This window comes from Diceros bicornis, chromosome 28, assembly GCF_020826845.1.
Source record: "Diceros bicornis minor isolate mBicDic1 chromosome 28, mDicBic1.mat.cur, whole genome shotgun sequence".
NCBI classification, from domain to species: Eukaryota; Metazoa; Chordata; class Mammalia; order Perissodactyla; family Rhinocerotidae; genus Diceros; species Diceros bicornis.
In genome coordinates this window covers 22,534,240-22,677,037 of record NC_080767.1, presented here as the reverse complement: position 1 = coordinate 22,677,037, position 142,798 = coordinate 22,534,240, and the positions used below count along the sequence as shown (strand labels likewise).

General features: G+C 50.2%; 1 protein-coding gene across 4 annotated transcripts; it reads left to right on the top strand.

The window, feature by feature from the left end:
- The first annotated feature begins 43,631 nt into the window (after positions 1-43,631).
- Positions 43,632-138,302, top strand: WHRN (whirlin). 4 transcript variants are annotated; one of them, XM_058523861.1, is made up of 12 exons: positions 43,632-44,921; positions 68,563-68,781; positions 81,262-81,387; positions 113,802-114,004; positions 115,069-115,105; positions 116,578-116,790; positions 118,289-118,498; positions 132,719-132,790; positions 134,068-134,590; positions 136,567-136,745; positions 137,238-137,360; positions 137,649-138,302. In XM_058523861.1, the coding sequence occupies exons 1-12, from the start codon at positions 44,304-44,306 to the stop codon at positions 137,829-137,831; spliced, it is 2,706 nt and encodes a 901-aa protein (XP_058379844.1). In that variant the 5' UTR covers positions 43,632-44,303; the 3' UTR covers positions 137,832-138,302. The 4 variants fall into 4 exon arrangements, with proteins under 4 accessions (XP_058379844.1, XP_058379843.1, XP_058379845.1 ...); XM_058523860.1 differs by having other exon boundaries at positions 136,564-136,745; XM_058523862.1 differs by lacking the exon at positions 118,289-118,498 and having other exon boundaries at positions 136,564-136,745.
- Positions 138,303-142,798: the final 4,496 nt, after the last annotated feature.

Below are 142,798 nucleotides of genomic sequence, written 5' to 3'. Positions count from 1 at the left end.
GAAGTCCAGCTCACAGAGGCTTCAGGGTCAGACAGACTTGAGTTCAGATCAGTTCTATGTGGTCTTCAGCAAATGGCTTAGCGCCTCTGAGCCTCCGTGTTCTCAGTTCTAAATGGGATAATTCCAACCATCTCACAGAGATGTGTGAGGATTAAATAAAGTAATGTGTGCTAAGCAACCTGGTACACAGTTTGTCATCAATAATCGCAGCTCCATCCCTTACCTGAGATCTTCTACAGGTACTGCATCTACAAATAGTTCCTGTCTTTTGGTCGCCATGGCGACCCTAGGCAGGCTCATAAATTTCCTCTGATGAAGCTGAGATATTTTCATTTTTCCCTGCTGTGCTTGTCTGTGTCTTGGACAGATTGAGAACACCCAGAGGAGTCACATTTTAGAGTATGTAGTTTGACCATTTATAATCCACCTCATCTACTGTGATGCGGGCAAAAACAGACAGAAAAAATAGAAAAGGTTCAATTCAGTCTTACCTGAGCCCAAAGGTGCCTCTACATTTTCGGTAGTTTAGGAAACATCTAGAGGGTGGGACTGAGAACAATTGTTGGTTGGCTTTGGAAGGAAGAGTAGCCTTTGGCCAGTTGGAGTAATTCAAGAGACCACCAAGCCAACCCCCCTGCCTTGCTGCCTTTCACCCCACCTTCCCTTTGGGGTTGGAATTCATTTCGATTCCTCCCGAGTACCTGATCATAGCAGGTCCTGAGCTAAGCACGAGGGTCTCAGATGTGAATCTGGCCCAGGACCTGCCCTGAAGAGCTTACCATCAGCAACATCATTTTCCTTCTTTGGAAGATAAAGGCATTGGACTAAGTGATTTTTAAATTCCTTCTTATCTTGAAATTCTATGATTTATATGAAAGTGAGGTCTATTCTAGAAAGAAGCCCTGTGAAGAAAGGCTTTACTTGAAGATAAAGATAAGGATGGGAGATGATAGAAATGTCGTGGATTTCTGCAAAGAATCCAAAGTATCACCAAAATACTAATCCAGCATCTCTCTTTCCATAAGTTTAAAAGAACTGTCACGTGACTGGGCCCCTGGCATGAGAATAAGCTGTGTCCGCTGCTAAGATTCAGAGAGTCTGGGCCAGAAATCTACAGTCAGTCCTGCTTCAATGCTTGTTTTGAAAATGTGAATTTGCTCCAGTGCCATTGATATACTGGAGAACAATCTGAGCATAATGCAAATTTTTATTTCATCTGCAAGATACACTAGATGAAAGCAGAAAACTCCACACACCTAAACTGACTGCATAGTGTCAAATAAAAAAACAAATCCAGACTGAGGCAAGGAGAGACTTTATTTGAAAGGTTTATTGGAAGGAGGGGAGGAGGGAAGGGACCATTGCAGTAGGGACAACTTGCCACGATGAGATCTGCAGGCCTCTCAAGGGGGGAGGCAAAAGGGTTTTTCTTTTTTGGAGAGAAGTAATCAAGGCCAGAAGGAACCAGGTGTGGAAAGAAGGGTGAAAGGCTGGTATGATCGGACAGAGTAGCTCAGAGAATGTCACCTACTCTCAGGAGGAGCTTTAAGGAGGGGCTGTCTGCTGGCTCAGGTCGATGGTGGCCCAGAGCTCAGGGTCCTAGTGGAAGGAGAGAGCCTGAAACCAAAGTTCGGCTAACAAGCATTTTGTTCCGATTGATCAGTAGGACAAAACAATTCAGCAAACCATTTATGAGGTGAAGAATGGGAATTTGGAGTCTGTGTCTGGCCTTATCATGGGTTAACAAGAGGGTCATCCATGAGTCTTAACTGAGTCACATGGGAAGTATGGTTCTTTGCTGTCAGCTGTTTCTGGAACACAAAAAGGTGAGGGGATTTCTCGAACCACTGCTGTTTCCCAGGATATAGGACCCCACTTAAATTCAACGTTGTCAGTAGGAATTCGTAAAACGCACACAGGCACACACTTCAAACATCTACCAGCTGCCTCAGTGTGTGCTGTGAGCCACATCCACCCCCATCTGGTGTCACAGCTGTCTCTCTGATTTCAGATAACCCTCCTCCCACCACTTCACCATAATTCACGAGCTATAACCCCTCCCTCCACTTCCACAAGCGAACTTCAGGTCTTTCTCATGGTAAGATGCCATATTTCTTGTGGTCTTTACATATTTCTTAACCATTTAATATGTGCAAGACTGTGACACCATTTTAATAGGTTCTTATCTTTTTTTAATGTGTCACTGACAAAGTTTTTATTTATTTTATTTTATGTTATTTTTTGGTGAGGAAGTTTGACCCTGAGCTAACATTTGTGCCAATCTTCCTCTATTTTGTATGTGGGATGCTGCCACAGCATGGCTTGATGAGCAGTGTATAGGACCATGCCCGGGATCTGAACCAGTGAACCCTGGGCCGCCAAAGTGGAGGGCACGAATTTAACCACTATGCCACTGGGCCAGCCCCTGACAAAGTTTCTGAGTGTTGTGCCCTAACCTCACTTCTCACTTTTCCCATCAGCCCTGTGGTTTATAATTGCATAATTTTACATAGCATGGTGATTTTTAGGAGCACATATGTCACGTTATAGCAGAACTGACTGAATTTGCAATGGGACCTGAGGAGTTTTTTAGGAAACAAAGCAACAATAGAGTCATTCTAGGAAATTATCAAACCAGAAGTGGGGGGCTTGTGGGAGCTGGCGAATTTGTAGCCAAGTCAGACAGAAGCGGGGGTAGCCTGAGGACATGGGGTTTGTGACTGGCATCTGAAGTGAGGGCAGTCTTGTGGGACTGAGCCCTGAAACCTGGGGAGTCTAGCTCTGGGCAGTTAGTGTCAGAATGAGATTGAAATGATGGACACCCAATTGGTGTCATAGAATCAGAGACACTCCTTTCAAGTTTTAATTATGGCCCCCTCTAGAAGACCTAAAGACCCAGACAAATGGTTTGGGACAGATCTGAGTGGCAGATGCCAGACTGAATATTGTCTTTCCCTCTTGACAATAGAAGTGGTAATCCTGGGCCCCGTGCCTCCTGCCTCCTCCCCTGCGATGCATCAGGGCCGCCATGTTGCACACCTCCTTGGGCACCATTCCCAGTGTGTTTTATGTGGATGCGTGAACTCTATCTTCTTTAACTCCTAGGAAGTAGGAACTCAAGTTTGCATTTCTGGCACTCTCTCTACCTGATCACCCTTCATTGTGCCATGTCTTAATGATTTTCTTTTTCCCTGCTCAGGTAGTAGATGAGAAGTTTAGCAAACCAGCTGGCTAAACAGACATCCAACTGGGGAACAAAATGCCAGTGTTATTTCTTGCAGACACCCCAGTCAGAGCCCTTCAATTGTCTTGGCCTTGCGAAGGGGAAAAGGGGGCCTCCCTGCCTGAACACTGCATTATCCACAAGGACAAGGTGGGGGATCAGAATTGGCCACCTCAAAATATGTCTGTTTACCTTGATTACTTTCTCTGAAAGAAACTTTGACCTTCCCTCCCCACTAACTGCCTAAAAGAATTTAAGATAAGAGGCCTGTCCCCACCACAGACCATCACCATAGATAACTCTGGGTATGGATAGACTGGGAGGGTCCTTGCTAAGCCCGTTCTATCAAAGCTCTGAAAACCAAGTAAAAGTAGAAGGTATCCTTTGTGGGAGACATTTACATTTATAAGAGAAATCTCCATTTGTAAAGGTATCTCCTTCTCTGTACCAGGAAGAAGGGAGGATGACCTTATCTCTAGAAACTCTTATCAAGGCAGAAGGTGAGGACTTAAATCTGCATAATAACCTTACTCTTGTTTACTGTGCTTTTCTGGTAATCTCCCATAGCCGATTCTCCCCACCCCCAACATCCTCCTTTGTCTTTAGCTAAAGATAGTATTTAAGATAAGAACCTCCGCCATTTTGTTGAATTACCCAGTTTTCCTGGGTCTCTCCCGTGTATACACGTTATAAAGATTTGTTTGATTTTCTCCTGTTATTCTGTCTCCTGTCAATTTAATTTGTAGCCCAGCCAGAAGGACACAGAGTGGGTAGAGGATAGTCTTCCTCCCCTACGCCAACAACCTCCACCTCTCTCAGGCCCCTTCTTACATCTCTTGGGGAGGCTGTGGATCAACTGCATCTTTTCTCAGTAAGACTTGTGGGGACATGCATGCGTTGAGGAGGACATACATGCACTATCACGGCAAGTGACGTAATGAACACGTCTGCCACCAGGACCTGCTGCTTGAGGGAAGAGGGCTGAGGCTAATCAGTCCTCTGCTCATAAACACATGTGAGACTCACCAGGGCCTCCTAGAAACATCAAGTGGGATTTCACTGGGCTCTGGAGTCCTGCATTAAAAATTGAACTACCCATTCATTCATCTATAAATTTGCATATTCATTCAACAAACATTTATTGAGGACTTGCCTAATGTTAGGCCCTGGTGATTTCAGTCTAATCCAGTAAAAGGGAAAGAAGAGGCAATCTTTTTTGACCTGGCTCAAGGCCACCACCTACTTCAAGTCTTCCTTGATCCCCTTCTTCACCTCCAGCTACCAGAGATCACTTCCGTCTCTGAGCCCTGGTAGGGGACCGAGTCCATACCCTATTGGAGACCTGGGACTGTTCACTTGCATCACTTAGGAATGTTTTTGGATACGAGTAACGGAAAATCCATCCAACAGTGGCTTAAATAAAGCAGACACTTGTTACCTCATTTAGTAAGAAGACTAGGAGCCTAAGGATCCAGGGCCGGTCAGAGGTCCAATGAGATCACTCAGAGCCCAGTCTTCCTACCTTTTGGCTCCTCCTTCCTAATCTATTAGTTTCTTCATTTTCACGCTTGTCATCTCAAGGTCACAAGATGGCCATACCCATGGGGTATAAATCCTCATATCAACCTTCCAAAGGAGAAAGAAGGGGCATGAGCAAATAGCCTTCTCCTTCTGAGGCTCTGTCTTTTTCTGGCAATTGAGGACCCCAAGCAGACTTCCCCTTCAGTCTCTTTGTCCAGAAACACTCTCATAGAAGGATGGGATTGCCAGGGCTGCCTTAGACATGTGGTGACTCACCTGGGGGCTGAGGAAGGGCTTTCTGCTCTTACAACATCCCAGGGAAGGGGGTCAGGGTTGGAAAATGGCTGTTGGGCTCTGAAGCCAGTCAACCTTGACCGTCTGTTTGCCCTTGCTGGTCAGGTCCTCGGTGCATCCGCGTCTCCGGTGCCCGCACCCTTCCTGCAGACATGCAAACGCTGGCTCCCCCTCTCCTCCCTCTCCCAGGAATACTGCACTTTCCCACAAGGAACTGGATAGCAGTTGATAAATGTTTTGTGAATAAATGACAACCAAAATGAAAAAAAAAAAAAGGTTCTTTTATGGAGGGTTGGGGGGAAATTTGGAAGAAATGTGTTTCATAGACTTATTGAAGAAATAGAGCCTGTGAATCAGGAATTCTTTGCCAGGAGCCCATGACTGAGGGTCAGAGGGTTCTGTTACCCCTGAAACTATATGGGACATTTTGCATAAATGTGTATATGAATTTTAGGCAAGTTTGTTTATGTTGCATCTTGGTTTATTTTGCATCTTGAAAGGTTCTGCAACCCCTAAAAGACTTGGAAGCCCCACCTCAAATGGCCTGGGATCTGCAATTACCCATGGGCAACCAGGAGCCAGCATCCTACGGTGAATTGTAACCTAACGGGGCTGAGCACCCAGGGCACCCGATTCCCAGGGCGTCTCCTCCCACGGTTGCAGACTCCATGTGTTCTATTTTTAGGAGGCCAGTTCAAAGGGTGTCATTATGCTGTCTCCCAGCACAGCCTGGAAAGAGTCTCTCATACTGACTCACTGCCATCCCCCCCACAACAATGGCCTGTGGGCTGCATCACTCACCCAAGTAGACACACTGGACCAGTGAGTGGCCATGTGGGTATATGGAATGCTGGGGGAAGGGCAGAGGGAAGGAGCTGCAGTGGAGGCAGAGGGTACCCCCATCCAGAGTCACCCCACCCTGGAGAAGAAAAGGAAGTGTACTTATAGATGCTAGAGCCAGGTGAGCCACCCGTTAAATTCCAAGCAGCCCCTGCGTGGCTGAAAGCTTGTGCGTGGGGGTGGCGAACTGAGAGAAGCCCTTGCTCTCTCAGTGGGCAGCTCCTTCCCACTATTCAGGTTGGAGAGAAGGCTGCTGCTGAGTTGGCCTTGGGAGGCTGAGTGAGCAAGTTGGGGCATAGCACCCCACCCCCATAATTCAGAGGGTGAGAGACCGGGCCCAGGGAGTTTTCACTGTTCAACCTCCCCAGTTTGCACCCTGCTTAAGCCCTAGATTTGCTGTGTGATCTTGGGAAACTCATTTGGCCTCTCTGGTTCTTGGTTAGTTTCTTTAAATGGTAAGTTACAGGGTTGCACTAGATCAGTGATTTTTATTATTGCTCCCAACGGGCTCTGATCACACAAAGGTAGCTCTGGGCAGGCCATGGAGGCAGAGAGTTCCAGTGAGGGGCCCTAGAGGCTGGGAGGAGAGGCCCCCAGGAAGAAGAAGGAGAATGACCTTGGCCTCTGAACATCACATACCTATGGTCCGCCAACATGGCTGCCCTTTAGAATCAGAGAGCTTTGTATATATCAGGACTGTTTACCCTAAAGCCAGAGATTCAGAATCCTGTGGGGGATGGAGACGGGAACCTGGACTTTCAGAAAGCTCTCCAGAAAATTCTGAAGCACCAGGTGTTGGACATCCAAGATCTGAGCCCAACCAACGTGCTGCTAACTGCCCTTGCCCAGCTGCCCCACAGCCCACATTGCAGATGCTAATTCCAGGAAGCAGTCTCCACTTCAGAGGGAAAGATAAAGCCTTCTGAAGCCAGGAATCTCTGAGAACCACGGGGTCCAGACCTCAGCAGCTCCTCTGAGGGCGGATCTACTGCTTCCAGCTGCTCCGAGCTCATTCGGCTCATCTACATCTGTTGTGCTGCGTTGCCAGACTCCTCTGAGAGGCATCATTTCCAAACCCACAAATCTATGAAGATCCTGAGTGGAAATATCACTATCATTTAGCTGGTGACAGACACAATACCAAGAACAGTGTACTTATTATCACTGGAGAGAAACATTGAATGGAATTTGAATAACCACAGAATGGCTCAGGCAGTGAGCAGGAATTCATTATCAAATTTGGCTCTGCTCCTCTCAGACATGCCTGAGGCACTATTGGTTTCTGAAATTTGCATTCCTAGATGGAGGATGTGGATGCAGATAGCAGGCTGCTGAGATGGAGTGGGAAAGGGAAGGGTTCAGAAATGGGCTGGGTGGTGGTTGCCTAGGAAAAACCCAATATTGGCTGGAATTGTTTAGTTACAATGACAATCTAAGCGATTTAAGAAAAAAGGAAATTTACTAACATAACGGAAGAGCCCAGAGTTATCTCTAATTCAATGTCATAAAGAGTCATTTTCCATCTCCTGGTTCTGTTTTCCTCTGTGGGAGCTTCAGCCTTGGCCAGGCCCTCCCAGTGTGGTGGTAGAGATGGTTACCAATGGCTCCAGGCTGATGGGCTACCAGCTTAGCCGCTCCAGGGAAAGAATTCCTCTTTGTCCTAGAAGATCCAGCAAAAGAATGGGGGTGGAATCTCATTGGCAGGCTTGTGTCATGTGGACATCCCAGAACAAAGGGCGGCAGCCAGGCTGGAGCTGGAAGGTGAGGTCAGCCCCTCTCAAACCACGTGAGTGGACAGGATGGAGATGGCTTCTTAAGGGAGAGTTAGGGTGCTGTTTTTAGAAGAAGGGGAGCCAGGTGCTGGGAGCTCTTCTGGCCACCACAGCAGGGATGAAAAGTGCCTACTCTGCCTTTTTTCATGCACTGTGCTCATTTCTACTATAGATTGTTCTCGATGGTTATTTCTTTTCCTGGCTGTCTTCCCCATTGGTTACGTGCTTTTGGGGAGCAGCTGTGACCCCTATCATCTTGACACCAGCAGCTCAAGGCCTGCTATACAGTAGGTGCTTAATAAATCTTAGTAGAACGATGTAAATAGCACAGAGCTGGGATTGGGGAATCCTGAGTTTTTGTTTTGATTCTGTTCCTAACTTGTGTGTAACCCTTTTTTTTTTTTTTGAGGAAGATGGGCCTTGAGCTAACATCTGTTGCCAATCTTCCTCTTTTTTTTCTTTTTTCTCCCCAAAGCTCCAGTACACAGTTGCATATCATAGTTGTAGAGTTGTAGCTCTTCTCTGTGGGATGCTGCCTCAGCATGGCTTGATGAGTGGTGAGTAGGTCCACGCCCAGGATCCGAACTGGTGAACCCCGGCCCGCCAAAGCGGAACATGCGAACTTAACCACTAAGCCACCAGGCCGGCCCCTGTATGTAACTTTTGAGCAACGCCGTCTTCTCCTTGGGCCTCTTTCTAATGACTAGATGAGGGGTTGGCAAACTTTCTCTGTAAAGAGCCAGATAGTAAATATTTTAGGCTTGTGGGCCATATGGTCTCTGTTATAACTACTCAATTCTGCCATTGCAGCACAAAAGCAGCCAAAGACAATACTTGAACGAATGGGCATTGCTGTGCTCCAATAAAATTTTATTTCCAAAAACAGGCGATGGCCCAAATTTGGCCATCTAGACATAGTTTGCCACCCTTCTAGTAAGTGATTGTTTCCTTTATCTATTGCTTGTGACAGGCCACTTGAAAATTTAGCAGCTTAAAACAACAGAAATCATTTATTTTGCCCATGAATCTGCAGTTTGGGAAGACTTGTCAGATACAGGTGATGGGGTTCAGGGCAGGCTGCCCAAGACATGCCACTGTGGTATGTGGATTATTTTGAGCTGAAGACAATAAAGGCTCAGAAGACTCTGAAAGGAACTTTGACCTCCCCCCTCCACTAACTGCCTAAGAGAATTTAAGATAGGATGCCTGTCCCCAGCACAGGCCATCACCATGGATAACTCTGGCTATGGATAGACTGGGAGGGTCCTTGCTAAGCCCGTTCTATCAAAGCTCTGAAAACCAAGTAAAAGTAGAAGTTATCCTTTGTAAGAGACATTTACATTTATAAGGGAAATCTCCATTTGTAAAGGTATCTTCCTCTCTGTACCGGGAAGAACAGGGGATGACCTTATCTCTGGAAACTCTTATCAGTGGGGAAGGCGAGGACTTAAATCTGCATACTCTTGTTTACTGTGCTGTCTGGTCATCTCCCATAGCTGACTCCCCCGACTCCCAACATTGTCTTTGTCTTCAGCTGAAGACAGTATTTAAGATGAGAACCTCTGCCATTTTGTCGAGTTACCCAGTTTTTCCGGGTCTCTCCCACGTATACATGTTATAAAGCTTTGTTTGATTTTCTCCCATTATTCTGTCTCAGGTCAATTTAATTCATAGCCCAGCCAGAAAGGACCCAGAGAGAGTAGAGGATATGCCTTCCTCCCTTACACAGGTTATCTCTGCTCCAGGCAGTGTCAGCTAGGGAAGCCCAACTGAGGCTGGGGGTCCACTTCCAAGATGGTTCACTCACATAGTCGGTAGGTTGGTGCTGGCTGTCAGCTGGGAACTCAGCTGGGGCAGTTGGCCAGGCTCTTGATACGTCTTCACATGGGCTTCTCCGTGGGCCTGCTTGTGCTCCCCCACAATATGGCAGCTATGTTCTAAGAGTAAGCATTCCAGCAAATGAGAAGCAGAAGCTGTCAGTGTCTCAAGACCTGAGTTCAGAAACTGACACAGTGTAACTTCCACCATATGCCATTGGTCAAGCAGTCACAGAGCCACCCAGATTCAAGGGGAGGAGAGACATAGTTCCCGCCTCTCAATAAGAGGAGTGTCAAAGAATTTGCAGCCATATATAATCTCCCACAATGACCTCTAGGGGCTCTGCTAGTTCAGATGTCCCATGGTTTAAAGACTCAACAATCTGCCCTTGGATTCCAGGAGCTCCTGGCTAATTCCCCAAACTGACTCTGTAAGAGAGCATACCCGTACCCCATACCTGAATGCCTCAGGTCTCTCAGCCTTTATAGTGTCCCTGCAATCTAGCCCTCCTCTCCATCCCCAGTGCCACCACTCAGCCTGAATGTTGCAACGGCCTCTTAGCTAGTCCCTTGGTTCCCAGTCTATCCATATGTGCTTCCAGAGTTATCCTCCTAAAACGCTTATCTAGCACTGCTGTCAGTGAGTCCCCACTGCCTGGAGAACAAAACCCCAGACTGGGCTCCACTTCCTTTCCCAAGCTGACTTCTGAATACTTCTTTCAACTGAAAAGTCACATCCTTTGCCTGAAATGTCTAATTCTCTCTCCCACCCCCTTACTATTGCAATGTAATCCAGCCTTTTAGGGCCAGCTTCCAACAGCCCCTTGATGCTTTTTCTAATTCTTTGACTCTGATTGTATTGTTCTTATCACAAAGCACGAAGCTTAGGCTAAATTTTATCTTATCTTTTGTGCTTTTCTTATCCTGCACTATATGCAGGAACCATACCTTGTTCCTCTCTGCAGCCTTATATGCAGAGGTTACTTGGTTAGACCTCAACCTTCTCACCACCTGTCTCTTCTGCCTCCCCAGTATGGGCAACCCCAGGAACCAGGGCTGCAGCTTCCCTGGCTGACCAAGGCTGAGTTGGAGATGGAGATGTTGAGCCTTCCTCTGTGCCTCTTGAATCTGATTCCAGGCTATCAGCAAAAGCATCACATCTTTCCAGCAAAGGCTTATGCACACAAAGAGGTCTAACACCAGCTTATTCCAGAACCCTCCCAGAGAAGATTGAAGAGTTGCTTGCCCCATTAGAACCAACTTTCCTTCTTGGCTTGGTTCATTTCCCCAGCGAACTGGATTCTTGCTTCTAGTCTATGCCTCAACATTTACACCTAACTCAGACCCGACCCCTTCCCAGCCCAGGACACTTCAGTGGCAACCCATAGTCCTCAGGATGACATTCAAGCTCCTTGTCCTTGAGCTCCTTATCCTTTATGATCTGGCCCTTGCCTACTTGTTCAACTTCACTGCTGTCAAATCTCCCTCCTTGAATGAGCCTCCCCCTATCCCATTATGTCACATACTTTAGTCACTCTGAATTATTTGGAATCTCTGAAAAGATGGTGCTTCTTCCATACCTTGGGACCTTTGCCTAGGCTTTTTCCTCTACCTGGAATGCCCTCCTTCTTCTGTCTAATTGAGAGTCAGCTCTAATGTCACCACCTCCATGAAGCCTTCTCTCCTTCCCCTCCTCCTCTCCCAACTGGGTTAGGATGCCCATACTCTGCTCCCAAGGCCCCAAGTGCTTGGCCATAGCAACTATTACACTGTGTTGATGGCATTTTTTAAAACCGTCTCTTCCCCACTAGACTGTGAGCTCTTAGAGGGTAGAAATCTGGGGCCTTTGTCTCTTCTTCTTTTTTGTTTGTTTGTTTGTTTTTTTTTTGGTGAGGAAGATTAGCCCTGAGCTGACATCTGTTGCCAATCTTCCTCTCTTTGCTGAGGAATATTGGCCCTGGGCCAATCCATGTCCATCTTCCTCTACTTTATATGTGGGATGCCTGCCACAGCGTGGCTTGGTAAGTGGTGCATGGGTCCACACCCAGGATCCAAACCTGCGAACCCTCGGCTGCCGAAGTGGAGTGTGCAAACTTAACCACTACACCGCCAGGCCAGCCCCCCTTTTTCTCTTCTAATGCCAATGCCTGGCACCAAGCCTGGCATATAGCTGGCATTCAGCAAATGTTTATTGGATGCATAAATGATTGCTCATTACTTTTTAGAGAATTTTGAAAATAAACCTTAACAGAATAATAAAGCTTAAAAGTCAAATAACACACTGGGGTGAAAAACTAAACAGTTGTTAGATATGTGATAAAGAGTTAATATATCTATATTAGAAAGATCTTTTATAAACCAATAAGGAAAAACTGAACCTCCAAAGAACATTAGGCTGAAAACATGGAACAAAAAAGAATAAACACAACTGGCCAATACACAGATGGAAAAAATGTCCAGCAAATCTTACAAATTAAATATTATACCATTTCATGTTTCATATTAGTCAACATGAAACATGGGAATATTTGGTTTTAACGAGGTTATGAGGAATGGAGCACTTTCATCCATTCCTGGTGGCATATTCCTGAGCTCGTTTTTACAGTATGTTCTAAAAGTCTTTTAAATGTACAGACTCCGGTAACCAACTATTCTACTGCTAGATTTTTTTTCCCAAGGAGTTAATCAGTAATACACACACATCTTCACATACAGGTCTCATTAAGTCCTCATTATTTTCTGATTGATCGCTCTGCCTCTAAGAACAGCCTGACATTACAGTCACAGGAGCTGATAATATCTTACCGCTAATTTAGGAGCAAGAGCAGAAAATCCTCTAGTTTGATGGTGGTTTGGTTTGATGGTGGCACCAGCCTGAGGGAAGCATTTCTAGGGTTGTTGTAATAAAGTTGGTTATGATTTATATGGGGTCAGGAAGTTCATCATCTGCTGTCCCAGTTGGAAAATGCCCAGCAATTACTTAAAAGATCATTTGGGGTTGGGGAAATCTGGCTTGGCAACTGGAAAGGGGAAGTATTTACCGAGCACTTTCTATGTGCCAAGAAGTTACTTATATGACCTTATTTTATCTCTTATTGGGCAGCCATGATTAACTTTATTTTACTGATGGGAAAATGAAAATACAGTGTAAGGAGCAAAATTAGGATATGAACCACTCCCAAGCCCATGAAATTTTCCGCTGGAGCGCCATAGAGTAGTCGTTTCGGACTTTTAGTACTTGGATGTGCCGTTGGTGGTTTAAGCAAAGGAGATTGAGTATATCTTTTCTGATTGCTCTTCATTAAATTGCATTGAGTGAAATATTGTCTGACACCCACATTCAGTATCTTTTCCCAGGTACATAGTAATAACCTATCATTCAAGTGGAGGGAAAATGATCTGATTCTGAGCAGGCCAGAGTGTAACAGGCTGCCGAATGGCTTCTCACTCAGGGTAATTTATTTTTTAAGGAAGTTCTTAATCAGGGTACCTGGATATGTTGTGATAATTGACTGGGGACAGACTGCCCTGTTCTGGCAGCTTGGAAGTTCCTCTGAAATGATTCCTTTCTGCACATTCTATAAAATAAACAAACAAGATCTGTTGCATCTGCATCCATGTCGTAAGAAAATAGTGATAATTTGGCTGACGCCTCCAGTCCTCCCCCAGAGCCACATGTATTGGTTTTTCATGCTTTACAGGAGCCCTGTGATGGGTATAGAGAATCTGGACTGGGGTCTGTGACTGGGGTCCTGAAAGGAGGGACAAAAAAAACATCAGGCGAGTTAGAAATGACTTACTGGGTCTTCTGTCTGTTTTATTGTTGTTGTCATTTTGGGAGATTGGTTCAATTCTCAGTTAAACTTTAAAAAAATATTTGGCTTTGGTTTGTTGGAGGTTGAACAAATCCATGTAGTTCATTTGCGGATTTTTTTGTTTGTTTATTCTTTAGGTTTGTTTTTGCTTGCTTTAAGTTCAAACGGTAGGATGAAATATAAAATTATACACAAACATACACACAGTAATATAGCCAAGGAATATAATTTTAACCATTCATAATAAAAGTGAAATTATGCCACTCACATCAGCTGTCTCATGTATCCTCTTGGTGTTCCTGTTTATCAGCACTCTATAAATGAGGAGTTTCTTGGAAAAAGTAATTAACTGACTTGTGATTTGTCCAATATTATACTCGGTGGTTCTCAGTCTTCTTGTGTGAGAAGATGCTTTTGTCTACTGGAGTTTGAGGCAGGCCAGTTGGAAGGATTAAGACTTAAAACAGTAAGAAAACAGGAGAAGTAATTACCATACAATGGCTGTCAGAGTGGGGAACATGTCAGAGCATCATTAAAGGAGTCAGTTATCACACTGTTTCCTGGAATGAACCACCCCCGTGACTGTGCCCCTCACCAAGTCAACATCTTTAGTGCCCTGACCACGCTCCCTAGATATTCTAGCCCTGCGCTCTCCAATACAGTAGCCACCGGGCACATGTGGCTACTGAGCACTTGAAATGTGGCCGTTCTCAATTGAGATGCGCTACAAATGTAAAATACACACAGGATTTTGAAAATTTAGTACAAAAGAAAGAATGTAAAATATCTCAAAAATAATTTTTTCTATTGATTACATGTTGAAATGACATTCTGGTTATATTGGGTTAAATAAAATATATTATTAAAATTAACTTTACCTGTTTTTTATAAACGTCTTTTTTTTTTTTTCTGGTGAGGGATATTGGCCCTGAGCTGACATCCATTGCCAATCTTCCTCTTTTTGCTGAGCTAACATCTGTGCCCATCTTCCTCTATTTCATATATGGGACATCACCACAGCATGGCTTGATAAGCGGTGCACAGGTCTGTGCCCGGGATCTGAACCTGCGATCACTGGGCCGCCAAAGCAGAGCACACGAACTTAACCACTATGCCATCGGGCCAGTCCTTTAATATCTCCTAACATGGCTACTAGAAAAGTTAAAATACATATGTAGCTCACATTATATTTCTATTGGGCCATGCTGCCCTGGAGGCCAAGTTTTCCCATGTTCCAGAAAAGATAGCCTCATTGGAGTGGACTTGATGTTGCCTTTGCCTCTTACCTCTTACTACGGCATTGCAAGGGACGTGGTTTCTGAAGATCTTACATGATCCCAGACAGATCCTGACCGTGGAAAATGGGTACTTTAGTTTACCTCCTAAAGAGGTACATCTACGAATCATAGCATAAACCCAGAATCCGATTCATCCCAGCCCCTTTCCAGTTTGGAAATCATTCTTTTCACAATGCATTTTTTTTCAATTTAGGGGCATTTGTATTATTTCAAAATTGGCACACAGAATGAAAGCTTAATTAATATGTTTTATATCACAACGGTGGTAGGTCACAAAATTCAGATTCACATTAAACGTGTCCTTGGAGTGCTGGGTGACGCGTGCCCTGCTCTGCTCTGCATCTCATAACCACTCAATGTTCCATCCGACAGGCAATATGGAGCAGCATCTTTTCTCATTTATAACAAAAGCAACATTACATAGTTAATAAAGCTTTGCCCCAGACACATAGAGACAGTCCAGTGGGGGAGATATGCTGAATTAGTCAGGACAGGGGACAGAGCAGGAGACAGGGCAGAGAGCCCCTTGCACCACTAAGCTCACATAGTATAGCACTAGTGTTCTAAGTGTGAGCTTAGCACCCCTTTTACTCAGAGACCACCGGATCAGGAAGGGGCCTCAGAAATTGTCAGGGCTGGGGCCAGCCCTGATGGCCTAGTGGTTAAAGTTTGGCGTGCTCCACTTCGGCGGCCTGGGTTCAGTTCCCTGGGCACACAACCACACCACTCATCTGTCAGTGGCCATGCTGTGGCAGTGGCTCACATTTAAAAAAAAAAGAGGGGGCCAGCCTGGTTGCGTAGTGGTTAAGTTCATGTGCCCTGCTCCTGTGGCCCAGGGTTTGCAGGTTCAGACTCCAGGTGCAGACCTATGCACGGCTCATCAAGCCATGCTGTGGCGGCGTCCCATATACAAAATAGAGGAGGATGGTCACAGATGTTAGCTCAGGGACAATCTTCCTCAGCGAAAAGAGGAAGATTGGCAATGGATGTTAGCTCAGGGCAAATCTTCCTCACCAAAAAAAAAGAAAGAAATTGTCAGGGCCAGCCCCCATCTCATGCAGGGGTCTTGATAGCAGCCATCTGGCCTCCCCTGCAACCCCTCTTGTAATAGAAAGCCCCCTCCTGCTCCAGGAACCCAGGTGGTTGTGGTTTGTTTTGTTTTTTAGCAGCTCTGATTGTGCAAAGTTTGTGCTTACATTGAAAAAACGTGGTCAGATGTTCTCTCTGCCACGACCTAAATGAGATCTAGAATTCAAAGCAACTCCCCTCCCCCAACAAGTTTGAGTTTGAATGCGGGCTTAGCTGTTTATGTTTTGTCACGCCTCATAACTGATTTCAGCATCAGTTGCCTCATGTACAAAGAGGAGGGAAGAGGAAAGGGAAGACTGAGCTCCCTGAGTTGTTGTAAAGAGACGAGAGAGCAGAAAGGGCTCTCTAGATGCTAAGTGCTGCCTGCACGCCGCTGTCTTTGTCTCCGTTCAGAAGGCCTATTTCTTGAAAACAGGCGGGGGCTGCTTTCCAAGTGCCCGGCGAGCTCTGGCGTTCACAAAGATGCATTGGCAATTACTCAGAGCCGTGTTCTCTTCTGGGCATTTACAAGTTGGTTTGTTCCCATGTTTCCAGGTATAGAAGGTAAGCAGCTGGGTAAGATCCCTGGGTGAGCACTGGGGGTCCAGGGTGGGCTTTGCGTCTGGAGGAAGAGGTGTGGAGTGAGGAGGGGGCGACCGAGTCCTGTAGGAGAGCAGGGCTGTGTGCATGGTGTCTACAGACTTCCAATAAACAGCAAGAACTTTGAGAGTGGGAGGGGAAGAGCACTTGATTTGGAGTAAAACAGACAAGGGTGTAAATTCTAGCTCTGCCACTTACCAGCTGTGTGAGCTTGCAGAAGTCACATCATCTCTGATTCTCCCCCTTTCATCTGTAAAATGAGAATAATCATATCTACCTGGCAGTATAAAGTCGCACTTAAGCGTTTAGCATCCTGAACCAGACTGCAATTTATTAGCTGTACGACCTTTGGAAACTTGTTTTGTAACAGGTTTATGGAGGTATGATTGACATAAAATAAACCACACATGTTCAGAGTGTACAGTTTTATAGGTTTTGACATGTGTAAACACATGTGAAACCATCATCACAACCAAGATAAGGAATACATCCATCACCCTCTAAAGTTTCCTTGCCCCCCGCCAACTTCACGCTGATTCCCAGAAAACCGCTGATCTGCTTTCTGTCATAAGAGATAAGTTAGTGTTTTCTTCGCTTAGTTTTGGATAGTTTCTATTGCCAAGTCATCAAGTTCACTAATCTTCTCTCCTGTCTCACATGACCTGAATCTCATCTGATTTTTTTTTTTTTTTTGGTGAGGAAGATTAGCCCTGAACTAACATCTGTTGCCAATCCTCCTCCTTTTGCTGAGAAAGATGGGCCCTGGGCTATCATCTGTGCCCATCTTCCTCTACTTTATATGTGGGACGCCACCACAGCATGGCTTGACAAGCAGTGCGTAGGTCTGCGCCCGGGATCTAAACCTGCAAACCCTGGGCGGCCGAAGCAGAGCGTGCAAACTTAACCACTACGCCACCGGGCCAGCCCCACATCCCATGTGTTTTTATCTCTGACATTGTAGTCTTCATCTCTAGAACTTCAGTTTGCATGTTTTGTCTTTTTAAATATCTTCCTTGTATCTACTTAACATGTCTAACCATTCCTCTAGCTTCTAGAGCATGTGAAATAAAGTTATAATGACTGTTTTAATGTCCTTATCTACTAATTCTATCATCTGTTCATTTCTGGGTCAGGTTCAATTGATTTTTCTCCCTATTTTGTGGCTTTTGCATGCCTAGTCATTTTTTATTGGACGCCTGATGTTGTAAATTTTACCTGTTGTGTGCTGGACATTTTGTATTAAATAAACAAACAAATAAATTTGAACAGAGACTATTTCAATTTAGTACATTTATAACCAGAAATCATAAAATGTATAGATTTTTAGCTTTTTACACATTCAGCCCATCCATGTAAACATTTTATCTGGCCAGGTCATAGTTGAATATTTCTAAAATATATTTTTGAGCTGTTTGGCATGTGGTTCAGTTATTTGGAAGTGATGTGATCCTTTCACGACGTTCTTTTAGGTTTTTTTAGGCATGACCCGAGCAGTATTTAGTCTAATGTCAATTTTCTCCACTTACAAGGCAGGACCCTCCTTAGTCCTTTTACGAATGCCCCACAAATTATGAGAGTTTTTCACTCTGGCTGTTGGGAACAGACATTATTCCCAGTCTTGTGTGAACTCTCAGTAATGTTCCCTCTAATTCTTTTGGGTGGTGCTTTCTCCGGTGTTGGTGACACATGGACTTATCAGTAAACTGAACACTTGTGACTGACCCTCTGCAGAGCTCCAGAGTTCTCTCTCTGTCAAGCTCTCTCCTCTCTGGTACCCTGCCCTACAAACTCCAGCCATCTAGACTTCCTTGGATGCCCAGTTCTGTATCCTCAACTCAGGGAGTCTTCTGGGCTCTGCCTGGATCCCCCCTATCTGTGCTGTGGACTGGACACCTCCTCCAGGCAGTAAGCTGGAGCATGCGTAAGGCTCACCTCCCTTGTCTCCCATCTCTTGGGGATCACTATTCTTCATTGACCAATATCCAACATCTTGAGGGCTGTTTGGTTTTTCAATCGTCTCCGGAAGCAGAGTAAATCCAATCCTTGTTTCTCCAGTTTGGCCAAAAGTAGAAGGCAGGAAAGATATTTAAATGCTCTATTACTCAATTTCCTCACCTATAAAATGAGAATAATAATAGTATCCACGTCATAGAGCTGTTGCAAAGATTAAATGCATTAATACTTGTATCTAATACATGGTAATTGCTCAATACATAGAAGCTACCATTGTTATTGTTATTATTATTATTATCAGGATCTATGGGTAGGTTTCTGAAATCTGTGAACCTCCTGAGTTTTCAGTCCCAAGCACAGTAGCTGGCACTTCCTTGGTATTAAATGTTTGTACCTTTACTTCTCTATCCCAGACCTCTCTAGCAGATACCATTCATCCTCTTACTTTGGAGCCCGCTAAGGATGACCTTTGAGATCTTTAACAGTCATAATTTCTATGCCTCAGAGACCTAATTGACATCCTCATGGAGCAAATGAGCATTTGCAGCAAACATATTTCACTCCAGATTTATTATGCCCCCTAAATTAATGTAACAAGGGTATTCTGAAGAGCAAACCAGAGTTTAATTCATATGAGACTGGAGTTCAGACTCCAATCAGACTGAGTGAGCTAGAGGAATTCAGAACAGGAAAGAAAGAGTCTACAGTCACGTGTTGCTTACCAATGGGGATACATTCTGAGAAATGTGGCATTCGGCGATTTCATTGTTGTGCAATCATGAAGTGTACTTACCTAGGTGGTACAGCCTACTACACACCCAGGCTATAGGTACTAACCTTATGGGACCACTGTCGTATATGCGATCTGTCATTGACCAAAACGTCGTTGTGCGACACGACTGTATTGCAATCATTCCTAGGCTAACCATATGGGCCAATGGGATAGAGAACTTAGCTCTTAAAGAAGGGAAAGAAACCTATTTGGGATATGCAGTTGAAAAAAAGGAGATAGCGGCCCAGCCCCTCAATCCCCTTAATTTCTGGCCTTCAGACAGCCTCCTTCAGTGTTGATGTGGTTGGCATCAAAGGTGATGTTCATAACTCTCCATGGACCAGACACCTGCCCAGGTCCTCCTAGAAGACTGCGGAAAGCCATCAGTTTGAGGCAGGTCAGTGTGTCACCTTGACAAGTAGGAAGTGCTCCATGGCAGCCTCAGACAAAGTCTACATTTTAGTCTTCTTATAAGACCTCTCCCTTCCCACCTGCTTCAATCATCAGAAATGGGGTCTGCTCCCATGGTTCCATCCTGCCCAAGTGGTGCAGAGACTTACGTCTTAGGGGCTTATTAATGCCCCACACACTCTCTTTAGAAGCAGGAGCCATTTGTACTTATTCAACTGCTTTCTCTTGTTTAAGAAAAGTAGTTTTATTGTCATCAAGAACTAAAATTCAGGGCTTGCCCAGTGGCGTAGTGGTTAAGTTCGCTCGCTCCACTTCAGCAGCCCGGGGTTCGTGGGTTTGGATCCTGGGCACAAACCTGCACACCACTCATCAAGCCATGCTGTGGTGGCATCCCACATACAAAAGCAGAGGAAGATTGGCACAGATGTTAGCTCAGGGACAATCTTCCTCAAGCAAATAGAGGAAGACTGGTGACAGATGTTAGCTCAGGGCCAATCTTCCTCACAAAAAAAAAAAAAAACTAAAATTCTTATGCTTGAATCAACAGTGACCAGTCGGTCCACTGGTGTCTCATGATGGTACTTGCAGTTCATTAACAAACTGGCATTTGCCCCTTTTTTCATCTCGGAAAGCAAGATAATCACAGAACTTTCACAAATATCTATACACTCAAAAGAACTGAATCTGGTCCTGAAGGGTGTACTCGGGTCGACGGGGTATAAAAGAATCTGTGACATTCAGGGAGCATGTCTGCGCTTAAACCCAGGACCATAATTTGAGGCTTGCATTAATTCTTTTATGCAAGAGTTATGAAGAAAAGATCTAAAATAACCTTCTATTCTCAGAGGGCTGCAGTTCAATAGAGGATGTAGGACGCAGACATAAATAATTGGAACTCATGGTAGAAAATGCTTAGGGCCAAGAAGTTGTATTGCATAGCGGTTAAGATTTAGAACTTTGGAGTCAGACTTGGGTTCACCTACTGGTTTTGACCTTGACTAGCTGTATGTCTTTGGGAAAGTCATTTTATTTCCTGAGCCTTGGTTTCTCCATTTGTGTAATGGGGGTAAGCGAGCAGTTGTGTGAATTTAAGGACGTGAAATACGTAGATTGCTAGTACCTTGCTCCAAGTCAGCATGCGGTCAGTATTAGTTTTTATTATTAATTGCTTTTTCAGTCCAGAGAAGGACAAGATCTTACATGGTTTCCCAGAGGGCGTGGCAGCCACTTGGTGGCTCCCTGGACCAAAGAGAGGGTGTGGCTTTGGAAACTGGAACATTCTGCTTCTACCCTCTGCAGGCCAAAGGTTTCAAGGAAAATTCAAAATGGTTCTACTTCCATCTGGAGGCCTGAGCAGCCTCAGTGTAGGGTACAGAAGCTCTGTGGTCCACTGCTTTTCTTACTTTATGCTCCTTGACAATCACATTCACCCCTGGAGTTTGAACTCCCATCTGAGATGCAAAGATTTCATATTTCTGGATAACACAGCTTGTTCCAAACTACGTGTTTCTCTCTCTGTGGCTGCAAACTCATTTATGGATGGCATCATGCTTCTGGGGATCAAAGCCAGAAATCGTACTGACATCCTTGATGCTTCCCTTTTCTCCTTTTCATCCTGCCCATTCCCCCATTCTGATCCCGTACAATCCATCAAGTGTTGTTAATTTTATCTGCTAAATAGTCCCTGAGTCCATCCACACAGCCACGGCCTTGTGCAGATCATCCTCATCTTTCACGGGTTGGGCTGCCTCCCCTGGGCCCTCTGCTTCTGCCCTGTCCACTGTCAACCCATTCTCCGCTCCATAGTGAGGATGACTGACAGCCACCCACAGGTCTACCCTGCTGAAAAGCCTTCCATGGCTCCCTATGCAACCTCCTTCCTACCAACCTTATGTCCAATCTCACCTTCTTTTCTGGCAGATCCCAATTTTCTTGTGGTAGCAATGTGCTCAGTTAAAATTCTCACTTTCTAGACTCTCTTGAAGCTTTGTGACCGGGTTCTGGTCATGGAGATGTAAGCAGAAGTCTATGGAGTGGAGCTTCTAGAGAAGCCATGGTTTTCCTGATAAAAAGAGATGGATTCAACAGGTGCAAAGCATCTTTTTCTCTTCTCTCTTTCTGTCTGACACACAGATTGATGTCCGGAGGAGGAGGAGTCATCCTGACACCAGGAAGATGAAAGTCATACATTAGGGTTGGTAGAGCAGGAAGCTAGAAGGAGCCTGTTTTCTTGATGACTTCCTGGACCAGCCACTGTAACCAAGGACTGTCTACCTCCAGACTTATTACACGAGGAAAATAAATCTCTATTTGGTTAAGTGATTGCAGCTTGGTTTCTCTTACTGAAGTCAGACTCAGTCTTAACTGATACACTCTCCCACCAACTAGAGGAGCAGTTTGCAAACTTTAGTGAGGTCTAAATCACTGGGGCACTTGATACAAATTCAGAGTGGGAACCCTACCCCAACAGATTCTCTCCTCAGTGGACCTGCAGTGGGGGCCTGTGACTGATATTGTTTAAAAGCACCCCAGGAGTGGCCAGCCCAGTGGCATAGCAGTTAAGTTTGCGCACTCCACTTCTGTGGCCCAGGGTTCACAGGTTCAAATCCCAGGCACAGACCAATGTGCTGCTCATCAAGCCGTGCTGTGGTGGCGTCCCACATACAAAAAGATGGAGGAAGATGGGCACAGATGTTAGCCCAGGGCCAATCTTCCTCAGCAAAAAGAGAAAGATTGGCAACAGATGTTAGCTCGGGGCCAAGCTTCCTCATCAAAAAAAAGAAGCAACCCATGAGCTCTTGTTCATGTTCCATGCAGAACAATTAGAGAAACACCAAAGTCTGGAAATTACACTTAGACAATTAAGGAAACACACAAATTCTGGATTTACGAGGAATTTTATGAACTGGCCTCTGCAACTTCTCCAGCCTCATCTCTGGCCATTCCCACTGCTATACTTGCCCAGAACTTACCATTTGGTGGCTTTACTTATGCCGTTTCCACATCTGTGAAGACCTCTCCACTTTTCTGGACCTGGATCCTTCCCAGTCCACAAGATGCAGCTCAGGTATCACCTCACCTGGGAAGCCTTCCATGAACCTTCAGGCTGTGCTTGTTGTCAATCATTGAAGAGCCCTTGAAAAGTTCTGTATGGAGAGAAAGTTCTGGAAGATGGGGGGAGGGGAGGTGGGAGGATATGTATGTATAGTCAGATTTGCATGTCCGCCTACTCTCACTCCTTTGGCTTGAATGGAAGTAGAAGGGTGGGAAAGAAGCCTTGGGGGGGATTTTAAATTTTATTGGTTTAGTTTCAGTCCTCCTCTTATAATAACTCCTAGAGTCTGGACTCTGCAGCCAGCGTCAAATGCCTGCCCCAGAAATTCATTAATTTTAGTGGGCTGTGTTCTCCTTTTCACTTTTCATTTACATTTCAAGAGTTAGAGTCAACACCAGCATGATAGAAGCAATCAGGCCCCAGTGGAAACCAGGAGCATCTAATTAAATCCTTATATTTGCATGTCTAGCTCTCAAGGGAGGAAAAAACCCTGACTAGTTTGATATTTATGGAGCTCATTCATTCATTCAGTCATGCATTCACTCATTAATTCACTCCTTCACTCTGCACTGACAAGATTCTCTTGGTTACAAGTACAAGAAACATAACTCAAGCTGTCTTAAGTCAGAGAACAGGAATTCATTGGCTCATGTACTTGGGGAGTCCAAGAGTTCAACTGACTTCCCACACTGGGGGCTTAAATTATGTTTCCAAGTGTCAATCTTCCTTCTCCTCTTTCTCTCTTTTCCTTTTTCCCTTCTCCCACCTCTCATCTTCCCATCCTTCAGTCAGGCTCTCTCCTTGTGGCAAGTAAAAGAGCCTCCGGCAGCCTTAAACAAACATCCTAGCAGCTTAGCAATCCAGAAAAGAGAGGTCGTATTGCTGGCGCCAACCAAGAAGGCCAGGGAGGACCCTGATCTGACTGTGTCACATGTCCTTGCCTGAAACCAATTTCTGTTGCCAGAAGTTTAGGATAGTCTGACTAGCTAGGCCTGGGACACATGGCCGGGGTGGAGGGTGTGAGGGACCAAGTACAGCCCCATTAATCAAAGGGAATGTGTACAGGATACTGAGAAGACGTAACCAACAGATTCTACCATCCCACCCATCCATCCGTCCACCCATCCATCCATCCACCCCCATCCATCCACCCATCCGCCCACCCACCCACCCACCCCCATCCATCCATCCATCCATCCATCCATCCACCCATCCATCCATTCACCCCTCCATCCTTCCACCCATCCATCCATCCACCCCTCCATCCATCCACCCATCCATCCACCCACCCCCATCCATCCATCCATCCATCCACCCACCCACCCATCCACCCATCCATCCATCCATCCATCCACTCATCTATCCATCCATCCACCCATCCATCCATCTACCCATCCATCCATCTACCCATCCATCCATCCACCCCCATTCATCCATCCATCCATCCCTCCATCCACCCATCCATCCATCCACCCACCCACACATCCATCCATCCACCCATCCATCCATCCACCCCCATCCATGCATCCACCCATCCATCCATCCATCCATCCATCCACCCACCCATCCACCCATCCATCCATCCATCCATCCACTCATCTATCCATCCATCCACCCATCCAACCATTCTTCCATCCATCCATGGATCTGTCCATCCATTGGTCCATCTAGCAAGCATTTATTTAGAGCTTTTTCTATGCCGGGCGCTGCACAGACAGTCACATACAGGCCATCTACCATACAGCTAAAGGGCAGCATCAGGGCTTAGCATAAAGGTTGGCCCAAAGTAGGTGCTCAGTAAGTGTTTGAATGAATTGCTAGATGACCCTCAGTCCTAAGCCTGGGTCGCTAGGACAATGGTGATGCCACTGACGGAACAGGATGCAGACAGGAAAATGGTTCTGGGGTGAAAGGGGCTGTGCTAAGCGGAGTGCTTGAGTGTCTCATGTTGTCCCCACGACTGATGGTACACCACTTCTCCCCTGGCAGCAGGAGAGCCAGGCAAGGATGGGAATTACCTGCCGCTCTGCAGTGCCAGTCTCAGAAGCTGGGGACTGAGGCAATTATTCTGAGCCATCAAATGAATAAATATTATGGAATGAGAGTCAGCAGGGAGATGTGACGGGATTTAAACAATGATACAATATGCTGGGCTGCTTTTTGCGGGAGCACTAGCTAACGGGGAGGAGGGAGGGACTGGTAGGGCAAGAGCCCACCAGTCGGAGTGCTAATAAGCTAGTGGCTACCTTCCTCGTTCCCTTCCTCTCTGTCGGAGGATGCTCCCGTGGAAAGGAAGGACACTCTGCCCTGCTCTCTTTTTGGCTGTAATGTCCACTAGCGTTTGGATTGTATCACTGGGCATTCTGTGTATCCATCAGTGACGGGAAATTTCCTGGTGAGGAAGAAATGGACTTTGCTATAAGAACATCCATCACCATGCTTGCCACCCAGTGTTAAATAACCATTAGCTCCACGTAGTCCACAGGCTGAGTGGGATAGGAGCTCGGACAGAGTTCGTTGTAGGACAGGATTTTTATGAGCATTCTCAACTTTTAGTGCATTCATTTATTTGTTCACTTGGTAATTCACTCATAATTTTCTTCCATCCTTCCTTCATTCACTCAACAAACATTGGTGAGGCACATCATTAATGCTCTGCCCAGATCCCTTCTTACTGTTTCTGTGCTCTACACTCCTCCTTAGCTATGCCTTCCCTTCCAACAGTCAACATCCAACATCTTGGCTCTTTTTAGGATCATCCTTGGGAATTTACATCGTCCCCATCCCCAGGATACATTTAACCAGAGACCGAGGCGTGCAGGAGTCCAAAGGCCCCAGACTCCTGGGGATCAGGAAAACTGTGAGGTGCAACTTACACTCCAGGGTCCCCCGCAGGATCAGGCTGAAGCTGCCCCCTGGGGGATTTGGTCTGAAATCACATCCTTGCCCAGAGGGCTGGGACTAGGGCCAGGCACTGGGACGGAGAATTTAAGGGGACGCTCACTCAGGCTCGTGCACGAACCTCCACACGTTTTGCACCCTGGGCGCCTCACTCGGCTCCCCTAGCCCTGGCCCTGCTCGCCGGCCCTCCTCCTCTTCCTCATCGGCCATGGACTGGGAGTCAAGAAATTGAAAGAAATGGCAACTGGCTGGCTAGCAACTCCCAATGTGGTCCCTCCAACTTCTTACTAAATCTTTATGACTAGGCAGAAAAAAAAGAGAAAAAGAAAGTTCCCACCGATGTGGGGAACCAAGATGGACTCAAATTAAGGCCAGACTCTGCAAGGAACTGACACCAATCCAAGGCTGCTGGTGCAGGTAGATTGGGTGAAACCTACCCAGGCTTAAACTCAAGGTACACTCTCCTTTCCGCCCAGGTAAGAGAGACTGCCAGGTAAGAGAGACCATAGAGAAGAGCTTCTCAAACTTGGGGACCTTGTTAAAATGCAGGTTTTGATTCAGCAGGTCTGGGGTGGGGCTGAGATTCTGCATTTCTAAGGAGCTTCCAGGGGATATGGGTGCGGCTGGACCACACGTTGGGTAACAAGGCTTTAGACTGTGCTAGAACCACGTGCTGAGCATAGGAGGAAGACCCAACCGCAGGTGAAGCCTGCTAGAAAGGGGAGTTGAATTGAAGTCATGGTGGACTGTTTCGTATTTATTGCCCACAATATTGGATGGCCCTTCATGCGCAAGAATATTATTCTCCTGCCCCAGGGACATTACGGCTTAGTCCCAGGACTGGCTCTGGCTAGGGGGCTGTGGTGGTGGTGTCACTTCTGGAAGAGGCAGTCAGAGCAGGGCGTGCTCCTTTTTCGCTTCATCATAAGGCTGGCTGCGCTGGTTACTGCCCCCAAACCCAGCCTTCTCTAATCTGCTCTGTAATGCTGGGGCTCCTTTGCTAGTGGTTCCCTTTGGTTTTGCCATTTGCTATGAATTGAATGTTTGTGCCCTCCCCAAGGTTCGTATGTTGAAACCCTAATGTGATGCTATTTGGAGGTGGGGCCTTTGGGAGGTCATTAGGGTTATATTAGATCATGAGGGGGGCCCTCCTTATAAAAAGGGGAAGACAGATGTGATCTCGCTCTCTCTGCCATGTGAGGACACAGCAGGAAGGCAGCCCTCAGCAAGAATTGACGATACTGCACCTTGATCTCAGGCTTCCAGCCTCCAGAACCATGAGAAGTAAATTTCTGTGGTTTAAGCCACCCAGTCTGTGGTTTTCTGTTATACAGTCCAAACTAAGACACCTTAGTGGGCACTGTGGGAGGCTGCAAGGCTGGAGGAGGGGAGAAGGGTCTGCTGGCTCCTGTGTGCCTGCTGATCCTGTCTGTGCTGCCATAGCAACGGCCCTTGGTCCTGCGCTGACAGCTGCTTCCAGTTTCCAGGTGTTCTAGCCTCCTAGAGCCGGTCTTGTCTACCCGCTGTGGTGCCCACAGCAGCATCCTTCCCCAGAGGTCTGGGCACCAGCTCTGCGTGGCCCCGCCTTCAGCCGCTAGGCTCTGACCACCCCAGCCTCTGCCCTTTGCTCCCCCAGACCTGGGCAGGGAGGAGTCTTTGCTCCCTGCAGGACTCTCTCTGCATTACCCCACCGTCCCCTTTCGCTTCTCAGTCCTCTAGCACTCATTAAGACAATTCCCTGGATTAAATTTTCTCCGTGAAAATAACAGAGTGGTTTCTGTTTTCCCGACCCTGATGTCCCAGACAGGAACTCCTCTGGTAGCCTGGATCTTGGAGTAAGGATGTGGGCAGAGTCTTGGCCAACCTGCAGTGGACACCTGGTCTGAAAAAGAAACATACCTTTGTGCTGTGACCCGCCAAGATTTCTGGGGTCGTTTTTTTTTTTTTATGTGGCACCATCTAGCCTCTCCTGACTAATACAGAAGCTGCCAAAGTCACATTGTCCTCCAGCTGGGCTCTTAGGAGAGGACCCTCTCACAGGTCAGTGGGCAGAGAGCTGCCCCCAGAGCAAGCTACATACTCTGGCAGCTTTACAATTCCACCAAAGTCTGGACAGATCTTGCTGTGTTCGAAATTTGAGTAAAAGAGAAAAAGAAAGCCTGGAGTTTAAGTATGAATATTTTTATTATATAAAGAGTTTTATGAACAAGGAAAAGATAAACTCCCCTGTAGAAAATTGGCCTAAGATACATATGGAAAAATGCTCAATTTTGCCAGTAATTCAAAAACACCAATTAAAGTATGTGATACCATTGTTATGGGTTGAGTGGTTCCTCCCTCCCCCTAAAAAAGGTACGTTGAAATCCTAACCCCCAGTATTTGAGAATGTGATATTATTTGAAAATAAGGTCATTGCAGATGTAGTTAGTTAAGGTGAGGTCATACTGGAGTAGGATGGGTCACTAATCCCATATGACTGGTGTCCTCATAATAAGATGACCCTGTGAAGACAGAAGCACAGGGAGATGGGCCGGCCGCATGGTGTAGCGGTTAAGTGGGTGCGCTCTGCTGCTGGCGGACCGGGTTCGGATCCCGGGCGCGCACAGACGCACCGCTTGTCAGGCCATGCTCTGGCGGCGTCCCATATAAAGTAGAGGAAGGTGGGCACGAATGTTAGCTCAGGGCCAGTCTTCCTCAGCAAAAAGAGGAGGATTGGCACGGGTGTTAGCTCAGGGCTGATCTTGCTCACAAAAAAAAAAAAAAAAAAGAAGCACAGGGAGAAAGCACGTGATGATGAAGGCAGATTGGAGTTATGTAGTGCAAGCCAAGAAGCACCAAAGATTGCCAGCAAATTACCAGAAGCTAGCAAGAGGAGGAGGTTCCCTACAGCTTTCAGAGGGAGTAACATCCTCCCAACACCTTGATTTTGGACGGTAGCCTCCAGAACTGCGAGACAATAAATTTCTGTTATTTTCAGCCACACAGTTTGTGGTACTTTGTAAGAACAGCCCTAGGAAACTAACAAAACCATTTTTTACCTTTCACATTGGAAAAGAATAAAAAGAACAAATTCTCTAGAGCTTAGCAGAATGTTTGTGAGGGGTGGGTGATAGGCCCTCTTAGACCCTGCTGATGGGAGGCTACACTTGTAGAGTCTTTTTGAAGGGTGAATTGGCAAAACGTACGAATTCGGCCTTAAAAAAGAATATGCCTTTTAACTTAGCATTTACATTTCTTCAAATTTATCCGAAGGGCTAAGAAGATAAAGAGACTATTGTAGCTATATGATAACAGGGGAAAGTTAAAAATAATCTAAGTGCATAACAAGAGGGAATCACTTACATAAATCATGGCATAGCCTATGCAGTCATTAAGAATGATAACGTACATTTATATGTATTGCCATAGAAAGGGATTTATGACATTTTTGTGTGTGTGTGTGAGGAAGATCGGCCCTGAGCTAACATCTGCCAATCCTCCTCTTTTTGCTGAGGAAGGTTGGCCCTGGGCTAATATCCGTGCCCGTCGTCCTCCACTTTATACGGGACACCGCCACAGCATGGCCTGACAAGCGGTGCATCAGTGCGCGCCCGGGATCCGAACTAGCCAACCCCGGGCCGCCACAGAGGAGCGCTCGCACTTAACCGCTTGCGCCACCGGGCCGGCCCCGGGATTTACAACATATTGTTGGAATGAATGATTGAGAAATTCAAAAGATCAAGCACATATATGGGAAGATCCTGTTTTTTATAGGGAAAGATATGTGCATTTACACATATACACGTGCAAAGAAAAATGTCTTCAGGGTGTAGTAAAGTGCACAGCAGTTGGTAGAAACTCTATAAATATTTAATGAATAAATGAATGAATAATTAAAATATTAAATAAAAGTTATAAACCAAAATGTTAACATTAGTTCTTTTTAGGTAATAAAGTTATGAGAAATCTTTTTAAAAAGTGTATTTTTATTGTTTCTGAATTATATCTGTTTTCTAATTTTTATACAAGAAGCATGCATTACTTCTACAATAAGAAAGAAAGAGAAAAAAAACTTGGGTTTCTGTTTCAGTTCTGCCATCACCTTATTTTCTGATTTGGGTCACCACAACCGCCCCACCACCCCCATCCTGCCTCAGTCCCCAGCAAGAAGTGGGGGTTTGGTGGGACGATCTCCAGGCCCTTCCCCAGCGGCTGCTGAAGGAGGGGGATATGGAAGCCTCTATAGCACAGGGAACAGGAATGAAATGGAACGGGGAACAGAAAGATTCTCCAGGCGCCCCATGAAGGTGTGTAGGTGAGGCCATAAATCCTGTTGGGGCCTCAGAGGCCAGCAGGAGGCACAGTCAGAGCCGCTCAAACACTGTTCCCTTAACTGAGCCTGAAGCCACATCACATCTGAAGCCTGGTTTGGAAAAAGCCAGGAAAGAAACCAAACAAGAATAGCAGAGAAGGAACTAGAAGTTATATGAACAGATGTTAGCTTAGAAGGCCCCCAAAGGCTGGCTGACTCTTGAGGGCTGTAAAACTCTAAGGCTTCGTGTAGCCACTTGGGAAAACAATCCAGCAGTCCTTCAAAAGGCTAAACACAGGGTTACCATATGACCCTGAAGTTCTACTCCTAAGAGAAATGAAAACATACGTCCACACAAACACCTGTACGTGAATGTTCCCAGCAGCATTATTCACAAGAGCCCAAAGGTTGAAAGAACCCAGATGTACAGCAACTGATGCATGGATACGTAAAGTATAGTAGATCCATACAACAGAATATTATTCAGCCATGAAAAAGGAAAGAAGTGCTAATATATGCTATAACATGGAAGAACATTGGAAACATAGGCTAAGTAAATAAGCCAGCCACAAAAGGCCAAATACTGTATGATCCATTTATATGAGACGTCCAGAAAAAGCATATCTCTAGAGACAGAAGGTAGATTGGTGGTTGCGTGGGGCTCAAGAGTTTGGTGGCTTTGGGGTTAGTGGCTAAAGATCATGGAGTTTCTTTGGGGGGAAATTGGATATGTTCTCAAATTGATTGTGGTAATGATTTCACAATTCTGTGAATACATTTAAAACTATTGAACTGTCAACTTCAAGTGGGTAAATTGTACAGTACATGAATAATACTTCAATAAAGCTACTATTAAAAAAAAAAAGGATAAAGCCTCTAAGGCTACCTTTTCCTAACCCATGTTATCAGTTCATCTTGCGGGCAAGGGTGATGACAGCTCCCATTTACTGGGGACATCCCCAATACCAAGCAAGAGTGTTAACCAAGGCATGGAGCTGGAGGACAAGAGACATGTGTCCCAGTGGCTCCTTTCACCCCAGCCAACAGCCAATGAGCCAAGAGACATGTGAACAAAGCCGTGCTAGATCATCCAGCCACCAGCTGACCCTCCAACTGACCATTCCTACATGAAAGAGCCCAGCAGAGATCAGTCAAGCTGGGCCAGACCAGAGGAACTGCCCAGCTGACCCACAGAAGTGTGAGATAAATAAACAATTGCTGTTTAAACAAGCATTTTGGGGTGGTTTGTTACACAGCAGAAACTGACACACTTTTGGTATAAATGTGTGATGGCTCCTCCAGGGACCCCATCAAGCTATACAGCTGCTGGGTTATAGATCTGGCGTGTCTTTGAGTCTACTAGATATTGCCAAGTAGTTTTCTCAGTGGTCGTGCCAATTTACACTCCCACTAGCCCTGTGGGTGGGTTCCTCTTGCACTACAAGCTTGCTAATCCTTGGTAACGTCAGATACCTTGATTTTTGCCAATCTGAAAGGTGTGAAATGGTGTCCTGTTTTTGTTTTCATCTGCAATTCCCTGGTCGAGAGTGAAGTTGAATATCTTTTCTCAAGTTTATTGGTTGAATGGGGTTTCTGCAAAAGAAACGACAAGCTTGGTCAGGTTTGCATTTCTCCACCTTCGTTTTTTTTTTTTTAATTTAATTAATTAATTTATTTTTTTCCCCCAAAGCCCCAGTAGATAGTTGTAGGTCATAGCTGCACATCCTTCTAGTTGCTGTATGTGGGACACAGCCTCAGCATGGCTGGAGAAGTGGTGCCTTGGTGCGCGCCCGGGATCCGAACCCCGGGCCGCCAGCAGTGGAGCGCGCACACTTAACCACTAAGCCACGGGGCCAGCCCTCTCCACCTTCTTGATGTGGCAGAATCCCACTCATTCTTTAAGATGCATGACAAAGTTAGGCTTCAATTGCAGAGTCCCCTCTCCATCTCTTCCACTCGCCTTCTCCTTTAAGACTCAGCTCAGGCGCTGACTCCTCCAGCAAGCCTTTCCTGTTCCAACCTGCCTTGGGGTAGGCGTCCCCTCTGGGCTGCACTCAGCTCCCTCTATCCGAGCACCCACTTCAGTGTATTGTGATTGTCTCCCCTTCTAGAGCAGGGGTCAGGGGAACAGGAGGGCCCGAGCCCCCCGTTCTAGGACCTGGCCTATCAGCTCAGTGCTGGGCCCTGGGTGACTTTCCTGAGCAGCTTTCCAAGAGGAAGAGTCAAAAGGGCAAATATGAATTCTCTTCACTTTCTCTGGCACCATATCTTCACATTCGTTTGCTGTCTTGACAGTTTATGGAGTGCTTCCAAGTTCATGATCTCATTTTGTTTTAGCAATAATAACAATAAATATATCAGTAACTAAATCAATCAATATTATATTTATATGGCATTTTTTTGAGGAATAACCATGCGAGGAGGGGTACTGTGCTTAGCACATTACATGCCCTATCTCACTGAGTCCTCCAAACGAGCACACATGGAAGATAGGTCCATTTTACAGATGTGGAAACTGAGGCTTTCAGAGTTGGTGGAGTTGGGATTTAATCCAAGGTCAGTCTGACTCTAAGTGTTGTGTTTTGCTCTTAATCACGGGGCCATACCGCATCTGCAAATATGAGGCCCAGAGAAAGGGAAGTTGTCCCTGAAAACCTTCCACGGGCATCACACTGCTCATCCAGCTCATCCTTCCCTCACCTCATTTAATCTGAGGTGGGTGGGAATTATCATCTGCAGTTTACTCACACATGGAAAGTGAAGCAATAGGTCACTTGCTCTGAGATCACGCGATGACGCAATAGTGGAGCCAGGACTCAGGATCAGAATCCTGGGTCTGGGGCCGGCCCCGTGGCTTAGCGATTCAGTGTGCGTGCTCTGCTACTGGCGGCCCGGGTTCAGATCCCAGGTGCGCACTGACGCACCGCTTCTCCGGCCATGCTGAGGCTGCGTCCCACATGCAGCAACTAGAATGATGTGCAACTATGACATACAACTGTCTACTGGGGCTTTGGGGGAAGAAAAAAAAATGGAGGAGGATTGGCAATGGATGTTAGCTCAGGGCTGATCTTCCTCACCAAAAAAATAATTAATTAATTAATTAATTAATTAATTAAAAGAATCTTGAATCTGGGTCTTCGGTGTTAGGCACAGATCAGCCACTTCTCCTTTGCTGCTCAGATGAGGGTCCATGGACCGCAGCGCTGGCATCTGCTGTGGGGATTCAGATGGTTCTCAGATCTACAACTGAGGTCTGCGTTTTAGCAGGTGCCCGGGAGGTTCCTGTGCGCATCTCAGTGTGAGAAGCGCTGCCTACACAGGATGCTGGAACTTGAATCCCTCCACCATCTGTCTTGGCTTAGGACCCTGAGAGAGTCATCATGCCTCTTTTAACTTCAGTTTTCCCATCTCTAAAATGGGGAGAGTAAAACAATATAACACCTGAAACACGGCAACTTATTAACGATGTATATAGTTTCCTACAAATGCTGTAACAGATCACCACAAACTGAGTGGCTTAAAACAACAGAAATGTATTGTCTCACAGTTTGGAGGCCAGAAGTCCAAAACCGAGGCATTGGCAGGGTTGGTTCCTTCTGGATGCTCTGAGGGAGGATCCATTCCCAGCCTCTCTTCTAGTTTCTGGTGGCTGCTGGCAATCTGTGACGTTCCTTGACTTCTGACAGTTTAACTCCAATCTCTGTCTTCACATGACCTTCTTCCACGTGTCAGATCTCTCACTTCTCTTTCTTATAAGTACGACAGCCTAGGGCCCACCTTAAATCCAAGGTGATCTCATCTCGGGATCCTCAACTTCGTTACATCTACAAAGACCCTTCTTGCAAATAAGGTCATATTCTGAAGTTCTAGGTGGACATGAACTTGGGGGTGACACTATTCAACCCACTACAGCATGTTCCGTGTAGACGGATTGCATATATAGTCCCAATTGTTCCCCTCCCTGTGTCCATGCTCCTTGCAATGTGACTTTGCAATTCCTCCCATCAAGAGATAGAGTCTACTCCCCTCTCCCCTTGAATCTGGACAGGGCTTGTGACTTGCTTTCCCCACAGAATGTGGTGGAAGGGATGGAGTTTCCGTTCTGAGCTTAGGTTCAAGAGTGGTTCTGCTCTCTCTCTTGGACTGCTGCTTCCACCATAAGAGCCAGGTCAAGTTAGCCTACTGGATGATGAGCAACCACATGGAGCAGAGAAGAGGCATCACAGCTGAGGGCAGCATAGACAGCCAATCTCCAGCCGATCCACCAGCTGACCACAGATGCATGTGGGAGCCTAGCCAAGATCAGCCAAGTGGGCTCAGATCAGCAGAACCACTCAGCTGACCCTCAAATAAGTGTCTGTTATTGTATGCCACTGAAATTTTGTGGTTGTTTGTTATGCAGTGTTATTGTGGCAATTGATAACTGTTACATATCATAGTAATATAAGTGAAGCAGTATAACATGTTTCAATCTAGTGGTTGTAATCTCAATAGATTATTCAAACCTCCCTAGAACAAAAGCTCCGTGAGAACAAAGACTTTTTCTGTTTTATTTTCCACTGCATCCCAGGTCTTAGAATAACGCATGGCACTCAGTGTGTATTCAATAAATGTTTTTTATACGGATGGATGAAATCCAGGCTTTGCCTCTGAAATAAAGGCTTAGCCTCCCAGCCTCAGTTTCCTTATCTGTTAAATCGGGATGATACAGAGATCTAGGAGAATTGATATGAATGTTCAATGAAGAAAGGAACACAATGTGCCTGATACATGGTCAGTGCTCAATAAATAAAAGTAAACATTATTTAGAAGATGGAGGTTGTAATCGTTTTGGCTCATGGACCACAGAATTTAGAAAAATAAAACATTGATATACATACATGCAAAAAATATGTGCACAATTCCAGGGACTTCATAGATGCACTGAGGCATGAGCCCCAAGTTAAGAACTCGTGATTTAGAGATATTTATGAATGTCAGTTATTTTTATTGTTATGTCCACCATCTGCAGCACATAATCAATGCACACTAAGAAGATGTTACTGAGCCAGTTAATATTGAAATTGGATCAGCTTTCCCTGAAATTCCTCAGCCAATGAACATCTCAGCCCATGGTCAGGCTTTCCTGGCCCATCAACTGTAGGAAAAAGAGGATTCCCAGCCCGCGGAATGACCTTGGCTGATTCTGAGAAGCACAAACAACGGCACAAAGCTTTTTCCATGCGACGAGCAGAGGCCCCCACAGTCTCCCTGGGCCACCTTGCCCAAGCTTCTCACAGTTCCGTAAAAAAATTCTCATTTCCTCCAAGTCCAAAATCAGAACAATGTGATTCTGAGATGTAACTGCAATCTCCTCCTTGCTACAGTGCCTTTTAATTAGGCATCAGAAAGCCCTGGAGATCATACTGCTTCCTTGTAATGGCATGTTCCAGAAAATTACTGCCATCGGATTAAATTAAAGAAAGGTTATTCGACTGATTCGTTAGGCATATGTTGGTGGTGTCGGGATGGTATTAGGACCATTGTTGCTGTTACTGTTATCTACAGAGCAAGGCGTGAATGTATGTCCTTCTGGAAGGTTATTGATGAGACAAACTGGTTCTCGTGGAATAGTTACCATAGGAGAGGCTGAGAAATCATGTCTGGGATTGGGACATAAAGATTGTCACCAATTGGAGGTAGAGGAAGAAGTGTCTAACACGAGTTGAGAATATGTTATTACGGGCTGAATTGTGCCCCCCAAAAATTCATCTGTTGAAGTCCTAGCTCCCAGTACCTCAGAATGTAACCATATTTGGAGATGAGGTCGTTAAAGAGGTAACTAAGTTAAAATGAGATCTTTAGGATGAGCCCCAATCCACTGCGACTTGTGTCCGTATAAGAAGAGGAAATTTGGCCACACACACGAGCACACAGAGGGAAGACCATGTGAAGACAGAGGGAGAACGTGGCCATCTACAAGCCAAGGAGAGGGGCCTCAGAAGAAACAACCCCGCCAACACCTTGATCTCAGACTTCCAGCCTCCAGAACTGTGAGGAAATAAATTTCTGTTGTTTAAGCCACCCAGTCTGTGGTACTCTCTTACGAGACCTCTAGCAAACTCATACACACACTGTATGCCAGATGAGTACTTGGCATAAATAATTGCACTGGGTCCTCACTGCGTCCTTTATTATCTGCATTTGATGGATGAGGAAACAGACCAGACGGGTTCGTCACCTGCTCAAGGTCTTATCAGCTGGCAAGTGGCAGACGAGGATTTGAACCCAAGTCAGGCTGACTCTGATGCCTGCCACACACTGCCAAGCTGCCTCAGATGGAGACGAGGAGAAAAGGCAGCCACGGGCCTGCATGAATTCTGAAAGTCCTTTCCAACACAAACAGTCAAGGGTTCGGCACATTGCAGAGTCTCAGACATATTTTTAGCAAGCTCTGGTGTCTGTCATACTCTTGAAAGACTGCCACCCTCACTGAGGATCCTTTACAGAGTACAAGTGCCTCTATAAATCTTTGAGAGCTGTTAGAGAAGGTGCCTGATGCTCCTCCCGGAAGAATCGGAATCCACACCCGAAAATTTATGGCTCTCAGTTGCTTCTAGAATACTGTCAAAATTGCTTAGCCCGGCATTCCACGTCTGTCACGATTTGCCCCTGCCCACCTGGGCACATACCTGCTGAATCCAATTCTGCAAAAGTTTCTTGCAATCCCCTGAAGAATTTGCACCCCTTCCTGCCTCCACGTCTTTGTTCATGCTGTTCCTTCTGCCTAGAGTGTCATTCCACCTTGCCCACTTGGTGATCTCCTACTCATCCTTCCAGTGTCACCCTTCAAATGTCCCCTCTTTCAGGAAGTCTTCTTGACCTCAAGTGGAAGAATCAGGGGCTTCCTCCCCGGACACTTGTTACACTTCGTCCATCTTCTTTGTGACAGATACATCCTAAGGTGACCCCCACAATGAGTCACACCCTTGTATAATCCCTTTCCTTTCATTTTGGGAAGAACCAGTGACTTGCTTTTAACCAATAATCTATATATGACTCCCTTAGTTAGGTTACCTCATATGGCAAAAATGATGGGATGGCACCCCTAGGATTACTTTACATTATAGAAGATTCCATTGTAGCAGACTGGAGAAAGAGATGCCCTTGCTGCTTTGAAGAAGTCAGCTGTCATGTGTGAGCCACATGGCAAAAAACAGTGATTGGCATCTAGGAACAGAGAGTGGCCCCAGCCAACAGCCAGCAAAAAGGCGGGGCCCTCAGTCGTACTGTCACAAGAGATGAATTCTGCCATCAAGTGAATGAGCTTGGATGTGGATCCTTCCCCGGTTAACCTTCAAATGAGAACCCAGCCTTGTCAATACCTCGGCTGTAGCCTTGTGAGATACTGAGCAGAGGAACCAGCTAAACCATGCCCGGACTCCTGACCCATGGCAACTATGAGGTAATAAATGTGTGTGGTTTAAGCCATCAAGTTTGTAGTAATTTGTTACACAGCAATAGATAACTAATACACTCTATTACAACACATAGCCAGTATTACTCTTTATATGCTATTCCCAATCAGATGGGAGCTGTAAAGCAAAGACTAGAGTTCAGCTCTTTTAGCCCCCACAGAGTGCCTGGCACACAGTAGGCACTTGATCCATGTTTGTTGAATGAATAAATGAATATGATCTTTCAGGATCCACTGGCTGTTAAAAAAATCACTATAATTCTAGGATGTTGAAACTCCGCTTACTGTTACCTTCATCGAAAGTCAATGAGAACATCAAATTTCCAAGGAATAAGGAAGAACACAGAGAGCAAGCGTTCCTCTGTAACAGGTATAGATTCTTTGACACAATTTGCCAAGCGGTTGGGCACTCTGGGCCCCATAAGCGGAATAACAATGACTGCCGAGTGTCTTTGAAGACAGTGAAAGTCAAGGGGAAATGACAAAACCTGCTGAAAGGCAGCTGGACCGTTAGCTTCTATTTGAAACACAGAGGCAAAGAGACATTAAGAGCCTCAAACCGGTCAGAGAGTCGTCATCAGTCAGTCGTGGAGCCAGGACAGAATTCTAAATCTGAATCTCCCAGAACCCCCAGCAAACTCTTCATGCTTCCCTCTCATCCGTTTGTCTTCCCCTCCCCGCCTCCTCCTCTGCCACAGAAGCAAACATAATTTTTAGAGCTAGGAAGGCCTAGCTCTAGATCATGCCTCCCAGCCCCTCATTGTACAGATGGGACAACCGAGGCACAGAGAGAAAGGACTTGGCCAACAGTATACAGACGGTTGCAAGAATAGCATTCTTTTTCGGAATCCCCTGAAGACTGAAGATAAAAATAAAAACAAAACAAAAATCTTCCTTGAGGATCAGCGAGGAAATGAGGCAATTATACAGAAATTCAGGCACCTCATTATTAAAAAAAAAAAAAAGGAATGTTTTACAGATCTATATAGATGAGCAAAGCTAAGGAGTTATTTTCGTAAAGCAATTCTTAGAACAACCCAGAGCTGCCCTGGTCCAAGGCACTGTGCTGCGTGCCTCACATGCGTTATCTCCATTAGCCTTCCAGCTATTCCTATCTTATAGACCTTTTTATGGTTCTTTTCTAATAAATGAAGAAACTGAGGCTCAGAGAGGTGACGCGATTCCTCCAAGGTTACATAACCAGGAGTTACTGAACCAAGTCTGTCCGCAGTACTGATCCCTCTGCTGTGATCCCGAAAGGAGTGGGGAGCTGGGGCTCAAGGAAGGGGATGCCAGCTGAGGAGCCTTGCCTGGGACCCCCACGTCAGAGCTCACGACCCCCCTGCCCAGCCTCCCATTAGCACATTTGATGCACACAAGCCAACAGCTCCTGTCAGCTCCGGAAGAGCTGGAATCATGGTGGTCCTCTTCCTGCTGAACCCCCAGAACGTTGCCTGGCAGATCAGAGGAGGAGCTGAGTCAAGTTTGAATGATGAAGCAATGAACGGATGGAGTGAATGCGTGAATGGACGCCCCAGGTAACCACGCTGATGTGTGCACGGCAGGATGTTTTTGCTGGCGGCTTCTCTAATCGGAACCAAGCTGATGTGTGGAGTGACTGCCCCAGTGTCACCAACATATAATCCCCCGATTAAAAAGCTCTTCCAGACTTCCCAGCAATCGGATTACAGCACAGCATGCCTGATAAGGTCACTTCCACTGCTCTGCCTCTTTCCAGCCCACAAATTGGCTCCCTGCAATTTGTTATTGCAATTATTAGAGTTTGCTATTTCCCCCAAAGCTGTGTGAGAGAAGTTAGCATCAATCCCATCTGCCTTAATACAAGAGGCCATGAGAGTGAGTAGTGGGCTAGGATGGGGGGTGGTTAAGAGAACAGACTTTGGGGAAACCACCTCATAGCCCAGACCCTCAGTTTCCTCATCTATAAAGTGGGGGTAATAATAATACCCATTTCACAGGATTGTCATGAAGATTAAAAGAAATGATGCCTGTAAAGTGCTTAGCTCTCTGCAAGCACTTGGTAAATTTTCCTTTTAGCTACTAATGAGAGAGCCGGGGACAAGCACCACTGGCTCCCAGCAGGACTGTGGACAAGACAGGGAGCAACCTTCTCTGACCCTTGATTGTCCTATCGGTAACACAAGGTGGGGAGAGGGAGGGAACTAAGGATTCATTCCACAAATAATCACCCAGTGCCTATAATGTGCTCATCCAGGAACTGAGCACCAGACACAGAAAGAAAGGAGAAAGGGCCCTGTTCTTGAGGGTCTCCCTGTGGTAAGAGCTTTAACCAAGATGGATGCAAGCATCATGGGAGCACCTGGGACGTGCCAGGCAGGGTGATGAACACTTTGCACTCAGGAGCTCAACCAGTATACATAACAGCGCAGATGATAACGCCACTGTCCCCATTTTAGAGGTAAGGGTACTCAGGCACAAAAGCCCCTCCACGACTTGCCCAAGGTCACACAGGTAGTGAATACCAGAGATGGGATTTGAACCTGGAGACCAACTCTATGCTCTAACGCCCTTCCAGCACAAACATCGCGTGATTCTCCGTGACCATGACACAGACTGGAGATTACACACAGGCCAAGATAAATACGTGTATCTCTCCTCTTCTCCTGATGTTTTCGTGCTTTCTCTGTTTCTCGCCTTTCTTATCTCCCCGCACTTCCATCAATATTGTCTGCATTATCTACCAGCCATAGAGGCGAACGCTTTCCCCCTCTCTGCTGATACCATCCCCGTGACACCGCAGGGAAGAGACAGGCTGTGGTCCTGGAGCAGAAGTGATAACTCCAGCTGCTAACCCCCTTTCTCGAGGGATCCTAGAGCCGGGAAAGGCTCCCTATAACACCCCGCATCAGATAGCTTTGAGCCGCCTCCTCCTGTGTCCAGGCTGAGAGGCCCTGGGGTCCCCCTAGTCTTCTCCATCTCCGTCTCTCTCAAGGATGTCTTCTTTACCAAACCCCTGCTCATTCTTTCCACCACAAAATGTCAGCTTACCAACCAGGAGTCATCACTATGTGGCTTGTTTTTAACCTCTGATGTTCCCAGCCCAACTTTGGAGAAAATGTGGTCTTCACACCATTTCCATCTGGAACCTTTTAGCATCTTTGAGCCGAACATTGGGAATGCTGCATAGCATAGCGGTTGAGTAAGAACTCGGGAGCCAAACTACCTGGTTTCAAGTCCCAACTCTTCCAGCAACTACTCTGTAACCTTGGGGATAGTTACGTCCCTATGGCTCAGTGTCCCATCTGTTTTACTAGGATGATGATGCTAATGACGGTATCTCTCTTTACAGAGCGGCTGGGGTTGAGTGAGTTAAAAAACAAGTGTTTATATTAGCTATTAAATATTAAATATTAGCTATATTTTCCTATATGTCCCTTGGGAAATGCATCTCAAATTAAATTGATCTCTATTGCCTTCTGAGGACACATTCCAGTGGATAAGAGCAGAGGGGAGAAGCTCCAAATGACTATGAAATAACAAAAGGCTTTTTAAGATCGCCATAAAAAAGAGGAGAAAATAATTAACAACTTTATGACACTCTATGAGTTGCAGCGTGCTTTCATTTACTGCATGGTCTGTGTTGCTTGCAGCTGCCCTCTGGGGAGACAGAGAAGGTTTAGAAACCCCATTACAGATGAGAAGAGAAGCCGTTTGCTATGGGTCACTCAACTAGTAAAGGAACTTGCTGAGACTAGAATAATGGTTTTCTGCCTGATGTTCAGAGAACAAGTCAATATGTTGTCTCTTGGTTAAAACAAACACATAAGGAAAAAACAACAAACAAAAATCCAGTTCAGCACAAAAGCACTTCTAAGTTGAGTACAATTTCCTCTTGTTCCCTCTGTTTTTTCAACTGATCCAATGTGTCCAAGTTTCCAGGAACATCCATAGGAGAAGGGCATTGATTTGCCACAGTCGGGGAACAACAGTGAACTGTGGACAGTGGCTTTGGTGAAGACAGCAAAGGGAAGCCAGCAGCACACACAGGGGAATAATATTTTCCTTCTGAAGAGGGCAGTGTGCACCCAAGGCCAGCTCTGCTCCTGTAGTCAGAGTTTCCTTCCAGATCTTGAAGGCTGGGGGCAGTGCAGTTGTCAGGAGCCCAGGCATCTTGGATTTCCGAGAGCTTATTTCTGGACGAAAAACACATCTTCAGACATGAAATAGGATTCTTGAGGTTTGAGCACAGTTACACTCCGTCTGTCTTCAGAGGGTACACAGTGCAAACTGACACTAACGGTTTATGCAAGATGGATGGGAGAAACCCCAGTAAGTGCTTTTCCGTGTTCTGGTACTTGTCTGCCCTCCCAAATCGGCCTCTATGAAATTAAACAGCACAGCATCCCAGATGGCCTCTGATGTTTGCAGAAGAAAGTGTTTCTTTCTCTACTAACACATATGTGCCACGTAGTTTCTGCTGCCTAAGGCTAAATACCTTTTTGCAAACATCCTTTGCACAGCAAGAAAATGTTGGGAATGGGGATCTCAGCTCCTGGGAGGCATTTATCAAGCCAATCACAGTAATTATAATTAGAACACAAACTAAGTGAAAGCTAAGCATGAAATACATTTGCAGAAAACCTGAACTGCATACAATTAAGCCCTACTTGGTGGCATTTTTGAGGTATGCCATTAATATCTTTTGGGGGTGAGGGAGATTGATTCTTTTCTGAAATATATTTGGCTAGTTGCATCAAAGCCTTCAAAGGCAGTTAAGAGCAGGAAGAAGGATACACATTATTAATTGCTAAATGTTGAGCTGTAAGATAGTTGTCCAAAGGTAGCTTAACTGGTTATTTAAAACACCCTGTCAAATACATCCACTGGGCATTAATTTAGCCTGAATCTGTTTTAGGGAAGTGAAGAAGAGAATTGAAGCTTTTGGGGGAAAATAGAGCTTCAATTCCTAGCCTCAGTTTTGGGAATGCACTAAGCTAACAGTTGAAAATCTTTTCATGGTTCCCCCATGTCCAGAAAAGCAAGTCAATTCTCCCTAGGGGGTCTTCATTCAGGTGTCACCTCTTTGATGGATAAAGTCCTTACCATTTTCCCCTCCCCTAAACCTGGATCTCTCAGCCATTACAACACTTATCATACTGGTTTTTAACTTTATTTATGAATGTGGTCTTTCTCCCCTGCTAAACTGTGACCTCCTGGGGTCAGAAAGTTCGTCTTTTTAACCAGGGTTTCCAGCACCCAGCGCATGACCCAGCACAGAACAGATGCTTGGAAAATGTTGGGTAAAGCGTGAATAAATAAGTAAATGGATAAATAAATGAATGAATAGGCGAATGCTCCATCTTTCTGGGTCCAGCTCAAACCTACTCCTCAGGTGACATCCAATCTTTCCCTCCCCCAGACAGAAGTCAGATGGTTCTGCAGTGGCAATTCCAGAATATTTTTAGGGAAAATATAGATTTCTATATGAAAATAGTTTAGGAGAGGCAATTCGGGTTAGAAGGGATATATGTAAGGTGTGTGTATGGGGGGGGGCACTACCGGGCTCCTGAGAAAGGCCCCTTTGAAGAAAAGCACAGGGCTTTCGCTTAGATTGTATTTGGGGGAGCGGGGTGGGAGATGAGAGGTGCTAGATCACTCCTTGGAATATTCTCCCATTTTGTCTTGGGATAGGAAGGCATAGAATACTTTTTTCCTTACCCAGTTCATACATATTTTTGAAAGTTTTATTTTGAGGTAATTGTAGGTTCTCATGCAGTTGTAAGAGTTAATACATAGACACCCCACATACCCTTCACCCAGTTTCCCCCTACGTTGACAAGATCACAACCAAGACATTGACACTGATACGATCCACCCACCTTATTCAGATTTCACCAGTTTTATATGCACATATTTGTGTGTGCGTGTGTGTTGTGTACACTTTATATTTCTGAAAACGGCTTTCCCGCCTACTGGAGACCAGGCAGGCGTCCAGTCTGATCTACCTCTGCACAGGAGTTGGCTCCCGAAGGCACCGGTATATACTTGCATCTCTCTCTTGCACACACTAGGTGCCCAACAATAGTCCACACAAACACTTGAACTTGCATGTCCGTGCGCGCAAGAGGGGAGCGCAACCTGTTAATAACAGGTAGAAAACCGAGCCTGGAGCATTCAGTATTTTAGAGGGAAAAAGTTGGCGATTCCCCCCCGCCCCCCGCATTCCGAATTAGCTAGCTGCCTAATTGCTCCAAAGCGATCCTGATGCACACACTTGGATCGCGGAAGAGCAAAATTTTTCAACCTTCCCCCCGCGTGGCTGGAGAAGTGGCGGGGCTCCCAGTGACCCCAAGGCTCCTCCCACCCCTACCCCCACTTTCACCCCTCTCTTCCCCGGGGCTGGACTGTTTCACCCTGTCTCCAGGCAACCGCCAGGCGCGATGCGGGACGTCATTTCCTGAAGAGCCCGCGGGGGGAGGGGGCGGGAGAGGGGGAGGGGCACGGGGGCGGGGCCAAGTCTGGGCTGGCGACAGCGACGGCGTCGGAACTCGCTGGAAGATCGGCCCCGGGCAGCTCAACAGTTCGCAAAGTCTGGGCTCGCGGCCGCGCGACTCCGTCTGCGCCCGGGCGGCGCAGGGGCGCGGGGGGCCCCGGGCTGCTGCATCCCAGGGCTGCCCCGGACATGCCCCGCAACCCTCGCCGGACGCCCGCGCGGCTCCACCGGCTGCGATTCGGGGGGCTCTGGGACTAGAGCGCCCCCACCCCAACTTCTGACTTTGGGGTCCCCCAGCCCGAGAGGAACGGGCAGGCCTGCTGGGGGAGCCCCAGGCATGGTGTGACGGGGCGGTCAGCTTTGCTGCGCCCCCCACTCCGGCCACCCGTCGTCCCTGTGCGCTCCAGAATGTAGCTGCTGTCTCCGCGACCTCCGGGCTCCAGCCGCCAACTCCTTGTCCCCCGGAGACCTCGCCGCCGTCTCCGCGTTGCCCGGATTCCCGCCGCCGTCTCTGCGCCCCGCGGACTTCAGTTTCGCGACCTCCTCCATCTTCGCGCTCCCGGGACTCCAGCAGCGGTCTCCGCGATCCCCCCAGGATTCAGGCACTGTTTCCGCGCCCCCCAAACCCAGACTCGAGCCGCGATCTCCGCGCTCCCCGGCATCCAGCTGTCGCGCCGGGGACGGCGAGTGCGGCCGCTGCCCCACCGCGCGCCCCGAGCCCGCCGGGGCCTCGGCGGGGAGATGAACGCGCCGCTGGACGGCCTGTCGGTGAGCTCGTCCTCCACCGGCTCGCTGGGCTCGGCGGCCGGGCCGGGCGGCGGCGGGGGCGCGGGGCTGCGGCTGCTGTCTGCCAACGTGCGCCAGCTGCACCAGGCGCTGACGGCGCTGCTGAGCGAGGCGGAGCGGGAGCAGTTCACGCACTGCCTGAACGCGTACCACGCGCGCCGCAACGTCTTCGACCTGGTGCGCACCCTGCGCGTGCTGCTGGACAGCCCGGGCAAGCGGCGCCTGCTGCCCATGCTGCGTCTGGTCATCCCGCGCTCCGACCAGCTGCTCTTCGACCAGTACACGGCCGAGGGCCTCTACCTGCCCGCCACCACCCCCTACAGGCAGGCCGCCTGGGGCGCCCCCGACGGCGCGGGGCCCGGGGAGGTGCGCCTGGTGAGCCTGCGACGCGCCAAGGCCCACGAGGGCTTGGGCTTCAGCATTCGCGGGGGCTCGGAGCACGGCGTGGGCATCTACGTGTCGCTGGTGGAGCCAGGCTCTCTGGCCGAGAAGGAGGGGCTGCGAGTCGGGGACCAGATTCTGCGTGTCAACGATAAATCCCTGGCCCGGGTGACCCACGCTGAGGCCGTCAAGGTAGGGCTCTGGTTTGGGGACGAGTATGCGGCAGAGTGGTGCACCGCCTCATGGTGGCAGTAGCTCCGTGCTGTGTGTCCTTGGGCAAATCCCTTGACCTTTCTGGTCAAGGGATTAAAATGTTTCTTTAAAATAGGAATATCTAGTTTTTGCCAGGCACTGGGAATATAGTGAAGAGCAAAATAGACATGGACCCTGCCTTCGTGGGGCATCAAGGCTAGTGTGTGGCAGACAGACATTATCAAATCTGGGGCAGATGTATGATCACAAAGTGTGAACAGGGCTGTGGATTCTTATGAGCATTAAAAGAGAGAAGGTCTGCACTTGGCATATGGTTAGTAATCAGTGGGTGGCCTCCGCTTCTGCTGCTGTCCGTCTGATTTTCTGTAGGCTTTTGTCCCTGAAAGAAAGTTTCCTTAGCAACAAAGTGGTCCAAGGAGGCTGTTCTGGTGGTTCACAGAGGTCTGGCCTGACCCTGCTGTTTATGGACCAGGCTGTGTGTCCTGGGACAAGTTACTTTCCCTCTCAGAACGTCTGGTTCTCCACTTGGAATATGGGGCAGTTGGACCAGATCGGTGTCCCTAAGCTTGTTGTAAATCACGCCCTTACCAGAATGTCAAGAATAAATCCCCCACCCCCTTGAGAGTAGTTGTAATTTTTGTGTAATTGAGAAAAAGAACCTCATGACTACAAGCTGCTAGAGATTTAATCCTGCTGTTTAAAGGAATGTGCGTGTTTGCTAGTCTCTCGCCAGGGCTGTTGAAAACCAGTTGGAGTATGAGATGGGTAGTGTTTGGTCTACATGTGGCTTCAAGGATCCTTTACAGGCGTACACACACACACACCCCCCTTCGTGTGCAGGAAGTGAAGAGTTTTGGGGAAGGGAATAGTAACACCCTCTACTTCTGCAGAGAAGATGCTCCTATGCCCCAACTTCTCATCACCCCACCTCTTGCCTGCACCCTGGGTCCTTCTCAGTGCAGGGGTTTTGAACTCCAGCCCAGAGCCTGCTTCCTGCTGGGAAAACAGGTGACAGAGGTCCGGGACTCCTTCCTGTGTGCTGTTCAGTGACCTGTGGTCAGGTGCGTCTTGAGCCCACTTTCTGCCTGTTTACCTGGGACGTGACCATCTCATCTCTGACCTTGGCTTCCTTCATTTGCTTCCCAACCCATCTGCCCCTTGGGGAGGCCCCTGAGGGTTTTGGAAACTTCTTTGCTGCCTCTGGAAAAAGGCTGATCCGTTTATATTGTTTGGGGGTGCAGCAGACAAAGCTCCTTGTGGGTTTCCATGCGCCCATCCTCCTCTCTGTCTCCCCCCCGAATCAGTCTTTTCCCTTTATCTGACATTCCATTTATCTTCCATATAAAGAAACAGTCCATTAGCCTTTGACCCTAAAAGGTCTGGAGTTCCCAGATGATAAATTTATACTCTAAAGATCCTTGCTCCAAATGGTCATTTATAAACGTGGATTCAATTTTAGTGGCAATTTAAAAAGACTTGGGTAACTTAATCATCACAAGGTGATAGACTTATGGAAGGCCTTAAGTAACCTGTGCATTAAAAACTCGGACTGTCCTCTCGCTTCGCACCCCAGATCAGCCACCCCTGTAAGGCTGAAGCTGCTTGGCTGGGAGTTCCAGTTGGGCCCTCCCCCACGGTCAATGATGCTCTGCTCTCCTGTCCAACCTCCCTCAACTACACCGCCTACTGTTACTCTGTGACTCAGAGCAGCACCAGGCCTCAGCTGTTTATTGACTCTTGGTGCTTCCAGACTAAATCCTAAACTCTCCATGGCGTAGGTTTTGAGGCCCCAGAACTAATCCTTGCAGGAAGGAGAGGTTGATGGAGCAGAACTGGCCGCCTGGGAGCTCGTGTGAGCTGAGCAGCCCCTTCGTCCCTGACTGTCACTTTTTCTACCAAGGCGATGTCTGCTAAGGCACAGTGAGCTCCTGCCCTCAGGGATGTCCCTCCTCCGGCCAACGCCAGACACATAACCTGCCCAGAATACACCCCTTTGGACCTTTCAGAAGCAACAGGCAAAATGAGTGCGGCTTTGTTTCACCTTAACTCCAGGGGGAGAAGGGGACAGACTTTCCATGGGTGGAATTTAAAACGGAGGAGGCGGGACCTCATCTCTGTGGCCTCCGCAGCGAGCGCCTCCGGGTCGCAGGAAGGGCAGACAGTTTCAGGGATGGTTTAGAAGAGCACCTGGAGCCGTTGACACATTTCCACAAAATTAAGGGAGTTAAGTCCTTAACTGGAAGCCAAAAAGGGCGCTGGCTCCTCTACTAGGTACAGACTGCCTTTAACCGGGATTTCTCCACTCCCGCTCCCTCTCTATCAGCTACCGTGCAGCAGGGCACCGTGTCAGGGATTTTATGATAAAGGTGCATTCCTATTAACTGAACTTCAGACTTTATTCACATGCCACCAATTTTTCTGCTAATGCCCTTCTTCTGCTCCAGGATATGACGTTGCGTTTAGTACAAGACGTGTTTTCTTTTTATTTCTTCTTCAATTTTATTTTATGTATTTGTCTATTTATTTATTGCTTCCTCCTTCCAGCTTTCTTGAGGCATAACTGACAAATAAAAATTGTATATATTTAAGGTGTACCATGTGAGGATTTGATATACCTATGCGTTGTAAAATGATTACCATAATCAAGCTAATTAACATATCCATCACCTTACATAGTTGTCTTATTTTTGTGGTGAGAACACTTAAGATGTAATTCTCTTAGCGAATTTCAAGTATACAATACAGAATTATTAACTATAGTCACCATGCTGTGCATTAGATCCCCAGAACTTACTCATCTTAGAATTTGTACCCTTTGACCAATATCTCCCCATTTCCCCCATCTCCCAGCCCTTGGCAACGACCATTCTACTCTCTGCTTCTGTGAGTTTGACTTTTTAAAATTCCACATATAAGTGGGATCATACAGTATTTGTCTTTCTGTGTCTGACTTATTTCACTTAGTATAATGTCCTCCAGGTTCATCCAAGTTGTCACAAATGGCAGGATTTCCTTCTTTCTATGGCTGAATAATATTCCATTATGTATATGTATATGCCACATTTACTTTCTCCATTCGTCTGTCAGCAGACACTTAGGTTGTTTCCATGTTTTGGCTATTAAGGAGATGTGTTTTCAATCTTAAAATCTTTATTTTTCTTCTGCAGGTAGAAAGAGGGGGAAAAGATCTCTGAGCTTCCCAAAGGAGAGATTAAGAGTGTGTGTATGTGGGTGTATGTATAATAAAAAGAAAATTAAATTTTAGGAATCAAGTACATAAGAGTTTATGAATCAGAGAGGGTCACCTCTTCCCCGTGAAGAGAGGAGATTGAACATATGAAGTTTTCTCCGCTTGTCTCTCTGGAGAGTCAAGTATCCCCTGTTGCCCAGAGCAGTTCAGCGAGGATTTTATCCTCTGTGCTCCGATCAGGTGGGGCTCTGTCTCTCTCCTGAAGCCTATTTGCTAAATCAGCAGAGACAGGTCCAGATATGGCAAGCCATTTACTATTTGCAATTATGTTGAAACGTTTGATTTTTGAAAAATCTATCTGGAGGGAACAGGAGCCAAACTAATAATAATAAAAGAGTAGACCTTTCAAAGATTTGCAGACAAAAATGCTTGATAAATTGGCCAAGGAGTGCACAGATCAGGGATGCCGCATTGGGCTCTGCATCATGCTTGCTGTGTGACCTTGGACCTGTCACTGACCCTCTCTGTGTCGTAGTGTGGATGGACCAGGGGCTGCCCAAGACCCCTGCCAGCTCAGTCTGCGATTTGCTCAGAATGTGCTACACAGAAGGCATTTAGAATGTCTAATCAGATGTTTTCTTGTTCTTTTGGAGTTGCTTTCATTTAAGGCAGAGTGAGGAAAGTTGGCTAAGGATTGGGAGACAAGAATCTTGGCGCTCTGTGTAGCCTCCTACTAGATCAAGAAATTGATGGGTTACACATTGTACTGATGAGAACTTGACTGCCATCCCTCAACCCAAGAACACCAACCCTGGTGCCATTCCAGAGTAAATGAGAAAATGACAATAGGATTGTGTGCACAGCAACAACCTGGGAACACTCAAAATCAACCTGCCTCACTCACTTGTGTTCTGAGTCCTGAAGTCTGCGGGTAGCAGAACACAGGGCATCCAGGTGCTGCTGGGATGTGCGTGTGTATGTGTGTGTTGCATCTCGATAAAAATTAAGCAGGGTCATTCCAGTCTCAGCATCCCCCTGGGTCCATCTAAGAACATATTAGAATTTGAAACGTTCCAGAAGTTAAAAACAGTGGCCGGCCCTTTTATTTAGTTCAAGTGGTCACACCCTCCCTTCCTTTGCATAATAAGCCAGGAAGAATCTGTTCGTATTAATATATAAGTCATTGTATTTGGTCTGGCACGTTCTAAGCGACACATTTGTCATTTTCCCATTGTACGTGGTAACTGAAGCCATTACAAATTATTACGGCTTCCGATTTTGTGTCTTAAACAGCAGCTTCTCCCGCTGGTGTCATTTCTGCATTCCGATTTGGAAACCGCGAGAATGTGCTCATGGGTATGCACAGACTTTCCTCTGTCCCTGCACTCAGTCTGGGTCCTATGGCGCCTAGTAAGGACGTGTTGAAAGCTCCCTGTTAATAACCCTGTTATTGAATAGATGTTTGCTTGTTGGATCCAGAGTCTGATGGAGGTACATTGAGAGGGTCCATTTCTTTAATTTAGTCTTGTATGTTTATTTGGCTCAAGGTTTTAGAAAATTATAATGCCTATGTAGGACAAAATCCTTTCAACTGGTTGTTTACTGTTCTAATCTAAGCATTTTGTAGGCTGGAAGAGAATGCCTTTATTTTTCATGAATTGATATGTTTGTAGAAGATTTTTGCCTCCTGACTTTAAGCTGGACATGAAAGAGATATAGAATCACCCCCTCGCTAGCTTCTCGTGTTCCTGCCACCTCCCTCTTCCGACAAACCCGGCGTTGTTTATTACCTGCCAGAGATTCATCATTTGGATGGAGCTGCGAAGATAAGTATGAACCTTTGACCCCCGACCAATTGGATTTTGCGCGTGCTATTGCTTCCCACCTCCGCCTGCCTCCAGCCACGTGGCACATAGCCGGTACACACCTGTCAAGTGCACACAGCCCCTTAGGTGCCCCTCTGCTCATGCTCAGAGCACGTGCGCATCTCCTCCGAGTCGTAATCCCCCCTCCACCCTGCAAGGGGCTTTGTACTGAAGCAGGCGTCTGTGGGGGATTAGGATCCAACAGGCTTCTCAGCAAGGTTCTTTGATGACCTGGAAGGGCAGCATCTGGTCTCCACTGCTCAGAGACCCCAGACCAGTGCCCAGCAAGGACCAGAGAATAAATGAGAAGGCATGGCATTTAATGATTGGAGGTGGCTGGAGGCTGAAATACAAATCTATCAAGACGGATTCTTTTCCTTGCTTTTTTTTCCGAACCCCCCAAGCGAGAATCGGTTGTGAACGCTGAACTCATACAGACTTCTAATTGCGCCTCAGGGTGCGGGCTGCTTTTTAAAGATTCCTGTGCTGCAGTTGTTTCCATTCTACGTTTATAGCACGGCAGGTGGAAAGGGTGCAAAGAGCAGGAATCAGACTTTCCATTCATTTCCCGTGCGTCCATGGCGTCAGCGGCAGGAGGCGGCGCCAGGGGGCTAGGGCACGTGTGTGTGAACTGTGCCTTCCTGGAGCACTGTTGGGAAGAGAGGAGGCTGATGATAGGGGGTGCCTACTGTGTTTCAGGTGCTTACTCCCTCCCAGGGGAGGCGGGGAGGCCAGGAAAGTCATGCTCAAGGAGGCACAATTGACTAGCCAGCGTCATTATTGGGATTAGGAACTACGTGGGCCTTCTGCCTTACCTCCCCACTGGACCCCAGCGCTAGGGTTGTGTCGCCAGCCCCTGCTGGAAGGCAGGTGGATGTCACATTTTGTGCCTGACATTTGGGGGCCTTTTAAGAACCATCCAAAGACTTAATTTTACTAAGTGGGGAGTCTGATGCCCACGCGTCAAAGGAAAGTGGCGTGTTTTAGCCCAGCCCATCATCGGGCAGAGCCATTTGTCCAGACACGCTCTGAGCAGCACTAACCACACTCAGGCCTGTGGCTGGACCTTGGAGGTCAGAGATGAAGGGTACATGGCCCTGCCCTCCTGGAGCCATGTGGGGGATGTGGACCCACCCATGGCCACAGGTCACCAGGTGTTTTAAGTGCTGTGATATCGACATCCCTGCCACCCTCTTCAGAGCAGCACCCCTCACCCCACCCCACCCAACCCCACTCCTCCATCCCTTTACTCTGCTTTAATTTCCTTGGACACACTTGTCACTACTAGAAGGATGTTTCGCTATGTTTATCGTCTCCCTTCCCCACTGTGAGTAAGCCCGGAGAACTGAGATCTGATCTGCATAGCTCACTCACATACCCCAGCGCCTCCTCAGTGCCTGGCACATAGTAGGTACTTTAATGAATGCAAATATTTGCCAAATGAGTGGAACGATCTTGCTCCCGTTGTGGTGCTGGTGAGCTCGGGATTCCTTGATTCCCGAGCACGGTATCTGAAGACAGTCCCTGTGTTGCAGCGTCGTGGGCGCTGGATAGAAACATCGTGGAGCGCCATAGGCTCTAGTGCGTGCTTTACCACGAAGCCGGCTGTGTGGCTGTGGGCACATCACGTGACATCTCTGAACCTCAGTCTTCGGAACTGTGAAATGGGCAGAGCCACCTCCCCCCGCCTGCTTCCCAGGAGGCTCTGGGGATCCAATAACTTAATAGGTGCCAAAACATCTGGTAAAAAGGAAACCCTTTACTAATGCTTTAGTGCAAGGTCTTTTAAAAAAATGTGGTCTGTGCCTAGGTGGGCAACAGCTTTCCCCTTCCTCTGCAGCCCATCTCTGCCCTACAAGACCCCTCTGGTTATTTCATTTGTCACTTGGCTCTTCATTTTAAAAACCACATTCCCAAACCAATGTTACTGCAATAAACAAAAAATTAAAAAAAAAAAAAAAAAAAACACATTCCCAGAAGTGAGTTATTTCCAAAGCCTGACTCTATCTGTGATTCCGAAGTAGAATCATTTATGCATCGTGAAGCAATCAATGAACCAATCTGGGGGGAGATATATCTTCTGGCTTTTTGTTCAAAAAGCAACCACCACCCTGTTCAGCTCTCAGGAAGCCCCAGCCTTTTGGGTGAAGGCAGAGCTCCTGCTGACCCCACGTATGTTTAAAAGCTGCTTGATTCTCCACCAAGAATGCCTAAGTGGGTTTATTTTTCCATCCTTTCCAGTCCCAGCCCCCTTGCCTCCTTCCTCCTTTGAGAATTGGTGTTCCTTCTACTGAATTGGCTGTGGTTGTGCTTCAGCTGGCAGCCAGTTTCCTAGTTATTTTTCCCCTCTACCTGAGTTTTCGGAATATCAGCATCCACTTTGAATGCAAAGCAAATATGTCAGCCTCCCGTGGACGAGTCCCAAGGTGTCCTCTTTACTGGAGTCTAAAGCTGCAGGTTACACGGAAGAACGTAGTCAAGTGGCAGCAAAAAAGGTGTTTCCAAATACGCAGGTGTTGGGGCCTTAGAAGTAGGCAGCTTGTCTGAGAATTAACAGGCCCCCCAGGTAGGTGATAACCACCCTGAGGTCAGGGAAGCACTGCCTGCCTCTAGGAGTCGCACCCCCACCCCAACACTGATCCACGTAAAGACTTGACCGGAGAGGCGGTCCCACCCTGTCCCCATCCTTGGCTGTTTTGGAGCACGACTCCAGACATGCAAGGTCGGCTGAGATATTGGAAAATCGAGGGAAGGGAGGTCTGCGCCCGAGAGGTTAGAGATGGCTTTTGGAGACGGACCTGGGTTCATCTGACGGTGTCCTTGGCTGTGACGTTGAGCAGTTCCCTTGGCCTCTCTGTGACTCAGACTCCCCCGCCCTTGAAGCCAGCTCACAGGCCTCACAAACTGGTCATTGTCGCCGCGACACATCAGAAGTTTGAAAAATACGGCCGCGGAGGTCCCACTGCAAGCATTGTAATGAAAAATGTTATGGACTGTATTCACTTGGCTTTGAAAGTCTTCCGTTGTGCCTGCTTAGTTTTAAAAAAAAAAAAAAAAGTGCCATTGGAAGAAAATTCCGGGACCCGGGGCCCTCGTGATCCGTCGTAGCTGTTTGAATTGCAGAGTCATTTACTAAGTGGACTCAATATTCCCGTGTAGTCAGAGTTTCTTTAAAAATGTGATTGCTCCTCTCTGGATCTCGGCATCTGCGTTTTTGTTTACAGCAGTCATCAAGCCCAGGGGTAGGATGGAATTGTGTGTCGTGACCTCCCTTAAAAATGTGGGGAGGCAAGACAGACGCGTGGCCTGGAGGCCAGCGTGTGACAGCCTTGTCCCTCGGATCGGCTGCATCCCCAAACTTGTTCCCCAGCATCCTTCCCTGATGGGCTCCCCAGGGGCCCTGATGAGGAAGGAGAGGAGGTGGCTGTTTCCAGAACCCATTAAGGCAATTAATGCAGGTGAACGTGGTGATTGGACAACATGGGCATCTACAATTAAAAAAAAAAAAAAACCTGTAATTTATTTGAACCCCATCTGAAATGGTGTGCTAGGCTTCATTAAGAGTTTTCTGATTAAGAAAAGAAAAGTGCTCCAGCTATCAGAAATCACTCCCACGCAGGGAGCGAAGCTTCGCTCAGAAGTTCCTGGGGAAGGGTTTGGCCATTTCCATCCTTCTGGCCCTGGGTGGAGGGTGTGGTATCCTTTGGTGCATCTGGACCCAGCATGGCCTTTATCCTTTCCTTCATCTCTCTCCTTCTTCCTCCTTCCTCTTTCTCCTTGGGGGCCCCAAACCTTTCCCAGATTCCCCCCAACTCGCTTGAACCCTCCTCCCACTCCAAGAGTCCTTCCGATCTTGAGATTTTAAGTCTACTGGGAAGGTCAGGATGTTCAGACCGCCCTCAGATTCCTGCCTCTCTTCCCTCAGAGGTCTGTATCTTCACCCAACTTCCAGCCATGTTGTCTGTGAACAGGATCTGTGCCTCTTTTCGTGTCTTTATTTTTTTATTTATATTTTCAGCTCTCCTCTGGTATTAGGAACAATCTTTACTTGCCCTGGCTCATCTCTCGCCCTCTGATGGCACCTCCCCTCTCACCCTCAAGTGATGGACATTTCCCAGGTTAGTAACCTTGACCTGCTCCTCTTCTCCACGGTCTCCCCATTGGGGCTTGTCCAGGCCTGACCTCTCTCCAGAACTTCTCAGACCACACATCCCCGCCCCACCATCGCCACTGTGAACCACAGCGGCCTCCTTACTGTCTGTCTCTCTTCTTGCTCATCCTCCCACCGTTCAACATCCTAGAGGCAGGAGGAACTTTCTAAATTTGCATCTAATCAAGCCGTGCCCTGCCTAGAGCCTTGCACACTTGGGCCGCCCATGATCTGATCCCTTTTACCCACAGACAGTCCTTTTCTCTGGCTGTTCCCCAAGCGCAGTCCACACTTGGCCAGACAAGCAACACACTCTCCTCTGAAACAAGGCTGCATTTCTCTGTACCTGCTGGTACCCCCAGCCCAGTGCATCCTCCCAGCAGACCTGGCTGCCCCCCACGGCTACCACATCTGCAGGAAACCTCTTCTTCCCCTCAGCATCCTCAGCATAGTGGCCGGCCTCACTTCTGTCATGACACAGATGATATATTTCCTAGTGTTTTCTTGTATTGCTCTGTGGACTCTAATAACCTTTGTATTGAGGAATCACACTGAGCCAGACACCATTCTCATACTTTCTGTGTATAAACTCATTTAAACCTCGCGACAGCCCTATTGGGTTTGAGGGAAGTACCACTTTTATCACTTGATTTTGCAAAATTGCCAAGAGTTTGTCACTTGACTGTTGTCACAAAGATGGAAAGTGGGATAGCCAGGATTTAAACCCAGATTTTGTTAAGTTGAGGGAATGGGTTGTCACTTCAACACCAGAGAGAGGCGACATCCCAGATGCTCTGGGTTCAAAGCCCAGATCTGCCACTTTGAACCTGTGTGGCCTTGAACAAGCTTCTTAACCTCTCTGATTCTCAGATTCCTCTTCAATAAAATCATGATGGGAATCATAGTCAAATGGCAGACAAGTTACTTCTTGATTCCATTTCCTCATCTCTGAAATGGGGATGCTGATGGCCACGCAGGTGATGTGTTAAAGCCCTGGGCCCATCTGTGAATCAGAACATTGAAGGATTGCCTACTATGTTCAGACCACTGTGATGGGGTGTGTTTTCCTACCAGACAACGCTCTTCTTGGTATAAAATACATAACACACAAGATGCTTACAAGCTGATGATACCAAGCACACTGATAAGTGTGGCCGCCATGAAGGGTCTTCTCTGTGAACCAGGAGCTCAGCTACAGCTTCATGCGAGTCCCTCCACCAACTCTTCACCACAGCCCCCCGGGGAGAGGAAACTGAGCGTCAAGAAGAGGAAGGGACCAGCCACCTGCACACAGGTGGGAGGTGGCAGGACCGAGATTTGAACCCATGTCTTCCTGCCCCCAAAAAGTGTGCCCATTGCTACTGCACTTGACTGCTTCCAACAGAGAAGTGGGGTGTACAGCCCAGCACGGTGCTGGCCGGAGCTGGGGTTCAGTACATGTACGTTTCTTCCCTGATTTTTTTTCTTATGGTAAGGGCTTTACAGCCACTTGATGAGAAAGCCCACAAGGTACCAGACAACCCAGCAACCCTGCCCTTTCCCGGGCAAGCTCTATGCATTTTATTAACTAGACGTTAGCTACAGAGGAGGCACTGGGATCTCTTTGCCTTTTTCTTTTCCCTCTCTCTTATCTCACTTGCCATGCATTTTTGTGCATTGTCTGTGGCAATTCCCTCAATAGATTATTAGCTGTGACTTCAATTCTACCCCCATTAGGATAAACCCATAACTTATGAAATCATCTCATTGAATGGTGGCGTCTCTGAATCTGTCTACACTGTCTGCCGGTTGGGCAGGATGGGAACCAGGTCTCCTGGGTCTCGTGTAAAAGGCTGGTGATTGTCGACCCCATCACAGACCTGACAAATAAGGGGCCATTTTGTTTGGTTTGTAGGAAACATGAGGAGTCAAGGAGTCTGCCTGGGCTTTTAAAATAAAATGTGTGTGTGTGTGTTTTAATGACCTAACAGATAGGGGTTCAATTTAGAAAGCTTAGAAACCCCAGGAAAACACAAAGGCAGAACACCAAAAATCAATGCTAATTCCGTCCACCCAGACATAATCACCACTGACAATTTGATTCCTGTCTGTCTGGTCCCCCTGTGTCCCTAGTACTAGGACTTTCCTACAAAACTGCCATTCTGTACATAGTTACGGAGCCTGCCTCTTTCACCAAACAATATATCAGGAATATTTTCCCACTCTGATAAATGTTTCCAGAACATGATTTTTAGCAATTGCATAATATATCATAGCAAAGAGGTACATGATTTATTTAACTAGTTTCTTCTTGTTGGACAGTTTGTTTTTTTAACATTATCCATATTGCTGCTTTAAACATCCTTACCCATTAATCTTTAAGTACATCTCTAATAATTCCTTGGGCTGTCTTTCTAGAGGTGGCATTGGCCCAGGGGATAGGCATATTTTTAAGGCTGCAGTAACTGTTGCCAAATTGCTCTTGGGGAAATGTTTGGTTTTTTTAAAGCCCCTCTTACCAACATTAGTGTCAGATACCTCATTTTTCCCAGGCTTGCTGACACTGGATATATATTTCTTTTCCATTTTTGCCAATCTGATAGACAAAAAGTATCCTGTTTTAATTTTACATAATTTAAAAAGTGAAGTTGAACTCCTTTGCCTGTGTGTTGTTTGTATAGCTGTATATATGTACATAATGTACATAATGTATCATGTACAATATGGTGTATTATATTTTTATTAGTGCCATCGAGTCGATTCCGACTCCTAGCGCCCCTGTGGACAGCAGAGCGGAACCCTGCTCGGTCTTTCTGCGCCCTCCTCTCACCTTCCGGCGCTGTATCAGACGATGCTCTGCTGCTATTCGTAGGGTTCTCCTGGCCAATTTTTTGGAAGTGGGTGGCCAGGTCCTTCTTCCTAGTCTGTCCTAGTCTGCAGGCTCCACTGAAACCTGTCTACCATGGTGACCCTGCTGGTATTTGAAATACTGGTGGCATAGCTACAGCATCACAGCAACGCGCAGCCACCACAGTATGACAACCGATAGACGGGTGGTGTGGTTCCCTGACTAGGAAATGAACCTGGGCCGTGGTGGTGAGAGCGCTGAATCTTAACCACTAGACCACCAGGGCTGGCTTGTATGTTATATACACATATATCATAATGTATATAATATACATAACATATTTATTTTTGGTGTGTAACTTATTGATGTCCAATGCCCATTTAATCACGAGAGTCTTACATTTCCATGTCATCCAATCTATCAGTCTTTCTGTTTATGGTATTTACTCAGTAGGTTGTTAGAAGACGGTTGATTCATCCACCTTGATTTGGACTCTTCAGTGGGAGGGTGAATTAAATCAGAAGCCCATCCCTTTGTTAACAGAGAACGCACAGAGAATGATGAGGGACAGGAGTGTAAAGAGTCCGGGAAGAGAACACACCCCATCCACGTATCCACTCGTGGACCAAGACAATGATACTGATAGAAGAACATTTTCCCAATGGATGGATGTCTATGGACATTGATTCTAGACAACAAACGCTCCATTGCAAACCCATCGAGGCCCATCTTGAGTGATTATATTTATGACTCCTAGAACCTGTTAGTTCTTCCTTAAAGGAGAAAAGAAAATAAGAAAGAGACAAAATTTAAAAGAACATTTGTAAAGCAATTTACTTAAATTATAAGAGGCTAAAAGCCAGGCTTAGTGGATAATTGAAGAATTGCATTAAAAGGGAATCAATATCTTTCTGGAATCTGCTCTGTCCTCATCTTCAGAGTTGTTTTGCAAAGGGATGGTACTCTGTCACTATCTTGCAAATTTCTCATAGCATTGTCCCCAAGGACAACATTTTCTTCCTCTCTTCGATCATTCGTGTCTTTCCTTTTCGCGCAGCCTTAACTCACTGAGACATTTAGGAACAAAGACATTGGAGAGCAGAGGCTTTAAAATGTCAAGACTTTGTTCCAACCTCTGGGATCCCGGCATTCCCGCACCGGAGCAAAGGTTTCTGTCTGTGTCTTCACACTGAGCCTTTGGAGAAGGTCAGACTCATAAAGAGAAGAGGATGTGGAGGGAATGCACTCGATTTTTAAAAAATCTACTTGGTAAGGCCCAAATTAAAGGCTAATTTAAACGCATTAAAGAAAACTGAAAAGAAGATACAAGATTCCCACCCTCATAACGTGCCATCATTTCTCTGCCGTCTTCCTGGTCTTGATCTCTGTGCACACACGTTTCCTCAATGTTTCCATCATCTGCTTTGTTCTTTTGTGCTTTGTGCATAGGTTGTCATGTTGTTTCACGATCCTTGTGTTGAGCTGCGTTTCAGGGAGGGAGTCTTGGATGGGCTCTCACAGCTGCTCTGCAGGCCAGTCAATTTTCCCTGGGATGCAGCAGCCCGAGGAGGTGAGGTGGCCGCAAAGAGCCAGAGCAGATGGGCCGTGTCGTGGCACAGCTTTGCCCCAGATCCTGGCCCCGTGATGGGCTCACAGATGTCAGGGACACCACAGTGAAGCCACCCTTCTTTGAGATAAAGTGGATTCTTAACACACCACTGCCCACTTATGTCAACATCCCAGAAGAATCTAGACTAACAAATTTTGGACTTTTGTTTAAGGGAATGCTCATAAATGACATGCATTCTTAGACCAAAGTTAGTAGCGGCAAAGTATTTCTGGGGAGTGGAGGGAGAGAGGTAAGATGAGAAAACAGACTTATTGCCCAAGCCTCTGTGGAGAACATCTCTGCCTCCAGCTGCACGGCGAAGGTAGCTCATCCTTGACATGTACTTTAGCATTCGTTCATCCACTTGGCAATTATTTTATTGAGCACCTCCTATGTGCTTGGTGTGATTTAACACCTTCTTTAAACTCACATATCCCATTTACTTATTTATTGATATGTCTATAATGAATATTCCTTTCTACTTCAAAGATAACTGAGTGATTTAACCTGAAAAGCACATCATGAAAAAGGCAGAGAAATCAGAAACCATATTGGAAAGCGTGTGTGTGTGTTGCCTTTCCTAGGAGCAGTATTTCATATTTAAATGGAATTCTGAGCTTCCTAGCAACCAAGGCAAAAAGGGAAATTAATATATTATTTAGATTCTACGAGAGAACTCATTGGTAGCTCAGGTAAAATTCGTCATTGGTGGTCAATTTCAAGAGGAAGACATCCTTGCATTTCTTCGTTGTCTCTCATTTTATGTGAAATCATCCACCATCTCCTGTCTTTCATATTTGTTGATAAACCTGTAACCAAACCAGAAGAATTCCCTGCCTTTTCTGTCTATCCAGAAAGATGCAGATAAAATATAATCATTGTATAAGTGTGTTTGTTGAGATATATACTTTCAGGGACAGGGAGCAGCACGTGCAAATAGCTTGGAGCACTTGATACTGTAAAAAAGCCGGGTGGCAGAGGCAGGAGATGAGGCTAGGCAGGCAGGAGGCCAGCCACACAGGCCTGAGACGCACTGCCAGGAGTTTGCATTTTACATCAGAAGCCATGGGAGCGTTTGAGACGGGGAAGGGGCAGGGTCCTCTTGCAGTGTAAAAGGATGCTCTGGCCGCCCTGCAGAGACTGATTTTGGAGGCTGGGAGAAGAGGCTGGGAAGCTGTTGCAGTTAGTGGTCCCTGTAAGAGGTAATTAACACAGATGAAAACGTGGTGCCGAGGGAAGGAGCGCTGAAGATTGAGTGCTAATTAGAGCGTCACTTTCTCATGACATTAAAAATCTGCCGCTGGGGCAGAGAGTCCGCATTGCCAGTTTCTGTCCTCCCTCAAAGTGGGCTGAAGGGGAGGGTCTTTCCAGCCCACGTGGCAGCACCTGGCACCAGCTCAGGGTTCAAGAGCCCGGGGGGGTCTCACTTGTTTACAGCCTGTAAGCCCCACGTCCCCTCTTCACACCTTCTCCTTGTCCATCTTGTGAGGTCAAGATGTAGGGTTGGCCTTGTGTTACCTGAACCCCCTTGGACTGCTGGTGAGAGAGGCACGAGTGTGGAAAGTCCGAGATTCAACTCCAGGCCCTGCCTTTTACCCTGGTTGTGACCGTGCATGAGACACTTCACCACCCAGAGTCTCTTTTCTCATCAATGGGAAGAATCGAACATGTGGTCATCACTAATTTGCTGTTACCAATAATATTAACCACCATTTGCTGGGCACCTGCCATGCACCACCCCCGGTGGAAGATGCTCTGTGTCTGTTATCTTACCGGTCCTCATTTTGTCCACACGACAACTCCATAAGGGTGGGCATTGGTAGCCTCATTCAACAGGTGAGAAGGCTGAGGTCCAGAGGGCTTAAGTAACTTGTCTAAAGTCTCACAGCTAGGAAGAGGTGGGACTTTGTTTGCGAATGGCTTTCTAGCAAGTATACCTTCCACGGAAAAACTCTTGGGGGTCTTCAACCTAAGACACTTTATTTTTGTGTGTGTGTGTGTGTGTGTGTGTGAGGAAGATCAGCCCTGAGCTAACATCCATGCTAATCCTCCCCTTTTTGCTGAGGAAGACCGGCTCTGAGCTAACATCTATTGCCAATCCTCCTCCTTTTTCTCCCCAAAGCCCCAGTAGATAGTTGTATGTCATAGCTGCACATCCTTCTAGTTGCTGTATGTGGGACATGGCCTCAGCATGGCTGGAGAAGCGGTGCCTTGGTGCGCGCCCGGGATCCGAACCCCGGGCCGCCAGTAGCGGAGCGTGCGCACTTAACCGCTAAGCCACGGGGCCGGCCCCATAAGACACCTTTTTATTTTGGTGCTTTGCAATACTTTGGTCCCCAGATGGAGTTGGACAATAGAGCTAACATTTGCCTAAACTGGGAAATTTCTAGAGCCTGCGGAAGAAAGCATGAAGGAGGGTGGATCCTGCACCAGAGGAAGCACAGCTTTGGGGAAAGACCCTTGGAAAGCCCCCAGCCAGTCCCATCCACAGCCCCTGCGGTTGGGGGAATTCAGGCCTTCCATAAGCCCGGATGCCACAGTGCTGCCCCCTGCAGGTGGTTATGAGGACTACAACTGGGAGGGACACCCTCCCAAAGAAACATGAGTGTTTATGACAAAAGAGGCACTGCCCGCTGCCTCAGGAATTCCACTTTTCTCTAGTCTAGAGAATTAGCTGCACATGCGCTCCAGGATGCATGCAAAAGTATGTTCATCACGGCATTGTTAGTGCTGGCAAAACATCAGAAGCAACCTCAACGTCCAGCAATAGGGGAGTGGGAATTTAATGTCAGTGTGTCTCTGCTGGGGACTGGGATGTGTTGTGGAAAGAAAAGAGCTTAATGTCATTCAACTGGTGAGGAAGGAGGCTCAAAATACATTTTTTAGCTGGAAAAAAAAAAAGATGGTGGGCCGGCCCATGGCTTAGCGGTTAAGTGCACGCGCTCCACTGCTGGCTGCCCGGGTTTGGATCCCAGGCGCGCGCCCATGCACCGCTTCTCCGGCCATGCTGAGGCCGCGTCCCACATACAGCAACTAGAAGGATGTGCAACTATGACATACAACTATCTACTGGGGCTTTGGGGAGAAAAAGGGGGAAAAAAAAAAAAGGAGGAGGATTGGCAATAGATGTTAGCTCAGAGCCAGTCTTCCTCAGCAAAAAGAAGAGGATTGGCATGGATGTTAGCTCAGGGCTGACCTTCCTCACAAAAAAATAAATTAATTAAAAAAAAAAAAATACGGTGGTGAAAATGTTAAGTATGAGTCAGTTTATGTAAACATCAGACAATAGTAGTTACGTATGTGTACGTCCACGTGTTTGTAAAATGCACAGAAGAAGTCAGGAAGGGCAGACCCCAAAATGTGGCCGTGGTTACATGGATGGTGAGTTGAGACTTGCATTCTAGGTTCTCTGTGATAATAATGCCTAACCCTTTTGCAGCTCTTACCTATGTTCCAGGACCAAACACTTTGTGTATATCAACTAATTTAATCCTCACGGCTGCCCTGTGAGATAATTCCATTATTATCCTGTCTTATGCCTGGGAAACTGGGACGCAGACTGGTTAAGTGACTTGCCCAGGGTTGCCGCTGGCAGGTGGCGGAGCTGGGGTGGGGTCCCTGCAGCCGGGCTCCAGGGCTGTGGCTCTTAACCACACCTCTTCTGCTCTCTCTCCAAATTCCGTGCGTGTGTGAGGTGTGTGTACTCATGTGAGTGAGGAGGAGCATGGATGGTACCCTGGGTCTGCCTGAGCCCTAGTCTAGTGCACTGCTGTTTGTGTAGCCACATCCAAACTGGCTCCTGGGGGTGGCCTGGCATAGAGAAAGCTCGGTAAATATCTTATTGAATGAATGAACGAATGAATGAGTAAAGGAGTGGATGAGACAACTCACGGAACTTATCTTGGAGTCTTAGAGACAGGATGTATGAAGGTGATGCAGAGCCTACAGTATAGAGGGCAACAGAAACATAGACGTGTGCTGGGTGCTCTTGGAGACAGAGTCCGTCACAATCCAGGAAGGCTTCCTGGAGGTGGTGGGAGAGGGGCTGAATGTCCAAAGTGGGGCAGATCTGAGGAAGTGTAGCTTAAAGGAAAGAAGGACGTTTCTGAAGAGGAGGAAAGCTGGGAGGGAGAGGCTAGAGTTGCTCATGTATTTGTGTCCATGTGGATTAGAGGTTTAAAGAATTTCTGAGGCTTGTGTTTGGGAGAAGGAGCTGGTAGGCCCGGGAAGGGAATTCAAGTGCATTTAGTACCTACTGTGTGCTAGGTACTGTACAGGCAGTTTATATTATCTTAATCCTTACAACACTTGCATTTGAAACACAGAACAGGCACAGAGAGGTTAGGTAATTTGCTCTCTGTCACACAGCAAGTCAACAGCAGAGGCAGGATTGATGCCCAGTGTGTCTGGACCCAAAGCCCCAGCTAGACAAGCTGGGGGCAGGAAGAGCAGGCTTGCATCGTCTTTTCCTCTCTTCCCGATCACTCACCTGAACCTGGGTCTCAGACCAGCTCCCCTTCCTGAGGCTCAGCCTCTCTGTTCTCGAGAACAGAAAACCTTGTCCCTCCACGTCTGTGCCCTGAAATAAGCTGGATGACTCACCATTATGTGTCCTTACTCGGGACTTTTCCGGAACGCTGCTTTTGTACACGCCCCTGGGGACAGTAGTCTGGTCGTCTGGCGGCCTTGTGGTCCTCTCTGTGCTTGCACTTTGGTGCATGTCTTTGACACGGCAACATACGCACGTCTGTCGTGTTAACACACGTCCCCTAGTCCCCCTACACGGTGGCCCTCTCCAGTCTGTTTCTCAGTCCTCTGCTGAGTAGCGAATCATGTCGCCTCGTGATTTTGGGGTTTCTGAAGAGCTGAGGGAGGCAAATGTGCCTCCTGAGAGCTTTAATCCAACTAGCAAGTTATTAAGTTTGAAGACATACACATGTAATTTGCATTTCCGTAATCATAACCTACTGCCTGCATAGTCATCTGGTGATGGATGGTGTCTTAGCCATGCCGTCTGCCGGGTCAGATCGAGGTTTCTCTCTGATCTGGCGTGGTGGAATGCAGGCAAGCCCCTGGGTCGAGTTTCACCAGTAAACACGTGGTAACAAACATGGGCGTGTAGCACTCTCATGACCCCTCTGCTTGCAGTGGTCTCGTCCTAGATCTCACGCTTTTCCTTTTTAGCCGTAGCTCATTGACTTCTTAAGTGACAAGCCTTGTTCTAATAGGGCTCCTCTACGTAAAGAGAGAGTGGAATTATGATCTGCATTTTACAGGAGAGAAACAGATGAAGAGAGAGGTTCAGAACTTGTGTGAGGTGGCACAGCTGATAAGCAATTGGTTCAGGAGACTTGCTGATTCCTCGGTTGCCACAGCGGGAGGGGCTGTGGTTGGCAGAGTCACCAACATGCACAGCAGAGCATGTAGGTTGCTATAAGGTGAGTGTTGGATGTGGTTTACCACCCGTAGGTGGTTGCCCGCAAAGAGCAGGGCCCCTCAGCCATAGTCCCGTTGGAAGGGCGTTGCCCCAGCCCTCAGGTCCCTTAGGAGGTCCCCCACTGCCGATGATGGTGAAATTGGGGCATGCATCCTGCCATACCTGAGATGCTCCATCTGCCCTTCTGGTGTTTTCTTAAACCCTCTTGGCCCCTCTGGACTGACATGGAAACTCAGAGCCCCCAGGTTCAAGATCTGGTTCAAGGACCAGCCAGCACAGTTCTGAGTGCTCACTCCTTAAATGGGGGAAACCGAGGCTGGGTTCCCAGCCCTGAGGCCTGTCTGGAGTCCATCCCTACACGCCCCGAAGCCCCTGATCTCTTCGCCACCATGACCTGGGACCACTGTGCGGGTAAATATCCTTCTAAAAACATCGAAGTCTAGCTTGGGGCAGGAGCTTAGCAATCACTGAGTCCAACCTGCTCATTGCCAGTTGGCAAAACCAAAGCCCAGTGAGAGGAGGACATAGCCCCAGGTCACCCAGCAAGCCAGCGGCACAGCGGGGACGTGCCCAGGTCTCTGTCTCACAGCCAGAGCTCTTTCTAGTTTGTCCTGCTGCCTAGGGCTGCTTGCTACGGAGGCTCAGAACTAGTGGCAGGAGAAGCTGCTAGTTCTGAGAAGTGGATGGCCGGGTGCACCTAACCGTTAGCGAGGACCACGCGATCCCCCAGACAGCCTGAGCCTTGGGGATCAAGGAGGCGGTGGGAGTGAGTGTGGAAAGCTGGTGGAAGAGTTAGCCGGGTGAGAACGCATCAGCCAGCTGTCTTTAGGAATCAACTCCTCCATTCAGTGCCACCTTTAAAATAAACAAGTGGTTGTTTGTAAAAATGGAGGCAAGAAGGCAATCAGAGGGTAGAAACCAGCCTCTTAGACCATCCCCGCCACCTCGCCTTCCCGGCATGGCACACACACACGTTTTAGTGAAATGAAAGAGCAGTGGATGGCGCCCGCCCGCAGGATCTGAGGGCCACGGCGCTGAGACCACGTTCCAAGAGCCGGCTTAGAGGCTAAAAGAGCTATCTCCGGAATCTTGGTGTTTTTCAGTTTTACCAGAAAAATAAAGAAGGTGGCAGTGGATGATGACATTCTTGCTCTCCAAGACCCAATGACAGCCCATATTCACCCCCCTCCCCACAAAGAGCCACTATCACAGGTTCCGGAATGCTCTAAGCTTGCGTGGCCGTCAGACTTTCTGGTCTGTGGTAGGGAAACAGGTGCAGAGGGGAAGGGGCTGCCCACGGCTGGCCTCTGGGTCTGGGTTGTCCCCTCTTTTCCCTTTCCGTCTCGGGTTTCCAGGGTCCCCTTCTGCAAAGTATTGGGGGTGGGCAGTGCGTGGGGGACTCGGTGACCTCCCAGCTCCCTCCGGCGCCAGCTGTCTCTGGTGTTCTCATCAAAGGCATTCACCTCCTCTCCCGTCTCAAGGTTGCTCGTTGCCTATTTATAGACCTGACCAAGAGAATTCCACTATTGCCGGTGACACAGAATACAAATCACGCTCTACACGCTGGTTTCCGTTCTCTCCCCCACCCTCTTCTTTAACTCCCTGGACAAAGCTTTTCCACACCTGGCTTCTCTTATTGATGCCAACGCTCTGGTGGGGAGAGGGGAGTGGGCTCTGCACTTGCTGAGCTCCTACTGTGTGCAAAGGCCTGGACCTGGTGCACACTGGCTCATTTAATCCACACAGCCCTGAGAGGGGAGTATTGTTCGCATCTCACGTGTGCTGCCTTGACAGAGGAAGCGCCTGGCCCAAGGACTCTCGACTAACAAGTGACGGAAGCGTGACTTAAATCCAGTTCTGCCTGAATCCACAATCTGTGTTCCTTCCACTTGCCGTCCTCTGTTCTCAATTCTAGCCCCGCCTTCCAGACCAGATGAGTAAGATGGCTGCAGAATCATGCCTGGGGATGTTATGGTTTCTTTGGGGGCTGTATATTTACATTCTCACCCAGGTGGGTCAACCAGGCTCTCTGAGGACCTACTGTGTGCAGGCAAAGCCTTGTCTCTCACCTGGCTGCAAGCATCATGAGAGCCTACTGTGTACAGGCAAAGCCTTGTCTCTCAGCCGGCTGCAAGCATCATGAAGACCTACCGTGTGCCAGGCGAAGCCTTGTCTCTGGCACGGCTGCAAGCATCATGAGGACCTACTGTGTACCAGGTGAAGCCTTGTCTCTCACCCGGCTGCAAGCATCATGAGGACCTACTGTGTGCCAGGTGAAGCCTTGTTTCTCACCAGGCTGCAAGTGACATAAAGATATGCCCTCTCTGTTCTCTCCAGGCCTGGCACACAGTAGGCCTTCAGTTAACCTTTGTCGAGTGAATGATGGGGCTCAGACTCAAGATCTGTAAAGAGAAGAGGGAGGCCAGGAGGAACAGCATTGGAGCAGCCAGCAGTGCCGTCGTGGCGGAGGGAGCAGTGGGCAGAGAAGAGGGACCAGGAAGACAGCGGAGGGCGCGGTGGCCTCAGAGCCTTCTGCTGCTGCTGGTGCTTCTGCCTGGGACCCACTTCCCACTTTGCTCCGGCAGAAGCCCACTTGGTCTCCAGCATCCTCCATCCTGCATCTCCAGCTTAACAGAGATCTGATTTCACAGCTGTTCTGTCAAGGGAGTCCCCGGGAACGCTGAAGGAACGCTGTAAATCTTTCCCGCTTATCTTCTCAGAAATCTTTCTAAAAAGCAGAATCTTGGAGAGCCGCCACCCTCTCCTTATCCCTCCGGGGGAGTGGCAACGAGCTGTGGAATCGAGGGACACGGCGCCTCCCAGCTCGCTCTGCCTCCTCTGGGAGAGGTTCAAATGTCAGCGCACCCAGTCCTGCGGTGGGGGGTCCCCCTTGGGCAGCCCCGCCCGGCCAGGGCTCCCCACCATCTTAGAAAGCTCCACCCTGACCCCTTTCGTCTGAGTGTCAGGGAACCAATAGAACCCAGTGCACCCCAGATTCAGGCAAGCTTGGGGGACCCAGAGAGCCAAGTTCTCCCCTCCCCCTTTTAGGCATATGGTTTTCTGATACTGAAAGCAATATACCCTCATTCTGGAACATTCGGAAAATATTGAGAAACAGGGAGAACAGAATAATAATCACCCATAATCCTGCCACCCAGAGAGAAGCACTGCTGGCTTCTTGGCACATTACTTCTCAGTTTTGCTGTCTTCTTCCTGAGATATTTTTCTCTTAACATAACTGAGATCATACTGTAAGACATGACTTATATCCTTTTGACCCCATTTAACATTAAAATATATCACATATTCTTGGCATTACAAACTCTTTGTAATGATTTTAAAATGTGATTTTAACGGCAGCGTGAACTTTCATATGTGTAGGTACTGTCATTGACTCAGATATTCCCTGGTGTTGGCGTGTTTCCTAGTGCTAATTGACTGTTTCCTTGAATAAATGGCTCATTTCAGCTACAGGTGCATTATGGGAAAGCAATATGGTGGATTTCAGCTTCTACCAGGGCATAGAGTTTGGGCTGGCCTCTCCTTGTGGTTGTTCCATCCCCAGAGTGGAAAATGTAGAATAAGGGTGGTATCTACACTCAAAATTAGTTGTGCTGGGAAAGGAACCCCTTACTGGCCGTGTGGCAGGCGATTTCCCTCCATTTCTTCTCTGAATCATGGGATCCATCCCCCACAAGACTGGATTCCATGAAGATTTCAGAAGCTAAAGCATGTCAGGTACAGAGCAGAGGTCTGACACACACAGGCCCTTTATCAATGTTAAGCTATCATGGTCATCAATACTTTTATCCCTTGACTCTCTCGTCTGCTATTTTATGGGGGTCACCAAGACCACCCCCAGGTTCCGTAAGGGCTCGCACGTTCGGCATACAGTTGTACTCATGGCTAAGATTTATGACGGCCAAAGGAAATACAGGGAAATGAGCACAGGGAACAGGCCCACGGGGCAAAGTCTGGAGGAAAACAGGCACAAGCTTCTCCCTGCACGGTCACACAGGACATGCTTAATTCCTCCAGCATTGGATTGTGACAACACGTGGGAGATGTCCTCTACCACGGATGCTCATTAGAGACTCAGCACCCAGAGTTTTTATTGGGGGCTGGTCATGTAGACAGCCTCTGCTTGAATGTACATTCCAGACCCCACAAGGTTTGCAGGAATAGCCTAGGCACCATGAGCCGTCCCTATCAGCTAGGGAATGGTGGGGACACTCAGAATCCAGGGTCCCGGGTACCAGGCAAGCGGGCTTTCCTAAGGATGCGCTCTCAGGCCTGCTGTTAACTTTTCTCTGCACAGATGTGCTGGGAGATCATAGTTCTTGTGTTTGGACCACTTCAAGATAGGGGTGGAACAGACATCCTGGTGTCCACAGGACAAAACTGAGGGCTAGAAGAGGGAAGGGGGTTAGTGGCTGGCCCTCTCCTCCACGTGTGGGTCCTGAGAGGAAGCAAGTTCTGGGTGCCGGGAGGGTGTCCCTCACCGCCCCCCTCCTGCTAACCCGTGTGCCCCTCTCTCTCTAGGCTCTCAAGGGCTCCAAGAAGCTGGTACTGTCAGTGTACTCGGCGGGGCGCATCCCCGGGGGCTACGTCACCAACCACGTCTACACCTGGGTGGACCCGCAGGGCCGCAGCATCTCCCCGCCCTCCGGCCTGCCCCAGCCCCACGGCAGCGCCCTGAGGCAGCGCGAGGGGGACCGGAGGAGCGCCCTGCACCTCCTGCAGGGCGGGGACGAGAAAAAGGTGAGCTGGCAGGCTGACTGGAGGTGGAGGGCTGGTGGGGGAGGCTGGCCCCCGAGACCCCATTCTCCCTGCCAAACCCAGAACAGGGAAGCTTCTTAGAGGCCCGAAGAAGGGGCTCGGTTCTGTCGAGGCTCTGTCCTTCTCTCCCTCAAGTCCCTGCTGAAGGGTTTCATTTTCTTTTCCTTTTGATCTGTGCAGTGTATATGATGATACAGGGTAAACTATTCAACAAAAGATCTTAAAGATTGGGATTTAAATAAGATGGCTTATTTCTCCCTGACACAGAACAGAGGGGGCGGTCTAGGCTGCTGGGGCTTCTCTGCTCCACGTCTTATTCTGGAACCCCGATTCCCACCATTCCCACCCTTGAGGATCCCCATTCCAGCACCTAGAGTGGAAAGAGGGAGAGAAAGCTCAGAGCTCCCCTTTCAGTTAGAGATGCTTTAACTTCTCACCGGTCCAGACCCAGGTGCGCGGCCACACACAGCTGCCAGCACTCCAGGCTCCACAGGGAACCTTTTGCAGTGTGGCTTTTGGGTTGTACGGAACAGAAACTGGACCTGCTCACCTTCTACAAAGTACGAATTTACCGGAAGGGTGTGGGCAGTTGCAGAATTTAAGCTGAGGAACTCAGGGTGCGGCGCCCAGGAGAAAAGGGATCGCCACCATTTACGTCTCTGCCTCCTTCCCCTCAAGATGCACGTTCCCGGGAGGGAGCTCCTGATTGGCTGGCGGGGAGGGCTGGGCACTTTGATTGACAGAACCAGCAAGAGTATTGCTGATGGGGGAGAGCTTGTTGCCCAGAGCGCCGTGGGTTGTTGCAACCCGAAGAAGAGGGGCAGAGGCATCAGCACATGCCCACTACCACCCTCGTCCCTCCAGACCTTAACGCTTTAAAACAAAGGACAGGGAGACGTTCCCCCTGAGTTTCTAAACTTCACTCTGGGTGCTGTGTGCCTTGTGCCCCGTGGTTGCTTCTGGGACTGAGAATGTGACTCCTGCAAGCAGCTCTCCGTTGTTTTAGGACCTGGACACTGACAGCCTGGAGGCCACACAGCTTGGGGCTCTGGGCCAGGTGCCTTCCCTCTGGAGACGCTTTCTCAGCTCTCCTTTCCTGTCGGTAAGACCGTAGCATTTATTTAAGGTGTTTTGTGTTCTTTGCTTAAACGTCGATATGCAGGACCCGGCAGAGTTGGCAGTGGCTCTGTGCCAGGCGAGAGGCAGCGCGGTAGCCAGTTGGTATGCACCGCTGGAGCCCCCGGACTTCTTCGGGGTGGTCAGGGCTGGGCGGGAGCGGGGTGGGCTGGTACCCCACTCCCCGCCAGGCACTGTTGCTCTGGGCAGTCCTGAGAAAACAGCGCTGCCCGGGGCGTCGAGTCATTTTCAAGCCCGGCCTTCCAGGGATGGGCTGAGAACTTGCTTTATCTTTTCCTTGAGCCCCTTCCCTGTGCAGGGCATGGTGCTTGGACTAGTAATTATCGCTGTGCCGGGCTGCGTGCCGGGCTCTGAGCGAGCAGCATCTTGCTGAGTCCTCACGCCGCCCTGCGGGGTAGGGGTCTTTGTCTGAATTTTACAGGCGAGGAGTCTGAGACTCAGAGCGCTGCAGCATCTAGGACCCATTCAGTAGTCACCCTGTACTTAGTGAGCACCTACAGTTATGTGACACTGTTACGGGAGGTGGGCTTAGAGAAATGGACAAGGGAGATGAGGCCCTGCTCTGGGGAAGCTTCTAGAAAGTTTCGAGGTCAAAGGAAGAGTGAGACAATAATCCAGGAATGAGCATAAGTGAGCAAGGTAATTAAGGTCATGAAGATTCATGGAAGGAAATAAAATCAGGAGAGGGGAGAGTGATGGGGAGGGAGGCACTGCTTCAGATGAGGTGGTTAGGAAGGGCCTCTCTGAGGAGATGACTTATGAGCCGAGAGGTAAAGAGGAAGTAGGAGCCACGGTGTACCATTCTGGGGGCTGAAATCCCAGGCAGCAAGAACAGCACATGCAAAGGTCCAGAGGTGGGAATGAGCCCATGTCTTCAAGGCTTAGAGAGAAGGACCCTGTCGCTGGAATTGAGTGGGTGGGAGGGCTGGGAGGAGATGAAGTGCCCTCTGGGAGTCTTGGAGTAACTTGTGTAGGAATGCAGAAGGCAGAGGCTGAGGGGATGGTGTTCAGGGAGGACCCAGATACCTCAGGAGGCGGGAAATACCCTGGACCGCACCAGGGAGGCCTTCCCAGATCGCTCAGCTCCAGACTGAAGCCTCTCCCTCCCCGCGTTCCTCCTCTTGCTAGTACAACGTAGAAACCCCCATTTCCCCTTGAGGAGGGACGAGGGGAGAATGTGCCTGGAGCCCTCACTTCTGGTTCACGGGGCCTGGAGCCTGGCGGGCTCTGAGCCTCTTCTCTCCGGCGGCCTGGTCTTATTTTCTGATTTTCCAAATGACCGTGACCAGACTCCCGGACTTCCATGCCAAACTCCAAAAACCCTAATCCAACCCCAGTGGAGATACATCTTCTAGGGAAATGCGTTCTCAGGGCCCCAGGGACGTGAAAATCACACATGTAGCAAAATTACCCTTGAGAAGCCCCTCAGCTGTCTGCCGAGTTGGTTCTGGTTTTGCAGCCCTTCCTAATAATGCTCTTCTCCAACTAAAGTACGAGGACGGTCCCACTAGGCTGAAGGAAGGAGGAAGGGAAGCACATATGTCCCTCTCTGGAAATCAGAGCCGGCTGCTCTCAAGTCACTGCCACATCCTCAGAGGAGAATAGGGGCAGGATGCAGAGTTGCTCATTGTTCCAGTTTCCCACTCGGGGCTAACCCTCAGCCTCTATAGATGTAATAAACTGGAACAGATTTGTTGTGGGGGGTTAAGTGGGATGGCATCAGTGTGGCGGGGAGGGTAAGACACTGGAGCCAGGCTGCGTGGGTTCAAATCCTGGCTCAGCCACCTGCCAGCTGTGTGACCTCAGACAAGTTACATAACCTCTCTGAGCCTCAGTCTCCTCCTCTGTAAAATGGAGACTGTGGTAAGGCCTACTCTCCCCACCACTGTGTAAGCTCCGTGGCGGTAAGGATCTTGTACCCTCAGTACACCCAGAGTGTCTGGATCCGTGCCTGGCACAGCGTAGGCACTCAGTGAGTGTCTGTTACATGATTGACTGAATTAAAATGAAAACCTCTTGCTGTTGGGCTGGTACATGGTAGAAACTCAATGAACGTTTGCTGGGTTTGAATCTAAGTCGTGTTTGATCAGACCCCCGTACACACTGTTCTTTGCAAAGTTACAGAGGAGGACATAGCCATCTGCTTTCCAAGCTAGCGTTTTTGTTGTGCCCTGAACAGCTGCCGCTGTGTGCCCTTGAGAACTAGTGCCCGATGCCTCATTCTCCAGGGAAGGAAAGGCACCTTCTTTATCTCTGCCACCTCTGCTTCCCCCACAGGGGAGGTGACACTCATCAGAGGCCAGCAGGTCTCCAGGCCTTAGACTTTGAGGTTCTTTCTCAGTTAGCTGGGGTCCACCATGGCCCTCCCATCCTGAAAACATCGAGAAATGGTTTAGGAGAAGGGTGGTGGAATTAAAGTTTTCTGAGATTTTTTTTTTAATTGGGGTAAAATTCACGTAACATAAAATTTACCATCTTTACCATTTTTTGTGTGTGTATGTGAGGAAGATCAGCCCTGAGCTAACATCTGTTGCCAATCCTCCTCTTTTTGCTGAGGAAGACTGGCCCTGGGCTAACATCCGTGCCGTTCTTCCTCTACTTTATATGGGATGCCATCACAGCATGGCTTGACAAGCGGTGCGTCGGTGCGTGCCCGGGATCTGAACCTGCGAACCCCGGGCCGCCAAAGCAGAGCATGCGCACTTAACCACCACGCCACCAGGCCGGCCCCCCATCTTTACCATTTTTCAGTGTACAGCTCAGTGGTATTAAGTACGTTCACACTGCGTGTAATGAATCTCCAGAACTCTTTTCATCGTGCAAAACTAAAACCCCTTAAGTGACAATTCCCCCTTCCTTCTTCCCCCAGAGCCGCTGGCAACCAGCGTTCTGCTTCCTGTCTCTGAATTTGACTCCTCCAGGTACCTCATGTGAGAGGAAAGACAGTGTTTATCTTTTTGCGACCAGCTTATTTCACTTAGGCTGATGTCCTCGAGATTCATCCATGTTGTAGTGTGTGACAGGATTTCCTTCCTTTTTAAGGCTGAGTAATGTTCTATCGTATGGATAGACTGCAATTTGTTGGTCTGTTCCTCCGTCAGTGGATGCTTCGGTTGTATCAGCCTTTTGACTGCTATCAACATGCGTGTACAAACATTTCTTTGAGTCCTTGCTTTCAGTTCTTTAGGTTATATACCCAGAAGCGGGATTGCTGGAGCATGTGGTAATTCTATTTTTAATTTTTTGAGGGACCCACCGTGCTGTTTCCTGTAGTGGCTGCATCATTTTATATTCCCACCAGCAACACACAAGGGCTCCAGTTTCTCCACATCCTCGCCAACACTTGTTATCTTCTGTTATCAAAAGATCGTAGCCATCCTAATGGGTGTGGGGTGGCGTGAGATATTTCCTTGTCAGTCTTCACGTGGGCCCTTTGTGCGATACTTCAGCAGAGCAGTGACAGTGCCCCAGGTCACACAGCTGGGAAGGGGCAAGGCCAGATCTGTCTCTTTCCAAGCCCTTGATCCTCACATTACTCTCTGCCGCCTCCTCAGTATGAGGAGGCGAGTTGGGGTGCCCCGGGGAATCCTCAGTCCAGGGAAGACCTTGTTCTGGCATGTTCCAGGATGTCCGGTGTGATACGTGTCCTGTAAAAGGGACAGGGAGAGCCTGCCAGCCAACGATTGGGGAAGGCTTCCTGGAGGAGGCAGCATCTGGAGTTTGGCCATGTAGCAGTGGAAGGGAAGGTGGTCCAGACAGGGAACAGCATGACAATGGCAGGGAGGTTAGAGAGAGCAGGATGGCTCTCGGGAACCCCAACTGGTGTCGTTTATGAAACAAGGTTGGAGAACAGTAGCTGCAGGGCTGGGTGCCAGGCTGGGGCTGTGTGCCAAGGAGCACTTTCTCCTGTGGGCAGCAGGGACTCGCTGAGTGTTCTCCTGACTGATGGGGGAGCAAGGGCAAAATCGGTTCTAGGTATGCAGAGACCTTTACAAGATCATGGGGAAGAAGGGGGTGGGAGCTCCTTTTCAAGAGGGGTGGGACCAGTTAAAGTGAAAACAAAGACAAAAAGAGCTTCTGGAGCCAGAAATGATGTTTCTGGATCTAGTCGAGGTGGACCTCACAGGTGGAAAATAGACCTTGGGGGAAGGTTCCGGTGCTCCGACAGCCTGCGCTCTGTGTGGATGTTCAGAGTGAGATGTTTTGTTTTGTTTTGTTTTGCTGGGAAAGCTTTGCCCTGAGCTAACATCTCTTGCCAAACTTCATCTCTCTTTTTTTTTCCCTCCCCAAAACCCCAGTACAGTGTACAACTCGTATATTCTAGTTGTAGGTCCTTCCAGTTCTTCTGTGAGAGCTGCCACCACAGCATGGCTACTGACAGACGGGTGGTGTGGTTCCGCGCCCGGGAACCGAACCCGGGCTGCCAAAGCAGAGAGCACAGAGCTTTAACCACTAGGCCACCAGGGCTGGCTCTAGAGTGAGATTTTCTTGATCCGGGGACAGGGGGCGAGCTCATTCCTTTTAAATTACTGGATATGGAGGGTGGCACGAGAGAAAGAAGGCAGAGTGAGGGGAGGCAGCTGTGTCGGGAGGATCAGGTGGGCCTCTGGGGTGGAGGGGTGAGCGTGTGTTTTTAGATCTGAGCCAGTCGCCTCCCCGCTGACCTGCCCATCGAGTCTGAGCTTTAGGGAGCCTCTTTTCGGGCTCTGGTTGCAAAGAGACTCTGCGAGGGGCCCTTGCAGAATGTCCCACAGAGACGCAGAGAAGGGCTTTCGGAAGAAGGCTTCTTGCTCTGCTTCTGTTGTTCCGCAGGCCACACCTGCATTCCGTGACTCCTTTCTATTGGAGTGGGTTATTAATGGGGTGATGGGCCCCAGCAACCAGACAGCGATGGAACCCTGGCCTCCCAGTGGTTCACTTCTGCATCATGGTTCTCAGATTTCAATGTGGTTTCCTAGAATCACTTGATTCTTAAGCCAAACCTATAAAGTATTTGCAGATAGTATCAGTATTCCCATTTTCCAGATGAGAAAATAAAGGAGCAGAAAGGAATGAATTACCTCAGGGCACACAGCCAGTGAGTGATGGGGCCAGGTCATCCTCAGATCCTAACGCCTGTCCTCCTTACGTTCTGGTGCGTGAGGGGAGAGGCCCCTGGGTCCTTCAGTGTCCCCGGCTCTGTCCCTTCATGCCTGGCCTGTGCACAGCCTCAGTGGACACTCCCTCGGGCTGAGTCACGGCAGGGCCTGGCTGCCTGAGTGCCAGATGTCTTAGCATCTGGGGTCCACTCAGAGGAAGGACGGGCAGAAGCAGCCATTTGCAGGACCTGAATGCCCCTTACCACTCCCACCTGGGTCATTTGCCTACGAGCAATGGCCAGTCTTGTTCCACTGTGGTGTCTACGTCCCTGGGCCCCTGCTCTGGATGAGCAATCAGACCCTCCTGCGGCAGCGGCAGCCCCCCCAAGTTCACGTGCCTTGAGCAGCCGGAGAGACAAGCTGAGACTCAGCCTGCCACAGAAGGAGCGGGGGCTTTGGGACTGGGTTTGAAGCCTGGTGTGTAAGAAAAACCTACAGTTCTCCTCCTGTTCCTCCCTTACTCTCACACCACGACCACGCTCACAACTCTGACACCAGCTGTGGGGGAGTTTTCCCCACACCAAGCAATTCTGCGACACCAGCTGGGTGTCCTGCAATTTAACTCAATTCTGACACCGTCTACCTGGAGACAGCATCAGATCCCACAGGTGAAGGGCTCAGTGCTGCAAGACTGCTCCTTCCCACGACAGATGCCAGTCACAGTCCGTGTTGTTACCTGTGCTTCTGACCAATCAGCTATAACTCGGAAGTTCTGATGACCCCCTCCTCGGGTTCAATTAATTTGCTAGAGCAACTCACAGAACTCCGGCAGTTTACTTACTGCTTACCAGTTTACTATAAAAGGATATGATAAAGGATTCAGATGAACATCCAGCTGAAGAGATACGGAGGGCAAACTATGTGGGAAGGGGCGCAGAGCTCCCATGCCCTCTCCTGGGGCATCGCTCTCCCAGTACCTCCACGTTCACCAACCTGGAGGCTCTCCAAACTCCGTACCATTGAAATTTGTATGGAGCCTTCATCATGTAGGCATGATCAGTTATTAACTCCATTTCCAGCCCCTCTCTCCTCTCTAGGGAAGTTGGGGGGGGCGGCAGGGCTGAAAATTCCAAGCTTCTAATCATGGCTTGGTCTTTCTGGTGACCAGCCCCCTCCAGGAGCCGACCCAGAGTCACCTCAGTAGAACAAGAGATGTTCCTAATGCTCTTATCACTTGGGAATTTATAGGGGTTTCAGGAGCTCAGTGCCAGGGACGGGGACGAAGACCAAATACATATATTTCTTATTGTAAATCACAGTATCACACCTGGTTTCAGAACTTCCTGACCATGTGACCTAGGGCGAGTCGCTTGGCTTCCCTGTCCATGATTTGGGGATGGTCACGGCTGCCACATGACACTGTTTCAAGGATTGACAATCCTGTGCATAAACACAGCGTGCAGTGCCTGGGACACACTAATTAATTCCAGTAACAACCATCCTTTATCGAATGCTGACTGGGTTCCAGGTACCTTTCGTATCTTTTTTCCCCAAAATGTTTATTGACATCATCTCCTGGGGCTGCTCACGTTGCTTCCTGGAGAGGGTTGGGGTTCTATGACAAGGCAGGAAGGGGCTGGCAGTGCCTGCTCCAGGTAGGCTGTGTGATTCTCATTTCACTGATGGGGAAACTGAGATCAGAATAGCGATGGGCCTGGTCCCACAGTTGCCCGGGAGTAAAGGGCAGAAGCAGGATGTGAACTCAGGCCTGCGGGAGTCTCTGTGGTGCACTGTCAAATGCCTGGGCTCTGCCAGCTGTCGGCTGCGTGACCTCGGCCACATCCTTTCACCCTGCCAGCCTCAGTTTCCTCATCTGGAAAACGGGGATAATAAGAGACACCACAGAGGAGGAGAGAAGATTAAACGAAGTCATGCATGTGAAGCGCTGAGCACAGAGCCTGGGACTTAGGAAATACGTGGTACATTGAGTGACCAGTTAATTGAGTGAGTTGTTATTATTATCTGCATATTGTTCGTGGGAGTAGTATTCTTGTCACTGTGCCAGGCTGCCTCTCACAGCTCCCTGTCCTTTCCCACTGGTGAATTTTGTTTCCTGCCAGATGCTGGTTGAATTTCCAGCAAGTGATTGAGTTAGATTATCCTGTGGTTGGTAGGACTGTTATTATAATTCTGTGATAGAGACTGTTTTAGTCCACACAAAGGATATATGGGGAGGTTTGTTTTCGTCTTTAGTGTTTAGAGGGGGCTGCTGCAGACTACCGCTGCCATCTGGATGTTCCTGGGCCCCTCTTGCTCGCTCCCCCCAGAATCTTTGTGTCCTGGAGCTGGAAGGACCAGGTGGGGGTAGGGACAGGGGTGGGGACTGACCCCAGGGCACCCAGTGAGCTGGGCTGGAGCCTGGGCGTGTAGACCCCAGGCCAGGCCTGGCTTGTTCCAGGGCCTGAAGGCAGAGCTTGGAGCAGGGGGTCCATCCAGTTTGGAGGCGGGAGCTGCCCACTGTGTCCTCAGCTGACCTCACTGACCTCCTCAGGTCTGAGCCCTGTCCCCCAAACCCCCATGTCTGAAGGTACATACCCTCTCTGGAAGGGTCTCCATAAAGTGGCCCCTCTGCTGCTCCACCTCCCCAATAGCCTAACTAAAATCTGAGTCTGAGCCCGTCTGTCTCCCTCTTAAAGCCCGGGCTTCTCAGCCTGGCTCATGGCCCCACGCGGGCTCATCTCATCCCTTCTCCTCCCTGCCTGCCACACTCCAGCCAAACAGAACCCTGCAGTGACCTCAGGGGACCGTGCTCCGTCCTGTTTCTGAGCCTTTGCATGTGCTCTTGCCCTGATGACCCCCTCAGCCTGCAGGGCTCGGCGGTCATGTTTCTGGAAGGCTCTGCCTGAGGTCAGGCTCCCAGGAAGGGACTCTGAGACCAAGATTTCCCTGGAAGAGGTTTATAGGAGAGAGCCTGTGTGAGAGAGAATGATGACTCCCCAAAGACCTCCTCCTCCTAATCCTCGGAGCCTGTGAAGATGTCACTTTCCATGGCAAAAGAGACTTTGAAGATGTGATTAAGGATCTTGAGATGGAGAGAGTCTCCTGGATTATCCAGGTGGGCCCAGTGTCATCACAGGTGTCCTTAGAGGAAGGAGACAGAAGTATCAGAGTCAGAAAAAGGTGATGTGATGCTGAGAACAGAGAGAGAGATCGGAAGATGCCACCTGCTGGCTTTGAAGATGGAGGATGGGGCCATGAGCCAAAGAAGGCAGGTGGCCTCTGGAAGCTAGAAAAGACAAAGAAACGGGTTCTCCCTAAGAGCCTCTAGAAGGAATGCAGCCCCGTCCACCCACTTTAGACTTCTGACCTCCAGAACTTTTAAGATAGTACGTCTGTATTGTTTAAGCTACTAAGTTTGAGGTCATTTATCACAGCAGCAAGGCAGCGCCCTGGATCAATGCTGTGAAGGCGTGAGGGACGCAGGCCTGGGCAGAGGGAGGAGTGGGCCTCGATGCCATCACTGCAGAGGCCTCCACTGGTTCCCCCCGGAGCTCTGGAGCGAGGGTGGTCCTGCAGACTTGTCCTGAACAGAGACAGGGGTCTGGCTTTTGCCCGCCCCCATCAACCAGTCATGGGATGGGAGCTGCTCCAGGGAGGGCAGGGACCGTAGGTGAGGAAGGGACTCAGCTGTGAGCCAGCAGCAGCCAACACTCCTAGCCCCAGGGCACTTCCCGAGGGCAGGGACCCAGTCGGATTATCCTCTGACTCAGATTTGGGGCTCCCTTAGCATCTGGATGGAATACCAGCGATGGCTCGCATCTTCAAGTCCTGTCTGAGCCTATGCAGCCGCCCGTGTTCATTGTCTCCCTCAGGGAAGGCCTCCTCCTTCTTCCCAGGTCATACCTGCGTGAGCTTAGCCCGATGGCTTGCCCGAGAGGGCCATTGTGAAGATAGTAACAACAGTCACGTTTTCTGAGTGCCTCTGTCGTGCACGCACGATTCTCAATGCTCCACGTAGATGGACCCATTCATCCCTCACAACAACCTAGTGAAGTTGGTGTGATCGTTTCTCCATTTAATAGATGAGAAAACTGAGACACAGAGAAGGCCAGTAACTTGCCCAGGGTCATGCTGAGATTTAACTTTGACAGTCTGGCTCCAGAGCATGCACACATAGATCCCTCCCAAATGCACAGACCTGCACGTGATGGGGGACCAGGGTGGGTCTTGAACCCAGGTCACCTCACACCTGTCCCAGCCCTGGAGCTGTACTGGGGCAGGAAGGGACAGATCACAGGGGCTGGGTCATTGTTCCCAAGTCCGACCTCAAGTGTCCTCAGAGCCTGCTGTTTCTGGAGCATCTGTCTCTGACCCTCCTGGGTGACCGCTCGCCACTCCCCTGAGAGCTCTGTGGGCCTCGGGGGTGCTCTCCTTTCTAATGCAGTCATCCTGTCTGAGGAGCAAACTGGCACCTGGCCCTGGCCTAAGGGGGCTGGGCTGCCCCATTGGGCAGCACCACCTGGCACTGTCCCACCAGGGACGGGCCTCCCTGACGTGCCGCAGAGTCTGCAGTCTCAGGACCAAACCCCGTGGAGTTGCTCTGTCTGTTGGGCTCTCTCCCGATGACGGTCCGCCAGCCAGTAGGAGTCCGGTGTGGCTGTGTGGACTTTTCTGGTTTTGTCATGTGCAAAACATATCCAACAATGGCTAACGTTTGTCGAGCATTCACAGCAGGCCAGAGACTAGCTTACGTTTGTCTCTTAATCTGACCCACTCCACAGTAACTTCATAAGGCAGACACTATTTTCATCCTCATTTTATAGGTGGGGAGGCTGAGGCACAGGGAGGTTAAGTAAGTTGCCCAAGATCACACAGTTTGGACTTGAGTCTGTCCTTTTCTCCACCTCCACGCCAACCTCCAGGGTGGAGAATGAAGCGAGATAGTATGCGTAAAATGCTGCTCCCGGTGACTGATAGAGATCCCCTGATAACTCCTGGATGGGTGACTGTTTGGAAATAGAAAGCTGGTTGGTTGCCGTCCCTAACTCCGTGACATTTGCCCTGCCTCTCCTGTGGGCAGTCACACCGTGCTCTCTTTGGGTCCCTTACATGTCACTGGGTCTTAACTTGTTGCAGGATGTTTTCTGTCCTTCGGGGTAGTTTCTAGCTGTTCTGGCCCTGCTCCTCCTTTTCCGTAAATTCCCCTTTCATGTCCGAGGCACACTTAACCTGCAGGTCCCTGCAGGCTCCGTCATGGATTGCGAGGCCTCCCTGGTCTGCCCCAGCCTCTCCTGCCTGTCCTCCCTAGTCCCCCCATCCCCTAGCACTCCTGACATGGCCTCAGTGCTCACCTCCACGGTCCCGAGGGAAGCGTGCTCCCCTACTGCCAAGCAGTGACACAGGCTGTCCCATGTCCCTGAATGCCCGTCTCGCCCCTGCCTGGTTGGCTCCTGCTCACCCTCCAATCTCATCAGAAATGTCACTTTCTCCAGGAAGCCCCCCCTGAATACCCCCATCCCCAGTCAGGACCATTGCCCCTTCTCTGTGCCCGCAGGGCCCCCGAGCCACACCATCACGCTGTGATCGCGCTGTACCGTGAGGGTCTGTTTATGGGTCTCTCTGCCCCTCCGGACTGTGAGACCCTCGCGAGCAGGACTGTGTCTGGCTCATCTCCAGGCCCCCTGGCTCAGTGCTGGGTCTGCACTTAGTGGGTGCTCCCTGTGTTTGTAGAATGGAGGGCTGATGAAGCACCGTTGCTGTGGTCCGTCGGGATGGGTTGCAGAGCAGGAGACCCCCGGGGAGGCAGGGTGGTGGACTCAGCCTTGATCCTAAGGAGGGAGGATGGAAGGTGGGGAGCCTGGGGCCTGAACGGGCCCTCCCTGCTGAAGGGTACGGGGAGGGGCAGCTGGGGAGGCACAGGGAGTCCGCGGCCCCTATGCTGTAAGAACACGTAAAAACCTGAAGTGTCAAGGCGCTCTAGGATGTTAACATCGGCGGATCCCTGGAGGTCATCTCCTTCAGAGCCTTCCTTTTACAGCACTTGTAACTGTGGCCCAGAGAGGGAGAGGGACTTCCCCAAGGTCGCTCAGCAAGTTGGAGGCAGAGCTGGGGCAGGGGATCGGAATGTTCCAGGGGATCCTGCAGGCCCAAATCGGTGTGCCCTTCAGGGTGTGGGAGGGGCTCTGCAGCCTGCTGCCTCCCAGAGTTCCTCCAGGCCCCTGAATGCTGTGTCCTCTCCGCCCTGCAGGTGAACCTCGTGCTGGGGGAAGGCCGGTCCCTGGGCCTCACGATCCGCGGGGGAGCCGAGTATGGCCTGGGCATTTACATCACTGGCGTGGACCCAGGCTCTGAAGCAGAAAGCAGTGGGCTCAAGGTGAGAGGCCCCGACTCCCGTGGGTGGGGATGGGGCGCCCAGCTGCATGCGTGGGGCTGAGGGAGGGAAGGATCCGTGTGTGGGGCTATTGGCAGCTGATTTCAATCAGGCTTCCCGCAGGGCAATCAGCACCCACCTTGAGGGCTGGTCCCAGGTGGGGAGCCCTCCCCTGGCCGCCTGCCTCTAATTCATAACGCAGAGCAAGCAGCAGGAGCCATCCCCCCACCTCCTGCACCCCGAGTTCTCCTAGCTATCCTCACAGCAGGGCGGCCTCCCACGGGGTGCTGGGCAGGCAGCCAGCCCAAGCTCTTCGTGGCTGTTGTTTTGCAAACACTGGTGATGGCCTGCCATGGCCCTGACTTTGGGGTTTATTGCGGTGCGTGGTGAGGGAAATGGAGAGAAAGCCGTGAGCAGCACTGGGCTTGCACTGGGCAGCTTTGGAGCTGGCCTTCCATCCAGGGCAACCAGCAATTATTGAAATAATATTATTAGCTCACATTTTAGAGAGGGCTGTGTGCCGGCGTTTGTAATTGACTTCACCTGGATCATCTCACTGAGCCCGCATGCCACTCTGTGAGGTAGGCTGTTATGACCCACATTTTCCAGTTGGGGAAACTGAGGCATAGAGAGGTTAAACAGACTTGCCTGAGGTCACACGGCTAATGGGTTGCAGAGCAGGATTCGAGCCCAGGCAGTCTTAATTCCAGAGCCCGTGGTCTTAACCACGGTTAAGACGGTACCACCCTGCTGGGGAGGGCCAGGGACTTGCTCACAGCTTCAGAGGGAGGCGACCGTGAGTGAGGCAGAGACTGTCCACGAGGACGCGGGACCGGGACACAGATCACTGAAATATATAGCAGCGCGTGTTTGGGTAAATCCTGATGCCAGGGGTGCCAAGGCAGCAGCGGTGTGGAGCGGTGACCCTGGGCACAGGTGGCATTTGAGCCAGGCCTGCGGGGTAAAGGGGTGGGGAGGAAGGGGCGTCCTCGAAGGAACCACGTGGTTTGACTGTGGGTGACTGGATGGGCGACTAGCCCGCAGGTGAGGCCGGGGACGGAGCACGAGATGAGATTGTATCTTCGTAACAAAGGGCCTTGAATGTCCCTCTGACGTGGGGAACCTGATTCTCTACACAGACAGAAGGAAAGATCTTGGTGGATCAGAGTGGCGGCAGGAGCTCCCCAGCCCCATCGTGGCGGACGGCTGGAGTGGCAGAGGCACGGGGCATGTGTCGGCTTCTCTTAGGAGATGTGGCGGAGTGGGCAGAGCGCTGGGTTTGGGGTCGGGAAGGTTGGATTCAAATCCCAGCCTTGCTGCTTTTGCTTTAATAGCTGTGTGACCTTGGAGAGTCCCTCCACCTGTCTGGGCTGCTGTTCCTTTTCCCAGATAATCATAATAAATAACATCTTTCCCAGGATGATTGAGAAGATGAACGGAGGAAGGAACTGGGGGTAACATTAATAGTAAAGGTTAACTGTGTTGAGTGTCTGTGTTACGGACTGAATGTGTGTGTCCCCCCCAGATTCATGTGTGGAATCCCTAACCCCCAAGGGGAAGGTATTAGGTGGTGGGGCCTTGGGGGTGCTCAGGTCGTGAGGGTGGGGCCTCATGCATGGGATTAGGGCCCTTATTAAAGGGACCCCACCGAGCTCCCTAGCCCTCTTTCCACCATGTGAGGACACAAGAAATCAGCAGGCTGCAACCCTCACCAGAAGGTTCTCACCAGAACCCGAGCATACTGGCTCCCTGATCTCAGACGTCAGCCTCCAGACTGTGAGAAATGAATGTCTGCTGTTGCTGAGCCCCCCCGTCTGGATGCTCTGTTACAGCAGCCTGGGCTGACTGAGACAGTGCTCTTCCCTGAGTGCTTTATGTCATTCCGTCGCTGAAACCTCACCACACCCCTGTGACAGCAGGTTCTTTGTTAGCCTGGTTTACAGGTGCAGAATCTGAGACTGAGAGAGTCACACAGCTAGTGAAGGGCAAAGCTGGGATCCCAGTCCAGGAATCGGGTTCCAGTTCTAGAACCCTGCTCCTCGCCAGGCGAGACGGGCAGGAATAGATGCTCCACAGATGCTGGCCGGGTCTCGTGGATCCTGAAATGCCCTGGGTCTCGGGCTTGCTGTGGTCTCAGCAGGTGAAGATGAGACTTGGTTGGGACTCCAAGAGGAAACGATCGCATAGTATTCTCTATGCAGATTGTGTTTAATAAATCTGTTATTTTGCAGTAATTTTGGATTTACTGAAAAGTTGCAAAGACAATCCCCATTTATCCTTCATCCGGCTTCCCCTGATGTTAACATTTTATATAACCACGGTGCATTTGTCAAGACTAAGAAACTAACATTGGTACAATACTGTTAAACCAATGGCAGACTGTATTCAGTTTTTCCACTAATGTCCTTTTTCTGTTCTGGGATACAGTCCAATCCAGCGTACCCTGTTGCATTTGGCCCATATGCCATTTTAATTCCGTTTGTTTTTGCCCCCAAAATTTCAGAAAAGATTGAAGGCAGTTTCTAAACGGAGTAAAGGTTTTTTTGTTTGTTTTTTAAGTGGGTGAGGAGATTGGGAGGAAGAAGAATGGGGGCAGACAGAAAGAGATGAAGCTGGGGTGAGGGTCCTTCCTAAAACACTTGCTGTGTGGGGCTGTAAACTGAGCGACAGGCAGGACACAGATTTGGCTCTGAGTTTCCTGGCAGCCAACACAAAGAGGGAAGCAAGTCAGAGACATCTATAAGATGAAAACAGACCAGCTGTGCTTGAGAAGCGAGTTATTCCTCTTCCTGAGGCCTGAGAGCAATTTTCCTCTGGTCCCTGTTAGAGAGGATATTGTGTGATGCTGTAAGCAGTGTCCTCGGGGGCAAGAAATGCATGAGCAGGTCCCATACTGTGCTGGGGGTGAATACACCATGACTGAATCCATGTTAGGAGATGGAGAGAGGGAGCCTGCGAGAGACGACATGCTAGGTTCTGTCCTGAGGGACCGAGCATGCACTTCTCTCTCTGATTACCCACAGGTGGTAGCTTTTATTGTCACGTTATCCAGGTACTGAGCAGTTACTGTGTCAGGGACCATGCTGATGCTTCACATTACCTCACGAACTGTTGCCACAATGTATGATAAAGGAAGGTTCTTATCCCTGTTGTAGAATGGGGGCTGATTCAGAAGCAACGATAAGCAACTTGCTCAAATCATCCAGCTAAGAGGTGCTAGATTCAAGCTCACACCAGTGCACTCCAAGTCCATGTTCTTCACCGCTGGGTTCCACTGCCTCCCAGTGATAATGTAGGTGTTACTGTCTCCTGTTTGCAGCTGGAGACACCGAGGCTCATAGAGTTATTGGTCAGATTGTTTCTAATGTCAGAGCTGGGACTGAACGTAGGCCTGACGGAGCCTGGGGTGGCCGGGTGTAGCGGAAGACCAGACCCCTAGGATCTGCCCCTGCCCAGCTGTGTCAGGGTGGGCACGGCCTTCCCCTCTGTGAGCCTCAGTATCCCTGCTTGGACGGTGAGAAGTTGAACACTTGGGCTACGTGATCTCCGAGGCTTTCTCCTGGATCTGCGTGTTCTCCCAGCATGAGAGGGCCCGAGGGTGCCCAGACACCAGGAACGTACTCCATTCTCCTTCACCTACGGGTTCCCCTGTCCACAGAGAGATGCCAAAACGGGTAACCCGCTGGCAGATCCCTCTATTGTGTGGAAGGAAGGACGGAAGAGGACATTACATGCAGGCACTGGGTGTCCATGGCTGCCCCCGTTTCCTTTCCTTCCATTTAATCAGTGAATGTGTCCTGAGGACCCCTGGGTGCCAGACACTGTGCTTGCCCTGTGGCTTCTGAGCTGAGCAAGACGGGCCCAGTCTCTGACCTCCAGGAGCATACTTTCTAGTGGGAAGACAGCAGGGGACAATTACACAACTGTTTGTTAATTACAATCGTGATAAATACCAAGGTGGCGAAGCACATGAAACCGTGTGAGTGTCTAACAGGGGAGACCAGCTCTGGTCTTGGATATCCAGGAAGCCTTCCTGGAGGAAGAAATCTTTCCATTGAAATTTTAAAGAAGAGAAGAAAACCAATGATGTGAAAGAGGAAATGAGAATTTCAGGCAGGAAGAACAGCAAATGCTAAGTCCCTGAAGTGGCAAGAAGTGTTCCAGGAGGCAGAGGAAGGCCAGTGAGGCTGAGTGCAGAAAGCCAGGCGGGGAGAAGGTGCCGGACGATGCTGACGAGGTGAACGGAGCCAGATCACACAGGGCGTGTAATTCACCCAAGACGGTGCAGCCAGGAGAAGGCGATGCTGGAGATCTGCAGTTATTAATATGGAAGGATGTCCATGGTCCATTCTTAAGTGGGAAACACAGGCTGCAAAACCGCACATCTAACAGGATCCCATTCATATTGTGTATGCATGCGAAAATACGCACAGAGAACATCTACATCCACATCCACCAAAACCTCAACAGCGGTTATCTCGAGGTGGTGAGGTTATGGATGATTTCCGCTTTGCTCTTTACATCCTTATACAGTGTCTGAATGGAGCGAGTATTACTTTTATAATCATGGAAACAGCAACAATAAAGCAGTTTCCACTTTGAAACAAGGCAGAGGAAAAATATTCCATAGAAGTTTCCAGGCACTTTAGTTGGCTTCTCAGTTGCAGGCGATCAGAGGCTTTATTTGCTCATAAAATGCCCGCCTTTGGTGAAGTCCTTCCGTCTTCAGTCCCCATCACAGTAAAGCATTTTATATTCCCTGCCACTGTTTTACTCTCCCCTCCAAGGTCCCTCAGATGTGCTAACACCTTGCCAACGCTCACTCAGGCATCCAGGAGTGATTAATTCCATTTATTGCCAATGCACTTTTAGTGGAATTCGGCGTATTGAAATGAAATAAAGGGGCTGGGCTGTGTGGGTGGTGGAGGCAAGAACAGGCTGTATTTGTAAATAGGGCTCCTTGCTGCTGCGCAGAGCTTTCTGGGGTGAAAATGCTGCCTTCTGAGGGCCCGGTGTGAGTCCAGGGCGGGGGCAGGTCCACACTGCTGGAGGAGAAGCTTTCGGAGGAGGTCAGGCCCTTCCCAGCGTTTACCCTCCCTGGGGCGCCCGGGGGCACTTGGAACTCGCCCACTCTCCCCGTAGGGGCTGACTCTCCTCTAGCATTTATCTTTAGGCTTCTCTTATTCCTTTGCACCTGCCCCCCAACTTCCAACCCCACCAAAGAATAGGCCACAAAACCTTGTTTGTTCCGTTAAGGACAGCCGAGATTGGCATTTAAAAATAATGATAGATTATTGCTGTTTATTAACCACTTATGAATCAGGCACTGTGCTAAAGACGTTAGATACATTCTTATTTAATCGTGCCAGTAGCCCTATGGACGGCATTAATAGTGCCATTTAATAGATGAGCAATGGAGGTTCAGAGAGGTGCAGTAACTTGCTCAGAATCACACAGCAATCCAGGCCCTAGCCATTCAGGCCTTCCAAAGGCCACGGGCTTTGCCCTACCTTCTCCCTAGTACCCTAACATGACCAAATATCCAAAGAATGCAGAGAGAAGAAACAAAGGACATTTGGTCTTCTTGGAAATTGCCAAGCTTCTGAAGCCCCATGTGGTTGTCCCAGATCCTGCTCGACCCCACAGCCTCCACCCTGAGGTCATCCTGGGGTGGGAGGCCCATTTCGTTTCTGCCAGAAGGAGCTAGGCTGCCATCCTGGCTTGGGTTCATTGGATCAGGATCGCTCTTCCAAGGATGTCCCACTTTTGGGGTCACTGCTATGCTGCTTGCGGCTATGGGTCAGGCTGTGGAGCGTCTGGTGCAGAATCAGTGTCTCCGTGGTGGGGGACCATCTGCCGCTTTGCAGATCTGTCCTGCGTGCTGGCTTCGCCCGGAGCCCGCACCGTGTCAGCTTCACTGGGGAAGCCACTGGGCTGGGGCTGACCCCTCCGTGGACTGGCTTCGGCCAGGGTCTGTTCTCCTGACCCTTCCTCTAGACGGAGCCTGGGACAGCACCCCTGTGCTGACAGCCACCCAGTAGCAGGTGATCTACGTGTCATCTCTGAACCCTCACTGCAGCCCTGGGAGGCGGGAACTCTCAATCCCATCGTAAATTGAGAGTATTTATTTAATGAGCATCTCTTCTCCCAGATCACGGCTGCATGGGATAGAGGCTGGGTGTTCTTTACACGCTGTATCTTCCTGCCCAAGACAGCGCCTGGCACACGGTAGGTGGTCAGGAAATATTTCTTGAATGAACGAGTGAGTATGGCCGAGCCAGGCCCTGAGCCAGGTCTTTTTGACTCCAAAGCTCCGATCTTGGCCACTGTTTAATTTGCATCTGGCCTGAACACAGCACAGAGCTTGCATTTTTTTGGAGGAGTGAGTCCTACGAAGAAGCGTTATGGTTTTTACACTCGCCTGGGATGTGAACTGAGCAATCAGACCCTTTCCCTCGGAGATGTCTGCCTTCATGCTGAAGGCAGCTGAGGAGCGGCCGTGGCCCACAGTGAGGTTTGCTCATCGCAGGTGCCCTGTGGGTGGTACGGGCTGCCTCCAGCTCTCCCCTGATGGAGGGTAGATGCCAGGAATCGATCTATACTCACAGATCTCAGTCTCCATCCTCGCATTTTACAGATGGGGAGACTGCGGGCCAGGAGGAGGGGAAAGGACGGGCTGAGGATTATGGAGAGGTGGGTCCAGGTCTCTGGACCCCCAGCACCGACCCCCTTCATCGTCAGGCAGTTTAGCCTTGCCTGCTCTCTGTGTCTCCATGCTTCCCCAAAGTAGTTGGGGAAGGAGAACAAGCGTGACAGACTCTCCATGGCTGCTTTCTGCTTATTCTTGGTAGGGGAAGGGGTGTGGCTACTGTGTATTACTTGTTTAATGAGGATCCTTTCAGAGTATTTTTATCACTGCTTGTGGCTGATTTTATGGCAGTCCTAATGAACGTGACAAAGACAAATGTCTTAATATTTATATAATTCCTGACAGTTTAAAAAAATCTTAGATAATAAGGGCATATTACAAATAACTCTCTGCCTATAAATTCTACAGCTTAGATGAATGGACCAATTTCTTGAAAGATACAAATTACTGACACTCAAGAAAGAAAAATAGATAAACTGAAAGTCCTATATATGTAGCAAAGAAATTGAATTGTAGTTAAAAATCATCCAAAAAAAGAAAACTCAGGCCCAGATGTTTTTACTAATGAACTCTTCTGACCAGTTAAGGGAGATATATTATGTAATTGCCTCCTGAAAATAAAAGATGAGGCGACACTTCCCAACTCATTTTATGAAGCCAGCGTTGTGTAATACCAAGACCAAACAAATACGTTCCAAGAAAAGAAAACTGTAGACCACTATCCTTCATAAACATAGATGCAAAAATCCTCAACAAAATATTAGCAAATCAAATCCAGCAATCTTTGAAAGGGATATATACCACGGCCATGTGGGTTTTAGCCAAGGAATGCAAGGCTGGTTCAATATTTGAAAATCAGTTTTATTAACAGACTAAAGGAGAAAAACTATGTGATCAGAAAAAGCATTTAACAACATTCAATGTCCATTTATGATAAAAACTCTCAGCAAACTAGGAATCAAAGGGAACTTCCTTGACCTGATCAAGGGTGTCTACAGAAACCTGTAGCAACATATTTAATGGTGAAAAGCTAAATGCTTTCCTCTAAGATTGAAATAAGGCAAAAGTGTCTTCTCTCACCACTCCTATTCAGTATTGTACTAGAAGTTGTAGCCAGTGCAATAAGTCAATAAAAAGAAATTAAAGGCTTACAGATCTGAAAAGAAGAAATAAAACTCTGTATTGACAGAGACTGATTATCTATGTAGAAAATTCCAAAGAATCTACAAAAAGTCTCCTAGAACTAATAAATGAGTTTAACAAGGTGCAGGGATGCAAAGTCAGCATGCAAAAATCAATTGTATTTCTGTAAGCTAGCAATGAAAACTGGAATTCAAAATTAGTAAATACAGTTTAGAATAGCACCAAAAAATACTTAGGTATAAATAACAAAATATGTGCAGTATTTGTATGCTGAAAACACACAACAACAAAAGGCCTGAATTGGGCAGGCCCGGTGGTGCAAGCAGTTAAGTGTGCGCACTCCGCTGCAGCGGCCCGGGGTTCTCCAGTTCGGATCCCAGGTGCGCACAGACGCACTGCTTGGCAAGCCATGCTGTGGCGGCATCCCATATAAAGTGGAGGAAGATGGGCATGAATGTTAGCCCAGGGCCAATCTTCCTCAGCAAAGAAAGAAAAAAAGAGGAGGATTGGGGCCAGCCCAGTGGCTTAGCGGTTAAGTGCACATGCTCCGCTACTAGCGGCCCGGGTTCGGATCCCGGGCACGCACCGACGCACCACTTCTCCGGCCATGCTGAGACTGCATCCCATATACAGCAGCTAGAAGGATGTGCAGCTATGTCATACAACTATCTACTGGGGCTTTGGGGAGAAAAAAAAAAAGGAGGAGGATTGGCAATAGATGTTAGGTCAGAGCTGGTCTTCCTCAGCAAAAAGAGGAGGATTAGCACAGATGTTAGCTCAGGGCTGATCTCCCTCACAAAAAAAAAAAAAAAAAGGAAAGGAAAAAAGAGGAGGATTGGCAGATGTTAGCTCAGGGCTGATCTTCCTCACCAAAAAAAAAAAAAAAAGTGTGAATAAATGGAGAGATATACCATGTTCATGGATAGAAAGACTCAATATTATTAAGATGTCAGGTCTCACTAATCCGATCTAGATTCAGTGCAACCCCAATTCCAATCCTAGTAGGCTTTTTTGTAGATATTTATCAGCCGATTCTAAATTTTTTAATGGAAAGGCAAAGTAGAGGAACTAAAACAATTCTGAAACATAGGAGCGCTGTTGGAGACTTAGTACCTGATTTCAGGACTTACTATAAAGCTACAGTAAGCAAGATAGTGCAGTATTAGTGAAATATAGACACATAGATCGGTGGAACAGAATAGAGACTCCAGAAATAAACCCACACAAATGTGCTTAGGTCATTTTTGGCAAAAGTGCAAAAGTAATTCAACGGAGAAAGAATAGTCTTTTCAACAAATGGTGCTGGAACAATGGATGTCTATGTGCAAACAAATGAACCTCAACCTAAACCTCACACCTTATGTGAAAATTAACTCGAAATGGATCATAGACCTAAAAGTAAAATATAAAACTATAATAATTCTAGAGGAATACATAGGAGAAAATCCGCATAACTTTGAGTTAGGCAAAGAGTTTTTAGATGTGACACCAAAAGCAGGATCCATAAAAGAAAAATGTGACAAATTGAACTTTATCAAAATTAAAAACTTTTGCTCTGCAAAAGACACTTTTAAGAGAATGAAAAGACAAGCCACAGATTTGGAAAAGAACATATTTTTTAATCACATTTCTGATCAAGGACTTGTATCAAGAATTTATAAAGAACTCTCAAAATGGGCAAAAGATCTGGGAAACGGTTTTGTGTGGAACTATAGTGGTGGACACATGGCTGTATGCACTTGTCAAACCCATAAAACTGTACCCCACAGAGTGCATTTTCTTGTATATAAATTTTTAAAAATCAACCAAATTGTGGGGGGATAGATGGAGTGCAGACTGAGACACACAGAGACAGGAATCTGCCTCTATTACAGATGAGTCACAAAACCACTCTGAAAGGGAATCGAGAGGAAAGGAGCTGATCGAAGTAATTTTGAAAACCATGGTTTTGACTGAGACTGTCAGGCAACAGACAAGATTAACTGAACACAAACACTGTACTCCAGTTGGCAAATTTTTTTTTCTCAAAAGGATATGGATTAGGAATTCTGAAACTACTTTGTACACTAGGGTCGAAAAAATAAGTATATTTTAGATAGTGAGAGCCAGATTCTCACTTTCAAAAAAGTTGTAAGTAAGGAAAGGGGGAAATAAATGAACCCTGTGGTGCTGGATTAGTCAGAGGTATCAGTATGGACTTATTTACAAAAAAGGAAAAAAATATATATGTGCACACAGCACACAGATAAATAGATACAGAAATAAATACGGACGTGTGAGTACGCATGAGTCAGTACACACACATATACAGTCATGTGCCGCATAACAACATTTCAGTCAACGACAGACTGCATATATGACAGTGGTCCCATAAGATTACTACCATACAGCCTAGGTGTGTGGTAGGCTGTACCATCCAGGTTTGTGTAAGTACACTCTATGATGTTCACACAATCACAAAATCGCCCAACGATGTGTTTCTCAGAACATATCCCCATTGTTAAACAATGCATGACTGTAGTTCTTTGCTCTATCCATTGAGAGGGGCTAGAGGCAGGGACACTCAATAAAAATGAGTACACCTGGTGCCCAGATTTAGTTTCTGAACACTCTTCTCCAAATAAAAGGAAGCAGGGCTCTTTGGAGGGGTGGGATTTCAGGTCTAGGGCAGGGAATTTACAAGATGAGCCTGGGGTGTATTGTGGTACCAAGAAGTAGAGACGTGCTACAAAATCCATCAGCTGACCGCTTAGCACATCAGATGTCTGGAAGAGCCCCCAGGGGCCAGAGGAGAACGCGATAGATACCCATGAGTCCACACTAATGTAATTACATAAAGAACTGAATAAGTAAATAAATGGGTGAGATGCAACAAGTCGTCCTTAAGGAAGAAGTCCCATGAAGAAACGGAGAAGGAGTAAGGGAAGAGAACGTCACCATTAGAACATTACATTACCGTAATAATTGCCGTATACAAGATGCACAAAATCGATGCTAAATAGTGGGCAGAAGTTTAAGCAGAAACAGGATTTTTTTTGCATAGTTTCAAAGTATCTGTACCAATGTATTTCATAATTATTATAAAGGGAGAAATGTTTACAGTGAAGAATCCTGGCAGATACCAACTTAGCCAAGTGCAATACATATTTTAAAAATCGTAACTTCTTTTCTAATTGTTAACATAATCCCTGCTGGTGGTAGAAAAGTCAGGTCACGCACTGGCTCACATTTGCAGTGACAGTCCTTCCTCCTGCCCCTGTCCAGCCCCGGGACGTGACAACGTCAGCAGTGGGCACGTCCTTCCAGACCTTTGCAGACACAGCGTCTCGGGACCTTCCTGTTCATTCTGTCCCTTTGATGACCCAGCCATCAGCTTCTCAGAAAATGGCTCCCTTTCTCAGCTCAAAACCTGACATCTCTGATTTGTAAGATTTTGGCTTAACTGTTGCCATTTCAGACTATTGAGATGCGCCTCCTCAAAAGTAGAAGCACAGAAATGCAGCAAAAGTGTATTTTAGTGGTCTTATCATTTTTTACGCTTACAATTTAATATCTGTAATGGTTTCCGTCTGCTGTTGGTTAGTTAGAGAGAGAGAGAACATTCCAAATGTCTGCTGACTGTGTCCGTCTTCTCGTCTTCCTTGAGCGGGGTTTGGAGAGACCCGTGGTGGCTGGGTGGCAGAGGGGGTGGCATGTCCCTCCCCAGCCCCCAGGGTCCCGTGGTCTTTCTCTTTGGAGCACTGCAGTGTTGGGGTGGGTGATCTGAGAAACAGAGCCAGGTGCATGCGAGGCAGAACCTGGATTTGTGTCCTCTGCGTGGAAATTCTGTTATACGAGGTGGGTGAGCGTGGGAGACAGAAGGCAGCCAAGACTCCTGGTGCCCCAGGTGATGTGCTGGCTGAGCATTGGTGAGAGAAATGGTGATAGCGAACATACACTGAGTGATTATTCTAGGCTGGGCACCCTGCTAAGCGCTGTTTATGATCCACTTTAAAGAGTCCCTAGACAATCCGTGAGGTAGACGCCCTACCATCCTGCATTGAAAGATGAGCAAACAGGCTCAGAGAGGTCGTCATTAGCTCGAGGTCACACAGCAAGGAAGTGATGGAACTCTTGTAACCTCTCCTGTTAGCCACTAGACCCTATCGCCCTGAACCTGTGTGATGGAAAGAACAAACAGACCGACGGCCCTCGGCAGCTGGGCACTCAGCCCTCCCCGATTCTGCCCGGGGTCTCTGCCATGAGCACCAGAGTGACGCCTGCCCAGTGTTTCCACACACTCTGCTTTTGGATTTGGAACCTGGAGGATTTTTGTGGCTGTTCCGACTGTGTTTAAGTAAAAGCAGGGTGAAAATGGCAGAAGATGCGGCAGCGTGAGGGAAGTAATAATCGTAATAATAATGGAAGGAAGGAAGTTCGCGCGGAGCAGTCTTCTAGTTATTTCTGCTTGATGGTAATAATAATAGTAATCGCCAGCATTTGGGAGTGCTCCCTCTGTGCCAGCCAGGGTGCCTAGTGAGTGCTGTGTCTCCACTGAGTCATTTAGTCCTCCCAGAAACCCTGTGAGGAGGCACTAGTATCATCCCCACTTTAGAGATGGGCAGCTGAGGCCCAGAGAGGTTAAGTGACATGCCCAGGGTCACACAGCTAGTAGGTGGAGTTGCTGGGATGGGAACTCAGGTGGGTCCAGCGCTTGGTCACAGAAATCCTGTTCCCACCTCTTCCCTCCCTTCATGCCCTCTCCTCTACCCAACCCCAGTGGCTCTTATGGAACTTCAGGGAGTCTCCGGCAAACTGGGGGAGGAACACAGGACAGAGGGATGTTCCTGAAGTCTACGTAATGACAACGGCACAAAAGCAGTCGTTTATTGACACTCACGGCGAGCCCGGTGCCGTCCAGGTGCCGTCTGATCATCCTGTTCTGACCTCGTCGAAGCCCGTGAGGAGGTGCCGGTTGTCATCATCCCCCTTTAGGGGTGAACATCATCCCCCTTTAGGGGTGAAGAGCCTGAGGCTCAGTGAGATTGAGCAGCTAGCCCCACAGCATGTTCTCAGGGGCGGAGAATCAGCCATTCAAACGCGTGGCCCACCCCGTGCCCGCCTCTGGGCGCCGCTGCCCACGGGGATGGCTGAGCACAGAAGTCAGAAGGCCTCGGTTATAACGCAGCCTTTATTTTATGTGGGAAAGGCTTTGTCCGTGTTTCTCTGCCTCCAAATCCAGTGCTCTTTCCACTCGCAAGGGCAGCAAATCATCTCGATCTCGCATGCCAGTGCCGCTTAATTAGTGTGGCTGCAGAAGTGTTCACACTTGTGTGGTTGCAGCTGGGCTCTGCGAGAAAGAATACTTAGGGGCCGGCCCCGTGGCTTAGCGGTTAAGTGCGTGCGCTCCGCTGCGGGCGGCCCGGGTTCCGATCCCGGGCGCGCACCGACGCACCGCTTCTCCCGCCATGCTGAGGCCGCGTCCCACATACAGCAACTAGAAGGATGTGCAGCTATGATATACAACTATCTACTGGGGCTTTGGGGAAAAAAATAAATTAATTAATTAAAAAAAAAAAGAAAGTGGGGTGATTTGCCCAAGGTCACATGCCAGGAAGGGACCCTCCCCAAGGTCGCAGGCCTGGCTCTCTCATCTGACACTCAATCATGAAGTTTCCACCACGGGACCCGCCTCCTGGGGAAGGGGCAGCTTGGTGTTGCCCCTCTGGGATGGAATAAACCCGGGGCCGTTCCTTCTGTTCCTCATGGGCTCGCCAGCCCTGCCCCACACAGAGCCTGCTAGTGAGGAGTCATGGCAGAGCAGCCCCTGACTGCTTTGGGGCCTGGAAAATCCCCAGCTCTTTCAGCAAGAGGTGGGATAACGACCTTCGTGTCATCGCTGAGCTCCAGCTTCGAGGACCAGCTTTGCCTCCCTTCCAGAGCTTTTCCTTGGGGCTGCCTCTCTCTGAGGTGCAGCGGTCACCCCTCTCTCCTGGGCAGGGGTCCACAGCCCTGAGCCTTGAGAGCTGGCAACTTGCTTCCCTTCCGGGGACTGCACGAGTTGTACTTCCCGTAGATTCCAGGCTCTCCAAAAATAGTAATAATAACAATCCACCACCACCATCGCCTACGTCCTAGGTACTATATTGCCAAGATGCAATGAATTAATGCCTATGAAGCCCAGTTACTGGCACATGATAAGCACCCCAGAAACGGTAGCTCAAAGCGTGTGATTTTCATTATCCCCACGAGTGTGTGTGCTGGTGGCTGAGACTGGTCCATGATGGCCTCTGAGACGCTCAGGTAGCTGGTGCTGATGGATCCGCACTGACGAGGAACATCTTTCCCGAGGAGCCAGGAGGTGGTTTCTGTCCTGAGAACCCGGCACGTGCTGGGTGACTGTTTCAGCCTCTCTCCCCGGCCGTGCCACATTCTCCATCCTTCCGTAGGAGACTCTCTTAGCTGGGTTTGTGAACTGGCCTCTGAATGGGTGTTTAATAAATTGCAGACCCTCAAGTTGCTTAGTCCTGCTGCCTGCCCTTTAAAGGGGCCCCCGCTAGGGCGGTAATTGCTCCCAGGCAGGCTGCTGCCAAAAAGAGAAAGACTTCGTTTCTACGAGGAGGCCTGTCAGGGCCGGAGCCCAGCTGCACTGGCCCTGGTCGCAGGAAAAGCTGAGAGCGTTCATTCGGGTGCCCAGGGCCCCCATGAACCGTGCTGTCCACTCTAGAGACATGGTCGGCAGGGGCTGGCTGAGGGCACGCCTTCCTTCTGATCCCTTCTTCCCAAGTGGCGGAGCGAGGGGCCTGGAGGAGCTGAGTGGCGGCTGACCGGCGTGGGAGGGCCCTCAGTTTCCATTCTGGCTCCACGTGTGGCCACACCAGTTTCAGTGCCTGCACATCGAGGATGTGCGTGGTTTGCTGGATCTGAGGTCAGCCCGTTCCCCTGTGTCATAAGGGGGTTAATCATCAGCGAGCATTTCCTCGGCCCCTGCCGTGGGAGAGGGTGCATGTCAAGGGCTCTGAGAGAGGTCCATCACCACGTTGCCCGACGCACCAGGCCCTTGACTGTGCATCCGGATCCTCAGGGACCTCGTCAAGTGCAGATGGTGATTCAGCAAGTGTTGCTATTGTTATGGCTGCGTACCACCCCAAAACCTAGCGGTGTGCAATAACCAGGGCCTCTGCTCCCCCTGACCGTGGGTCAGGAAGTGGACGGGCCACGGCAGGGGCTGCTCCGTGACGTCTCAGGCTGCGGCTGGACGACTCCACGTCTGGGCGCTGGAGCCTTGGGGAGGCTCCTTTCCACTCACGTCTGGAGGTTGGTGCTGGCTGCCCGCTGGAGGCAGGGGCCCCGCTTCTTCTCTGCACCGACCTCTCCGTGCCGTCTTCCCACAGAGCTAGTGCGGGCTTCCTCTAATCAGGGTGTCTTCGATGCTGGGGATTCTGGGGTCGCAGGTCCTGGGAGAGAGGCAGGTGGAGCTGTGTTCTTTTTATGACCCAGCCTGGAAGGCAGGCTCAAGGGGAGGGGAGTAACTCTTACTGCCTGTGTTAGTTTCCTAGGACTGTTGTAACAAATGATCACAACCTTAGTGGCTTAGAGCAACGTAAATTTATTCTCTCTCAAATCGAGGCGTCCACAGGGTCACACTCTCTCAGAAGGCTCTGGGGAAATGCTTCCTTGCCTTTTCCAGCTTCTGGTGGTTCCTGGCCTTCCTTGGCTCGTGCCTGCATCTCGCAATCTCGGCCTCAGTCCTCACGTGGTTTTCCTTGAGTGTCTCTCTCTGTCTCAAATCTCCTCTGTTCTCTTCTATGGACACCAGTCCTTCGATTCAGGGCCACCCTAAATCCAGGATGATCTCATCTCAAGGTCCTTAATTCCATCTGCAAAGACCCTATTTCCAAATCGGGTCACACTCACAGGTACTGGGGGTTAGGACCCGGACATATCTTTTGAGGGGACACAGTTCAACCCACCACACCTCCTGTTGGGGAGTGACAAGGTTCTAGGAGAGCATATGAGACGTGGAATATTGCTGTGGCCAGTTTTGGAAAACACAATCAGCTTCGGTAGAGTTGCGGTGGGGCCTGAGAATCTGAATTTTTCATAAGCTCCTAGGTGGGGTTGATGCTGCTGGCCCATGAATGACACAGGGAATACAAAGATGCAGGGTAGTCTAGTGAGGAAGAGGGAGGAGTAAATAGCAAAGTAGATACCGTACTATTAGTACTACCTAGTACTTGAATAACACATAGCATCTACTGTGTATGGTCCTGTTCTGGACACTTGGCGTGTGTCAGTTCCGTTAAGCCTCACAGCGACCTTATAATAAGGGTTCTTGTCCCTGTTCACAGATGTGAGGCTCAGAGATGTTAAATGACTCGCCTAAGGTAACACAGCCAGGAGTGGTGGAACCAGGACTTGAACCCAGGCAGTCTGGTTCAGAGTCTTTGCAGTTACCACTACACTACCCTGCCTGGGCCAGAACCCCAGGAGGGAGCCGTCGGTCCAGGGGAGGAGGGCCGGGTGCGGCTGCAGAGAGGAAGTGGCTCTCTCGCTGGGCCTCGCAGGGCATTCACTTGGTCAGCAGCGTTCAGAGGTTGGGACACCAGTGACCTGGGTGGGGCGGTGCACTAGAGCTGTGAACCCAGCCCCTGTGGGGAACTTTGTTTCTTTTTGGTTTTACTTTTTCCTGCTACTAAAGTAACAGTTTCAATACATAATCCACACACAAACCCAAGCAGAAAGTAGAAGGATCCAGGCGTCCTACCTTCTACAGACAACCTTTACTAGCATCTTTTATTTTTTTAGATATAATTCGCATACCATAAAATCCACCCTTTTAAAGTGTACGAAGCAGTGGTATTTAGTATATTCACAAGGTTGTACAACCATCGCCGCTATCTAATTTCAGAACATTTTCACCACCACCCCCCCCCCAAAAAAAATCCCTATACCCATTAAGCAGTCACTCCCAGTTTCTGTCTCTATAGATTTGCCTATTTGGGGCATTTCGTATCAGTGAATCATAGATGACGTGGCCTTTGTGTCTGGCTCCTTTCTCTTAGCATAATGTTGTAGCATATATCAGTGAAGTCCTTTTGATGGCTGAATAATATTCTATTCTATGGCTGTACCACATTTTGTTTATCCATTCATGAGTTGATGGACATTTGGGTGGTTTCCATCTGTTAACACATTTTTTCTTTTTTTTTGGTGAGGAAGGTTGGCCCTGAGCTAACATCCATTGCCAATCTGTCTCTTTTTGCTGAGGAAGATTGGCTCTGAACTAACATCTGTGCCCATCTTCCTCTATTTTGTGTATGGGACGCTGCCACAGCATGGCTTGATGAGTCATGCCTAGGTCCACACCCAGGATCTGAACCTATAAACGCCAGGCCGATGAAGTGGAGCATGTGAACTTAACCACTACGCCACCATGCCAGCCCTGTTAGCATCTTAATGTAGCTTCTTTCGTTCCTTTCTCTATGTGTTTTTACATGATTGATATTATTACATTATATACTATTTTGCATTCCACATTTTTCACTTGCATTTTCCCAAGTAATGGAAAACTTCTCATAAGCGCAATTTGTAATAGCTGAGTGATAATGTTCCCTCTAGTGGCTGAATTATAATTTACCTAACCATTCTCTTGAAGTCAGGCGTTTAGTTGTTTCCAATTGAAATAAGGTTTTAAAAGGAGCAACAAATGAGAGAAACCTCAGAGAATCTTTCCAGAAGAGCTCCTACCTCTAAGCCTGTCTGTGCCAGCAATCTGCCAAGCCCAGTGGGAGACAGGAATGCCTCAGCCCAAATTACTGAGAGACGTGGATTGGACTGGGTGGTATAAAGATTCTTCTCCAGGGTGGCACGGCAGAGCAGCCAAGGGCCCAGGCCCACTCTTCCCCAGACCCCCAGATGTCAAGGGAGATGTTAATGTTATGTCACCCCCTCGCCCCCCAATTTTTGCATTTCTTTTTAGGTTTTTTTTTCTTTTTGCTCTCAGTAATATGATCTTCATAGACAATCTGGAGAGCACAGAAAATGCATAAAGAGCTCGAAAGTAAAATTGCCTTTGTTATTTAAACTAAGAATGATTCTAAAATATCAAGGACTTGTTTTTAATTTCTGAATATGGTATAATTAAATAATGCTATCAACTCTTATTATTGAGAAACCTAATTTCTCTAAGTAGCAGAAAACCTTAGCGTTTGGCCCTTTAGTAGTACATTTTCTTTGATCGTTTCCCAAGTAGAAGGGAAAGTACTTTTTTTATTGAGATATAATTGACATGTAACACAGTGTAAGTTTAAGATGTACAACGTGTTGAAAAAAATAAAATAAAATAAAATAGCCTGGAATTCACCACTCAGAGGCAACTCCTGTGAACATTTGGGCATTTCTTCCCAGTCCCTTTAACACAGTGAGAGACCACATTAGATGGGCAATTTTAAGACAATATTTAAAAAACTGAATTTGGGGCCAGCCCCAGTGGCCTAGTGGTAAAGTTCAGTATGCTCCAGCCTGGGCAGCCCGGGATCAGTTCGTGAGCACAGACCTACCCGGCTCTGTTAGCAGCCATGCTGTTCTGGTGGCCCACATACTAAAAAACAGAGGAAGATTGGCATGGATGTTAGCTCAGGGTGAATCTTCCTCAGCAAAAAAAAAAAAAAAAAAAAATGAATTTGGAAGTAAAGCATGTCAACTGTGAAGATGTAGAAAATCCTATGCTTGGAAAAACTTGTGTAACAGTTTTGGTGTACATCCTTCCAGAGTGTTATTGATTACGTGGAATATGATGTGAATAAAAATAGTTCACAAAATTGGGATCAGACTATTTGCTTTCCCCCGCCCTCCGTAACAACGTAGCATTAAGATCCTTCCATTTCAGAAAGAGCTTTGCACAATATGAAGGTACAGAGCGGTGTTATGTGATCCCATTTTTTTTTTAAGAAGGGAAATGTATTCAATTGTGCGTAGAGATTTCCTGGGAGAATACCCAAGAACTGTTACTGGTGGTTTCTTCTTAGTCTCAGTCCCGGGTCCTGAGACTTGAGATGGTCTGGGGGCCTGAGATGTGTTTTTAAGGGAAGGGGGCTTTGGGGAGGCAAGATTTTTACAGTTTGTATATAACCTTTTTTTCCTGGGTGACTATTTCTACTATGTGCTTATGTTGGTTTTGTAATTTTAAAAAAGTTTAATTGGAAAAAATTGTTATATGTCATTAAATATTCCACAACATTATTTTTGTGGCTTTACGATGTCACTGTATGGATATACTGTACAGTATTTCACTGATCAATTCCTAGACATTCAAGAGGGGAACCAAATTATTTGCATAACTTTGTTTTGCATAGCCATGATGATCTTCTTGGGGTAAATTCCTAGAAGTTGCAAAGGTTTTTGCGCCATTTTGTCAAATATTTCCTAGCAAGTTTTCACCAAATTGTGTTCCAACTGGCAAAGTGCCAGATGCCCAGTTAACCCTTCATCACCTGGGTGGGGTGGTGGAGGCCACTTTTTAGTGTCCGGTTTTACTTGGCCGACCATAGATGTCAACCATATTTGAGCACCACTCTTATGGTAGGCAGAATAAGCAGCCCCAAAGATGTCTACATGCTAATCCCCAGAACCTGCAAATATGTTAGGTTGTATGACAAAGGGGAATTCCGATTACAGATGGAATTAAGGTTGCTAATCAGCTGACCTTGAAATGGGGAGATGAGCCTGGATTTTCCAGGTGGGCCCAATGTAACCCCAAGCGTTCTTAAAAGTGGAGGAGGGACTCAGAAGAGAGAACCAGAGAGAAGGCCGTGTGAGAAGGACGCGGCCTGAAGATGCTGGCTTTGAAGACGGAGGAATGTGGCCACCAGCCCAAGGAATGTGTGTGGCCTCTAGAAACTTAGAAAAGGCAAGGAAACGGATTGTTTTCTAGAGCCTCCAGAAAGGAACTCAGCCCTGCTGACATCTTAATCTTAGCCTGGTGAGACCCATGTGCGAGATCTGACCTTCAGAACTGTAGGGTAATAAATGTGTGTTCTTTTGAGCCACCAAGTTTTAGTAATTTGTCACAGCAGCGATGGGAAACTGATACAGGACATACTGTATCCCCAACACCTCGCTTAGTGCTGGCCCTTGGGGGTGCTTGGTTCTCGTCTAGATGGTTCAGTATATTGACTCATTTGCCCAATCCCACAGGACACAAAAGTGGTTTCAGAATTGCCACATGCATCCAGCTGTGGAAAACAAGCAGAGTAAGTTGGGTTTCCCATTTGTTTGCAGTTCATTTTTCTTTATTATTTTTTTATAACTTTATTTATTTATTTTTCCCCCCAAAGCCCAGTCGATAGTTGTATGTCATAGCTGCACATCCTTCTAGCTGCCGTATGTGGGACGCAGCCTCAGTGTGGCCAGAGAAGCGGTGCATCGGTGCGCACCCGGGATCCAAACCCCGGGCCGCCAGCGGCGGAGTGCACGCACTTAACCGCTAAGCCACGGGGCCGGCCCTCATTTTTCTTTAAACTGAGGGTTTATAGTCAAAGTACTGTGTTCCTTGGGTTAGTTCTTTTCTTTTTCCCCCTTCAGTGAAGTCTTATTATTCATTTGAAATAGATTCATTTGTTTCTGCTGGCATTCAGTAGGGTGTCCCCGCATCTTTATTGATTTAATTTTACTTTTTGAGTAACAACAACATCAAAATATACAAAAAAAAAGTATACTCAGGGTATTACTTCTCCCCCACATCCCTTCTCTCCACTCCCACTTACTCCTTGCAGGTAACTAAATAAACTAGTTTCTGGTTTATTCCTGTTTCTTTTTGTAAAAATAAGCAGATACATGTATACTTTCTCCTTATACAAAAGGTAGTATGTTATCAATATTTTTTTGCACTTAAATTTTTTTAAATTTAATATTCTGGAAATCATGGCATGTCAGTGCACAGAAATCATTATCATTCTTTTTTGAAGCTGTGTAGTACTCCACAATGTGGCTGTACCATAGTTTATTCAACCAGTCTCCTCTATGTGGGCATTTTTAGATTGTTTTCGATATTTTACAATTATAAACAATGCTGCAGTGAGTAACTGTGTGCATATGTATTTTCTCACTTTTGGAAGTGTATCTTCAGGGTAAATTTCTAGCAGTGGGATTTCTGGGTCAAAAGGTAAATACATATATAGTTTGCTCAATATTGCGAAATTCTACCCCGTAAGTGTTGTTCCATCTGAATTCCTACCCGCCATGTCTGGGCATGTCTGCTTCCCCACAGCTCGCTGACAGGTACTGTCAAGTTTAATTATTTCCAGTCTGATAGATGAGAAATGGTATCTTGGTGTAGCTTTGTTTTGCAATTTTCTTATTATGAGTGAAATTGAACATCTTTTCATATGTTTAAGGACCATTTCTTATGTCTTTTTTGTAAATTGTTCGTGTCTTTTATTATCCTTTTGTTATCAGAATTTTGGATTTTTTTTCCCCTAAAATTTAAGAATTCTTTATATTTTAAGACTAATTAGCCCTTTATCTTTGATATATGTATTACAAGTGTTTTCTCCCTGGTTGTCAATGTCTTTCGACTTTGCTTATAGAGTTTTTTTTTCAGTGTGAAAGTTTTTTATTGTCATCTAGTTTAATGTATTTCTTTTTATTTTTTTTTTTTGAGGAAGATCAGCCCTGAGCTAACATCTATTGCCAATCCTCCTCCTTTTTTTTTTTTCCCAAAGCCCCAGTAGACAGTTGTATGTCATAGTTGCACATCCTGCTAGTTGCTGTATGTGGGACAAGGCCTCAGCATGGCCGGAGAAGCGGTGTGTTGGTGCGCGCCCGGGATCCGAACCCAGGCCGCCAGTAGCAGAGCGCACGCACTTAACCGCTAAGCCACGGGGCCGGCCCCCCATTGTCATCTAGTTTAATTATCAATCCTTTCTTTGCTTGAATCTGAGTTCTTAGAAAACCTTCCCCTATGCCCAGAATAGAGAGGATTTTACCCATTTTTTCTTTTAATACTGGTAAATACATTTTCTCTGTTGAGATCTCTGATCTGTTTGGCATTTATTCTTATGTAGGGTATGAGCTGTGGATCCAATTTTATCTCTTTCCAAATGGCTACATAATTGTCCCAGGGCTACTTAAAAAGCCCATCTTTGCCCCAGTGACTTGCGATGCCACCTTTACCATATACTGCATTTCCGTGTGTCCTGGGGCCTGTTTCTAGTCCATTCCCCCATCTGTCCATCTCCTCGTGAGTCAGTGCCACACCAGTGGATGACAGAGGCCGTAGAGGAGATTTAGTATCTGGCGCCTCCTCTTGCAGCCCTTCTGTATCAGGGTGTTCATAGCCATTCTTGCAGTTTGATTTTTTTAATTAAAAAAATTATCATTTAAAAAAATTAATAGATGCCTTTTTTAGAGCAGGTTTGGGTTCACAGAAAGATTGAGCAGAAGGCACAGAGTTCTCCTAGATCTTTTCTCCCCCGCTTCCCATACACAGTTTCCTCTAATATTAACATCTTGTATCAGTGTAGTACATTTGTTACAGTGATGGGCCAGTAGTGATTTGTTATTATTGACTGAAGTCCATCGTTAGCCTGCCCTGGTGGTCTAGTGGTTAAGATTCAGCGCTCTCACGGCTGTGGCCCAGGTTTGTTTCCTGGTCAAGGAACCTCACCACCCGTCCGTCAGTTATACTGTGGCGGCTGCATGTTGCTGTGATGCTGAGAGCCGTGCCACCGGGATTTCAGTGCCAGCAGGGTCACCATGGTGGATAGGTTTCAGCAGAGCTTCCAGACTAGGACAGACTAGGAAGGAGGACCTGGCCACCCACTTCTGAAAAAATTGGCCATGGGAACCCTATGAATAGCAGTGGAGCACTGGCTGATACAGCGCCGGAAGGTGAGAGGAGGGCACAGAAAGACCAGGCAGGTTCCGCTCTGCTGTCCACAGAGGCGCTAGGAGTCAGAATCACCTCGATGGCACTGACAGCAAAGTCCGTTGTTTACATGAGGTTTCACTCTTGGTGTTGTACAGTCTGTGGGTTTTGACAAATGCATAACGTAATACAGAATATCCTGAAAATCCCGTGCCCCACTTATCATCCCTCCCTCTTTCCCCAAACCCCTGGCAACCACTGATCTTTTTACTGTCTCCAGAGTTTTGCCTTTTCTAGAATGTCATATAGTTGGAACCATACAGTGTGTAGCCTTTTCAGACTGGCTCCTTTAGCTTAGCAACATGCAGGTAAGCTCCCTCCCTGTGCAGTTTTATTTTTTTCACATGACCGTTTTATGTCAGCTTATCTGACAAAAGCTTATTGGTGTTTTTATCGGGACAATGTTAAATTTTCAACCGAGAGAGAACTGAATCTTGATGCTGAATCCTTTCCAAGAACAGGGCATTTTTTTCTTTTCTATTTGTTGAGTCCATTTTGAGTGTTTAAAGTTTTCTTCACGTAGGTGTGGCACGTCTTAAGTTTATTCCTAAGTATTTTCTCTCTTCTGTTGCTATTATAAATGGGGTTTCCCTTCTGTCACATCTGACCCGTCGCTGTGTATATAAGGCTGTGGACTTGAACTTGAGAACTCGGTGCTTCTTGCCGGTCTGCAGAGCAGCACAAAGGGCTGGGTTCCAGGCCAGCTTTATCCCCCCTGACGGGGAGGCCTCAGACCCGTGACATCTCTACCTCTCGCCCCAGTTTTCTCTCTTCCAGAACGAGGGGCTGGATAAATGTGCACTCTTTCCCAGGCATAATTCCAGCCAGGACAGAATTGTGATTTGTGGTTTTACTCTTTGCCTTCCCTGGGATTGAGAGAGTTGGATGCTCTCTCCCTGCTGCAGTGTACGGAGCGGGCTGCAAGTCCTCAACCCCCCTGCGTGGCCTGGCCTTGTCAAACTAAACCTTTACGTGGAAAACATCTCCTGCCTGTCTGCAGACACTGGAAAGGACAAGGGAATAGCTTGCTTATTTGTATGCTTGCTCTTCCATTCATTTAATAGTTTATTCGCTCATTCACTGATTCTGTCAGGTGCCTCCCATGTGCCATGCAAGGGGGATGCAGCACACTGGCCCTGAACTCAGTGCTTCCAGCCCAGCAAGATCTCAAACCATGACGAGGGCTGGGGGCATGCTGCAGGGTGCTCTGGGAGGACTAGGGATACCTGCCTTGGAGGGGGTGTCATTTGATCTGAGATCTGAAGGTTGAGCAGGAGTCATTCAGGTGAGGAATGGAGCGAAAACCTTTTGGCCAGAGGAACAGCATATGCAAAGGCCCTGAGGTGGGAAAAGGCTCCATCTGTTCCTAGAACTGAGAGATGACAAGTGTGGTTGGATTGGAAATAGATTGAAGAAAGAAATGAGAGATGGACTGGCAAGGTAAGGCTCTCTCAGGCCAGGTAAAGGAGGAGCTTGGAAGTCACTAGGGGGTTTAAGGAAGGTCTGACAAGATCAGACTTGCAGTTTAAATTGATCCCTTTGCTACATAGGGAGGTGTATTAATCAGGATTCTCCAGAGAAACAGAAGCAATAGGAGATAGATAGGTAGGTAGGTAGGTAGGTAGATAGATAGGTAGATAGGTAGGTAGGTAGATAGATAGGTAGGTAGGTAGGTAGATAGATAGATAGATAGGTAGATAGGTAGGTAGGTAGGTAGGTAGATAGACAGATAGATAGGAAGGAAGGAGAGAAGGAAAGAAAGAAAGAAAAGGAAATTTGTTATAGGAATTGACTGATGTGATTATGGAGGCCACAGATTCCCACTATCTGCCATCTACACGGGGAGACCCAGGAAATCCAGTGGTGTAATTCAGTCTGAGTCCAAAGGCCTGAGAACCAGGGGAGCTGATGATATAAATCCCAGTCCAAAGGTCCCAGAATTGGGGGGCCAGTGGTGTAAACCCCAGTCTGAGTCCAAAGGCCCCCAAACCGAGGGCACCAACATCCGAAGGCAGGAGAAGATGGACGTCCCAGCTCCAGCAGAGAGAGAATTCACCCTCCTCCTCTGCCTGTTTGTTCCATTCAGACCCTCAGTGGATGGGATGAGGCCCCCCCACGTGGGGAGGGCCCTCTGCTTTACTCGGTCTGCCCATTCATATGCCAACCTCTTCCCCAGATGCCTCACAGACACACCCAGAAGTAACGTTTTACCAGCTCTCTGGGCGTCCCTCAGCGAGGTCGACACAGAAGGTTAACCATCACGGGCGAGTGTTGGACGAGTGTCGAGGGTGGAGGCAGGGAGGCGGGTTAAGAGGTGGCCGTGGTCCAGGGGAGAGGCCACGGTGGCCTGGACCAGGGTGGAGTAGTGGAGACAGAGGAGGGTGAGCGATTAGAGATCCTTCGATCCTTCTGGAGGGGAAGGTAAAATTCAGTGGCCCTGATGGTTGACCAGTAGATGTGGAAGTTTGGGGCTCCAGCACTGAGCTGGGGAGCCCTGGAGGAGGAGTGGAGAAAATCAGGGCTTCAGTCTGGGCACCAGCCTTAGTGCTGGTCAGTACGGCAACAGCCAGTCTCACCTGGCTGTCGAAATGGAGCCAGTGTGACTAGGGAGATGAATTTTTAATTTTGTTTAATTTTAATTAATGTAAATTTAAATAGCAGTGGCTGCTGTATTGGACAGCACATATGTAGAACATATCTGTGATTGCGGAAAGTTCTTTGGGACAGTGCTGGTTTCGAGCCTTTGAGTCGTGTGAGTTGAAATGCGGAGTAAGCAAGTACAAGCCCGAGGCTCAGAATAGCAGCTGGGCTGGGTTGCAGTGTTGCTCTGCTACTTTGCTTGCTGGGTGTCCTTGGGCAAGTGACTGCACCTCTCTGAACTTCACTACCCTCATCTATAAAACAGGACACTAGTCCGTGCCTCACGTGGGGCTTATTAAGCGTGTGCGTGTTTAGACCTAAATTGCGGGAGGTGGCTGGCTCTGCGAGGCGCTCAGGGGGTCCACAGCTGTTATTCCTCCTGGGGTTGGCCTTCGTAATTGCTCTGACACGTTTGCTTGGTAGCCAGACTCTCTTGCCGGGAGAACACAGGAGGGGCTTCTACAGCCTAGCTCTGACCTTGACTCAGAGTATGACCTTGGGCAAGTTCTTTCCCTTCTCTGGGCCTCAGCGTTTCAAACACTGATGACTTAGAGCAGGTCTTCATTGAGGGCTGCCCTTGTCCTGAATAGAGTGCTGACAGCGGATGTGCTCAGGTCAGAAGAAGGAACCAGAAGGAAGCAGGGGCCAGACTGGAAGTCAGCATCCATCAGCTCTGCCAGTGCCATCTGCGACACTTCTGATCGGCTTCTGCCTTGTGAGAGCACCAAGCCTGAGAGCCTAATGAAGAGCTCACCCAGACCCAGCCCTACCCCCAGCCGGCTCTGGAACCTTCTTAGCTTTACCTTGATCCTCTTTTTTAACAAATATGGATGAGGTTTACTCACTTCTGAACTGTTGGGAAAAACTAATGTTGTCTCATTAAAACTGCATTGCTCACTTGTACCAAAAAAAAAAAAAAAACAGCCCATGAAAGTTTCATACCTGACATGGAAGACTATTAAAGATTCATAATTGCTATAAAACTCTTTAATAGAATTTGAATTTTCCTTGCGGTAATGATACGATCAGCGGGGTCCTCATCGGGAGCCGCAAGATCTATTTCAGTAAAGACTTGGGAAGGCGGTGAAGAAGGCCACGAATCGGCTTTTTCCGGGGTCGTAGCCCAGCCGGCTCGCCCTGGGAGGGCAGATTCCTGTCTCCTGGCTCAGCGCACGGATCGGGTTGTTGGCAGGTTTCTCTCCCGACTTCCTCTGGTGGGGGAGCTCGGGGCCACTGCCATCCCACCACGGGTTCTGTTGGCTCATTTGTGTTCGGTTTCTTCCACCAGGCATGAATAGAGCACCTACTGTGCGCATAGCACCAAGCCCAGGGCTGAGAGATTACGTAAGAGGTGGAGGAAGGGGAGGCTGGTTTTTCTTAGAGGAGGAGTCCGCACTAGTTTGAGCAGGGGCTTTGCAGGCTGGCAGAACCAAGGCCAAGTCCCAGCTCCCGTCACTTTGCTTTTGGCCTCAGCCTCCCCCCCTGTAAAATGGGGATAGCAGTGTGTGCCTCGTGGGTGTGGTCAGCATATGTGGGTCTGCTGAAGCTGAAGGCAGGGCCAGGAGGAGGCAGGTGGAAAGGTGGGGGTGGCTTGCGGAGACTGTGAGGAGGCAGAGTCACAGGTTTGGCTGGGGAGTGACCCAGGGGTCACTTCAGGAGTAACCATGGTGTTTCAAACATGCAGCTAACATTGACTGAGCACCTATTGTATGCTCATCGTGTACCTGCTTTATATGTGTCCATTCAGTAGATATTCATTGAGCACCTACTGTGTGCCAGATGCTGTTTGAGGTGCTGGGAGTACAGTGGAGAGTATGTGAACTCGTTTAATCCTTAGACTAGGAGGTAGGCACTGATGCTCTCCCTATTTCCAGAGAAGATAACTGAGGCACAGAGAGGGTAGGGAAGTTACCCAACGTCACACAGCTCGTAAGTGGCAGAGTCTGGAATTAGACGCTGAGGGCAGACTCCTGGATCTGTGCTCATAACTACACACCAGATGGCCTCTTATTTAGTCTGCATAACACTCCAGCACTTGGTGGTCTTGTTTCCGTTTTGAGGGAAGGGAGGCTTAGGGCGGTAAAATTATGTTCCCCAGGTCTCTTAGGGAGTACCAGGGGACTGTTACCGAGCTGGGCTCACTCCCAATCCTACTGAGCACTTTCCGCTGCTCCAAGGGCCTCCTCCCCTCTGCTCCTGCGCCCCCTCAGACCCAGAGGAAGTGAATTCCTGCTCCTTGTGGTTGGCCAAGTTCAGGGGAAATCAGTGTCCTGTCCTTCCTGAAGTCCCTTCACATTCTCCTTGGAGTGTCCCAAATCGGAGCCTGTCCCTCGATGGGCTGTGGATGATGGAGGAGTCTTTCCCCTGCCTTAAAATGAAGGGCACTCCCGTGGTCCACCCTGCGCTCCTCCATCACTGGTGATAAATAGGATGCCCATGGTGAAAAATAAAATAAAGCCGCCTTTATTCGTTTATCCTTCCATGTCCTCCCCGTGGGCGCCCCTGTGCAAGCTGAGCAATATTAGACACTCAATCACCCTCTGCACCTGTCTCTCCTTTCTCCGGGGGGTCGTGTCCCGTGAGTTCTGGGCAGCGTGGATGTTTTCTTGGTTCATTAGCCTCAGGGTGTGGGCATTGCCGTTGCCTCGCTCTGTGGCCCTGGATACGTCCCCGTGCTTTCTGGGCCTCAGTCTCCCCATCTGTAGGAGACCCCTCGAAGGCCCTGACAATCACAGCCTCTTCGCCCCTTTACCCGGATATCATCTAACTCAGAGCTGGCTTCGGTGGGTCAGAGAAAGTAATGTTTCAGTGAATAAACACATAGAGCACTTAGTTTTCTGGGGCGGAAAGAACCAGATACAGACCTTTAGAGGTGCCACCTCCAACTTCACATCGCACAAACCATGGGACAAGGGGAAGCGAACGGCAGTGAGACTGGGAGAGCAGGGGGGCGCTGTCTCCCATCCCTTCACCATTTACTAACAGGTTCTTGTGTGCCAGGCATGATGCTGGGGTGAAGGTGGCACGGGGTAGTGGGAAGAATATGGGAAAGCCGGGCTCACATACTGGGTGCTTCGTCCACTTCCTGTGCAACCGTGACCTCGAGCAAGTCGCCTGACATCTCTGACCCTGTCCGCTCCGTTTGGAAAGGAAGCGAATGAAAAGCTATGGAAAGCCTCTCGTGTGTTAGGCTCCGTGCCGAGGGGTCCCATTTGATTCTCACAGCCACCTGGGAACGGCTGGTAATATCATGCCCATTTTACAGATGAGAACACTGAGACTCAGAGGGTACTTGAGAGCTGTGCGGGGCCGCACGGCTACTACGTCATGGTCGCCGGGCTTTAGAATGAGGGCATCCTGCTGCTGCACCGTAGGGCTGGGACTTCACACCCCGCGGACCTAGGGCTGCTGCGAGCAGCAGGGGAGACGCTGGATTTATTCGAAAGTGGTTGGTGGTTGAGCATGCAGACACCTATTCTGACCGTGCTCCGGACCTCAGGAAGCTTTCCAACAAGTAGAGGCAAAGAGAGAGCTGGACACGGAGAAATGGGAGTAACTCAGACGCTACGGAGGGCTGCGCGGGGACCCCAAAGCCAACCTCGTCTAGAGCTTCAGTTTTAAAACAAGCCCTAGAGGAAGAAGAAAGACAGGAGAGGATTGGAAAGAGGCTTGGGAAGATGGGCTCACGTCCCCCCATTCAGTCAGGGTTTCTGGAGCGTGACCCCTATTTCATGCCTGTTCCCCAGGCGGATCACACATGAACCCCACGCTGCCTCTCACAGATCTGGCGGGGATACGTTTCTTTAACAAGCGTGAGGGGAAATGTGATTAGCACAGCAAACCTGTGATTTCGCGGATATTAACTCTTAGGATGAGGCTAAGTAAGTGGTATGTTGGTGATTCACGGGACTCTGATGGCATAAAGGACAGGTACCAGGCTCAGGGCGGGGAGAATAAGGAGTTTGGAAACCATAGCACTAACTCAGCCCCCATCCCCGCAAGAACCATTGTCCCCAGCGGTTACTGACACCCCCACCCCACGGCTGCCAGATTTAGCTAATACAAATTCAGGACGCCCATTTAAATTTGCGTTCCAGATAAACAAGGAATACATTGTTTAGTGTACATGTGTCCTATGCAATCTTTGGGACATTCCCTCCCCACCCCCTGCCCCAGTCTCACTGTGGAGGGCCAGGTAGATGCTTGTGGGATGGGGTTGTCCCTCTCTGCTTCCCCTGGACCTGGACCTGTAGGAAGAGGCTTGCATACAAAAGGATGCCCTCACATATCGGGTCTCTCTGATGCTAGTTCCTTTAATTAAACTGCTGGGATGAAATCAAGTGTATGGAGATTTAAACTGATTCCCTTAGCTTAACAAAAGCCGAAGCTATTGAGAGGGATACTTAAGAAAACAGAGCACTTCAACAGATGAAAAGTGTAGCCTGGCCTCCAGCTCAGAGCTGTAGTGCACAAGTGAGCCTGGCAGGAAGTGAGTTACCCCTCACTCCCAGTAAGGCCCCAGTGCCTGCAAAAACTCGCCTTCTCACATCTCTGCTTCTGAGCGCCGGGAGAGAGGCCAGGAGGGGGAGCTGGTGAGGCCAGGTAGAAGTGGCAGAATCCTTGCCTTCATGCATATGCACTTATTGAGCACTTGCTATATGCCAAGCCCTGAGCCAGGTGTTGGGTCTCATCTCAAACTCTTTCCTGGGAAACCAGCTGGGGCTGCCTCAGTTCTCAGGGACCTGGGTTTCTCAACTAGGGAGCTCAGAGATGCGGAAAGAGAGAGAATTGTAGATATTGCTGGTGGCCTTGGGGAACAGATGGTGATGACCCTAGAAATTGGGAGGAGGACAATCCAGGGCGAGGACCCCCTTTTTACACCCGAGGAACGTGAGACACAAAAGCTATTGGCAGATTCGCTCGAGCTCACATGGCGTGGAAGTAGAGAGCCAGGATTTGAACAGGGTCTGATGGTCGTTGAAGCCATTCACCAGAGCGCTCTGCTGCCTCCTGGCTGGTGAGGGTCGTTGGAGGTTTTTAAGCAGGGACATGTGTCATGAAAGCAGAAAGTTGAGGAAAAATGAATCTGGTGTTAGGTCTGAGGCCACTTTAGGTGTATATGCCCGGAGGAGGGATGCTGGCTCAGGAGCCCAGGTGTGGGGAGGCAGGGACCCAGGTGTGTGGCGGCAGGGACCCAGGTCAGGGCACGGTGGGGGTGGAGGAAGGTGAAGATTGGGTGGGACTTGCTGAGGGATCTATTCAGGGGGATAAAGGCAGAGCTGGTGACGGGGACAGGTTTTCAGATCTGGGTGCTGCCGGCAGGGTTAGGGAGGGATGGCAGGACATGGGCTGCAGATGTGTTGGATTTGAAGCCATGCCACGTGTCCCTGGGCAGAGCTCCTGACAGAGCCCAGTGGGACCAGCCTGACCCGGGTCTGCATCCCAGCTGTCCTCTTCGCTAGCTCTGTGACCACAGACTATTTCCTTAACCTCTCTGAGCCTCCGTTTTCTCTCTGATGAAATGGAGAGCAATGATACCTATTTAACAGGATGGTGAGGATATTAAATAAGGAAAGCTATGTAAAGGGACAGACGAGGTGCCTCGCACACAGTCAGCATGTGATACATGGTCGCTTGAAATTTGGGGCCCCACCAGGCTACAGCAGAGATGGTCCCGGAGCTAGGAATGGAGGGGAATGAGGGTCTGACTTTTCATCCATTTGATGAACTTTTATTGAATTGCCACTGGGTGCCAGGCCCTGGGGATACAGTGTGGAGAGGCTGATGGGAAAACCCAATTATAGCACAAAACCGAGCCCCATCTCAACTGGGAGCGATGTGAGAGCAGGGGTGGGTCTGTCTTGCTTGACACAGAATCCCGGGGCAGAGCCTGGCCCCTGGGAGGTGTGCAGTCAGTGTTGTCGACTGGGGAGGTGGAGGCACACGGGCCTTCTCAGAGCACCTCAAAGCTGGTGCAGAGAGGAAACGGAAGGTGTGAATTTGTAACCGCTTTCTGTACTGGAAACTCCCCAACTGCAGGCGAGGTGTTGAAGACAAGACAGGAAACTGGGGTCCACGGTTCCAGTTCTGTCTCATCGGCACATCTTTTCTCCCCTTTTTCTTCCAAATTCCTTTTTGGCTCAGTTTTTCCGAATTTTGCCTTGAAAAATGCTGGAAAAAACCCCTGGGGGTTGATCATGTGCCATCAGCAGACTGGGAGGCCGAGGAGAAGGAAAAACAGCTGTGAATAATTGGCATTATGAGGCTGCCCTTCAAGGTCGTGGGGGCTGTGACCCCGGGCAGCCACTTCCCGGCTGTGGGCCTCAGTCGTCCCGTCTTTGAAAGGAAGAGAAACACCGGACCCTCCGAGTGTAAATGAGCTGCAAGTCTTTCATCTCATACGCACGTCTTCCCTTCCAACCTCTTCTATCTTTCTCACATATTTATTTTTATGGGAACGCTAGTTTTTTTCCCCCCTCTATTTTTTTAATCCTATCGTTAAAAAATGTGTTTTTACAATACAAAATAAAACTGCCTGCTTGTTGTAAGAATCCGAGCAATATGTTATTGCTTTAACGGGAGGTTAGTTTTCTCATTTATTGCTCTTTTTTTTTGAGTAAATTAAAATGTTGTTTACATTTTAAGGTGATATAAGAATGCATGCTTGAGTAAAAATCTCAACAACGTGTAGGAGGAAAATCATGGAAGTATGCCTTCACCCCTCTCGTCTCATCCTACCCCCATCCCACCCCCCACCAGGCCTCTGAGATGATTCTTGTCTTCTAGATAAGGGAACCCTTGGGAATCTCGTTGTAGACCCACCCTCGAAGCCATTGCTAGGTCAAGGGGAGGTGGCCCTTTCTAGTGACAGGAGCATGGGTTCAGGATCAGGATTGGAAGGTTGACAATGCTGTTGGCTTGCTGTGTGACCCTCAGGTGTCCACATAACCTCTCTGAGCCGCGGTGACCTCCAGCAGGCTGGCCCAAAGGAGAATTGAGATCAGGGCTCTAAAGCTGCTAGCATGAGTCAGTGTCCTATGAACAGCCCAGGTGACTGTTGTGTGGTGGTCTTGGCAGGTTGGGGACCAGATTCTGGAGGTGAATGGGCAGAGCTTTCTCAGCATCCTGCACGACGAAGCGGTCAGGATGCTCAAGTCTTCCCAGCACCTCATCCTGACAGTGAAGGACGTCGGGAGGCTGCCCCATGCCCGCACCACCGTGGACGAGACCAAGTGGATTGCCAGTTCCCGGATTGGGGACACCGCCACGAACTTGGCAGGGTCTGGCCACACTGCTCGCTCAGAGCCCCAGGATCCCAGGGCCATTCTGAAAGCCAGGGGTGGCCCCCTCCCATCCCCTGACCATGCCCTGATCTGTAAAGATGCACCAGCTCTCAGAGCCTGGGGTCCCAAAACCAGGGCCCCTTTCATTGGTGGGGGGTGACCACGGCACATCCGTTCTCCTCTCCTGGCCTCAGTGTCCCTCGGAAAGCTGCACTGCATGATCCAGCTCTCTCCTTTATTTGCCTCGGGAATCACTTAACTTATCTTTGGGCCCTTAGTTGCTTGTCTGAAAAGCGAGGACCATAACCCCTGCCTCCATCCCAGATCTGTTCATGGGGATCCCATGAGTTACCCTGGGGGAAAGGATCTGGGAAGTCACAAAGTGAGATAGAGTGGCCAGGTGGCTGCATAGTTGCTAATAATTGTCACTTTTGGATTTCCATCAGAAGTCTCAGACTGGCTGGTGGCCCCCAGGCCAACTGCACCCAGAGTATCTCTCTTTCTCTCTCCCTTTCTTCCTTTCTTCCCTCCCTCCCTCTGTTTTCACCTGTACAGTATTATAAATGTTTTTAATTAGTTGCCAGTATTTAAAAAGATATCAGGTTTCCCATAAAAAACTGGATTTCTGTCTGCTTCTTACACATCAGGAATCCTGGCACCTTGAGCCCACTTTTTTTTGTGAAAACGTGGGCTGGAGCTGAGCTACATCTCAGAGTCTCCTGATCACTCTTGTCCCCACCCTCCCTCGATCCGCCCTACCTGAGGCCACCCATCGATTGTCATTTCTTCTCTCTGTCCTCACATTACCCGCCTGGTCCTGTAGGGTTGGAAACAACTTGGAAGTCCACTGTTCATGGTTTTAGAAGTGCTGTCTGCATGGTTGATGGGAGGCTGGCAGCCACCCGTCTGTGCAGGGTTCAGAGTCCCTCGAGAAGCCCCGGCAGGTGGAGGCCGTGGTTCTCACAAAGCTTTGCTCATCCCGCTGCAAATCCGCTTTTCCCCAGCTGGCGCCTGTGTGACCTGTGCAGACTGCAGCTGAACGTGCCTGTCTTTCTTCACAGGTTTCCTGGGGATCTCATACCTGAAAGGACAGACAAGGTAGGTGCTCTCCATCCGTGGGAAGCTTTGGCTTCCTTGTAGCTCCCCGCACGGGAAGCTGTGAGCCCAGTAGTGTGCCACGCGACTCCCTTCCATGATCTCATTGCATGGGGGCGGCCTGCTGACTGTCGGTGCACCCTCCATTCCCCAGTCTGTGGGTGCTGCCAGGTTCCAGGCACCGCCACGGACACCGGGGTTAAGGGCCGTGAACAGAACAGAGCAGGTCCCTGCCCTCATGAAGGTTACACCCCGGGAAGGAGACACACACAAAAACCAACAAGCCTCCACACATACCTCATCACAAAAGATGTTCAGTGCCATGAAGGCAAGGTGCAGGGTATCAGGAGAGAGAATAACAGATGAGACACCTAATGTGGGTGGGGGCCCCGGGAGAGGGAGGGCAGAGGCCCTCTGAGGTGGTGACGTGATATCTGGGCTGTGAACCGAATGTTAGATAGAAGTTAGCGAGATCAAAGTCTGGTGCAGGAGCCGGAGGGGGGTTCTCATCAGAGGACACAGCATGTGCCGGAGCCCCAGGGCACGGAAAGGGCTCGGCTTGTTGGGGAGGGAGTGTAGTGAGCAAGGGGGAGTTGGGAACAGGCTGACAGCAGTGGGGACAGCCAGATCACACGGGGCTGTGTGGGCTACATAAGAGGTTTGGCTTCTAACCTAAAATCGTGTATGGGATGCTGTGGAAGGGCTTAAGCACCGAGCAACACAAGAAGACGTGTGTTTTTATGAGATCATTCCAGCAGCTCTGTGTAGGTGATAGGGAAAGGCCAAGGGGATAAGAGAGGAGACTGGATGGCGTCTTAGAAGATGATGATAGGGCCAGCCCCGAGGCTTAGCAGTTAAGTGCGGGTGCTCCGCTACTGGTGGCCCGGGTTTGGATCCCGGGCGCTCACCAACGCACCGCTTCTCTGGCCATGCTGAGGCGGCATCCCACATGCAGCAACTAGAAGGATGTGCAACTATGAGATACAACTATCTACTGGGGCTTCGGGGAGAAAAAGGGAAAAAAAGGAGGAGGATTGGCATGGGTGTTAGCTCAGGGCTGATCTTCCTCACACACACACACAAAAAAAGAAACTGATGATAATAGAGACAGCGGCAGGAGGGGGTGGAGTGTGTGCGTGCAGATCTGAGCTATATTTTGGAAATAAAGTTACTATTATCCCCGATTTTCCAAGGGAGATACTGACACCTAGAGAATAAAGTGGGCACCCTAATCGTATTGCTCGACTCGGCATGGTTGCAAGGGCCTGATGAGATCACATATGTAAAAGGGCCACGTAAGCCATAGAGCACTTTGCAGCTGCACGAGGCCACACTCAGAACATATCGGTCCCGTCTCCTGCAGGTTTACCGTGAGGGACCACCTCACCCCTCTGTGGTGTGGTCGCTGGTGTGGCCTGGCCGCTCGGCTCCAGAGCAGCTCCGAACCCCTGGGCCTCTGTCTCCCTGTCTTTCAGCTGGGGTTTTACAAGGGGCCAGCCGGCTCCCAGGTGACACTGAGCAGCCTGGGGAACCAGACGCGCGTGGTGCTGGAGGAGCAGGCCCGGCATCTGCTGAGCGAGCAGGAGCGCGCCACCATGGCCTACTACCTGGAGGAGTACCGCCTCGGCAGCGTCTCCGTGGACGCCCTCGTCATGGCCCTGTGCGAGCTGCTCAACACCCACGCCAAGGTGACCCGCGCCCCTCCTCCGGCAGGACGGGGGCTGGTGGGGCCTGGCCTCAGCTCTCGAGGGCTCTGTGTCCTTCCCTGCCTCCCTTCATCCCCCACTCCTTTCCTGAGAACCACAAGGACTCAGGCCTAAACTGAACCTTGGGCAGAGGCTGGTGACCCAGACCACCCCCTGTCCCAAAGCCCTCAGACTCCTCGGGAAACAGTCAATTAAAGTCCCCTGTGATTGGGGCCTAACGCACTGGCTTCCAATGCTGAGTGTTCATTTAGAATCATCTAGATTGCTCTTAAAAAGCAGTGCCCAGGCCCCACCCCAGGCTGGTTAATGCCACACATCTGTGGATGGGAGCCAGTCACCAGTCTTTTGTGTGTGTGTGTGTGTGCTTGTTTTCAATTTTTTTTTATTGATATAATTGTTTATAACATTGTGAAATTTTAGTTGTACATTGTTTGTCAGTCACCGTATAAATGTATCCCTTGTGCCCATCCCCCCACCCACTTTCCCCTGGTAACCACCAAACTGTTCTTTTTGACCGTGTGTTAGTTTATCTTCCACGTATGAGTGAGATCATATGGTGTTTGTCTTTCTCTGTCTGACTTATTTCGCTTAACATAATACCCTCCAGGTCCATCCATGTTGTTGCAAATGGGACGATTTTGTCTTTTTTATGGCTGAGTAGTATTCCACTGTATATATATACCACATCTTCTTTATCCATTCATCAGTCGAGGGACACCTGGGTTGCTTCCACTTCTTGGCTATAGTGAATAATGCTGCGATGAACATAGGGGTGCATAAGTCTCTCTGAATTGTTGATTTCGAGTTCTTTAGATAAATACCCAGTAGTGGGATAGCTGGGTCATATGCTATTTCTATTTTTAATTTTTTGAGGAATCTCCATACTGTTTTCCATAGAGGCTGCACCAGTTTGCATTCCCACCAGCAGCGAATGAGGGTTCCTGTTTCTCCACAACCTCTCCAGCATTTGTTGTTTTTTGTCTTCAGTCACCGGTCATTTTTACAGGCCCCCAGGTGGCTGCAGTGCTGCCTGCTCTGAGAACCTTGCTCTAGTGGAAGTCTGTTGGAGGGTCAGAAGCTACATGGAGGAGGAAGTGATTCAATCCACTGGGAGTGGTTACATGTGGGAAGACTAAGAGAGGAAGCACGATCCAGAAAGGAGCTGGGAGGCGTTCTAGGTGGAAGGGACGGCCGGGGGCTCCTTGGTGTGTTCAGGGAGCTGCAGTCAGGCACGTGTGCTGAGATGCCGAGGAGAAGGCAAGCAAGGAAGCTGGAGAGGGAAGCAGGAATCAGATGATGCTGGCCTGGCACTCAGGCGAAGGTGTTTGGACTTTCTCCTAGGACAGTGCAGAGCCGCAGAAGGTTAAGGAGGGGAGGCCAGTGGTCAAGTTTGCATGCAGGCCATTTGGGGTAGCAGGGGGCCGGTCCCCCCTGCTGGTGGAGCTCCATGCTGAGTGACCCCTTTGTCCCCCGCCTCCAGTTCTCGCTCCTGTCCGAGGTGAGGGGCACCATCTCCCCGCAAGACCTGGACCGCTTCGACCACCTGGTGCTGAGGCGGGAGATCGAGTCAATGAAGGCGCGGCAGCCCCCGGGCCCTGGTGCCGGGGACACCTACTCCACGGTCTCCTACAGCGACACGGGCTCGTCCACGGGCAGCCACGGCACCTCCACCACCGTCAGTTCGGCCAGGGTGAGCTGCCCCTGCCCGTTCCTGGCCTGATGGCCAGGGGGGGAGTTAGGATGCTGGCTTTGGAGTGAGATGGGTCTGGCACCACCTCTTACCAGCTCTGCGCCCTGTCTCTCGGAGCCCGGTTTTTTCACCTATGAAAGCCTCCTAATTGTTGAGTGCCTGCTGCATGCCGGGCACGGGCTCTAGGAAACAACTGATGAACAAGGCAGATGTGGCCCTGCCCCATAGGGCTCACGGTGTGGGGGACCAGGCTGGGGAGAAAGGTAAAAAACACAGGCACATAGACAAATAGAAAAAATAATGACAATCAGTGGGAGGACCCCATGAAAAGCCGTGGTAGTGAATTCACAGTATTGGTTGTGGCGACTCAAATCTTGCCCGAGACCCACCCTCTTGTCTGCCTAGCCTGGCTTTCTCCCCAGACTCGCCAGCCCCCCAGAAAAGGATCTGGTCCATCTCAGGGTGTGGTTCTGCCCCTGGGATGCTTGGAGGCAAATTAATCCTGGGAGCCTTTGGCAAGGAAGGCTGGGCCCCTCGCTCTCCTGTCCTGTCTTTGGCTCATTCATCACTGCTCTCCTAGGGAAAGGGAGAGGGAAAGTCGCGTTTCTTAAACGCTGTTGCTCCCAGATGCAGAACTGGGAGCTCTCACGGGTGGAATCTCAATTAGACGTGGGACAGACACAGTTAGTTGTCCTGCCGGAGGAGCAGGAGCTCTGAGGGTGAGTGACGCAGGTGGTTGGTGAGCTCCATGAGCCTGCAGCCACCAGGAAGCAGCCCCGAGCGTGCATGCCTTTCCTTTGCAGACTCCTACTCCCAGTGTGGCTTTTTTTTTTTTTTTTTTTTAGCTCTGGGGATCTGAGTTATTGGGGGGACTTCTACTCCTCTGCCTCCTACCCCTACCATCCTGAGTCACCTTCATCCCCCAGAGTCCTCGTCCCTCCCTGGGGTGACCCGGGAAGCCGCCGTGCGTTCCTCCAAGCTCTGCATGTGGCTGCAGTGGAGGCGATGTCACGCGTTGGGATGGGCAGATCACTTCTGGGGCAGGGAGGAGGCTGTCCCCCGCCAGGGCTGCATGTTTGGCTCTGTGCACGTGCTTAGATATGGCACGGCTTCAGGCTGCAGGGCCCTGCCCGAGGGACTCTGTCTCTCTGGGTCTGGCCCCTGGTCTTCATATTGTTCCCATGGGGCTTCAAGAGCCATGAGCCACTGCTTTAAACCCCAGGGACTGCACACTGTACAGTAATCCTGGGATGCTCCCTTTAGAATTGGGGGTGAGAGATCCAGTGGGTGGGATGGGGTGTGTTCTAGCCTGGGAGGCAGGAGATCTAGGTGTAAGCCCTGGCTTCTCTGAGCCTCAGTTTCCCCATGGGTGAAACGGCCCGAGGTCCTTGCTGGCTCTCGCGACTGATGGCAGCTCAGGCAGCAGGGCTAGCGGAGTCTGGGTAGCTGCTCTGCCCGGACAGGGCTCTGGGCAGGGCTCTCAGCCCCAGCTCAGCGCTGGCCCCTGGTGACCTTGTCCCAGCCCAGAGGTCTCTCTCGCACCTGGGAAGTGCTGCCCCAGCCAGTCTGGGCCCCAGCTGCGGCAGTGGACTCTGCTCTCCAGAGGCACCCTCTCTGCGGATTGGGGGACCTTGGGGAAGGCTGACCTCAGAAAGGCCAGGGGATGGCTTTGAGCAGGGAGTTTGGGGGCCAAATGGGAAGGGTCTCTAGGCTTCTGAGATGTGGACAGCTGGGAGAGTCTGTGACCCACCGGACAGCAGATGTGTGTCAGGTTAGGACTAACCAAGACCAGCGTGAGCTCTCCGAGGAGGGTTCTAAGAGAAGGCTGTGCAGGCTTGGCCCTCAGTGCCTCGGTTTCCCGCCTTGCTCTGGGGCAGTGGCTTTCCCAGCTTCTTGGGAGGCTTCAGTGATGAATAACCCCCTCCTAGTTCCAGCATCCCAGAAATGCTGCCCACACCCGAGGGCAGGTGAAGCCTCTCTGCTTTCTGACCTCCCTCAACCTGGCTGGGGAGAACGCCCCTGAGGATTTGAATCCAGGGCCCTGCAGACTCTTGGAGGCTTCTGGAAAGCACCGGGCTGAGGATCTGCCAGTCGCCCTCCTCCAGTCTTCATCCGCTTCGGGAGCCCTCCTCGTGCACAGCCCAGGGCTCCGTTTCTCAGCCTCTGAGCTTCCTCGCCACCACAGGGCCGGGGCCTCCCTGCATCCAGTCTTCCCTGATCGAGTCTTCCGAGCAGGGTCCTCCTCAGGCTCTGCCTTTCCTTAGCAGGTGTGACCTCGGACAAGTCACTTCCCTTCTCTGAGCCTCAGTTTCTCCATCTGCCAAATGAGAATAATGATCCCAGCTCCACCTGCTGGAGAATCCCAGGGTTGCCCCAGGTGAATGACCGTCTCCTGAAGTCTCTTCTCCAGGACAAGGGTCGTTTCTGCAGGGTGGTGAGGACACCCTGGTGTCCTTCTAGGAGGCGGTTAGAGTGAAGCAGTGCTGGTTGTAGCAGCGGGGCCTTTGCTTCCTCCTCCCTACTTCATTCCTGCCCAAAGTGCTCAAAGCAAAGAGAAAAGGGATTCGGAGAATAGTGTTTATTTTGCCTGTGTGCATGTGTGTGTGTGTTTTGCACACGTGCTCGTGTGTTTGGAGAAGGGGTTTGCTGTGCTCACCCCATCCCTAATATTTATTTGATGTTTTTTTTTTTTTCTTTTTTTGCCTTTTGCACACACCCCCCTCCCCAGGAGCGGCTGCTGTGGCTTATAGACCTGATGGAGGTACCGTCCTTCCTGCTGGGTGGGGCTGCGGGAGTCCCTAGCTGGGGCGGAGGTAGGGGGCTGTGGTCCTTCCCACCACCCCCTCACGTCTGCACCCAGCCCTGCTGGGGACCCGGGGTTCTTCTTGGTGCCCACTCTCTCTCCCCTTCAGTTCATCAGGTTTTCTTAGGCTCTGGAAGGAGAATGCCCCTCGTTCAAATCCCAGCTCTGCCACTTCCTTGCTGGGTGACCTCAGGAAGTGTTTTCACCTCTCTGAGCTCAGTTTTAGGCTCTGTAAAATGAGGATCATTTCTGTGCTGTGGAGCTGTTGAGAGACCTCATGGCCTTTGCATATGCCATGCAATCTGTCTGTCTGGAATGTTCTCCCTCCCGCTTCACATGGCCTGGCTGTCTCCTGTGTGTAGCTCACGTGCCACCTCTTCCGAACAGACTTCCCTGATCCTCTCAAGGAGGGTGACTTTCAGCCTGTGGCTCCTCCAGCCCCTGGGCTTCCCGTGGTCATGGCTGTTGTATCATTATGTTCTGGTAGTTTGTACAAGCTTGGCCAGTTACCCCCCTTGGCCACAGGCTGCCTGAGGGCAGCAACTATGTCTGGAGTCACCACTGAATCCCTAGTGCTCAGCACAGAGCCTGGCCCATGTTAATAATTCGGGCCTTTCTTAATAATAGTAGTAGCTGGCGTGTGTCAAGGGTCCTCCATGGCGCTGTGACAGTGCTTTCCAACTGTATCTTCTTTGACTCTCCCAGCGACTAGGAGTGGCAAGTTCTGCTATGATCCCCATTTTACAGAGAAGAACACTGGAGCTCAGAGAGGAGAAGCGACTTGCTCAAGGTTGCTCAGCTAGTGAGTGGTGGAGTGTGGATTCAAATCCAGGCCTGCTGCCTCTGAGCTGGTGCTGTTACCCCTGCAGTCCTGTTGTGCTTCTCCCTGAAGGAGCTCACCAGCTGCTTGTGAAGCATCATCTATCTACCCTCTGTCTGTCCACCCATCCATCCATCTATTTATCCACCCGTCCATCCACCCATCCATCCACCCATCCATCCATCTATTTATCCACCCGTCCATCCACCCATCCATCCACCCATCCATCCATCTATTTATCCACCCGTCCATCCACCCATCCATCCATCCATCCATCTGTCCATCCGTCCATCCATCCATCCATCCATCCATCCATCCGTCCATCCATCCATCCACCCATCCACCCATCCATCCATTTATCCATCCGTCCATCCATCCATCTATCCGTCTGTCCATCCGTCCGTCCGTCCGTCCATCCATCCATCCGTCTTTCTATCTATCCATCCATCCATCTATCCATCCGTCTATCTATCTATCCATCCATCCTTCTATCTATCTGTCTATCTGTCTGTCTGTCTGTCTACACATCTATCTATCCACCCATCCATCTTTCTATCTATGCATCCATCCATCTATCCATCCATCCATCCGTCTATCTATCCATCCATCCATCCATCTGTCTATCCATCCATCCATCCATCTATCTGTCCATCTTTCTGTCTATCCATCCATCCATCCATCCGTTTATCTATCTTTCCATCCATCCTTCTGTGTATCTATCTGTCTGTCTGTCTATCTATCTGCCTGCCTGCCTGCCTATCCGTCCGTCCATCCGTCTATCTATCTATCTATCTATCTATCTATCTATCTATCTACCTACCTACCCACCCACCCATCTATCTGTCCATCCATCCATCCATCTATCTATCCACCCATCCATCCATCTATTTATCCATCCGTCCGTCCATCCATCCATCCATCCATCCATCCATCCATCCATCTATCCATCCATCTATCTATCTACCTACCTATCTCTTCTCTCCTTCTCTTCATTCGGTTCTGTTAACAAATATTGATTGATTGCTATGTGCTACATACAGGTCTGGGTTCTGGGAATACAGTGGTGAACAACAAAGAAATTCTTTCTATTATATAATTTAGAGTAGAGCAGGGATGACAGACAGTAAACGAGATAAATCACAGAAATATACAGTATGTTAAGTGGTGAGAGTGCTAAGGAGAAAAATAAAGCAGGGAAGGGGATCTGGGGAAGGGTCTGGGTGGACAGGAAGTGACACCCAAGTAAAGACCTGAAAGAGGTGAGGGAGAGCCATGCCAACAGCTGAGGGAAGAACATTTTAAACAGAGTGAACAGCAGGTGCAAAGGCCCTGAGGTGGGAGTGTGCCTGGAGTGTCTGAGCAAGGTCCAGGAGACCATGAGACTGGAACAGAGTGAGTGAGGGGAAGGGCAGTGACAGGTTATGTGCTGAGGGCTTTGAGTGAGATGGAACGACTGGCAAGTTAGAGCAAGGGCCAACATGGTGTGACTTAGTTTTAATAGGATGCCACTGACTGTTGGGAATAGATGAGAGTGGGTTTGTACCAAGAACAGGTTTGTTCCCAGGAAGGGCCTGGGGAAGGTTGTGCAGCCTGAGCTGCTGAGAGATGGGATGATGGCTCTGCAGGTGCAGCTCTTCCCGCTGCCTGGTCAGCCCTGGCCTTGGTGTCTGCTGGGAACCCCTCCCTCCACACACACAGCGGGTCTCAGACTGGACGCCCCATGCTGCTTACATGTGGAGCCACGGGACAGAGACCTCCTCCTCCTGGAAGCCCCTTCTGTGGGCATGCAGGGCACGAGGCCCCATCTTGGGAGTTAGGAGCCCCACACCCTTCCTCGGCTCTGTCTCTACTACACAGTGTGCCCTCAGGAAAGCCCCTCACCCACCATTGGCCTCAGCCCCCCCATCTGTACAATCAAGGCAGACCTCTAAGGCTCCCCTAACTCTGAGAGTCCTCTCTATCGGAAGATTCTGGAATATATTCCAGGGGAGGTGCAGCAAGGAATGGCAGCTCTATGTTCCCACCACTTCTCTGTATTCGAACAAGGGCTGCAGCATTCCTGCAGAGAGAGAGCTCGAAATGATGTGTATTTATTTACCACTCAGTGCCAGGCGCTGGTCTGCAGCAATGCCACGTATCAGTGAGCTTCTGCTGCGGTGATGCTGAGTAACAAACAGACCCCAAATCTGGATGGACAACAACCAAAAACATTTCTTTCTCATGCCCCAGATCCCTTCCCTCATGGAGCTTCGTGCTTTTCATATCTCTGCTAAAATGCCTGCCACGTTGTTTTAAGCTCTTTCTGTGTTTGTCTTCCCCAGTAACCAGGGAGAGCTGGTGGGGTGCATGCAGGGACCATGTCTTTCTCTGTTCTGTGTCCCCAGTGCTAGCCCAGGGCCTGGAACAGAGTGGGGGCCCAGGAAACCTGGAGCAGAAACTGAAATGAAACCGCACACCCTAGCCACTGAGGATCACGTCTAACATTCCAGTCCTTCTAAACTTTCACCTCCCACGTCACAGGAAAATGTGCTTGGCTCTGGCGTTCCGACTGGCAGGGTGGCAGGTGTCTGGCTCTCATGACCCAGATGGAGCCAGTTTCCATTTAGCCCAAATTCCCAGGATCATGCCACACGGCTGTCAATTCCAGGTTAAACGTGGCTCGTTCTGCAGCTGCTTTCCCACAACCAGATGCAATCGATCAAAGGAAATCAGATGCAGCCGTCCCCATCGACAGCTTATGTTCATTTTCCATTCGTCTCTTGTCCATTTCCAATGGAGAGTCAGCCCTGGGAATTTTTTGCCGCCTCCAAACAGTATCATTCCCCTGCCATAAAGATGTTGGCTGAGAGGAAGAATAACTCAAGAATTCATTCTTGAGTTCTTCATCTGGAGGCAGGGGGCCTTAAATGCCCAGGCTCCTGAATCCCACAGATGGGGGTTGGCCATCCCAACTAAGAGCCAAGTCACCTTGGGCAGGTGACCTAGGCTTTTGGAGCCTCAGTTTCCGCATCTGTGTACTGGGCTGATAAGAGCAGCCGCCGGTGGGTTGTCGTGAAGGTTCAGTGAGCTCAGGGGTGGACTTGCAGGAGTGGAGTACATGGGAGCCAATTCTGTTGTTATTCTAAGGGCTGGAAGGGCACCGCAGAGGGGTGCAGAGTAACAGGGGTTGCAGAGGCCGAGTCCAGCCTTGTGCCCATGGAGCAGGTGCCACCGAGAGAGGGGGTGGCAGCTGGGACTTGTCCCGGCCTTAAGCACAGCCTTTTCCACCTGGATTTCAGCGGTTTTGCCCTCCAGGACTCTCATGTACCTGGAAAGGGGCTCCCGGACCTGCGAAAGGATGCTGGGGGTGGGCCCCCTGCCTGTGAGGGCCTTCCTGCCCCTCTCCCCCTGCAGTGAGGTCAGAAGGGGCACTGGGCGTGGCTGTCAGCACTTGGCTGCCTCAGCCTCCTCCGCTGTGGCCTCCATTCCTTCTTCCTCATCGAGGCAGAAGGAGGGGGGAGACTCAGTTCTGTCTCAGACCCTCCGGCTGCAGAGACCCCCAACTGTCAAAGCAGCTCTTCCCAGAAACAGGGAGCAGATGATCCGAGGACCTCCTCTCACCTCCTGCGTCTGCCTTGTCCAGCCTGGAGTTTGGAGTCGTCTGCTGGGCGAGTCCTCCCCCAGTGTGGGAGCAGAAGGAACCCATCTATTCACTCGCTCATTCACTCAACCTCTCCTTTGTTTATGGCAAGCGTTCGCTGAGTACCCTCTGCATGCCAGGCTCTGAGCGGGGCCCTGAGCAAAAAAAACAGCAGCGCGCCTGCCCTCCTGAAGCTTAGCAGGTCTGGTGGGGAGGCAGCCTCGAATCCAGTCATCGACATAATTCACACTCTGGACAAGGCGAGGCAGCCTAGCTTGCTGACCAGCTGTACCAGCACCTGCAAGGGCCCTGAGCTGCAAGCCTCTTGGACACTCAGAGAGCTGCAGGAGGTTGGTGGGGCCACAGTGCCGGGGGTGAAGGGGAGAGGGCCGAGGGTCAGCAGCAGGAGGCACTGGGGACTAGGGTTTAATCCTGAAACCGTGGGACACTGTTGAGGGTCTTCATTAGGAAAGTGACATGATCCTGTTTGCAGCTTTTAAGATGCTTCCCCTGTGTGTGGAAAGAGCTCAGAGGGGTGGGGTGACCCTGTCCGGGCACACAGGTACACTGTCAGGCGCTATCCAGGTACACAGGTACTTAGTCAGGTAGACTGGCTCCATAGCCCCCAACCCAGGAAGCTGCCTAGTGCCCAGACGGGCACAGCGAGGCCAGAATTAGTCTTTCCCTCGAGTAGAACAACCCATTCCCTTCTGAGAGGCCTCAGCATGTGTCCCCTGCACTCCAGAACCATAAATTTGCCGGAAGCCTTAGGGACCCTCAGGGTCTTCAGCCTGCATCTGAAACAAGGAACGTTCCTCCCAGCCCGTCCTTTACGGAGCATCTGCCTCCATGAGCGAGGACACGGATGGGCTGGAAGTTCTTTCCACCAAACAGAACCGAGTCCACAGGGGTCAGAGCCTGTCGGGACGTGGCCGGCCCCTGCTCCTCTCAGAGCCCCGATTTTCCCGGCTATAAAATGGGCTCATTGGACTAAGCACTGACTTAAGACTGGGGTTCTTCACCTTTTCCATGCCATGGACTCCGCTGGCAGGCTGGCAAAGCCCTGGGACCCCTTCTCAGAACAACAGTTTTAAATGTTTAAAAATAAAATACCTAGGGTCACAAAGGAGACAAATTATTATAATGAAATGCCGTTTTCAAAATACTGAAACACATCGGAAAGCATGTGCTCCTTTATTAGCACGCCCAGTAACGGGGTCTGTAATTGTGATGAGCATGCATGGGATTTTGCAGCATCTGCAACAATGGGAATGTGACGTGAAAGATCTGGGACCTCGGTTGGTGACAGTATCACAGGCGCGGCTGGTTCGGCTGGGCTGTGTTGCCTCCATTTATAATGGAAGGAAGTGCTCCCTTGCATTTAGAGGTTAAGGAAAAGAGAGACGCAGTGTCGCCCCCCAGCCAGGGTCACGGCGCCTGCGTTCCCTCCTGGAGCCCTGGTTTCCCATGCCTGTCCTGAGGGCTCCTCCAGCCCTGCCCTGGGGATTCTGGGTCCCATGCTGTCCACTGAATGACGTCCTTCGGCTAAGACCGTCGGGAGGAAGGTGCGAGGGGGCAGAAGGAAGCGTGCTCTGGCCTCCTTGGGACAAGGCAGTGACTCCTCGTCTCGGGCGGGCTTCATGCCCAGGCTTCCAGTGACTTCTGCTTCTGTGGTGTGGTGGTCCTGTGGACAGCAGGCTAGATGGCCCTGTCGCAGCCTGGCGTCGGGCAGTGCGCGTGGTCTCAGCCACGCTAGCGAGTGCGGGTTCCAGACCTCTGTTTGGGGTCATTTCTCTCCCAGTCCGCTCCTCTGAGCCTCCCCTTCGGCCTCCAGACTCCCACACCCACCCCGTTCTGGAGAGATCCGGCTCCACCAGCGTGGCCCTCACCCGCGGTCTGGCCCCATGATCCTTTGGGCCCCAGACCTGTCCCCTTCCCTCTGGGCAGCGCCACTACCCCCAGGAACGCCAGGACTGTCTGGCTCTACCCGGCTCCCACCACCCCATCCTTCCTGGGGTGACAGGCTCCTCTCCCCAGCTCTGGCTGTGCCGCCTCGCCTCGATCTTCCCTCAGTTTTCCTGCCTCTCCTTCTCCCTTCGCTCTCCCCTTCTCGATCTTTTCTCCAAATCCTGCCCCTTCCCTCTTTTCTCTCTTATTCTCCTTCCCCCCTCTCAGGTTTCTCTCCTCTCTCTCTCTCTCTCTCTCTGTGTCCTCCTCTTGCCTTCTCTCAGCAGCCCCTGGGGCAGAAATCTCGGCCCTCACTGGTGACCTTCCAGAAGCCTTTGTGACTCCCTGCCTCAGTTTTCCCAAAAGAGAAGGGGGAATGCCCCGCCTCCCAGCCTCAGGCCTCTGGTGCATTTTGGGGCGGAGGTGGGGAGAGCCTGTTGTCCTGACATCGGAGTAAAGAAACAAGAAGAACAAAGAGCTGAAAATAGCACCTTTGTGTAGGAGCCCTCTCATCATAAAGAGGGGACGTGGCACAGAAAGCCGGGAACTGGGCTGGAGAGAGGGGAGGGCTCTGCTCATTTAGCTGAGGTGGCTCCTGGGCCGCAGGAGGCCTTCCCGGCCTCCATCTCCAGGACCACGAGTCCAGCTGGCGGAGGTCGGCACGGGTGATTGCCTCCCATCATTTCGCTTCGGCCCCACAGTTCCCTCAGCCCAGACTCCTGCGGAACCCGGGCCCTGATTGCGCCAACTCGGACAAAAAGGAGTTTTTTTCTCTGAGAGGGAGGGGATTTTCTGAACCACCACAGATTTGAGGAGGAAAGAGGAAAGAGAGCAACGGAAGCGGGTCCTGAGGGCATCCTGGCTCCCCTGGCAAGCACTGGATAAGAGTTAGACCTTGAATAGGATTCAGCGTCCTGGCCTGTCCTTGCTATGTGATCTTGGGCAGGTGGCCTTCCCTCTCTGAACCTCGGTCACCTCAGCTGTAGAATGGATGGAGGGTCCCCCTGGCAAGATTAATTGAGCCACTAGGTCTAAACCCTCCGCTGGGCTCTGGCCTCAGTGGGGGCAGGAGAAGGGGAGCCCCAAGCAGCTAGCGTGTGTGGCGGGGCAGAGGGGAGGCCAGGACACGCAGGCTGGCTCCTGCGTGAGCTTTGACCTTGATCTCCTCCCGAAGCCTGCTCCGAGGCGTCTCTGCTGACGCATCCCCCGGGTTCTTAGCCTGCTGTCTGCAGCTATTTCAGATGCACGAGGAGCGTGGCTCGGGGACCCGGGGCTCCCGAGCGTCTGGATTCAGCAGATGGAGTCAGGCAGGGCAGGGCTCGGCCCCGTCTGCCGTTTGCTCCACTTCAGGCCTCCCTCAGGCCGGTGTTCGTCCCACTCCACGCTCACCCTCCCCACCCTCCACCCCTGCCTTCCCTCGGCTCCAGGCCGCCACTGAGAGCAGAGAATGGCCGAGGCCAGGCCCCACGGTGGCTTTCTTCTCTCTTGAGTCAGAAAGGGTTCTCCTGGGCCCTCTGGTTCCTACAGTATCAGGGCCATGTCCAATTCTGGGGTCGGGCTAGGTCCCCCCAACCTGGGTGAGAAACCTGATCTGTAGAATGGCTGTGTGGCCCCAGACAAGTCACGTCCCTCTCTGAGCTTAAATGTGAAAGATGTGAGCTGAGGGAATCCTAGTGCCTGCCTCACCAGGTCATTGGGAGAATCACAGGAGATCATGTAAGTGAAACGCCCAGTGGGGGCCTGGCACCCAGTAGGTCCCCCACAGTGTGAAGTTCTGTGATAGCCTTCTTTCTGAGAGAAAGGCACGCCCTCTTGTGGTGCTCGGCAAAGACGTGCTCATGTTGTCAGGTTCTGGATCCTTCTTTCCCCCTCCCCTGGCCCTGTTACTACTGCCGGCCCCATCAGGGATTCGGAACAAGAGTTTGCTGGCAGCTACTGTGTGCATGGCCCTCTGCTGGGTGTTGAGGACACAGTGACCTGCTCGTCTTCGTACCCCGTGAGCTTTCCTCGTAAGTCAAGGCTGCCTGATAAATGTTTGTTGAGCGACTAAGTGAATGCTCAAAGCTTCTAATGTTCCAGAACAAGACAGAATCCTGTGACTCTGGCCCCACCGTGGACAGTCGTCTGAGCCCAGGGTGCCTGCAGGTGGAGTTTCTGGGTCAGGTGGCAGTGGCTCCGTGTGCTGGAGGCCCCTCTTGTCTTCACTGTAGACACGTCCCGGCCTCTGACCCCTCTCGGTGCCCCCCGCTGAGGCCAGGGCTGTGACTGCCGAGTCTGGGGACGTCCGTGCACATACCCAGCCCTGCCTGGCCCGTCACCTTAGCTCTGGATGGTCCGCGTTGCCCAGCTGGACTGTCTCCAGGGAGCACTGGACTTGTGGTTTTGGAGGAGGGTGTGGGAGGACTGCCCTTTCCTTCCATCCAAGTGTCTACACTGCCCAGGGCACTTTTGCAGCCATTCGGTTGCTGGGGCTCATTTGCAAGGTCCCAGGCCTCCGATGTGTATAACAGTCCCCTCCCCTCGTACACTGTGCCAGGCTCTGTTCTGAGCATCTTTTAGGTGTTAATACATCAGCCCCATGAGGGAGGGACTGCTGTAACCCCATTTTGCAGATGAGGAAACTGAGGCACAGAGCGGCTCAGTGATTTGCCCACCGTCCCTCAGCTGGAAGTGGCAGAGCTGGGTGTGATCTCAGAGAAGCCAGAACTGGGGCCGCTAGTCAGTGGGTGCGAGAGTAACCCCATCACCCCCGCTCCCCGAGGATCCCCCCTGTCCTCGCATCACGAGGCTGTCAGCAGCATCTTCCCGGGAGGCGGGGGAAGGTCGGGAGGCCCAGGTCTGCACGTCCGCCTCAGCTTTCTTGGTAAAACGGGGCAGCTGTCCTGGCCGGACGTTGCCCAGAGGCATCATGGGACCAGATGAGGAGCCCGCATGGGGCAGGCTCAGAGCCCGAGGGCTGAGCATCTGGTGGGTTGGTGGGTCCCCTTGACTGGCCTTCGTGATCATGCTCCATTTGCCCGCCCAGAATGCTCAAGGCTTCAGGAGGATCGTTCCGGATGGGGATCAGTGGGCAGTGACCCGGCGGCCTCTTCCCTGGGGGTGTGGAGTCGGGGGCTCCTTCCACCCCCACCGCTGCTTTCACCCTCCTTCCGGCCCCCATGACTGCTCTCCAGGATGACCTGCAGTAGCCGCCTAGCTCGATTCTCTGCCTGCCCAGGCCTCCTCCCCGTGACGGCCAGAGGGATCGATTAATTCAGTCACCCATAGATTCTTGCCCGGATTCATTAATTTGCTGAGTAAATATTTATCAGGCAGCCCCTATCCTGAACACTGAGGATAGAGCAGGGACCAGGTAGTACAGGTCCTGCCTTTGAGGAGTTTTTATCCTAGTGGGAGAGACAGACAATAAACAAATCGATAGTAACATCAGGTAGTGATAAATCTTACACAGAAAACTGAAGCAGGGTCAGGGGTGAGACAGAGGTGGTGTGGGGTGTGGGGAGGGATGCTGTTTTAGGGCTGGTCCGGGAAGGCCCCACTGAGGTCAGAACTACATGAAGTGAGAGAGTGCACCAGGAATGCACTATGGGCAGAGAGAGTAGTGAGTGCAAAGGCCCTGGGGCAGGAACAGTCCCATCCTGTCAGAGGAGTAACAAGGAAGGGCAGGTCACTAGGCACAATGAGGTCAGAGTTTGGAATTTCCTCCTAGTAAAATGGAAAGGCCCTGGAGGATTATGAGCTGGGGAGAGACGTTATGTGACTTACGTTTCAAGGATCACATCCTGGCCACTGGGCAAGGAATAGTGATCAGGGCAAAGGAGAAACATAAAGCAGGGTGGGGGATAGGGGTTGTGATTTTAGGTGGGGTTGTCAGGGTAGACCTCTTGGAGGAGGTGACATTTGAGTAAGGTCTTGAAGGAGGTGAGCATGCCTTGTGGCTAGCCTAGGGGAAGGATATTTCAGGCAGAGGGAACAGCCAGTGTGAAGGCCCTGACACGCCTGCATTGTTCTCTGTGGGTGGAGAGGGACTGAGCCAAGGGGCTCTTCATAGAAGGCAAACCTGACCACGTCTCCATGGCAACCCACTGCCCTCAGGCTCAGAGCCAAGCAGCTCCACACTTGACTCTTGTGGAACCTCTAGAAGATTCTCAAACATCCTCTGTCCTTCCTGCTTTATGCACACTCTCCCCTCTGAAACACCCATCCTTCCCGCCTATGCCCAGCTCACCCACAAGACTCGGCTTTAAGCTGTGCTCCCTCCTCCAGGGAGCCTTCCTTGATAACCCCTCCCCAGCTGCATTCTATGCCTGTGTTTCCTGACTCTGCGCACAGTCTCCTCCTTGCTTGTGTGTGTTGACCCAAGGGTCTCTAAGCTGCTGAAGGCAGGGGTGGTGTCTCACCTCCTCTGCGTCCCCAGGAGCCTTGAGACTGCTCAGTATTGATCGCTGCATCCTGGGCTCTCCCAGGGTGGCCTGGAGGTGGCCTTGTGGCAGGCAGCTCAGCATCACTTGAGGGAGCACTAGGCTGCTTCTGGTGAGTTAGGGCAGAGGGAAGAAATGGGTGTTTTTGCAAAATAAGGTCCATTTAAGCCTTAACCACCTCCTCACGATTAAAACCATTAAAATGAAGAGAGAGAGAGACTTCCCCATCCACCTCTCATTTGCATCTGGCCATTTCCACGCCTTCCTGGGATTCTGTCCCGAGCAGGGGGTAGAGAACCCCTGGGTTTTGGAGGCGGGGAGCATGCTGGGCACAGGGTCCCGGCTGACAAGGCCAGGGCCACCCCAGCATCTCCAGGTCGTCCAGGGGAGGCCTGGGAAGTCTCAAAGAAAAGTTGATTTCCAGGTGACCGGCAGGAAAATTGACGTTTGTTTTACTGTGTCAAGTCCATTCCCACGGAGTGGGGCCCGTCGGGAGAAACAGTCCACGTGAAGGAGTCCCAGGGCCCGTAGATTTTGGTGTCCTAGAGAGCAACCTGGTTTTTCCCTCTCGGTTTGTACCTGCTCACATTGCTTTCTTTCCTGTTTCTAGAACACTCTGGACCTGGAGGAAACTGGCGAGGCTGTCCAGGGCAATGTGAACGCCCTCCCGGATGTGTCCCTGGTAAGAACCTCTCTGGGCTTTTCATTGTGTTTTCCCTCCCCGGCCCGGGGGGGCTGGCTCCTTGGGAGAGCTGCAGGGAGGGGACAGAGGCCCCAGGCCAACACACAAGTGTCCCTCAGCAACCATCTTCAGCAGGGGCCGGGATGGCCCTCCGGCTCTCCGCTGCCTCTGGGGCTTTTAGGCAGTTGGACAGGTGGCTGAGTCGGTGTTACTTTTGCCGTGTTATCTGAACATTCTCACAGCAAGGACTGAAACAAAGAGTGTGTGCAGAGAACTCTCCAGAGAGGCCGCACGGCCACGCTAGAAATGGAAGTTAAACGTGACCTCACACCCGTGTGGCTCACACGCATCAGGAGCCTGAGCAGCGTCCCCTGGTGATTCTGACCCAAATAACTGTTCAGTGGCCTGGGCTCTGGAGCCAGACTGACTGGGTTCAAATCCCACCTCTGCCACTGACTGTGTGTCTTAGGGCAAGTTTCTTAACTTCTCTGTGCCTTGGTTTTCCCATCAGTAAAATGGGAATAATGATAGTGTCCCGACCCCGTAAGTTTGTGGCAAGGGGTAAGTTGGTGAATTTAAGGAAGGCATTTGGCACGGCGCCTGCACTGCCTTCAGAGCTGTGCAGGTATCGGATGCTAGCACAGGCAGAGAGGGACTAGGAATGACGGTTTCCATAGCTGCCTCTCAGCAAGGACCTGCGGGGTTGCGGGCACCGTGCTAACACGTTATACACGTGGCGCCTCACATCCCCACAACCCTGCTGGCTGGGTGCACTTTCCCCCGTTGCCCGAGGCACACTCAGAGAGGTGCTGTGGCTTGCCCAAGGCCACACAGCACCCCAGCCCCTGTGTCCGTCCCCTTCCTATCCATTCTCTCTCCCTCCAGTCCTGTCATCGCATCTCCCGTCTCTAGTAGCCATGACAATCCCCTAAAAAGAAAAGCTGAAGAAGTGCCTTTTTGGTTTTTGCATCCCCTGCCTCCTGCCTCTGACTAAGCCTTGTTCCCTGTGACAAGGCCCAGCTGATGCCAAGAACTTCGGTTCCCAAAGGTAATGATGCCGTCCCCCGAGACGCCCGCCAGGATCCCGATGCTTATCAGCTGCCGAGTCGCCGGGAGAAGTTTCCACTGGGCGTTGCATTATTCAGAGCCGCGTGGCCGAGGGCCGGCAGAGCGGGACGGAATCCCAGCCGCGCCGGGCCCGCTCGGCTGCTCCGGGCTCGCCTGGTGCAGCCGCCATGGGCTCTGACTCCTTCTACTCCTGTTGGGTCTTTTGGCAGGATGATGTCAAATCCTCCTCCGAGGGGCTGCCGCCGGCCCCCCCACCTCTGGGCCGAGGCCACGACCACCGCTCGCTCCCGCAGAGGAAGCCGGGGAGGGAGGACCTGCAGCCGCTTTCCTCCGCATCTTCCCACTCGGGCATCGTCTTCTCGGCTCCGCAGAGCCGTGGCCCGCCGGCGGGCACCGCCCCGGCCCCGGAGGCCCCCTCGGCTCAAGACTCGCCCTCCTCCCCCATCTACGCCTCCGTCTCGCCTCCCAAGCCCGGCTCCAAGAGGCCACTGGACGCCCACCTGGCCCTGGTCCACCAGCACCCCATCGGCCCCTTCCCGAGGGTCCAGTCCCCCCCGCACCTGCAAAGCCCCCCTGCAGAGGCCGTGCTGGCGGGGGGCTGCCTGCCGCCACCCTCGCCCTCCGGCCGCCTGGACCAGACGGGCACAAACCAGCACTTCGTCATGGTGGAGGTGCACCGGCCCGACAGCGAGCCCGACGTGAACGAAGTCAGGACGCTGCCTCAGACGCGCGGTGAGTGCCGCACACACGCCCGGCCTCGGGCGCCCAGGGTGGTCTCGGGGGTCTCCGTCGGTCCCCCGGAGTGGGAGCAGGTGCTCACCCAGCGAGAGGCCTTCCAGCCCAGGCCTTCTCCGCTCAGGGTCAGGGTGGCCTGGGAACAGGGTCTGGAACCCGAATTGAGGGGCTTTGGGGTCGGAGACGCGAGTGTCAGTCTGGCTCTGCCATCTGCCAGCTGTGTGACTGTGACAAGCTGCCTGCTTTCCCGTCGTGGAACGGGGAAGACAGTGACGTCCCCCCGCCGGGTCGCTGTGCGGGTCGGGCTCCTCCTCCTGCGCCCCCAGACCTGCATTCACCTACCAGTCTCCCCAGTAAGACTGAGCTCCATGAGGGCTGGGGTGGCTTCGGTGATCTGACCCAGGGCTTGGCACGGAGCGAGTGCAGGGGGAAAGGTGGGTACTGCATTGCAGTCTCTGGACCCGTGGGGTCTCGGGGCTTCAGGGTCGGAGTGCAGGCTGGACCTTCCAGAACCCCTGAGTTTCCAGAGGCCGTCCAGCCGAGGAGGCGCAGGGAAGGGTAGAGCTGAGTTTCCACCGCTCCTTCCGCAGGCTCTGGTCTCCCTCCTGTTAGCCGGTCGAGTACATTTTCTTGGATTCTGCTGCCCTCTTGTGGCTGCAGTGGTACCCAGGGCCCGCTGTGGCCAGGGAAGGTGGCAGGCCAGGTCTGGGGACATTTACTGAGTGCCTGCTGGATGCCACGCAATGAGCAGACTAGGATGCAGGAGGCAGGCTCCCGCGTTCAGGAGCTTAGCGAGGGAACTAAGGGGCGAGCAGGCAGGATGTGGCCAGAGAAACCGAGCTGTCTAGACGGATCCCTCCCGCCTCTCGACCTGGCGCTGAGCTGGACACACCATAATAAAAGCCGACGGGTGTACTGCCCTCTCGGTGTGCCTCGCCTATGTAGTAGCTCATCTCATCCTCCCAGCAGCCCTGGGAGGCAGTACTGTTACCATCCCCATTTTACAGAGGAAGAAACTGAGGCACAGGGAGTAACTGTGGGCCAGGCAGTCTAGCACCAGTCTGTTCTCTTGACTGCTTCACTCTGTACATCGTGTCTGTTAGTGTTTATGATAACCCCATGGGATAGGCATCATTGCTCCTGTGTTAGAACGAGAACATGGAGGCTCAGAGAGGCTGTGTAACTCACCTAGGATTGCACAGCTGGCCAGAGGGGATTCAAACCCTGCCTGCCAGACTCCAGCGTGTCTCAAACTAAGAGGTGATGCCGTTGAAGCAGCTCAGGTTTGACAGGTGAACCAGAGAGCGTGTGCCCACCTCTCAGCTCAGGCCAGTTGGAATTGGGGTCATGCAGGGTACAGACTGGGCATGGCAGACCATTTTTTTTCCAAGAAATTAGACATTTAACTTTTATGTGAAACCTCCTAATTTGGATGTGTTGGTCATCATTAAGAATTGACAGCATTGGGGCCGGCTGGGTGGCATAGCGGTTAAGTCCGCACTCCACTTCAGCGGCCCAGGGTTCGCAGGTTTGGATCCCGGGCGTGGACCTATGCACCACTTGTCAAGACACGCTGTGGCGGCGTCCCATATAAAGTAGAGGAAGATGGGCACAGATGTTAGCCCAGGGCCAATCTTCCTCAGCAAAAAAAAAAAAAAAAAAAGATAGCATTGAGTTTAAAAAAAACAAACAACCCACATCTGTGGGTTGGGTTTGCCTGCTGACCTCTGTTTTAATCATGATGCCAGGGGCAGTCAAGGCAGACATCCTGGAAGTGGCGGCCTTGGTGCCAGGCCCGGTTGGAAGAGCAAGTGGAAGGGTGGTGGGGAGTCTCCCTGCCCTCCAGCCCCACGTCTCTGCCCGGGGGATGCCCCTAGCCTTCCCACCTGAAGCTCCATCACCTCCTCCAGGAAGCCCTCTGTGACCCCAGCTGTATAAACCACTGCTCTCCTCCTGTTTCCCCCTCCCAGCAGCCTCCACGCTCTCCCAGCTCTCGGACAGCGGGCAGACCCTGAGTGAGGACAGTGGTGTGGACGCCGGCGAGGCAGAGGCCAGCGCCCCAGGCCGAGGCAGACAGATGGCGTCCACCAAGAGCAGGAGTAGCAAGGAGCCACCTCGGAACGAGAGGACCACAGAGGGGGCCCCCAAGCCGGTGAGCGAGGAGGAGGGGGTGCAGAGGGTGAGGGGAGGGCAGGCCCCAGGTGGAGGACAGGAGGTCCCGACCGGGGTCAGCTGGACAAGTGACCACAGGGGAGGGAGGGAGCCCCATCCCTGGAGGGCGTGGGTGTCCGAGCCTGGAGGCCTGGTTTACCTCCTTCTTCCCACTGACACTGACAAGCTGGGTGCTGGAGGTTGGTCTGGAGAATCTTTGAGCTCAGTTCTGACGTGGCTGGTGGCCGAGGCAGGTGGGCCCAGATCAAGTCCTGATGCCGCCACCAGGCAGCCTTGGGCCAGCGCCTCAACCTCCCGGCCTCAGGGATTTTTGTAGAATTAGATAGCTGAGAACACCAAGTGCTTAGCTTAGCGCCGGCGTCCCGGAGGCTCCCAGCACGGGGCGGGGTCTGAGCCCTGTTGACCCGGGGGCCCGTCATGGCCTGTCCACCGAGAAGGCTTCCGTCCCTGGTCTCCTTCCTCACGCCCGCAGCCTGGCCTCCTGGAGCCCACGTCCACCCTGGTCCGTGTGAAGAAAAGTGCGGCCACCCTGGGCATCGCTATCGAGGGGGGCGCCAACACCCGCCAGCCCCTGCCGAGGATCGTCACGATTCAGGTACATCCCCAGGGGCCCTGCCAGACCATCTCTCCCTATCTCGGGAGGCTCCTCTCTTAGCATCCCCAGGGTTTTGCCACCACCAGAGGTGACCCAGCACCCCAGGGCAGACCAGGCTCATACCACCTTTGCTCTGGCTGAGCCTCAGTTTTCCCAATCCGGGCAATGGACGCCGAGACTGTAGCTGCCTGGTTGGCAGTGTCGGACCTGACCTAGTGGGAGTCAAAGCCAGGCCGGCCTAGCCCTCAGGCACCCCTGTGCCCCCTGCCCTGTGTCTTGCCTCTGCAGCGAGGCGGCTCGGCCCACAACTCTGGGCAGCTCAAAGTGGGCCATGTGATCCTGGAAGTGAACGGGGTGACGCTTCGGGGCAAGGAGCATCGGGAGGCTGCGCGCCTCATCGCAGAGGCCTTCAAGACCAAGGAGCGGGACTACATCGACTTTCTGGTCACCGAGTTCAACGTGATGCTCTAGGGGCCAAGGCCCGCGGGCCTCCCACGGCCGCCTGGCCCCCGACCCTGGGTCTCCTCCCTCCTGGCATGATTAAGCTCTGCGGGGGCTGGGGCTGCATGGCCAGGGTGGCAGGAAGATCTCCCCCTACTCCTTCCCGGTCCACTGGACCAGAACCGGGAGAAGAGAGCAGGGCAGGCAAACAGAGGTCGGGTCAGGATCTGGTGCCGTGCCCAGTACACAGCAGGCGCTATATAAGTGTGGGTTTCGGGATGGGGAAAAGGAAGGGCTGGGCAGAGCACCTGTGTCTTGACACTGCACCTGAGGCCTGCCGGGGCCTGTTACTCTGGGTTGGATGGGGCACTGTCGACCCACGGCCAGCTAGGACCCGGCCCATCGCCAGATGCCAGAGCCTTCATCTGGAGTGGGTCACGCGAGGATTCATGGACGTGGCCCCCAGCTGGGGGTGTCTTGCAGGACCTTAGTGCCACAAATAAGCACCAAGCCCCCCCCATTCAGACTCCCCCCCCCCAGCTCCTTGTCCCCATGGTATTTATTATTTATTTCCTTCTCCACACCCCTGGGGACCCCAGCTTCCCACCGCACCCCCAGCCTACCCCAGAGGCCTTGCAGGTGACCAGCGATGTCAGTGTATTTATATACAGAGCTTATGACTTTAATTTTTCAATAAAGAGATCTGAACAAGGTTGGGGTGCAGCGTGCTGTGTGGCCTGCCCGTGTGGCCGGGGTTTTGATTACTCGACGCGGAGAGAGGGGTGGGTAGGACAGAGGGAGGCCCCAGAGCGTCACACGCCACCCCCTCCCCCCTTGTCCCCCTGCACAGCTCAATCTGGGACAGGCAGCAGGTGTGCAGGGGCCCCTGAGCCACACCCGCAACTTGGCACATCTTACTTGAAGGTTATTTACAGAGAATGCTTTTTGATTAAAACACACAGGTGTGTTATGGGGTAGAATGCACAACGTGCGTGGATGTTTCAACACGGAGAGGTGGCCCATCTTAGGGCAGGTCCAGGACCTGACTCTGAGATGAGGATTTGTAGGCACATGGTTCACCAAGGAAGGGGCGGCGGGGACGGAGGGCAGTAAATGAGGAGAGAGTCAGGAGGGAAGCCAAGCAGAGCAGGATTTCAGGCAAAGGCCTGGGAGGGCGGCTGCAGCCTGATCCCACAGGGGACACTGGCGTGTAAGTTAGGCCTAGAGCTGTCCCCACTCAGGGCCAGGGGACGGGGCTTCCAGGCTGTCCGTCTTTGGACAAGGCCTGGGGGAGGTGGTGAATGCCCAGTCACTCCCCACCCTCTCCCCGCACAGGCCGAGCTGTTCCCGGAGCCCAGGGCAGTGGGTGTTAGAAGCAAAAACACGTGGAGGGGGCGGGGAGGGCGGGGGCAAACTGTGGTCTGCAGCACCCCAGTGCCAGCCGGTGCCCATTTCCTCCATCCCCAGGGGTTCTCTGGGGCAGGCGAGTTCGAGAGGTCCTGCTTTGTCCAGCCCTGGGTGCAGGGGTCTGCCAGACGTGAGCTGGGGGCAGTTGATTCCACAGACTGGCACCACGTCTTCCTCTCAGCTGCCCCTGTCCCCTCCCCAGCCCAAGGAGACCACCTGAGGCCAGAGCCCCAGATTCCACTTGACTCTGAAGCAGCCGTATCCCTGAAGGCCAGCCCCTCCCAGGGGACTCCGTATATCGCTCCCCAGTCCTAATACGCCTGCAAGGAATAACCCTCACCCGGCCACGGGAGCCCCAGATCTCCTGGCGTCAGACTCCGTATCCTGTGCGGTCATGGGCAAGTGAGTTCATCTTCCTGAGCCCAATTCCCTGTCTGGAAAATGGGTGTGGCAGGCTGAATCATGGCCCCCAAAGATATCCAGATCCCTGGAAGGTGTGAATGTTACCTTATATGGCAAGGGGACTTTGCAGAGGTGATTAAGGCGTTTAGGCGGGGAGGTTATCCTGGATTATCTGGGCCGGGCCCCATGTCATCACAAGGGTCCTCGGAAGAGGGGGGCAGAGGGAGATCTGACACAGAAGAGGAAAAAGTGTCGTGATGCGGGGAGCAGAGGCTGGCGTGATGCGCTTTGAAGGTGGAGGAAGGGACCACGAGCCCAGGAATGCAGGCGGCCGCTGAAAAAGCTGAAAAAGGCAGGGAAATGGATACTCCCTCAGAGCCTGCAGAAGGAACCTGCCTTGCTGATTTTGGACTTCTGACCTGTCTTTGTAAGAGAACAAATTAGTGTTGTTTTAAGCCATGAACTGGTGGCAATTTGTTACACAGCCACAGGAAGTGAATACAATGGGGATACTGCTACTCGCCCCTGATGGATGTTGGGATGCTGCGTGTGGACCACAGCTCAGAGTCAGTCCCGGGGGATGATTGCAGTCGGGATGAGGGCAAATGAAGAAACACCACTGCTTTTCCAGACCCAAGTCTTGTGCCTCTGTTCTGAACCAAGAGGTCGTCTTCTCTCACTGGCTCACCGTGTGAATTTCAGGCTTGTCACTGACCTGCTCTGAGCTCTGGGGCAGGTCGTGACTTTCTGTGCCTTGAACCAGTCGTCTCCCCACTCCGTCCCACCCCAGGGGACAGAGAGCCCCCCGCAGCTGCTGCCCGCGGTCCCAAGTTTGTACGCGGTAAAAAGGACAGTTTCTGGAACTGTCGCTTCTGAAATTCCTGGGCCCGACTCCCGGGCTGTGGCCCATTGGAAGTGAGGGTCCCCTCCCAGTGGAATTTTAAACCTAAAAAACGTTCCTTTGCAGGTGGGCTTAGAAAGGTCCAGTTGCTTGCCCAGAGCTGCACAGCTAGCGAGTGGTAGAGGACGAATTTGGACCCACGGCTGCCTGAGGTCCACAACATGAAGCTCGGGACAAGCACGTGTCCTGTTGTCTTGTGAAGGGACCCAACACTATGGGCTAAGGCAGCTTTGAATACTGAGGGAGGGAGGGGCCAGAGGTCTACCTGGCCACGCAAACCTGTGGCCATATCATCTTTACTCACGTTGCCAGAGCTGGAGGGGGAGGTAGGGCTAGAGTCCCAGGGTCTGCTGCTAGAAGAAAGAGGAGGCGGAAAGAGGGCGGGATTTTGGCTTGAGCCTGGGTTTCCCCAAGCAAGGACTGAGCTAGCCTTCGAATCACCTGGAGCCCTCTCTGCTTGCCCAGAGTAGCCCCATACAGGGAGTGCGAGGACAGAGAACAAGGCACAGCTCAGAGTCCCCACCTCAGAGTCTGACACCTGCCATCAAATTCTACCTCCACTACTTCCTGGCTGTGTGATCTTGGGCAAGTCACTTAACCTCTCTGAGCCTCAGTTTCCTCATCTTTAAATAGGGAGCGTAATACTAACCTAACCTGAAAATTATTGTAAGGATTAGCTAAAATGTTTGCCCTTGGCACAGAGTAGGCCTTTATAGTGAACAGAAGCTGCTGGTATGATTCCCATTAGATATGTGTGTAGGCAGTCTCCGACAACCTGGGGACTGGGAGGAGCTTTTCTGCTAAGAGGAACAAGAACTGGGCTGCAGGACAGCTGGACCTTGGGACAAGTCACTTCCTGTCTCCCCGCCTATCACCACACCCTCCCTGTGAATTAGGATTGGTGGAGGAGCTTTTAAAATTAGTGCCATTGATTTATTTCTTATAGGCCTGGTGCTGTGTTTCTTTATTTATTCCCATCAGCTACCCTGTGAAGCGGGAATTAGGAATTCCATCTACCTGACATTCAGGGGCAGCCAGTGGCAGAACCCGGGCGAGAGCCCAGGCCAGTCGGACACCTGACACCGCCACCTTCAAGGCGCGCTTTCAGTGGAGAAGGGAAGATTTCTGTCCTGTATTCACTGAGGGACCTTGGGCAAGTTCTTTCTCTGCAGGCCTGGGTTTCTCCCCTTGTCTAATGGTGGTTTAGACTAAAATACACCTGGGGGCTAATGACAATACCTACCTTCCCCATAGGAGAGGATGGAGCATAGTTAGGAGCTTCCAACAGTGCCGGACACACACGTGAGCAAGAAAAGTTTATTATTATTATCACCATTATGAAGTAGGCTGTTTCACCATGAGAGGTTGTGACTTGTTCCTCGCCTTGGCTCTGTGCGACCTTGCACAAGGTCTGCACTGCGGGCCTCGGTCTCCCGTCTGCGCCCGGGCGGGGTCCAGGGGGAGCCTCAGCTCCCAGATCTGCGATTTCCGAACCCTTGGGGGCGGGCCACAGGCGGCCGTCTCTCTGCGATTGGTGGATCTTCCCGAGGCCACGCCTCCCGGGCTGCGCCCCCGCCCGTCACAGGCCGGCCTCGGGGATTATGCAAAACGTCGCCGCCCCGCCCCGCGCCCGGATTGGAGGCCTTTGTTTGCCGCTCAACTCCAGGAAACCACCGGCGCGCGGGCCAGCAGGTGAGGCGGGAGGGGCGCGCGGGGGGTCCCGGGCGGGTCCCGGCGCCGGGCTGCGTCTCAGTTTCTCGGTCGGGGGAATGGGGAGGGAGAGCGGACAGCGCCGATGGGTTCCGATCCGCAGGGATGGCGCTGCTTTCGGTCCCTCCCACGTGGAAACCCCACGCGCGCGGAGAGGAGAGGGATCGCCGCTCCGGGAATGGGAGGGAGCCCTGGGCAGGCGATCAGGGTCCAAGTCCAGACTCGGCCGGCTGCGGGGGTCCCCAGTCTCCACCTTCCAACCTCAGTCTCCGCCTCTGCACAATGGGGGCGTTGGCTGAGTCTCTGGCTGGGGCTGGTCGCAGGGCGGGGAGGGGTCCCCAGGGATCGGGGTTGGTCCTTGGCGGGGCCTCGGGCTGTGTTTGGGCTGGAGGTGTGGCCCGGGTCGCTGTGGTTACCGGGGAGGTGGGACTTCTCTGTCCTGGGATTTGTGTGAGGTTCGCTCACCCGGCAACAACCCGCGCGGCCTGACAACTCTGAGCCGCGCGCCCTCCCCGGACGCCCAACGCAAGTTTCTTTTCCTCTTTTTGGCAGGGGGAGGGAGGTAGAGCAGGGGCCA

Excerpts from the sequence above, each read along its gene's own strand:
- WHRN (XM_058523860.1), top strand. The coding sequence starts at position 44,304 with ATGAACGCGCCGCTGGACGGCCTGTCGGTGAGCTCGTCCTCCACCGGC. Across the intron at positions 115,106-116,577 it reads TACCTGAAAGGACAGACAAG|CTGGGGTTTTACAAGGGGCC; the intron begins GTAGGTGCTCTC and ends CCTGTCTTTCAG. Across the intron at positions 137,361-137,648 it reads CGAGGATCGTCACGATTCAG|CGAGGCGGCTCGGCCCACAA; the intron begins GTACATCCCCAG and ends TTGCCTCTGCAG.